A 144179-nucleotide genomic window follows, 5' to 3' on the forward strand; every position below is an offset into this window, starting at 1 on the left:
TTGTAGAAAAATCGTATGGAGATGTGCAAGTAGTCATTTTAAAGCTAAAAACTTGAACTATTTGCACCTTGTACAGTTTTGAAAACAAAAATGTTTAAGATGCCCAAAACAGTCCGTGAATGGAGTTGAACTTTTCTGATGAAGGCTGTTAGAAAAATTTAGATATGTTCTTAGTGTTTTAACTTGTATCCCCCCCCCCCCCCCCTGAAAACTTGAGAAAACATGAAAATGTAGGGGTATGAACTCACCTTAAGGGATTTCAGTAGGTAAGTGTTGGAGAAGGAAAGTGTTCAACCCAAGAACACTTGAAGAATCACTTGAAGATTCGAAGATCTAACACAATTATGAGAGAGTTTGTCTAAGATATCCATGATTTGAGTGGTAATAAACGAGATAATCACAAAGAGAATGGATTATGCTTACCAAATGTGGAGGAAAAACTCGAGATCAGCCCTTGAATCTCGAATTTCTAGAGAGAGAAAGTGAGAGAGGAAAGAGTTTGATCTTCTTGTGAAATGAGAGTAAATGAGATGATGTGAGGAGAGAGGATGAATAATCAGCCCTCAAAAACGTGGGAGGAGGGATAATTGAGTGTAAGGGAACATTGATGTGACATAGGTAAGGTGGGAAGGTATGGCTGGTCATAGAGTGGGTGTGGGGTGGTTGCTTGTGACTGCGAATCAATAACACTGCTTGAATGCGAAGTTGGATTGATGATTGAGGGGTGATTCGTGAAGAAAGACGCGAAGTCAAGGACTATGAAATTGTTGTTTGTAAGAATTTAAAAACTCGATTGTGGAGTTGTTGATGCTCATTTTGCGAAAGTAAAACAATCGAGTGTTCGCATCTATGAGTCAATTTGAAGTCAATTGGGTTAATATTCGCATATGGGTTCAACATATGAATTTTTGATTTCGCAAGTTTAGAGTTCAAGAACTAAACTGTGTTCGCATCTGGAATGAAAATTTTGTGAATCGCATTCGATTAATTAGCTTAAAATGCGAAGGTGATAAATGCGAAGGGATGCGAAGGGTGTAAGAATGAAGATGCGAAGTATTTCACAATAGAATGCGAATTGGGGAAGAAAACAGAAGATTTCAAATATTGTCCCTGGAGTTTCGCATTTTTGGAAATAAATACTCAACTTCGCAAATGGGGTCATAAAATGATGAAATTGCAGAATTTTCAAAGAGATAAATGCGAAGGGATGCGAAGGGTGTAAGAATGAAGATGCGAAGTATTTCACAGTAGAATGCGAATTGGGGAAGAAAACAGAAGATTTCAAATATTGTCCCTGGAGTTTCGCATTTTTGGAAATAAATACTCAACTTCGCAAATGGGGTCATAAAATGATGAAATTGCAGAATTTTCAAAGAGATAAATGCGAAGGGATGCGAAGGGTGTAAGAATGAAGATGCGAAGTATTTCACAGTAGAATGCGAATTGGGGAAGAAAACAGAAGATTTCAAATATTGTCCCTGGAGTTTCGCATTTTTGGAAATAAATACTCAACTTCGCAAATGGGGTCATAAAATGATGAAATTGCAGAATTTTTAAAGAGATAAATGCGAAGGGATGCGAAGGGTGTAAGAATGAAGATGCGAAGTATTTCACAATAGAATGCGAATTGGGGAAGAAAACAGAAGATTTCAAATATTGTCCCTGGAGTTTCGCATTTTTGGAAATAAATACTCAACTTCGCAAATGGGGTCATAAAATGATGAAATTGCAGAATTTTCAAAGAGATAAATGCGAAGGGATGCGAAGGGTGTAAGAATGAAGATGCGAAGTATTTCACAGTAGAATGCGAATTGGGGAAGAAAACAGGATTTCAAATATTGTCCCTGGAGTTTCGCATTTTTGGAAATAAATACTTAACTTCGCAAATGGGGTCATAAAATGATGAAATTGCAGAATTTTTAAAGAGATAAATGCAAAGGGATGCGAAGGGTGTAAGAATGAAGATGCGAAGTATTTCACAGTAGAATGCGAATTGGGGAAGAAAACAGAAGATTTCAAATATTGTCCCTGGAGTTTCGCATTTTTGGAAATAAATACTCAACTTCGCAAATGGGGTCATAAAATGATGAAATTGCAGAATTTTTAAAGAGATAAATGCGAAGGGATGCGAAGGGTGTAAGAATGAAGATGCGAAGTATTTCACAATAGAATGCGAATTGGGGAAGAAAACAGAAGATTTCAAATATTGTCCCTGGAGTTTCGCATTTTTGGAAATAAATACTCAACTTCGCAAATGGGGTCATAAAATGATGAAGTTGCAGAATTTTTATAGAGATCTAGTTGTACGTACTTTTCGATTCATGTTTTCTTGTTAGAGTAGCGACTTGTTTAGTAAATACTGAGCGTAAGTCCAAGCACACACGGGTTAGTGGAGCTGACCGGTTTGACTTGTTGACTTTATTTGACTTTGAATTGACCAGAATTTGACGGTTGTCACAGGATCGCTCTTTTAAATGACATTTGCTCAACATAATACGCACTAACTTAAGGTAGAGTCAAATGAGACTGATTAAACCACCAAGCATAACCAAAGATACAGTTAAAGTAGTGACCTGAGTAGCGAAATCTTCAAGTATGCCGTCCTTGGAGATACCGTGTTCCAAACAAAGCTGCTTCCAGAACTCCATTCCGATCTGGTTCCCGCATTGTCCTACTTGCAGTGTTATGATTTCACGAGGCATATCTTTTGCTTCTTCTTCTTCTTCTCCGATTACTTTTATTTATCCCCTTTGTTTCTGGGTTCCTAGGGTTTCGAAACTCTGTCTGTGTAGTGTGTGTGGGGGAGGCGGGACAACGTTGGTTTTAGAAATAAAGAGAAAAAGGGTGGAAAAAGTGAGAGCCGGCAAACGTTCGATTGACCTCCGTCTTGTTAGCGGGTGAGGCTATCATGCGCACCAAATGATTTTTTTTATATAATATACTAGGTGTAATACCCGTGTGTTACACGGGTTTCTTGAAAAAAATAATATAAAATTTCGAACATCAACGAATTATTAAAATAATACAACACATATAAGTGAAAAGTTTATTGAATAAGTGTGTAATTGAACTCAAAATACCAAAAAGAAATCATTAATGAAATGTTCTAATTAAATAATTTTTACAAATCACAAATTTCCAAATACTTCTTTGAATACAACATTAGATGTCTTTGCATTATACATTGAAAGTGCGATGCTTTAATAAGAAAAAAATAAAACAAACAAATATAACAAAACCTCTGTAATGCATGAAAAAACCAACCTTAAGTAATTGCATCAAGGAACAGTATAATCCCTAAAAACAATAATAAGCCTAAATTCTGGAAGATAGATACCTACATATGGAATTGTTTGTCCCTGAGCTTTATTGATTGTCATTGCAAAGCACAATCGAATAGGAAACTGTTTCCTCATTAGAGGATCGATGGTTGCTACTAATTGCTTGTAACTGGTATTGGTTTCATATCGATGGATGTGGATTCGCATATGAAATCAATTGTGTTCGCATCTATGAAATCAGTTCGCATATGACAACAATTGAGTTCGCATTTGGTTTTGTGGGTCAAAACAGTTCGCATAAGAAGTTCACGATTTGTTTGAGGTTAATTGATTTTGATTTCGCAAGCTTGGAGTCGGAGATCTGGATTGTGTTCGCATCTATAGAATGCGAGGAGAATTTAATGGTGATATTCAGTTCGCATTTGGTGACACAAGTACGTGGTTGATGATTTTTGGTTGGTTCGCATTTGAAATTAGTGGGTTTCGCATTTGGGTTCGTATCTGGGTTTCTCAAACAACTGAAATGCGAATATGAGACAACTGATTAATTTCTCAGTTAATGCGATGAAATGCGAATGAACTCAAAGACGGATGGATGCAAGATGCGAAGAATTTGAATGAAAATGCGAAGTTTTTAATGTATAAATGCGAATTGGGGAAGAAAGCTTAGAGTTTCGCATTTGGCACCTGATCTTTTCAAGAAATAATATAAGTGGTCCAACTTCGCAAAATGGGGTCATTTAATCAGAAAATCGATCATTCTTCAAATATGACATTTAATCAGAAAATCGATCTAAAAATGAGACATTTGGTGTTTATCGATTTTTCAGGGTCGACGGGTTGTATGAAAAGCGAAGGCTGAGTAATTGAAAATTAGAGGATCGATGGTTGCTACTAATTGCTTGTAACTGGTATTGGTTTCATATCGATGGATGTGGATTCGCATATGAAATCAATTGTGTTCGCATCTATGAAATCAGTTCGCATATGACAACAATTGAGTTCGCATTTGGTTTTGTGGGTCAAAACAGTTCGCATAAGAAGTTCACGATTTGTTTGAGGTTAATTGATTTTGATTTTTTTTTTTTTTTTTTTGAAAGAGCCAAAGCTCAGCAAACTTTATTAAAAAGAATAAAAGAATACAAGAGTCAAAACATCAAACAAAATACAAATATAACCATCCTATCCATAACCAACTACCAAACCATTTCCTAATAAGAAGCAATAACCACTCACAACCCCAAAACACCCTAAAATCCTTAAAGGTAGCCCATAAACTTATTGAAAGAGGGAAAAAAGGTAACTTCACCCCCTTGCTCCAACCAAACCACCAACAGATAAAGAAACCAAAGCAAGGGGTAAGGCCCTTAAAAAAACCCTCGGTCCATAAGCTAACCTTTAAGAAAAAAACCCTCAATTTCAAAACCCACAAACCACAAAAAACAAGGAAATCCCAATAAACTAAACCACAAATAAACATAACTTCAAGGAAAAAACAGGAAATCCCCTCACGACAATTAGTCCCAAAGCTCCTGTCGCAATCCTTGTCTTCTACATCCTTCAAAGTCCTCATCAAGGAATCCATAATCTCTCCACAGCTATTGCCCACCACCAACCTTTGCTTCGCCTTTCTGCACCACAAACTCAAAGAGAAACACAAAAAAATAACACCAAAACACCAGTGAATCAGATTAAGTTTCATACTAGACATGGCATCAATCACATGTCTAGGATTCTCTATTTGGATAATCTCAATAAAGATCATATCCAAACAGAAAATCCCATAGGTACAAGTCACATGATTTAAGAGTAAACTCTCCAACCAGTGACATATTCCGTCAATTCCTTTGTGCATATTTTTATTCCCAAAATACCCCCACCATATACCATTAATAACATCATCCTTATTTAACTGCCACCACTGCCAAACCCAAAACCATGACCAACCACACTCCAAACAGCAAAACCAGAAAAAGATCTCCATTATTCAACATTCTGAATTCCTGAAATACCCCAGATCAAACAAACCTTCTTATTGATCAATTTAACTCTTTTCCTTAATCCCATCAGCTTCAACCGAATCTCATTCTCAATACTAGCTATAACCCCCTCAACTGATATTCTGCTAGAACCAAAAAGTCTAGCATTTCTCTCTCTCCAAATATTAGACACACAGCTAGCAATCATACATTTAATGATCAAATTCTCACCTGTCTTCATTTTAAGCATTCTGCTCAACATTAAAATAAGATCATTCCATTCAACCGTTCTCAAATTTAGCCCCACTTTACTGCAGAAATATTTCCAAATTCTAGAGGGATACTCACAATTAAAGAATAAATGGCTATGCGAATCAGGCACATTATCACAAAAAGGACACAGCAACTTACCAGCCAATTCCCATCCTCTAACCCTATCCTGAGTTTTTAATCTGTTCAGAATAGCCAACCATAAAATAAAAGAGTTGCGAGGAATGCAATTATTATACCAAACAAGATCAAACCAAGGCACAATATCCCCAAAATTATTCAAATCATTCCACACCTGTTTGCATGAAAATTTTCTGCATATACCTCCCTTATCCCTCCATCCAACAACATCATTCAAATTGGAATCAATACAAACCATAGGAGCTTCAGTCAATCCAGGGAACTTGTTAACCCATTCAACCGGCCATGAATAAGAATCAAACTCAAGAACATCACAAACTAAAGCAGAATCACTAAGACCATTACTAATCCACTCTTTCCTAGGAATAATAGTACAAAGAATACCTATAGGATGCCACCAATCATGCCATAAAGAAGTATTCCTCCCATTACCCACACATGATATAACATGAGGCCTAACAGTATTCCTTATCTCCAAAAATCTCTTCCATGTCCAGTTCATACTCTTTTTCTGCATAATATCCCAAAAATTCCTGCTACCAATATAATTGATTCTCACCCACTGCACCCACAGGGAATTTTTGTTATTAACCACATTCCAAACATGTTTAGCGAGTAAAGCATCATTCCATTTCCTCAAATTCTTTATTCCCAGCCCACCATACTCCTTAGGTTTGCAAATATCAAGCCACTTAACTTTAGCTTTACCTTTGACTATCTCACCATTAGCCCATAAAAAACTCCTGCACATCTTCTCAATCTCATTAATAGTAGCAATTGGAATTTTAAAAATAGAAGCCCAATAAACATGAATAGAAGTTAAAACCGAATTAATGAGTTGCAATCTGCCAGCAAAAGATAAGGTTTTACACTTCCAATTGAAAATTCTCAACTTAATCTTTTCAATCAACTTTTTACAATCTCTATCAAACAATTTAGTAACACACATAGGAACCCCCAAATATTTAAACGGAAATTTCCCAACTTCATAAGGAAGAATACCCAAAATAATCCTTCTCATATTAGGCTTAACACAACTGAAATAAATCTGACTTTTCTCCATACTAACCTTCAGCCCTGAAATCTTATTGAAATCATCAAGGGCATTCCTTATAATTCTGGCCGAATTCCCATTACCATAAGAAAAAATTAACAAATCATCAGCAAAACATAAATGGGAAATTTTGAGGCTCAAACATTTACTATGGAACTTAAAATTCAAAGAATCTTCAATAAGTTTACCCATAATAATATTGAAAACCTCCATAACTATAGTAAATAGGTAAGGAGATAAAGGATCTCCCTGCCTAAGCCCACGCTTTCCTTCAAAATACCCATGATCTTCACCATTAAAATTGAGCATGAACCACGGGGAAGAAACACAAGCCATAATCCATTTCACCATAACTGGATGAAACCCAAATCCCTGCAGAATTCTATTAAGAAAATCCCAATCCACCGTATCATAAGCCTTTTGTATATCAATCTTTATCGTACATTTAGGGGTACCTCTCTTTTTTTTGTACCCCACCATCAACTCCTGAGCAAGAAGAATATTGTCCAGAATAGATCTACCAGGAATAAAAGCTGATTGATTATTACTTACAATATCACCCAAACAATTTCTAATTCTATTCACTATAATCTTGCTGATACACTTATAAAAAGTGTTACAGCAAGCTATAGGTCTAAAATCAGACACTTTCCTCGGAACCTCAACTTTAGGGACCAAAACAATTCTCGTGGCATTAATCCCATTCAACAATTTACCAGTCCAAAAAAATTCTCTCACAGCCTTACAGACATCTGGACCAACAATACTCCAAGAACTTTTAAAAAATTTAGAAGAATACCCATCAGGCCCAGGGGCACGATTGTCATCTATATCAAACATCGCCAATTTAATTTCTTCATCAGTAACCACTCTAATCATATCAACAGCCACCCTACTATCCAATTTTTTAGGAAAAAACTCATCATTTAAGCCCGATAAATCAGTATCATCCTTACTTCCCAAAAACTTATTAAAATGAGACACAAATTTCTCTATCATAGCCTTCCCACTCACCCAACGACCATCTTCATTCAGAACCATCTGAATACGATTATTGATACCCCTGCTTTTAACAATTTTGTGAAAGAATTTAGAATTATTATCCCCATCCTGTAACCATTTGATTTTAGCACGCTGAGCCAGAATCTTTTCTTCATCTATACAAGCAGTATTAAAATCTAAAAGAATTTTAGCATGCTCTTCCCTAATCTTGCAATCAAAAGGATTAATGTCAATATCTTGTTGTTTACACTCCAAATCCTTTCTTAACTTCTGAATTCTTTTTCCAGCTCCCCAATATTTATTACACATCTCCCTGCAATGTTTCTTGAGAATCTTCAACTTTTGTGTCACTTTAAACATAAAAAAACCATCAATATTCATATCCCAAACCTCCTTAACCAAAGGAAGAAACTCCTCCTTCTCAGAGATAAAATTCGCAAATCTAAAAGAAGGTTTCCACTTCACTTTGTTACCAGGAAGATTTAAAATAGCAGGGCAATGATCCGAATTTCTGTATGGTTTAAAGACAGCATGAGCAAGAGGATGGATCGACATAAATTTTTGATTAACCATAACTCTATCAAGCTTCTTCAACAGTCCCATATTACCCATAGGAGTTTTGTTCCAAGTAAACTGAAACCCATACGACTTCAAGTCCTCCACTTCAATAAAACTCAAACAATCAACAAAATCTTCAACTCCTTTAGGAGTTCTAGAACAGCTTTCAGAATATTCCGAAGGTTTTATAGCAACATTAAAATCACCTAATAAACCCCAAGCTTCCCTATTAACAACCAAACTATGTTTTTTCAAATTATCCCAAAGTAATCTTCTTTCAATATAATTCGAAGCAGCATATATAAAAGACAAATACATGCCAATATCCGAATTACACAATTTAACATAACAATGGATAACCTGTTTGGATTGAGAAAGCAGAATCACATCAAAAAGTCTAGGATTCCACCCCACTATTATTCTAGTACCAGCTTCACAACTATTATTATTAGAGATCCAATCCCACTGCCCAAAAGTCTTAGCACAAACACTCTTGAGATTTAAGATTTTGACATGAGATTCAATCACAGCACAAATACCAAGGTTATTACACCTAATAACATCAATAACCTCCTTCTGCTTAACAGATTTATTCAATCCCCTAACATTCCAAGCACCAACAGCCATCATTGGGAAATAATAGAATTTTTGGCATTTACCTCCTCAAATGCCTGAGAACTCCCCATCTTACTTCTATTATTATCCAACTCCAACTTATCCTTATTCACTTTATTACTTTCATTTCCTTTCTTCTTCCCCTCTCCCTTGCTTGAAGAAATCAAATTGTTATTCTTGCTTTCATTAGAACCCATTCCAGCATCACCACTATCAACATTTTGATTAACAACTGTCTTCACAACCTTATCATCTTCTTCCATTTTATCCAAAACTACCTCTTCAAACTCTCCTAAGATTTCAAAACTGTTTTTATTACTTAATCCCTCCCCTATTATATTCTCACTACCAAGACTTAAATTGCCCATCTCTGCCTTCTTATCCTTTTTAACTACAACCTCCTGCTTATTATTTACCATCAAACCCCGACTTTCTATAACATTCTGCCCATTAACAAACTTCTCATAATTTCTGTTCTTTCCTAAATTCCAGTGACTTACTCCTTTATTACTCCAATTCCAATTTTGCCCTTTACCATTTCCATCTCTATTCCCATTTTTGCTTTTAGAGAAAATACCCCTTCCCCAATTCCCATTCTTCCCATTATTCTTCATATTATTCAATTGATTATAACCCTCTTGAGACTTGCTAGTGCCTTCACCAACATTATTACCCATAACCTTTTTATATTTAACTTCTGTGAAACCATCCCCATTAACAACTTCCTTCCCTTTAATGTTCTTTAAATTTCTCACTTCTCCACTATTATCCTCCTTCACAACATTCATAGCAGCAGCACAAACTTTATCCACATGCCCATAAACTTTACAATGATTACATCTAGAAGGAATCCAAGCATATTCAACATCAAAACTTTGAATCACAGCAGAATTAGAGACAAAATCCCAAGTAGCTATATCAATCTTCTTTCTCCATTCCTTCCCAGCATCCATTTCAACAAGAATTCTAGCATAAGCACTCCTTCCTTTATGTTCCAAACACATATCCTCAGTAAAGGAATCAAAAGCCAAAGGAATACCTATCTTACTAGCAATTCTGCATAAGTTTTCACCACTCCAAACTTCCAAGGGCAAATCAAATATTTTAATCCAAACAGGAATTTTATCATGCTTATTTTTAGTTAATGTCAAACCAGGCCTCCATCGTTGAAGAAATAAAGGCATATTATTAAACATTAACCAAGGACTACCTTCCAAAACAGATAACATCCCCTTTTCATCACTGAATTTAAAGAAGAAAAATCCTTTACTGTTCATGAACACCTCTTCCAAACCCACATTCTTCCACAATCTTCTAACTTCTTTCTGAATTACAGGAAACGCCAACTTCTTGTCAATCATATAACCATAAAGAGTATTAGTAAAAGGAATACTAGCATGCTTTAGATTCTCAATTGGAATTATAACAGGACCATCCTCTTCCCCTTTCTCCCCTGGAATGAATCTAACATCAATCTTACCCTTATGTCTATTACCTTTTAACACACCAGCATAAGAGTTCATAACATTCCCCTGCATTCCTCCTTCCTCCTTATTACCAATCATAGCATTTCCCAAAATAGAAGGAAGTAAATTAATGCTATTAATAACAGTACCTGACTTCTCATTGCAGCTAGTATCCATATTACTCTTAGCATTAACCTCTTTTTCTATTACAATTTCCTCATCCTCACTAGTATCATCCTCACTTGAATCATTATCCCCTTCCTCATCAGTATACTCATCATCATCAGTATTACCATCAATCTCCTTGTCTTTCTTTTCCAAATTTGCCATATCAACATCCATTTTCTGATTCTTCCCACTATCTAATCCTTTTCCCATAGTCTTCTCAACTCCCTTTCCCACCTGTCCTTCTTTCTTCAATTCACTCAGAAATTGAAATCCAATTCCTGGAATGAAATCTTCATTATTGTTAGCCCTTTTCTCCCCATCAGTTATAATCTTCACTACTTCATTATCTTCCCTAATAGAGTTATTCTGAATTTTATCATCCATCACCGATATGGAAGGGTTCACATTAACCATTTCACTTATAACATTCTTCAATTCAGAGTTTGGACTCAAAACATCATTACTCATCATCAACCCATCCCAATTCCTCATCAAATTAGCAGTATTACCAGTTGGGATAGAAACAACATGAGAACTAACCTTTTTAGAGTTACCAGACAACCCTTTCTTCAATTCCTTCTCCATCCCTACAGATCCAGGAATAGAAATGTTAGAATCCGACTCCCAAACTGAAACAAATTCCGATTCTTCTCCCGTTTCCTCCTCTGAACCATCTTCATTGAATAACTCTTCCGTATCCATCGGAGCTAATACATCCACTTTTTTCCTAGCTCTGTTCTTAATCCTGAAAGATTTCCCTTCCATTTTCCATCCAGCTTTGCTAATCCCAGATGCAACAGCTCCAGTCACACTTGGTTTACGACGAGTTTTATATATCGTAGCAGATGATTGTTCAATTACCCCAGGAGGAACCAGATCATTCACCTCCATTTCAGTTTTTGAATAACGAACTGCAGCACTTTTATCCGGAGGTTTAACCTTCACGTCCTTCAATCTATCCGATTTGGAAGATGCTCCCATTAAATCAACGGAATAATGAAAGAAATTGCTTCACCAATTAAAAGAAATTCGTCGGAAAAGCAGCACCGATGAATCAAAGCTAGATCGCACCACCGTCAGAAAGAATCAGGATAAGAGAGAGAAAGTAGAGAGAGAAAGCGAAAAAAAAAAAAAAAAAAAAAAAAAAAAAAAAAAAAAAAATATTATCTGAATACTTGCTATCTATGCTAGATGAACGTTGTTATACATGTTTTCAATGATTTAAACTGTATATGTATTTTATATCTACGAAAATGTTGGGGTAAAACATGGGTAGATGTAATAGGTGATGTGTGATAAAATGATGAGAGGCCTCGATGTTGTTGTTGTTGATCCAGTCATCTAGCGGAGTATAGATGACGACCACGGACTCTTCTAGACAGTCCAGTGGAACACTAGCAGGTTCGCAACCTGTAGGTGTTGTGAACGATGTGTTCACCGGTGTACTCCATCCCCCACATGGTTGCCTATTAGGACATTCATTGCTGAGGAATCCCCTTAGCAGTAGTGTCCGTCCCGATGATAATCCTTAGGCTAGGTCCCTTATGATAGGTGTTTAGGGACGTAAAGTGAGGATAACGGGAACGGGTAATCGGGTTATTGTTGATTGATGAAATTAATAAACTTATTTATTGTGGGTTGAAAACCCTATGTGCTCACCAGGCTCCCAAGCCTGACCCACTCAGTTTTATGTATTACAGGTAGTGGCGCATGAGCATATGTGTGATGTTTTGGACGAGGGATTACGGATATAGGCCTGTAGATATGAAATAATGTAGTAAGGCTTATATTGTACTGTTTATACTTTTGATCTGTACGAACATGACATCCCGAGTCTTTTAATGAAATACATTTCTATGGAAATGCTTTTGATAAATCTTTATCATATTATTGTTTTGGGACAAATTCCGCAACCCTTTTATTAAAAGATAACTCTGATTTTGAAATAAAGTATAAACAAAACCGGTCTTTTCTGGCCGTGATTTTGGGGATGTCACAGCATTTCAGTTGTTTGAGAAACCCAGATACGAACCCAAATGCGAAACCCACTAATTTCAAATGCGAACCAACCAAAAATCATCAACCACGTACTTGTGTCACCAAATGCGAACTGAATATCACCATTAAATTCTCCTCGCATTCTATAGATGCGAACACAATCCAGATCTCCGACTCCAAGCTTGCGAAATCAAAATCAATTGAGTGCTTTTTCGCTTTCTCTCTCTACTTTCTCTCTCTTATCCTGATTCTTTCTGACGGTGGTGCGATCTAGCTTTGATTCATCGGTGCTGCTTTTCCGACGAATTTCTTTTAATTGGTGAAGCAATTTCTTTCATTATTCCGTTGATTTAATGGGAGCATCTTCCAAATCGGATAGATTGAAGGACGTGAAGGTTAAACCTCCGGATAAAAGTGCTGCAGTTCGTTATTCAAAAACTGAAATGGAGGTGAATGATCTGGTTCCTCCTGGGGTAATTGAACAATCATCTGCTACGATATATAAAACTCGTCGTAAACCAAGTGTGACTGGAGCTGTTGCATCTGGGATTAGCAAAGCTGGATGGAAAATGGAAGGGAAATCTTTCAGGATTAAGAACAGAGCTAGGAAAAAAGTGGATGTATTAGCTCCGATGGATACGGAAGAGTTATTCAATGAAGATGGTTCAGAGGAGGAAACGGGAGAAGAATCGGAATTTGTTTCAGTTTGGGAGTCGGATTCTAACATTTCTATTCCTGGATCTGTAGGGATGGAGAAGGAATTGAAGAAAGGGTTGTCTGGTAACTCTAAAAAGGTTAGTTCTCATGTTGTTTCTATCCCAACTGGTAATACTGCTAATTTGATGAGGAATTGGGATGGGTTGATGATGAGTAATGATGTTTTGAGTCCAAACTCTGAATTGAAGAATGTTATAAGTGAAATGGTTAATGTGAACCCTTCCATATCGGTGATGGATGATAAAATTCAGAATAACTCTATTAGGGAAGATAATGAAGTAGTGAAGATTATAACTGATGGGGAGAAAAGGGCTAACAATAATGAAGATTTCATTCCAGGAATTGGATTTCAATTTCTGAGTGAATTGAAGAAAGAAGGACAGGTGGGAAAGGGAGTTGAGAAGACTATGGGAAAAGGATTAGATAGTGGGAAGAATCAGAAAATGGATGTTGATATGGCAAATTTGGAAAAGAAAGACAAGGAGATTGATGGTAATACTGATGATGATGAGTATACTGATGAGGAAGGGGATAATGATTCAAGTGAGGATGATACTAGTGAGGATGAGGAAATTGTAATAGAAAAAGAGGTTAATGCTAAGAGTAATATGGATACTAGCTGCAATGAGAAGTCAGGTACTGTTATTAATAGCATTAATTTACTTCCTTCTATTTTGGGAAATGCTATGATTGGTAATAAGGAGGAAGGAGGAATGCAGGGGAATGTTATGAACTCTTATGCTGGTGTGTTAAAAGGTAATAGACATAAGGGTAAGATTGATGTTAGATTCATTCCAGGGGAGAAAGGGGAAGAGGATGGTCCTGTTATAATTCCAATTGAGAATCTAAAGCATGCTAGTATTCCTTTTACTAATACTCTTTATGGTTATATGATTGACAAGAAGTTGGCGTTTCCTGTAATTCAGAAAGAAGTTAGAAGATTGTGGAAGAATGTGGGTTTGGAAGAGGTGTTCATGAACAGTAAAGGATTTTTCTTCTTTAAATTCAGTGATGAAAAGGGGATGTTATCTGTTTTGGAAGGTAGTCCTTGGTTAATGTTTAATAATATGCCTTTATTTCTTCAACGATGGAGGCCTGGTTTGACATTAACTAAAAATAAGCATGATAAAATTCCTGTTTGGATTAAAATATTTGATTTGCCCTTGGAAGTTTGGAGTGGTGAAAACTTATGCAGAATTGCTAGTAAGATAGGTATTCCTTTGGCTTTTGATTCCTTTACTGAGGATATGTGTTTGGAACATAAAGGAAGGAGTGCTTATGCTAGAATTCTTGTTGAAATGGATGCTGGGAAGGAATGGAGAAAGAAGATTGATATAGCTACTTGGGATTTTGTCTCTAATTCTGCTGTGATTCAAAGTTTTGATGTTGAATATGCTTGGATTCCTTCTAGATGTAATCATTGTAAAGTTTATGGGCATGTGGATAAAGTTTGTGCTGCTGCTATGAATGTTGTGAAGGAGGATAATAGTGGAGAAGTGAGAAATTTAAAGAACATTAAAGGGAAGGAAGTTGTTAATGGGGATGGTTTCACAGAAGTTAAATATAAAAAGGTTATGGGTAATAATGTTGGTGAAGGCACTAGCAAGTCTCAAGAGGGTTATAATCAATTGAATAATATGAAGAATAATGGGAAGAATGGGAATTGGGGAAGGGGTATTTTCTCTAAAAGCAAAAATGGGAATAGAGATGGAAATGGTAAAGGGCAAAATTGGAATTGGAGTAATAAAGGAGTAAGTCACTGGAATTTAGGAAAGAACAGAAATTATGAGAAGTTTGTTAATGGGCAGAATGTTATAGAAAGTCGGGGTTTGATGGTAAATAATAAGCAGGAGGTTGTAGTTAAAAAGGATAAGAAGGCAGAGATGGGCAATTTAAGTCTTGGTAGTGAGAATATAATAGGGGAGGGATTAAGTAATAAAAACAGTTTTGAAATCTTAGGAGAGTTTGAAGAGGTAGTTTTGGATAAAATGGAAGAAGATGATAAGGTTGTGAAGACAGTTGTTAATCAAAATGTTGATAGTGGTGATGCTGGAATGGGTTCTAATGAAAGCAAGAATAACAATTTGATTTCTTCAAGCAAGGGAGAGGGGAAGAAGAAAGGAAATGAAAGTAATAAAGTGAATAAGGATAAGTTGGAGTTGGATAATAATAGAAGTAAGATGGGGAGTTCTCAGGCATTTGAGGAGGTAAATGCCAAAAATTCTATTATTTCCCAATGATGGCTGTTGGTGCTTGGAATGTTAGGGGATTGAATAAATCTGTTAAGCAGAAGGAGGTTATTGATGTTATTAGGTGTAATAACCTTGGTATTTGTGCTGTGATTGAATCTCATGTCAAAATCTTAAATCTCAAGAGTGTTTGTGCTAAGACTTTTGGGCAGTGGGATTGGATCTCTAATAATAATAGTTGTGAAGCTGGTACTAGAATAATAGTGGGGTGGAATCCTAGACTTTTTGATGTGATTCTGCTTTCTCAATCCAAACAGGTTATCCATTGTTATGTTAAATTGTGTAATTCGGATATTGGCATGTATTTGTCTTTTATATATGCTGCTTCGAATTATATTGAAAGAAGATTACTTTGGGATAATTTGAAAAAACATAGTTTGGTTGTTAATAGGGAAGCTTGGGGTTTATTAGGTGATTTTAATGTTGCTATAAAACCTTCGGAATATTCTGAAAGTTGTTCTAGAACTCCTAAAGGAGTTGAAGATTTTGTTGATTGTTTGAGTTTTATTGAAGTGGAGGACTTGAAGTCGTATGGGTTTCAGTTTACTTGGAACAAAACTCCTATGGGTAATATGGGACTGTTGAAGAAGCTTGATAGAGTTATGGTTAATCAAAAATTTATGTCGATCCATCCTCTTGCTCATGCTGTCTATAAACCATACAGAAATTCGGATCATTGCCCTGCTATTTTAAATCTTCCTGGTAACAAAGTGAAGTGGAAACCTTCTTTTAGATTTGCGAATTTTATCTCTGAGAAGGAGGAGTTTCTTCCTTTGGTTAAGGAGGTTTGGGATATGAATATTGATGGTTTTTTTATGTTTAAAGTGACACAAAAGTTGAAGATTCTCAAGAAACATTGCAGGGAGATGTGTAATAAATATTGGGGAGCTGGAAAAAGAATTCAGAAGTTAAGAAAGGATTTGGAGTGTAAACAACAAGATATTGACATTAATCCTTTTGATTGCAAGATTAGGGAAGAGCATGCTAAAATTCTTTTAGATTTTAATACTGCTTGTATAGATGAAGAAAAGATTCTGGCTCAGCGTGCTAAAATCAAATGGTTACAGGATGGGGATAATAATTCTAAATTCTTTCACAAAATTGTTAAAAGCAGGGGTATCAATAATCGTATTCAGATGGTTCTGAATGAAGATGGTCGTTGGGTGAGTGGGAAGGCTATGATAGAGAAATTTGTGTCTCATTTTAATAAGTTTTTGGGAAGTAAGGATGATACTGATTTATCGGGCTTAAATGATGAGTTTTTTCCTAAAAAATTGGATAGTAGGGTGGCTGTTGATATGATTAGAGTGGTTACTGATGAAGAAATTAAATTGGCGATGTTTGATATAGATGACAATCGTGCCCCTGGGCCTGATGGGTATTCTTCTAAATTTTTTAAAAGTTCTTGGAGTATTGTTGGTCCAGATGTCTGTAAGGCTGTGAGAGAATTTTTTTGGACTGGTAAATTGTTGAATGGGATTAATGCCACGAGAATTGTTTTGGTCCCTAAAGTTGAGGTTCCGAGGAAAGTGTCTGATTTTAGACCTATAGCTTGCTGTAACACTTTTTATAAGTGTATCAGCAAGATTATAGTGAATAGAATTAGAAATTGTTTGGGTGATATTGTAAGTAATAATCAATCAGCTTTTATTCCTGGTAGATCTATTCTGGACAATATTCTTCTTGCTCAGGAGTTGATGGTGGGGTACAAAAAAAAGAGAGGTACCCCTAAATGTACGATAAAGATTGATATACAAAAGGCTTATGATACGGTGGATTGGGATTTTCTTAATAGAATTCTGCAGGGATTTGGGTTTCATCCAGTTATGGTGAAATGTATTATGGCTTGTGTTTCTTCCCCGTGGTTCATGCTCAATTTTAATGGTGAAGATCATGGGTATTTTGAAGGAAAGCGTGGGCTTAGGCAGGGAGATCCTTTATCTCCTTACCTATTTACTATAGTTATGGAGGTTTTCAATATTATTATGGGTAAACTTATTGAAGATTCTTTGAATTTTAAGTTCCATAGTAAATGTTTGAGCCTCAAAATTTCCCATTTATGTTTTGCTGATGATTTGTTAATTTTTTCTTATGGTAATGGGAATTCGGCCAGAATTATAAGGAATGCCCTTGATGATTTCAATAAGATTTCAGGGCTGAAGGTTAGTATGGAGAAAAGTCAGATTTATTTCAGTTGTGTTAAGCCTAATATGAGAAGGATTATTTTGGGTATTCTTCCTTATGAAGTTGGGAAATTTCCGTTTAAATATTTGGGGGTTCCTATGTGTGTTACTAAATTGTTTGATAGAGATTGTAAAAAGTTGATTGAAAAGATTAAGTTGAGAATTTTCAATTGGAAGTGTAAAACCTTATCTTTTGCTGGCAGATTGCAACTCATTAATTCGGTTTTAACTTCTATTCATGTTTATTGGGCTTCTATTTTTAAAATTCCAATTGCTACTATTAATGAGATTGAGAAGATGTGCAGGAGTTTTTTATGGGCTAATGGTGAGATAGTCAAAGGTAAAGCTAAAGTTAAGTGGCTTGATATTTGCAAACCTAAGGAGTATGGTGGGCTGGGAATAAAGAATTTGAGGAAATGGAATGATGCTTTACTCGCTAAACATGTTTGGAATGTGGTTAATAACAAAAATTCCCTGTGGGTGCAGTGGGTGAGAATCAATTATATTGGTAGCAGGAATTTTTGGGATATTATGCAGAAAAAGAGTATGAACTGGACATGGAAGAGATTTTTGGAGATAAGGAATACTGTTAGGCCTCATGTTATATCATGTGTGGGTAATGGGAGGAATACTTCTTTATGGCATGATTGGTGGCATCCTATAGGTATTCTTTGTACTATTATTCCTAGGAGAGAGTGGATTAGTAATGGTCTTAGTGATTCTGCTTTAGTTTGTGATGTTCTTGAGTTTGATTCTTATTCATGGCCGGTTGAATGGGTTAACAAGTTCCCTGGATTGACTGAAGCTCCTATGGTTTGTATTGATTCCAATTTGAATGATGTTGTTGGATGGAGGGATAAGGGAGGTATATGCAGAAAATTTTCATGCAAACAGGTGTGGAATGATTTGAATAATTTTGGGGATATTGTGCCTTGGTTTGATCTTGTTTGGTATAATAATTGCATTCCTCGCAACTCTTTTATTTTATGGTTGGCTATTCTGAACAGATTAAAAACTCAGGATAGGGTTAGAGGATGGGAATTGGCTGGTAAGTTGCTGTGTCCTTTTTGTGATAATGTGCCTGATTCGCATAGCCATTTATTCTTTAATTGTGAGTATCCCTCTAGAATTTGGAAATATTTCTGCAGTAAAGTGGGGCTAAATTTGAGAACGGTTGAATGGAATGATCTTATTTTAATGTTGAGCAGAATGCTTAAAATGAAGACAGGTGAGAATTTGATCATTAAATGTATGATTGCTAGCTGTGTGTCTAATATTTGGAGAGAGAGAAATGCTAGACTTTTTGGTTCTAGCAGAATATCAGTTGAGGGGGTTATAGCTAGTATTGAGAATGAGATTCGGTTGAAGCTGATGGGATTAAGGAAAAGAGTTAAATTGATCAATAAGAAGGTTTGTTTGATCTGGGGTATTTCAGGAATTCAGAATGTTGAATAATGGAGATCTTTTTCTGGTTTTGCTGTTTGGAGTGTGGTTGGTCATGGTTTTGGGTTTGGCAGTGGTGGCAGTTAAATAAGGATGATGTTATTAATGGTATATGGTGGGGGTATTTTGGGAATAAAAATATGCACAAAGGAATTGACGGAATATGTCACTGGTTGGAGAGTTTACTCTTAAATCATGTGACTTGTACCTATGGGATTTTCTGTTTGGATATGATCTTTATTGAGATTATCCAAATAGAGAATCCTAGACATGTGATTGATGCCATGTCTAGTATGAAACTTAATCTGATTCACTGGTGTTTTGGTGTTATTTTTTTGTGTTTCTCTTTGAGTTTGTGGTGCAGAAAGGCGAAGCAAAGGTTGGTGGTGGGCAATAGCTGTGGAGAGATTATGGATTCCTTGATGAGGACTTTGAAGGATGTAGAAGACAAGGATTGCGACAGGAGCTTTGGGACTAATTGTCGTGAGGGGATTTCCTGTTTTTTCCTTGAAGTTATGTTTATTTGTGGTTTAGTTTATTGGGATTTCCTTGTTTTTTGTGGTTTGTGGGTTTTGAAATTGAGGGTTTTTTTCTTAAAGGTTAGCTTATGGACCGAGGGTTTTTTTAAGGGCCTTACCCCTTGCTTTGGTTTCTTTATCTGTTGGTGGTTTGGTTGGAGCAAGGGGGTGAAGTTACCTTTTTTCCCTCTTTCAATAAGTTTATGGGCTACCTTTAAGGATTTTAGGGTGTTTTGGGGTTGTGAGTGGTTATTGCTTCTTATTAGGAAATGGTTTGGTAGTTGGTTATGGATAGGATGGTTATATTTGTATTTTGTTTGATGTTTTGACTCTTGTATTCTTTTATTCTTTTTAATAAAGTTTGCTGAGCTTTGGCTCTTTCAAAAAAAAAAAAAAAAGTATTCAGATAATATGCACACATAGCACGTAATTTATATAAAATACTTCATATCTATGTGTAAGTTGAAGGTAACTATGCACTCACCGGAAAAGGTGGTGATTCCGAACTCAGACAGCGCTTCGCTTCTTAAAAAGAATTTTTCTTCGACGAAACCTAGTATTATTACCACTAGAGTTTAGTTTATTATTCGTCGAGACTAATTAATAGTCTAGCTATTATTATTATTATTATATAAGCGTCAAAAAATACTTATATAACCCATAATAATAGCCCAAGTATTTATTATAAGTTCCTAATAACGTTACTATAATTAAATAAAAGTTATATTAAAAATAGCGTAGGCGTAGCTCACTTACAGCGGGTTTTATAGAAAACCGGGCTTTGCTTGGAGCAGCGTTCCCGAGCCGAAAATCTCTTCTTCTCAGAGCCTTCGAGCACTCCGGGGCTTCCGCCTCGTGCTAGGGAGGTTCCCTAGGCTTTTCGGGGGATTTCGGGGCTAGAGAGAGGTTCTAGAGAGAGAGAGAGTAAAGAGAAGAAAGAATGGGAAAGGTGTGAAGAAAATGAGGGTGGGAGAGGTGGTATTTATAGGGTGAAATGTGGCTGAACTTGGTGCCACATGTCACCATCTGGTGGCAAGCCTTGGGGAGAAAGCAATGGCCAAGATTGTGCCACATCACCCATTTTCGCACAGCACACTTCCGACTTCTAAAATCCGTAACTTTCACATACGACCTCCGTTTTTGACGTTCTTTATATCCACGCGTAGGTAATAATAAGATCTACAACTTTTATTTTGACACCATCAGCTAATTCTCGACCGATCTTAAATTTAACAGTAGGAGGCGTTTAGACTGTTAAATGACCGCGAAGAGTTCATAACTCCTTCATACGGACTCCGTTTTCGTCTGTCTTTTTACCGTTGAGTTCCTATGAATGAGATCTTCAACTCTCATTTAGGTTGCGTAAGCCAAAAACCGCTCGAACTAAAATTCGAGTTTCGGGCTGTACACTGCTAAGCCGAATCTTAGAAAAATCATAACTTCTTCATACGAAGTCAGATTTGGGCGTTCTTTTTATCGATGTTCTTAGTTTAACATATTCTACGACTTTTGTTTAGATTGCTAAGGCTAAAAAGTCTTCTATCGTAAATTCACTATTTACGTCTTCCGGTGCCGTGCCGGTTTTGCCGTAAAACTTCGGCGGGCCATAATTTCTTCGTTATAGCTCGGATTTCGGCATTCTTTATATGTACGGAGACCTTGAGACATATTCTACAACTTTATGAAGAGATATCGGGATTATCTCACACTTTAATTTTGACGCTCATTTTTATTCTTTATTAATTATATATTTATAATTAAATAATAAACACATAAACACACATAATTCACATAATACTCAAATATTTCATATTTATTACTTCAAAAAGAGTTACAATAGTTGACCTAGACTATTACATTGACAAAAATGCTTAGCCCTGAAACCCGGGTGTTACAATTCTCTCCCCCTTAGGATGATTCCGTCCCGGAATCATGCATCAGCAAACAGATGTGGATAACGACTCATCATGTTATCCTCTGTTTCCCAAGTGAGATTCGGCCCATTCGAATGTTTCCATCGGACTAGCACTAAATTGACCATCTTGCGTCGTAACTTCTTAGTCTTACGGTCAACAATTGCCTCGGGCTCTTCGATCAGCCTTTTATTTTCATCTATTTTTAACTCTGAGATTGGAATTATATCGGGAACATCTCCCACGAATTTTCTCAAATAACACACATGGAAGGTGTTATGAATACCATTGAGTTCTTCGGGCAATTCCAGCTTGTAAGCTTGGTTCCCAATCCTCTGAAGAACTTTGAACGGTCCAATAAACCTTGGATTCAACTTTCCTCGTTTCCCAAATCGTATAAGTCCCTTCCACGGTGAGACTTTAAGTAAAACAGAATCCCCAACTTTGAAGGTTATCGGTCGTCTTTTCTTGTCAGCATAGCTCTTCTGACGATCCTGAGCTGCTAACATTCTTTCCCTAATCACCTTCAATTTCTCAGCAGTCTCATGGACTATCTCGGGGCCCATAAACTGCTTCTCTCCGGCTTCAAGCCAACAAGACGGCGTACGACACTTCTGTCCATACAAGGCCTGATAAGGTGCCATCTTGATGCTCGAGTGAAAACTATTGTTGTAGGAAAATTCTACTAGGGGTAAGTGGTCGTCCCAATTCCCTTGGAATTCGAGGGTACATGCTCTCAGCATATCTTCCAACGTCTGAATCGTTCTTTCACTCTGACCATCAGTTTGCGGATGGTAAGCAGTACTCAAACACAACTTTGTACCCAACTCCTCTTGTAGACTCCTCCAAAACCTCGATGTGAAACGACTATCACGATCTGACACAATAGTAAGAGGGACACCGTGAAGTCTTACAATTTCCTTCACGTAAGCATTTGCAAGCTTATCCATAGACCACTTCTCGTTGGCTGCTATGAAGTGTGCACTCTTGGTGAAACGATCCACGACTACCCAAATCATGTCGTGACCATTCTTCGTTCTGGGCAGTTTAGTCACAAAATCCATGGTGATGTCTTCCCATTTACCCATGGGTACAGGTAAGGGTTCTAAACTCCCATACGGTTTTTGATGTTGTGCCTTAACCCTCGCACATGTTACGCACTCAGCCACATACTTCGCAACATCGAGCTTCATCGTCGGCCACCAGTAGTAGGGTTTTAGGTCCCTATACATTTTAGTGCTACCGGGATGAATCGAGTACATGGTCTTGTGTGCTTCTTCCATTAGAAGATCTCTTATTCCTCCCGTCTTAGGTACCCAAATTCGATCTTGGAATACCTTCAGTCCTCGACTGTTCGTACCGAACACTAACGTTTTTCCCAAACGTTCTTCCTTTCGGTCATTCTTTTCTAAGGCTTCTTCTTGAGCTTTCCTGATACTTTCCACAATCGTCGAGACGACTTCAATTCTTAACGCTCTTGGCCTTCTTCTTTCAAGATTGACTTTCCGACTGAGAGCATCAGCAACAATATTTGCTTTACCTGGGTGGTAAAGTATCTCACAGTCGTAGTCCTTGAGAAGTTCTAGCCAGCGTCGTTGCCTCATGTTCAACTCCTTCTGATTAAAGAGATACTGGAGACTCTTATGATCAGTGAAGAGCTTGCACTTCGTGCCGTAGAGGTAATGCCTCCATATCTTTAAGGCGAATACTACCGCTGCCAACTCCAGATCATGAGTGGGGTAGTTCTTTTCGTGCTCTTTCAATTGTCGAGATGCGTATGCTATCACCTTTTCTCTTTGGGTCAGAACACAACCTAACCCGACTCCAGATGCATCACTATAAACTGCGAAATCTTTGACTCCATCGGGTAGAGAAAGTATCGGCGCTTCACATAACTTCTTCTTTAGCTTCTCGAACGCCTCATCGTGTTTCTCACTCCATGTATACGTAGCTCCTTTATGGGTCAAAGCTGTTAATGGAGCAGCTATCGAAGAAAAGCCTTGGATAAATCGTCGGTAATATCCGGCTAATCCTAGAAAGCTTCGAATCTCCGTGGGATTCTTCGGACGTTCCCACTTCATTACAGCTTCGATCTTGGCGGGGTCAACCATTATTCCTTCCTGGTTAACAACATGACCCAAGAATTGGACTTCCCGTATCCAAAAGTCGCATTTGGAGAACTTTGCAAAAAGCTTCTCCTTCTTTAACACCTCCAATACTTCTCGTAGATGCTTGCCATGCTCCTCCTGGCTTTTCGAGTAGACGAGAATGTCGTCGATGAACACTATCACAGATTTATCGAGGAATGGTTTACAAACCCTATTCATCAAATCCATGAATGCTGCGGGAGCATTGGTTAGTCCAAATGACATAACCAAGAACTCGTAGTGTCCATATCTTGTTCTGAATGCAGTCTTCTCAATATCCTGCTCTCTCACCTTCAGCTGATGATATCCTGATCTAAGATCGATCTTTGAGAAGTAGCTCGAACCTTGCAACTGATCGAATAGGTCATCAATCCTCGGCAATGGATACTTGTTCTTCACCGTTGCCTTATTCAGCTCTCGGTAGTCTATGCACATCCTCATGCTTCCGTCCTTCTTCTTCACGAATAACACCGGAGCTCCCCAGGGTGATGAACTAGGTCGAATGAAACCGCTGTCCAACAGCTCCTGAAGTTGCATCATGAGCTCCTTCATCTCCGTCGGTGCTAATCGGTAAGGTGCCTTTGCTATCGGTGTTGTTCCTGGTAATAAGTCTATACGAAATTCTACTTGCCTATCAGGTGGTAATCCGGGAAGATCTTCGGGAAAGACTTCCGGATAATCGCACACAACCAGTATGTTCTGCACCTCTTTCTTTTCTTTCTTAGCATCGATTACGAATGCCAAGTACGATGCACATCCCTTGGACAAACATTTCCTAGCTTTCATCAAGGATATGATTCCAGAACTCACTCTGCGTTTGTCCCCGTACACCATAAATGATTCCTTTCCGGGTGGGTTTATCCTAACTATCTTCTTTCGGCATAATATCTGGGCATCGTTGGCGCTAAGCCAATCCATACCCAAAACGATGTCGAAACCGTTTAACTCTATGGGTAATAGTTCCTCCTGGAATTCGTTTCCGTTTAGGTCAATGACGATGTTCCTAATACGATTACTAACAGGTACAAATTTGCCACTGGCAACTTCTACAATTAAGGCGTTATCAAGTTTTTCTACAGGTAATGCTAATTTCGCACTAAATTTATGCGACACAAAGGAGTAGTTGGCTCCGGAATCAAACAGTATATTTGCAGGCAAACCATTTACAAGAAAGGTACCTGAAGCGACGTCTGCTGCCTCCTTTGCAGCCTCGAGCGTCATCTGGAAGGCTCTCGCCTTCGGCTTTGGTGGTATGTTGGGTCTTCCTGCCTCCTTCTTCTTCGGGCAGTCCTTCAAAATGTGCCCTTCTTCATTACACCCATAACAGGCCTTCTGGTTAAGGGTGCATTCATTGGCATAGTGCCCAGGCTTTCCGCATTTGTAACAAGTGACCCCTCCATCACACTTCCCAGAGTGTTTCTTCTTGCACTTGTCACACCACTTTGCTTCTGATCCTCCTCCTCTCGAACTAGACTTCGAGAATCTACCTTTCTTACCGGACCTCGAGGATCCGTCAAATTTCCGTTTCTCTCCCACTTCCGCTCTCTCCAGACCCTTTTCTCGTATCTGGGTCTCCACATTCTTAGCAGCCCAGATGGCAGCTTTTAGAGTGGTAGTTTGCTTGACCATTGGACCGAAGTCCGCTGGTAATCCGAGGGCAAATTTGTTAACCTTGGAGAGTTCAGTTGGGACGAGGTGAGGAACGAGCTTCATTTTCTCAGTAAAGCTTGCAGCGTATTCAGTAACGCTCATTCTTCCCTTCTTCAGATTCTGGAATTCGTTGCTGATCTCCAGAAGATCCTGCTCAGAGCAGTATTGCATCTTTAACTGTACCAGGAAATCCTCCCACGACATTTTGCTTGCTTCACCTTTGGGCATTGAATCAGCTAATAGCTTCCACCAGCTTAGTACTCCAGATTTCAATAGAGGAACTGCAAGAGCAGTCTTCTGCCTATTGCTACACTCGCAACTCTCAAACATTGTCTCCATCTCAGAGATCCAGTTCATGACTTCCACCGGCGTCGGGCTTCCGGATAGACTCGGTGGCTTGGATGCCATGAAATCCTTGTATTTGCATCCACGTCCATCATTTCCTCTATCCTGGTGGTTTTGCCTAACTATCGGTGGGTTGGCTTGACCAATAGTCCCACTGTAGTTTCCTTCTTCAGTCTGCCCTTCGTTCAACTCGGGCTGTTCGAGCTGAATAGTCGCTTCCTCTCGATTTTGCTGGAGCAAACGCCTGGTTTCCTCCATTTGACGATCCAACATTGCCTGGATCATCGCTTGCACTCCGGCCATCGTTATTGGTCCGGCAGCGGCTTCCACAACTGGTATTTGCTCGATCACGGGGGGTTGGTGTCCGTTCCCATTTGCGTTTACGTTTCCGCTACGGGTCCTTACCATCTTGATCTATATACCGAATAAGGTGGATTTAGATCTTTATTTAGGAGAGACGTTTTAAATCGTCCTTATCACTCCGACACGTTTACATGCTAGTTCTAATATCGTAGTCGTACGTTTAGAATCCTAAACACATAAGGTTCCAGATCCGGTCGGCAACAGACCATAGATCCCGAACAAAATAACAGCATATCATGCATAAAAAATTTAGCACATAAAAGCATTTTAGGCACAATTCCTAAAATAAGCTAGTGCTCACACCTCACAATCATCGCTTAGCATTCTAAGTTTAAGTCTAGAAATCCTACAAATTCCTAGTTCGCTTAAACTAATGCTCTGATACCAACTGTGACATCCCCAAAATCACGGCCAGAAAAGACCGGTTTTGTTTATACTTTATTTCAAAATCAGAGTTATCTTTTAATAAAAGGGTTGCGGAATTTGTCCCAAAACAATAATATGATAAAGATTTATCAAAAGCATTTCCATAGAAATGTATTTCATTAAAAGACTCGGGATGTCATGTTCGTACAGATCAAAAGTATAAACAGTACAATATAAGCCTTACTACATTATTTCATATCTACAGGCCTATATCCGTAATCCCTCGTCCAAAACATCACACCTATGCTCATGCGCCACTACCTGTAATACATAAAACTGAGTGGGTCAGGCTTGGGAGCCTGGTGAGCACATAGGGTTTTCAACCCACAATAAATAAGTTTATTAATTTCATCAATCAACAATAACCCGATTACCCGTTCCCGTTATCCTCACTTTACGTCCCTAAACACCTATCATAAGGGACCTAGCCTAAGGATTATCATCGGGACGGACACTACTGCTAAGGGGATTCCTCAGCAATGAATGTCCTAATAGGCAACCATGTGGGGGATGGAGTACACCGGTGAACACATCGTTCACAACACCTACAGGTTGCGAACCTGCTAGTGTTCCACTGGACTGTCTAGAAGAGTCCGTGGTCGTCATCTATACTCCGCTAGATGACTGGATCAACAACAACAACATCGAGGCCTCTCATCATTTTATCACACATCACCTATTACATCTACCCATGTTTTACCCCAACATTTTCGTAGATATAAAATACATATACAGTTTAAATCATTGAAAACATGTATAACAACGTTCATCTAGCATAGATAGCAAGTATTCAGATAATATGCACACATAGCACGTAATTTATATAAAATACTTCATATCTATGTGTAAGTTGAAGGTAACTATGCACTCACCGGAAAAGGTGGTGATTCCGAACTCAGACAGCGCTTCGCTTCTTAAAAAGAATTTTTCTTCGACGAAACCTAGTATTATTACCACTAGAGTTTAGTTTATTATTCGTCGAGACTAATTAATAGTCTAGCTATTATTATTATTATTATATAAGCGTCAAAAAATACTTATATAACCCATAATAATAGCCCAAGTATTTATTATAAGTTCCTAATAACGTTACTATAATTAAATAAAAGTTATATTAAAAATAGCGTAGGCGTAGCTCACTTACAGCGGGTTTTATAGAAAACCGGGCTTTGCTTGGAGCAGCGTTCCCGAGCCGAAAAGCTCTTCTTCTCAGAGCCTTCGAGCACTCCGGGGCTTCCGCCTCGTGCTAGGGAGGTTCCCTAGGCTTTTCGGGGGATTTCGGGGCTAGAGAGAGGTTCTAGAGAGAGAGAGAGAGTAAAGAGAAGAAAGAATGGGAAAGGTGTGAAGAAAATGAGGGTGGGAGAGGTGGTATTTATAGGGTGAAATGTGGCTGAACTTGGTGCCACATGTCACCATCTGGTGGCAAGCCTTGGGGAGAAAGCAATGGCCAAGATTGTGCCACATCACCCATTTTCGCACAGCACACTTCCGACTTCTAAAATCCGTAACTTTCACATACGACCTCCGTTTTTGACGTTCTTTATATCCACGCGTAGGTAATAATAAGATCTACAACTTTTATTTTGACACCATCAGCTAATTCTCGACCGATCTTAAATTTAACAGTAGGAGGCGTTTAGACTGTTAAATGACCGCGAAGAGTTCATAACTCCTTCATACGGACTCCGTTTTCGTCTGTCTTTTTACCGTTGAGTTCCTATGAATGAGATCTTCAACTCTCATTTAGGTTGCGTAAGCCAAAAACCGCTCGAACTAAAATTCGAGTTTCGGGCTGTACACTGCTAAGCCGAATCTTAGAAAAATCATAACTTCTTCATACGAAGTCAGATTTGGGCGTTCTTTTTATCGATGTTCTTAGTTTAACATATTCTACGACTTTTGTTTAGATTGCTAAGGCTAAAAAGTCTTCTATCGTAAATTCACTATTTACGTCTTCCGGTGCCGTGCCGGTTTTGCCGTAAAACTTCGGCGGGCCATAATTTCTTCGTTATAGCTCGGATTTCGGCATTCTTTATATGTACGGAGACCTTGAGACATATTATACAACTTTATGAAGAGATATCGGGATTATCTCACACTTTAATTTTGACGCTCATTTTTATTCTTTATTAATTATATATTTATAATTAAATAATAAACACATAAACACACATAATTCACATAATACTCAAATATTTCATATTTATTACTTCAAAAAGAGTTACAATAGTTGACCTAGACTATTACATTGACAAAAATGCTTAGCCCTGAAACCCGGGTGTTACAAATGCGAATATGAGACAACTGATTAATTTCTCAGTTAATGCGATGAAATGCGAATGAACTCAAAGACGGATGGATGCAAGATTCCGAGGGCTCAATTTCACTTAATTTTCTAGTACAATGACACTCGCACAAATTCCGAGGGCTCAATTTCCATAGAAACAACCGCTTCGCGAAATGCAAGGGAAAGAGAACCATCTTCCACGAATGGTCCACCGGGATCGCTCTTTTAAATGACATTTGCTCAACATAATACGCACTAACTTAAGGTAGAGTCAAATGAGACTGATTAAACCACCAAGCATAACCAAAGATACAGTTAAAGTAGTGACCTGAGTAGCGAAATCTTCAAGTATGCCGTCCTTGGAGATACCGTGTTCCAAACAAAGCTGCTTCCAGAACTCCATTCCGATCTGGTTCCCGCATTGTCCTACTTGCAGTGTTATGATTTCACGAGGCATATCTTTTGCTTCTTCTTCTTCTTCTCCGATTACTTTTATTTATCCCCTTTGTTTCTGGGTGCCTAGGGTTTCGAAACTCTGTCTGTGTAGTGTGTGTGGGGGAGGCGGGACAACGTTGGTTTTAGAAATAAAGAGAAAAAGGGTGGAAAAAGTGAGAGCCGGCAAACGTTCGATTGACCTCCGTCTTGTTAGCGGGTGAGGCTATCATGCGCACCAAATGATTTTTTTTATATAATATACTAGGTGTAATACCCGTGTGTTACACGGGTTTCTTGAAAAAAATAATATAAAATTTCGAACATCAACGAATTATTAAAATAATACAACACATATAAGTGAAAAGTTTATTGAATAAGTGTGTAATTGAACTCAAAATACCAAAAAGAAATCATTAATGAAATGTTCTAATTAAATAATTTTTACAAATCACAAATTTCCAAATACTTCTTTGAATACAACATTAGATGTCTTTGCATTATACATTGAAAGTGCGATGCTTTAATAAGAAAAAAATAAAACAAACAAATATAACAAAACCTCTGTAATGCATGAAAAAACCAACCTTAAGTAATTGCATCAAGGAACAGTATAATCCCTAAAAACAATAATAAGCCTAAATTCTGGAAGATAGATACCTACATATGGAATTGTTTGTCCCTGAGCTTTATTGATTGTCATTGCAAAGCACAATCGAATAGGAAACTGTTTCCTCATTAGAGGATCGATGGTTGCTACTAATTGCTTGTAACTGGTATTGGTTTCATATCGATGGATGTGGATTCGCATATGAAATCAATTGTGTTCGCATCTATGAAATCAGTTCGCATATGACAACAATTGAGTTCGCATTTGGTTTTGTGGGTCAAAACAGTTCGCATAAGAAGTTCACGATTTGTTTGAGGTTAATTGATTTTGATTTCGCAAGCTTGGAGTCGGAGATCTGGATTGTGTTCGCATCTATAGAATGCGAGGAGAATTTAATGGTGATATTCAGTTCGCATTTGGTGACACAAGTACGTGGTTGATGATTTTTGGTTGGTTCGCATTTGAAATTAGTGGGTTTCGCATTTGGGTTCGTATCTGGGTTTCTCAAACAACTGAAATGCGAATATGAGACAACTGATTAATTTCTCAGTTAATGCGATGAAATGCGAATGAACTCAAAGACGGATGGATGCAAGATGCGAAGAATTTGAATGAAAATGCGAAGTTTTTAATGTATAAATGCGAATTGGGGAAGAAAGCTTAGAGTTTCGCATTTGGCACCTGATCTTTTCAAGAAATAATATAAGTGGTCCAACTTCGCAAAATGGGGTCATTTAATCAGAAAATCGATCATTCTTCAAATATGACATTTAATCAGAAAATCGATCTAAAAATGAGACATTTGGTGTTTATCGATTTTTCAGGGTCGACGGGTTGTATGAAAAGCGAAGGCTGAGTAATTGAAAATTAGAGGATCGATGGTTGCTACTAATTGCTTGTAACTGGTATTGGTTTCATATCGATGGATGTGGATTCGCATATGAAATCAATTGTGTTCGCATCTATGAAATCAGTTCGCATATGACAAGAATTGAGTTCGCATTTGGTTTTGTGGGTCAAAACAGTTCGCATAAGAAGTTCACGATTTGTTTGAGGTTAATTGATTTTGATTTCGCAAGCTTGGAGTCGGAGATCTGGATTGTGTTCGCATCTATAGAATGCGAGGAGAATTTAATGGTGATATTCAGTTCGCATTTGGTGACACAAGTACGTGGTTGATGATTTTTGGTTGGTTCGCATTTGAAATTAGTGGGTTTCGCATTTGGGTTCGTATCTGGGTTTCTCAAACAACTGAAATGCGAATATGAGACAACTGATTAATTTCTCAGTTAATGCGATGAAATGCGAATGAACTCAAAGACGGATGGATGCAAGATTCCGAGGGCTCAATTTCACTTAATTTTCTAGTACAATGACACTCGCACAAATTCCGAGGGCTCAATTTCCATAGAAACAACCGCTTCGCGAAATGCAAGGGAAAGAGAACCATCTTCCACGAATGGTCCACCGGGATCGCTCTTTTAAATGACATTTGCTCAACATAATACGCACTAACTTAAGGTAGAGTCAAATGAGACTGATTAAACCACCAAGCATAACCAAAGATACAGTTAAAGTAGTGACCTGAGTAGCGAAATCTTCAAGTATGCCGTCCTTGGAGATACCGTGTTCCAAACAAAGCTGCTTCCAGAACTCCATTCCGATCTGGTTCCCGCATTGTCCTACTTGCAGTGTTATGATTTCACGAGGCATATCTTTTGCTTCTTCTTCTTCTTCTCCGATTACTTTTATTTATCCCCTTTGTTTCTGGGTTCCTAGGGTTTTGAAACTCTGTCTGTGTAGTGTGTGTGGGGGAGGCGGGACAACGTTGGTTTTAGAAATAAAGAGAAAAAGGGTGGAAAAAGTGAGAGCCGGCAAACGTTCGATTGACCTCCGTCTTGTTAGCGGGTGAGGCTATCATGCGCACCAAATGATTTTTTTTATATAATATACTAGGTGTAATACCCGTGTGTTACACGGGTTTCTTGAAAAAAATAATATAAAATTTCGAACATCAACGAATTATTAAAATAATACAACACATATAAGTGAAAAGTTTATTGAATAAGTGTGTAATTGAACTCAAAATACCAAAAAGAAATCATTAATGAAATGTTCTAATTAAATAATTTTTACAAATCACAAATTTCCAAATACTTCTTTGAATACAACATTAGATGTCTTTGCATTATACATTGAAAGTGCGATGCTTTAATAAGAAAAAAATAAAACAAACAAATATAACAAAACCTCTGTAATGCATGAAAAAACCAACCTTAAGTAATTGCATCAAGGAACAGTATAATCCCTAAAAACAATAATAAGCCTAAATTCTGGAAGATAGATACCTACATATGGAATTGTTTGTCCCTGAGCTTTATTGATTGTCATTGCAAAGCACAATCGAATAGGAAACTGTTTCCTCATTAGAGGATCGATGGTTGCTACTAATTGCTTGTAACTGGTATTGGTTTCATATCGATGGATGTGGATTCGCATATGAAATCAATTGTGTTCGCATCTATGAAATCAGTTCGCATATGACAACAATTGAGTTCGCATTTGGTTTTGTGGGTCAAAACAGTTCGCATAAGAAGTTCACGATTTGTTTGAGGTTAATTGATTTTGATTTCGCAAGCTTGGAGTCGGAGATCTGGATTGTGTTCGCATCTATAGAATGCGAGGAGAATTTAATGGTGATATTCAGTTCGCATTTGGTGACACAAGTACGTGGTTGATGATTTTTGGTTGGTTCGCATTTGAAATTAGTGGGTTTCGCATTTGGGTTCGTATCTGGGTTTCTCAAACAACTGAAATGCGAATATGAGACAACTGATTAATTTCTCAGTTAATGCGATGAAATGCGAATGAACTCAAAGACGGATGGTGTCACACCCCCAAACCAAGGATGGCGGAAACGTCTGGGGGTGGAGGACTTCATGTACAGTATCACAACAACGTGTACAATAGTGTTCAAAGTAAAAACAACCACCATAAATATAATTGCAAAAGTTACACCAAAGTATATGTTTACATGTTTCAAAAGCAATTACATTATGATGACAAAATAAATTTGTTGACGGTTTAGCGTCCCATCCTCAAAGCGATGAAGTTTGCCTGTTTCACTGATTTCCTGAGAATACAAGTAGTTTTAAAAAGTGTCAACACAAAGGTTGGTGAGTTCATAAGAGCTTTGTTTGAAGTAGAAACCGCTTTTCCTTGAAAAATCGATATAGTTTGATTTCCAGAAAATCCAATATTTTCTTAGTTAAGTATGAATAGAAATATTCCTATATGATGCATTAATGAGCCCTAGAATGACCCGTAGAGTTCCTCTATAATCGTCCAGTGTATATAAGTTATATGAGATTTAAATTAGATAAAACGTTGAATATAGTGGGTCTGCCCTAGGTCCACAACCCAACGAGGAACAGGAGATGAGGCGGGCACCACCAATTCTAGGCCAACCAAGACTAAATTCTCATATGACTCAAACATATACACTCAGCGACTATAGTTGAAGTCTAACAATTCTAGAGGAAGAATAGTTTTAATATCAATATAACTTTGTATAGAGACCCGGTACTTTGTATCTGTACCTCTTTTTGTATAGAGACCCGGTACTTTGTATTTGTACCCATAGAGATAAAAGGTGATTTTAAATCAACATAAAACTCATTTAGGTTTTAAAAATAAAATCCCGTAAACTTATGGATTGTTCCCTATGTGAGCCGTTATAATCATACTATGACTATGTGAACCTGCCACGACGTTCTCAGTGTCGCGAAAAATGAAATGACATTTGTCACCCGTAGACCTGCAGATCCCACTGTAGCTAGCAGCGAGGTGTGGGGTGTCAATCCCAATATAGATCTATATACAAGTATCACGTTCTCCCTCCAGGAGATTCTGATTATAACTACTAGGAATTATATCCCGCACTCGGACGTACGGGGAGAGAGAGAGAAAAATAGAGAAACTCACAATATAGGATAACAAGTTTACGTGAAATGTGTGAATATAAATATTTCTTGTATGAATGTACCCTTCTTGTACGAGTGCGTAGAGTGATGTATCATAAACTATACCTATTATAGTTTATCTAAAATGTATGTAATATGTATGAATTCTTTTATGGAAATGTATTAGTGTTGTGAATTTATCAAACTATACTTTTTATAGTTTAATAATACATGTCCCAAAATGAATGAATAATATTTAATATGAATGTCTTAGTTTCAGTTCATAATGATAAACTAACAAGGAAACACATTCAAATACTAAAACTTATGATTATACACTTTGCTCAACATAATACAAAGTGTTATGATATTTACATGCTGTTGGCAAAATTTAGCAATTCTGCCCTGTTTTGGAAAAATCATAGAAAATCATACGAAGTCGAAAACTAGATCCGTAAATTCTGAGAGTTCAAAAAATGTGTCTAGTTTGCTCATAATTTTTATCACAAATTAATATGACCTCTAACTTGGGTGAAAAAGTCCATAATCACAGACTGGTCCGGATTTTTGTTTGAAATGATAGGCAGTTTTGTAAAAATCACCATAAATTGTAGAAAAATCGTATGGAGATGTGCAAGTAGCCATTTTAAAGCTAAAAACTTGAACTATTTGCACCTTGTACAGTTTTGAAAACAAAAATAGTTAAGATGCCCAAAACAGTCCGTGAATGGAGTTGAACTTTTCTGATGAAGGCTGTTAGAAAAATTTAGATATGTTCTTAGTGTTTTAACTTGTATTCCCCCCCTGAAAACTTGAGAAAACATGAAAATGTAGGGGTATGAACTCACCTTAAGGGATTTCAGTAGGTAAGTGTTGGAGAAGGAAAGTGTTCAACCCAAGAACACTTGAAGAATCACTTGAAGATTCGAAGATCTAACACAATTATGAGAGAGTTTGTCTAAGATATCCATGATTTGAGTGGTAATAAACGAGATAATCACAAAGAGAATGGATTATGCTTACCAAATGTGGAGGAAAAACTCGAGATCAGCCCTTGAATCTCGAATTTCTAGAGAGAGAAAGTGAGAGAGGAAAGAGTTTGATCTTCTTGTGAAATGAGAGTAAATGAGATGATGTGAGGAGAGAGGATGAATAATCAGAGAGGATCGAAGAGGATCGATAACTTCTGAATATCGTGTGCTTTTTCGCTTTCTCTCTCTACTTTCTCTCTCTTATCCTGATTCTTTCTGACGGTGGTGCGATCTAGCTTTGATTCATCGGTGCTGCTTTTCCGACGAATTTCTTTTAATTGGTGAAGCAATTTCTTTCATTATTCCGTTGATTTAATGGGAGCATCTTCCAAATCGGATAGATTGAAGGACGTGAAGGTTAAACCTCCGGATAAAAGTGCTGCAGTTCGTTATTCAAAAACTGAAATGGAGGTGAATGATCTGGTTCCTCCTGGGGTAATTGAACAATCATCTGCTACGATATATAAAACTCGTCGTAAACCAAGTGTGACTGGAGCTGTTGCATCTGGGATTAGCAAAGCTGGATGGAAAATGGAAGGGAAATCTTTCAGGATTAAGAACAGAGCTAGGAAAAAAGTGGATGTATTAGCTCCGATGGATACGGAAGAGTTATTCAATGAAGATGGTTCAGAGGAGGAAACGGGAGAAGAATCGGAATCTGTTTCAGTTTGGGAGTCGGATTCTAACATTTCTATTCCTGGATCTGTAGGGATGGAGAAGGAATTGAAGAAAGGGTTGTCTGGTAACTCTAAAAAGGTTAGTTCTCATGTTGTTTCTATCCCAACTGGTAATACTGCTAATTTGATGAGGAATTGGGATGGGTTGATGATGAGTAATGATGTTTTGAGTCCAAACTCTGAATTGAAGAATGTTATAAGTGAAATGGTTAATGTGAACCCTTCCATATCGGTGATGGATGATAAAATTCAGAATAACTCTATTAGGGAAGATAATGAAGTAGTGAAGATTATAACTGATGGGGAGAAAAGGGCTAACAATAATGAAGATTTCATTCCAGGAATTGGATTTCAATTTCTGAGTGAATTGAAGAAAGAAGGACAGGTGGGAAAGGGAGTTGAGAAGACTATGGGAAAAGGATTAGATAGTGGGAAGAATCAGAAAATGGATGTTGATATGGCAAATTTGGAAAAGAAAGACAAGGAGATTGATGGTAATACTGATGATGATGAGTATACTGATGAGGAAGGGGATAATGATTCAAGTGAGGATGATACTAGTGAGGATGAGGAAATTGTAATAGAAAAAGAGGTTAATGCTAAGAGTAATATGGATACTAGCTGCAATGAGAAGTCAGGTACTGTTATTAATAGCATTAATTTACTTCCTTCTATTTTGGGAAATGCTATGATTGGTAATAAGGAGGAAGGAGGAATGCAGGGGAATGTTATGAACTCTTATGCTGGTGTGTTAAAAGGTAATAGACATAAGGGTAAGATTGATGTTAGATTCATTCCAGGGGAGAAAGGGGAAGAGGATGGTCCTGTTATAATTCCAATTGAGAATCTAAAGCATGCTAGTATTCCTTTTACTAATACTCTTTATGGTTATATGATTGACAAGAAGTTGGCGTTTCCTGTAATTCAGAAAGAAGTTAGAAGATTGTGGAAGAATGTGGGTTTGGAAGAGGTGTTCATGAACAGTAAAGGATTTTTCTTCTTTAAATTCAGTGATGAAAAGGGGATGTTATCTGTTTTGGAAGGTAGTCCTTGGTTAATGTTTAATAATATGCCTTTATTTCTTCAACGATGGAGGCCTGGTTTGACATTAACTAAAAATAAGCATGATAAAATTCCTGTTTGGATTAAAATATTTGATTTGCCCTTGGAAGTTTGGAGTGGTGAAAACTTATGCAGAATTGCTAGTAAGATAGGTATTCCTTTGGCTTTTGATTCCTTTACTGAGGATATGTGTTTGGAACATAAAGGAAGGAGTGCTTATGCTAGAATTCTTGTTGAAATGGATGCTGGGAAGGAATGGAGAAAGAAGATTGATATAGCTACTTGGGATTTTGTCTCTAATTCTGCTGTGATTCAAAGTTTTGATGTTGAATATGCTTGGATTCCTTCTAGATGTAATCATTGTAAAGTTTATGGGCATGTGGATAAAGTTTGTGCTGCTGCTATGAATGTTGTGAAGGAGGATAATAGTGGAGAAGTGAGAAATTTAAAGAACATTAAAGGGAAGGAAGTTGTTAATGGGGATGGTTTCACAGAAGTTAAATATAAAAAGGTTATGGGTAATAATGTTGGTGAAGGCACTAGCAAGTCTCAAGAGGGTTATAATCAATTGAATAATATGAAGAATAATGGGAAGAATGGGAATTGGGGAAGGGGTATTTTCTCTAAAAGCAAAAATGGGAATAGAGATGGAAATGGTAAAGGGCAAAATTGGAATTGGAGTAATAAAGGAGTAAGTCACTGGAATTTAGGAAAGAACAGAAATTATGAGAAGTTTGTTAATGGGCAGAATGTTATAGAAAGTCGGGGTTTGATGGTAAATAATAAGCAGGAGGTTGTAGTTAAAAAGGATAAGAAGGCAGAGATGGGCAATTTAAGTCTTGGTAGTGAGAATATAATAGGGGAGGGATTAAGTAATAAAAACAGTTTTGAAATCTTAGGAGAGTTTGAAGAGGTAGTTTTGGATAAAATGGAAGAAGATGATAAGGTTGTGAAGACAGTTGTTAATCAAAATGTTGATAGTGGTGATGCTGGAATGGGTTCTAATGAAAGCAAGAATAACAATTTGATTTCTTCAAGCAAGGGAGAGGGGAAGAAGAAAGGAAATGAAAGTAATAAAGTGAATAAGGATAAGTTGGAGTTGGATAATAATAGAAGTAAGATGGGGAGTTCTCAGGCATTTGAGGAGGTAAATGCCAAAAATTCTATTATTTCCCAATGATGGCTGTTGGTGCTTGGAATGTTAGGGGATTGAATAAATCTGTTAAGCAGAAGGAGGTTATTGATGTTATTAGGTGTAATAACCTTGGTATTTGTGCTGTGATTGAATCTCATGTCAAAATCTTAAATCTCAAGAGTGTTTGTGCTAAGACTTTTGGGCAGTGGGATTGGATCTCTAATAATAATAGTTGTGAAGCTGGTACTAGAATAATAGTGGGGTGGAATCCTAGACTTTTTGATGTGATTCTGCTTTCTCAATTCAAACAGGTTATCCATTGTTATGTTAAATTGTGTAATTCGGATTTTGGCATGTATTTGTCTTTTATATATGCTGCTTCGAATTATATTGAAAGAAGATTACTTTGGGATAATTTGAAAAAACATAGTTTGGTTGTTAATAGGGAAGCTTGGGGTTTATTAGGTGATTTTAATGTTGCTATAAAACCTTCGGAATATTCTGAAAGCTGTTCTAGAACTCCTAAAGGAGTTGAAGATTTTGTTGATTGTTTGAGTTTTATTGAAGTGGAGGACTTGAAGTCGTATGGGTTTCAGTTTACTTGGAACAAAACTCCTATGGGTAATATGGGACTGTTGAAGAAGCTTGATAGAGTTATGGTTAATCAAAAATTTATGTCGATCCATCCTCTTGCTCATGCTGTCTTTAAACCATACAGAAATTCGGATCATTGCCCTGCTATTTTAAATCTTCCTGGTAACAAAGTGAAGTGGAAACCTTCTTTTAGATTTGCGAATTTTATCTCTGAGAAGGAGGAGTTTCTTCCTTTGGTTAAGGAGGTTTGGGATATGAATATTGATGGTTTTTTTATGTTTAAAGTGACACAAAAGTTGAAGATTCTCAAGAAACATTGCAGGGAGATGTGTAATAAATATTGGGGAGCTGGAAAAAGAATTCAGAAGTTAAGAAAGGATTTGGAGTGTAAACAACAAGATATTGACATTAATCCTTTTGATTGCAAGATTAGGGAAGAGCATGCTAAAATTCTTTTAGATTTTAATACTGCTTGTATAGATGAAGAAAAGATTCTGGCTCAGCGTGCTAAAATCAAATGGTTACAGGATGGGGATAATAATTCTAAATTCTTTCACAAAATTGTTAAAAGCAGGGGTATCAATAATCGTATTCAGATGGTTCTGAATGAAGATGGTCGTTGGGTGAGTGGGAAGGCTATGATAGAGAAATTTGTGTCTCATTTTAATAAGTTTTTGGGAAGTAAGGATGATACTGATTTATCGGGCTTAAATGATGAGTTTTTTCCTAAAAAATTGGATAGTAGGGTGGCTGTTGATATGATTAGAGTGGTTACTGATGAAGAAATTAAATTGGCGATGTTTGATATAGATGACAATCGTGCCCCTGGGCCTGATGGGTATTCTTCTAAATTTTTTAAAAGTTCTTGGAGTATTGTTGGTCCAGATGTCTGTAAGGCTGTGAGAGAATTTTTTTGGACTGGTAAATTGTTGAATGGGATTAATGCCACGAGAATTGTTTTGGTCCCTAAAGTTGAGGTTCCGAGGAAAGTGTCTGATTTTAGACCTATAGCTTGCTGTAACACTTTTTATAAGTGTATCAGCAAGATTATAGTGAATAGAATTAGAAATTGTTTGGGTGATATTGTAAGTAATAATCAATCAGCTTTTATTCCTGGTAGATCTATTCTGGACAATATTCTTCTTGCTCAGGAGTTGATGGTGGGGTACAAAAAAAAGAGAGGTACCCCTAAATGTACGATAAAGATTGATATACAAAAGGCTTATGATACGGTGGATTGGGATTTTCTTAATAGAATTCTGCAGGGATTTGGGTTTCATCCAGTTATGGTGAAATGGATTATGGCTTGTGTTTCTTCCCCGTGGTTCATGCTCAATTTTAATGGTGAAGATCATGGGTATTTTGAAGGAAAGCGTGGGCTTAGGCAGGGAGATCCTTTATCTCCTTACCTATTTACTATAGTTATGGAGGTTTTCAATATTATTATGGGTAAACTTATTGAAGATTCTTTGAATTTTAAGTTCCATAGTAAATGTTTGAGCCTCAAAATTTCCCATTTATGTTTTGCTGATGATTTGTTAATTTTTTCTTATGGTAATGGGAATTCGGCCAGAATTATAAGGAATGCCCTTGATGATTTCAATAAGATTTCAGGGCTGAAGGTTAGTATGGAGAAAAGTCAGATTTATTTCAGTTGTGTTAAGCCTAATATGAGAAGGATTATTTTGGGTATTCTTCCTTATGAAGTTGGGAAATTTCCGTTTAAATATTTGGGGGTTCCTATGTGTGTTACTAAATTGTTTGATAGAGATTGTAAAAAGTTGATTGAAAAGATTAAGTTGAGAATTTTCAATTGGAAGTGTAAAACCTTATCTTTTGCTGGCAGATTGCAACTCATTAATTCGGTTTTAACTTCTATTCATGTTTATTGGGCTTCTATTTTTAAAATTCCAATTGCTACTATTAATGAGATTGAGAAGATGTGCAGGAGTTTTTTATGGGCTAATGGTGAGATAGTCAAAGGTAAAGCTAAAGTTAAGTGGCTTGATATTTGCAAACCTAAGGAGTATGGTGGGCTGGGAATAAAGAATTTGAGGAAATGGAATGATGCTTTACTCGCTAAACATGTTTGGAATGTGGTTAATAACAAAAATTCCCTGTGGGTGCAGTGGGTGAGAATCAATTATATTGGTAGCAGGAATTTTTGGGATATTATGCAGAAAAAGAGTATGAACTGGACATGGAAGAGATTTTTGGAGATAAGGAATACTGTTAGGCCTCATGTTATATCATGTGTGGATAATGGGAGGAATACTTCTTTATGGCATGATTGGTGGCATCCTATAGGTATTCTTTGTACTATTATTCCTAGGAGAGAGTGGATTAGTAATGGTCTTAGTGATTCTGCTTTAGTTTGTGATGTTCTTGAGTTTGATTCTTATTCATGGCCGGTTGAATGGGTTAACAAGTTCCCTGGATTGACTGAAGCTCCTATGGTTTGTATTGATTCCAATTTGAATGATGTTGTTGGATGGAGGGATAAGGGAGGTATATGCAGAAAATTTTCATGCAAACAGGTGTGGAATGATTTGAATAATTTTGGGGATATTGTGCCTTGGTTTGATCTTGTTTGGTATAATAATTGCATTCCTCGCAACTCTTTTATTTTATGGTTGGCTATTCTGAACAGATTAAAAACTCAGGATAGGGTTAGAGGATGGGAATTGGCTGGTAAGTTGCTGTGTCCTTTTTGTGATAATGTGCCTGATTCGCATAGCCATTTATTCTTTAATTGTGAGTATCCCTCTAGAATTTGGAAATATTTCTGCAGTAAAGTGGGGCTAAATTTGAGAACGGTTGAATGGAATGATCTTATTTTAATGTTGAGCAGAATGCTTAAAATGAAGACAGGTGAGAATTTGATCATTAAATGTATGATTGCTAGCTGTGTGTCTAATATTTTGAGAGAGAGAAATGCTAGACTTTTTGGTTCTAGCAGAATATCAGTTGAGGGGGTTATAGCTAGTATTGAGAATGAGATTCGGTTGAAGCTGATGGGATTAAGGAAAAGAGTTAAATTGATCAATAAGAAGGTTTGTTTGATCTGGGGTATTTCAGGAATTCAGAATGTTGAATAATGGAGATCTTTTTCTGGTTTTGCTGTTTGGAGTGTGGTTGGTCATGGTTTTGGGTTTGGCAGTGGTGGCAGTTAAATAAGGATGATGTTATTAATGGTATATGGTGGGGGTATTTTGGGAATAAAAATATGCACAAAGGATTTGACGGAATATGTCACTGGTTGGAGAGTTTACTCTTAAATCATGTGACTTGTACCTATGGGATTTTCTGTTTGGATATGATCTTTATTGAGATTACCCAAATAGAGAATCCTAGACATGTGATTGATGCCATGTCTAGTATGAAACTTAATCTGATTCACTGGTGTTTTGGTGTTATTTTTTTGTGTTTCTCTTTGAGTTTGTGGTGCAGAAAGGCGAAGCAAAGGTTGGTGGTGGGCAATAGCTGTGGAGAGATTATGGATTCCTTGATGAGGACTTTGAAGGATGTAGAAGACAAGGATTGCGACAGGAGCTTTGGGACTAATTGTCGTGAGGGGATTTCCTGTTTTTTCCTTGAAGTTATGTTTATTTGTGGTTTAGTTTATTGGGATTTCCTTGTTTTTTGTGGTTTGTGGGTTTTGAAATTGAGGGTTTTTTTCTTAAAGGTTAGCTTATGGACCGAGGGTTTTTTTAAGGGCCTTACCCCTTGCTTTGGTTTCTTTATCTGTTGGTGGTTTGGTTGGAGCAAGGGGGTGAAGTTACCTTTTTTCCCTCTTTCAATAAGTTTATGGGCTACCTTTAAGGATTTTAGGGTGTTTTGGGGTTGTGAGTGGTTATTGCTTCTTATTAGGAAATGGTTTGGTAGTTGGTTATGGATAGGATGGTTATATTTGTATTTTGTTTGATGTTTTGACTCTTGTATTCTTTTATTCTTTTTAATAAAGTTTGCTGAGCTTTGGCTCTTTCAAAAAAAAAAGAGGATGAATAATCAGCCCTCAAAAACGTGGGAGGAGGGATAATTGAGTGTAAGGGAACATTGATGTGACATAGGTAAGGTGGGAAGGTATGGCTGGTCATAGAGTGGGTGTGGGGTGGTTGCTTGTGACTGCGAATCAATAACACTGCTTGAATGCGAAGTTGGATTGATGATTGAGGGGTGATTCGTGAAGAAAGACGCGAAGTCAAGGACTATGAAATTGTTGTTTGTAAGAATTTAAAAACTCGATTGTGGAGTTGTTGATGCTCATTTTGCGAAAGTAAAACAATCGAGTGTTCGCATCTATGAGTCAATTTGAAGTCAATTGGGTTAATATTCGCATATGGGTTCAACATATGAATTTTTGATTTCGCAAGTTTAGAGTTCAAGAACTAAACTGTGTTCGCATCTGGAATGAAAATTTTGTGAATCGCATTCGATTAATTAGCTTAAAATGCGAAGGTGATAAATGCGAAGGGATGCGAAGGGTGTAAGAATGAAGATGCGAAGTATTTCACAATAGAATGCGAATTGGGGAAGAAAACAGAAGATTTCAAATATTGTCCCTGGAGTTTCGCATTTTTGGAAATAAATACTCAACTTCGCAAATGGGGTCATAAAATGATGAAATTGCAGAATTTTCAAAGAGATAAATGCGAAGGGATGCGAAGGGTGTAAGAATGAAGATGCGAAGTATTTCACAGTAGAATGCGAATTGGGGAAGAAAACAGAAGATTTCAAATATTGTCCCTGGAGTTTCGCATTTTTGGAAATAAATACTCAACTTCGCAAATGGGGTCATAAAATGATGAAATTGCAGAATTTTCAAAGAGATAAATGCGAAGGGATGCGAAGGGTGTAAGAATGAAGATGCGAAGTATTTCACAGTAGAATGCGAATTGGGGAAGAAAACAGAAGATTTCAAATATTGTCCCTGGAGTTTCGCATTTTTGGAAATAAATACTCAACTTCGCAAATGGGGTCATAAAATGATGAAATTGCAGAATTTTTAAAGAGATAAATGCGAAGGGATGCGAAGGGTGTAAGAATGAAGATGCGAAGTATTTCACAATAGAATGCGAATTGGGGAAGAAAACAGAAGATTTCAAATATTGTCCCTGGAGTTTCGCATTTTTGGAAATAAATACTCAACTTCGCAAATGGGGTCATAAAATGATGAAGTTGCAGAATTTTTATAGAGATCTAGTTGTACGTACTTTTCGATTCATGTTTTCTTGTTAGAGTAGCGACTTGTTTAGTAAATACTGAGCGTAAGTCCAAGCACACACGGGTTAGTGGAGCTGACCGGTTTGACTTGTTGACTTTATTTGACTTTGAATTGACCAGAATTTGACGGTTGTCACATCATCCCCCCGTTAAAGGGAATTTCGTCCCGAAATTTGCACTTCGAATGGGGATCTAGGAATTTAGAGGGAAGATGGGGATGACTTTTCATAGCACAAGAATTTGATTACTACTATGCATGCTTTAATCGATGCTAGATTTAGCATATAAAGAAATTCGGGATTTAAATGTCGATGTTAGAAACACGTACTGATATTTGTGGGCGGTTCCGGAGTGGTTTCTCCTGCGGTAGTGATCCTTAGTATCCTCCCGTCTGCACCAGAGTTCTTTATGATTGGACAGTCCTTTCTAAGGTGCCCAATCTCGCCGCATTGATGACATATCTGGCTTACACTAGCATTGGTGGTGGAAGTGAGGTGTTTAGTTAGAGTTACATGGACACGGGTGCCCTCCTCATTCATCCACTTCGAAACTTTCCTTTTATGGGGTCCGGTTTTCCCATCAACCTTGTGTGCAGGGTTTGTCCCGATGCCAGGGATTTGAGGAATTGGTCGTGCTGCTGCTGAAGGGGCAGGAGTTGCCGCTTGTTGCTGTTGCATGGCAAGTCTTTGGGATCGTTGACGCTCCTTTTGAGCTCGACGATTTCGTTTCCTCTTCTCGGTTTTACGACTTTGTATGTCCGAGACTGTTGTCCTTTGTTGGCTTCCAAGATTGATACAACAATCGAAATTTTCAATTCCCTTGTCAGTCGTGGTTGCGTCGTTAGTGTGGAGGTTTGTAAGGACAGTTGTCACAGCAACTGTTACCGCGGCTTGAAATGTTGCGGCGTCAATATGAAGGTTAGGGGCTTCATTGTTCGGCTGACTATTTCTGGATGATGACATGACTCTGTAATACGAAACACAAGGAAATTGTGAGTGACTAAGGTTGGCTCTGAATTATTTTGGTTCTGACTAAAGATAAGTTATTATACATGAAAACTTAACATATACACATTATGATATTACCAAGACTGGGCGGATAGTAAAATGTGTGATTCTCCTTTAGTTTCACATCCCAACGAGGAAAAGAAACTAGGTTAGAAATCTCACATTCTATTGTCTACCAAGTCTTCGTTATATATAACTGGGGGATGTATATGTGCGGAAATCATAACAAATAACATTCTTATTAATCCCACTTGAAGAACTAGAATTTCTAGTAAGGGCTATCATTGAACCTAGATGTATTTCGATTGTCCACCTATAGAGTAGAAGTAAGATCAGAGAATGATCTAATGACGTTTGTCGTTCAAACCGGGTTCCATTGGTTGGTGAATAACATGATTCAACCTTTGAAAGAAATTGGGAACGATCCCGGAGCCAAATTACTCTAGTCCAACAACTTGACTAAAGTGGGCTTCAGATAGACTCATCAGGAAGTATTTGAACAAAGAGTGTCACGGAATTATTCTGACTGAGGACGTCATTGATGTTTAAGATGTAGCAAATTGGGGAAAATTGACCTTGGAGAGGGTCTTACATCACATCCGAAGCAGGAGAGTTTTGGCCGCCTCAAGGCCTAACTAAAAGTACTTACAGTACAAGATGGTTTCACATAGGATGCCACATAGGACATAGATAGGGAAAAGAAAAAAATTCCTTGTTAATAGGGAAAGGAAGTAAGGCATCTACTACTAGCGGCGATCATCCCTTTGGTGAACCCTCAGTTCAACTAGTTGCCACTCCATATCAGGCAGGTGCCTTTTGTATACCCTCTGGTGTACTCAGAGTTCTATAACTTCGGTTCGTGTTTCAGCCTGTGCTCGCAGCAAGGTTTCAGGGTCTCTCTTAGACAATTCACAAGTGTGCTCAAGGCGATTGGTGCGGATCGTATGTATTCTTGCATTTGCATCAACCTCTGCGATACTATGGAGAGTTGTTCTACCCAGAATCTCGTTTCGGGCAACTCTATGGATCAGGATTAGAAAAATTGTATCTGTTGAGCTTCCTTCGTTTATGTTGTAGAAGCTTCGTTCTCTATTAAACGACATGTGTTGGTCTTGTTCTTTGCTCCAGGTTTCCATGCACTCTACCCAAGGAGGCGTCGGGCCTTGAAAGCCGGTCAAGAGTTGGGATTCGAAACAAGGGTCATCGGGGTTAAGTTCTCCACTTCAGGGTCGGAGTCAGAACCATCAGCATAGCCTTCAGCTTGGTGACCATCTACAGGGGTTGGGTAATCATTCTCTGGCTCCTCTCCGAGCCATTTGGTATTGTCGTGGTTAGGGTAGTATGGGTCGTCGTGTGGATGGAATCCAGCCATGATATCTTCGCGAGAAATGGGGATATAAGAAATAATTAAGCAAACGTACTAATTAGCTAATTATACGATGATCTTTATCAGGTACTTCAACAAATTGTTTAGTGCATACTAATTATATGTATTCGGGACAGGATAGACCTTCGAATAAGCGACCCTAACTCTAAATCCCCAATCCAACGAGAACAGGAAGTAGAGCAAAGATCCACAGATTCTAAGTCTATGACGTCCTGGATACATAAAATTTTAATGTATCCACTAAGCAACTATTGACCTATTGATAAAGATCTATTTAGTTCTCACATATGTAATTTTAATAATGCCAAAATACCCCTATGGTATTTCATTGTGTTAGTGTTGGTAAGTTTTAATGTATAAATGCGAATTGGGGAAGAAAGCTTAGAGTTTCGCATTTGGCACCTGATCTTTTCAAGAAATAATATAAGTGGTCCAACTTCGCAAAATGGGGTCATTTAATCAGAAAATCGATCATTCTTCAAATATGACATTTAATCAGAAAATCGATCTAAAAATGAGACATTTGGTGTTTATCGATTTTTCAGGGTCGACGGGTTGTATGAAAAGCGAAGGCTGAGTAATTGAAAATTAGAGGATCGATGGTTGCTACTAATTGCTTGTAACTGGTATTGGTTTCATATCGATGGATGTGGATTCGCATATGAAATCAATTGTGTTCGCATCTATGAAATCAGTTCGCATATGACAAGAATTGAGTTCGCATTTGGTTTTGTGGGTCAAAACAGTTCGCATAAGAAGTTCACGATTTGTTTGAGGTTAATTGATTTTGATTTCGCAAGCTTGGAGTCAGAGATCTGGATTGTGTTCGCATCTATAGAATGCGAGGAGAATTTAATGGTGATATTCAGTTCGCATTTGGTGACACAAGTACGTGGTTGATGATTTTTGGTTGGTTCGCATTTGAAATTAGTAGGTTTCGCATTTGGGTTCGTATCTGGGTTTCTCAAACAACTGAAATGCGAATATGAGACAACTGATTAATTTCTCAGTTAATGCGATGAAATGCGAATGAACTCAAAGACGGATGGATGCAAGATGCGAAGAATTTGAATGAAAATGCGAAGTTTTTAATGTATAAATGCGAATTGGGGAAGAAAGCTTAGAGTTTCGCATTTGGCACCTGATCTTTTCAAGAAATAATATAAGTGGTCCAACTTCGCAAAATGGGGTCATTTAATCAGAAAATCGATCATTCTTCAAATATGACATTTAATCAGAAAATCGATCTAAAAATGAGACATTTGGTGTTTATCGATTTTTCAGGGTCGACGGGTTGTATGAAAAGCGAAGGCTGAGTAATTGAAAATTAGAGGATCGATGGTTGCTACTAATTGCTTGTAACTGGTATTGGTTTCATATCGATGGATGTGGATTCGCATATGAAATCAATTGTGTTCGCATCTATGAAATCAGTTCGCATATGACAACAATTGAGTTCGCATTTGGTTTTGTGGGTCAAAACAGTTCGCATAAGAAGTTCACGATTTGTTTGAGGTTAATTGATTTTGATTTCGCAAGCTTGGAGTCGGAGATCTGGATTGTGTTCGCATCTATAGAATGCGAGGAGAATTTAATGGTGATATTCAGTTCGCATTTGGTGACACAAGTACGTGGTTGATGATTTTTGGTTGGTTCGCATTTGAAATTAGTGGGTTTCGCATTTGGGTTCGTATCTGGGTTTCTCAAACAACTGAAATGCGAATATGAGACAACTGATTAATTTCTCAGTTAATGCGATGAAATGCGAATGAACTCAAAGACGGATGGATGCAAGATTCCGAGGGCTCAATTTCACTTAATTTTCTAGTACAATGACACTCGCACAAATTCCGAGGGCTCAATTTCCATAGAAACAACCGCTTCGCGAAATGCAAGGGAAAGAGAACCATCTTCCACGAATGGTCCACCGGGATCGCTCTTTTAAATGACATTTGCTCAACATAATACGCACTAACTTAAGGTAGAGTCAAATGAGACTGATTAAACCACCAAGCATAACCAAAGATACAGTTAAAGTAGTGACCTGAGTAGCGAAATCTTCAAGTATGCCGTCCTTGGAGATACCGTGTTCCAAACAAAGCTGCTTCCAGAACTCCATTCCGATCTGGTTCCCGCATTGTCCTACTTGCAGTGTTATGATTTCACGAGGCATATCTTTTGCTTCTTCTTCTTCTTCTCCGATTACTTTTATTTATCCCCTTTGTTTCTGGGTTCCTAGGGTTTCGAAACTCTGTCTGTGTAGTGTGTGTGGGGGAGGCGGGACAACGTTGGTTTTAGAAATAAAGAGAAAAAGGGTGGAAAAAGTGAGAGCCGGCAAACGTTCGATTGACCTCCGTCTTGTTAGCGGGTGAGGCTATCATGCGCACCAAATGATTTTTTTTATATAATATACTAGGTGTAATACCCGTGTGTTACACGGGTTTCTTGAAAAAAATAATATAAAATTTCGAACATCAACGAATTATTAAAATAATACAACACATATAAGTGAAAAGCTTATTGAATAAGTGTGTAATTGAACTCAAAATACCAAAAAGAAATCATTAATGAAATGTTCTAATTAAATAATTTTTACAAATCACAAATTTCCAAATACTTCTTTGAATACAACATTAGATGTCTTTGCATTATACATTGAAAGTGCGATGCTTTAATAAGAAAAAAATAAAACAAACAAATATAACAAAACCTCTGTAATGCATGAAAAAACCAACCTTAAGTAATTGCATCAAGGAACAGTATAATCCCTAAAAACAATAATAAGCCTAAATTCTGGAAGATAGATACCTACATATGGAATTGTTTGTCCCTGAGCTTTATTGATTGTCATTGCAAAGCACAATCGAATAGGAAACTGTTTCCTCATTAGAGGATCGATGGTTGCTACTAATTGCTTGTAACTGGTATTGGTTTCATATCGATGGATGTGGATTCGCATATGAAATCAATTGTGTTCGCATCTATGAAATCAGTTCGCATATGACAAGAATTGAGTTCGCATTTGGTTTTGTGGGTCAAAACAGTTCGCATAAGAAGTTCACGATTTGTTTGAGGTTAATTGATTTTGATTTCGCAAGCTTGGAGTCGGAGATCTGGATTGTGTTCGCATCTATAGAATGCGAGGAGAATTTAATGGTGATATTCAGTTCGCATTTGGTGACACAAGTACGTGGTTGATGATTTTTGGTTGGTTCGCATTTGAAATTAGTGGGTTTCGCATTTGGGTTCGTATCTGGGTTTCTCAAACAACTGAAATGCGAATATGAGACAACTGATTAATTTCTCAGTTAATGCGATGAAATGCGAATGAACTCAAAGACGGATGGATGCAAGATGCGAAGAATTTGAATGAAAATGCGAAGTTTTTAATGTATAAATGCGAATTGGGGAAGAAAGCTTAGAGTTTCGCATTTGGCACCTGATCTTTTCAAGAAATAATATAAGTGGTCCAACTTCGCAAAATGGGGTCATTTAATCAGAAAATCGATCATTCTTCAAATATGACATTTAATCAGAAAATCGATCTAAAAATGAGACATTTGGTGTTTATCGATTTTTCAGGGTCGACGGGTTGTATGAAAAGCGAAGGCTGAGTAATTGAAAATTAGAGGATCGATGGTTGCTACTAATTGCTTGTAACTGGTATTGGTTTCATATCGATGGATGTGGATTCGCATATGAAATCAATTGTGTTCGCATCTATGAAATCAGTTCGCATATGACAACAATTGAGTTCGCATTTGGTTTTGTGGGTCAAAACAGTTCGCATAAGAAGTTCACGATTTGTTTGAGGTTAATTGATTTTGATTTCGCAAGCTTGGAGTCGGAGATTTGGATTGTGTTCGCATCTATAGAATGCGAGGAGAATTTAATGGTGATATTCAGTTCGCATTTGGTGACACAAGTACGTGGTTGATGATTTTTGGTTGGTTCGCATTTGAAATTAGTGGGTTTCGCATTTGGGTTCGTATCTGGGTTTCTCAAACAACTGAAATGCGAATATGAGACAACTGATTAATTTCTCAGTTAATGCGATGAAATGCGAATGAACTCAAAGACGGATGGATGCAAGATTCCGAGGGCTCAATTTCACTTAATTTTCTAGTACAATGACACTCGCACAAATTCCGAGGGCTCAATTTCCATAGAAACAACCGCTTCGCGAAATGCAAGGGAAAGAGAACCATCTTCCACGAATGGTCCACCGGGATCTGTCACACCCCCAAACCAAGGATGGCGGAAACGTCTGGGGGTGGAGGACTTCATGTACAGTATCACAACAACGTGTATAATAGTGTTCAAAGTAAAAACAACCACCATAAATATAATTGCAAAAGTTACACCAAAGTATATGTTTACATGTTTCAAAAGCAATTACATTATGATGACAAAATAAATTTGTTGACGGTTTAGCGTCCCATCCTCAAAGCGATGAAGTTTGCCTGTTTCACTGATTTCCTGAGAATACAAGTAGTTTTAAAAAGTGTCAACACAAAGGTTGGTGAGTTCATAAGAGCTTTGTTTGAAGTAGAAACCGCTTTTCCTTGAAAAATCGATATAGTTTGATTTCCAGAAAATCCAATATTTTCTTAGTTAAGTATGAATAGAAATATTCCTATATGATGCATTAATGAACCCTAGAATGACCCGTAGAGTTCCTCTATAATCGTCCAGTGTATATAAGTTATATGAGATTTAAATTAGATAAAACGTTGAATATAGTGGGTCTGCCCTAGGTCCACAACCCAACGAGGAACAGGAGATGAGGCGGGCACCACCAATTCTAGGCCAACCAAGACTAAATTCTCATATGACTCAAACATATACACTCAGCGACTATAGTTGAAGTCTAACAATTCTAGAGGAAGAATAGTTTTAATATCAATATAACTTTGTATAGAGACCCGGTACTTTGTATCTGTACCTCTTTTTGTATAGAGACCCGGTACTTTGTATTTGTACCCAAAGAGATAAAAGGTGATTTTAAATCAACATAAAACTCATTTAGGTTTTAAAAATAAAATCCCGTAAACTTATGGATTGTTCCCTATGTGAGCCGTTATAATCATAATATGACTATGTGAACCTGCCACGACGTTCTCAGTGTCGCGAAAAATGAAATGACATTTGTCACCCGTAGACCTGCAGGTCCCACTGTAGCTAGCAGCGAGGTGTGGGGTGTCAATCCCAATATAGATCTATATACAAGTATCACGTTCTCCCTCCAGGAGATTCTGATTATAACTACCAGGAATTATATCCCGCACTCGGACGTACGGGGAGAGAGAGTCTCACAATGGTTATATCCCTATGTGAGTCGCTATAATCATACTATGACTATGTGAACCTGCCACGACGTTCTCAGTGTCGTGAAAAATGAAATGACATTTGTCACCCGTAGACCTGCAGGTCCAACTGTAGCTAGCAGAAAGGTGTGGGGTGTCAAACCCAATATAGATCTATATACAAGTATCACGTTCTCCCTCCAGGAGATTCTGATTATAACTACCAGGAATTATTTCCCGCACTCGGACGTACGGGGAGAGAGAGTCTCACAATGTAGGATAACAAGTTTACGTTAATTGTGTGTGAATATAAATATTTCTTGTATGAATGTACCTTTCTTGTACGAGTGCGTAGAGTGATGTATCATAAACTATACCTATTATAGTTTATCTAAAATGTATGTAATATGTATGAATCCTTTTATGGAAATGTATTAGTGTTGTGAATTTATCAAACCATAGATTAACTTTCGTGAAATGTGTGCGAATAGAAATCTTTCTTGTATGAATGTACCCTTCTTGTACGAGTGCGTAGAGTGATGTATCATAAACTATACCTATTATAGTTTATCTACAATGTATGTAATATGTATGAATCCTTTTATGGAAATGTATTAGTGTTGTGAATTTATTCAAACTATACTTTTTATAGTTAAATAATACGTGTTCCAAAATGAATGGATAATGTTTAATATGAATGTCTTTGTTTCAGTTCATAATGATAAACTAACTAGGAAACTCATTCAAACATTAAAACTTATGATTATACACTTTGCTCAACATAATACAAAGTGTTATGATATTTACATGCTGTTGGTAAAATTTAGCAATTCTGCCCTGTTTTGGAAAAATCATAGAAAAATCATGCGAAGTCGAAAACTGGATCCGTAAATTCTGAGAGTTCACAAAATGTGTCTAGTTTGCTCATAATTTTTATCAAAATTTATAATGACCTCTAACTTGGGTGAAAAAGTCCATAATCACAGACTGGTCCGGATTGTTGTTTGAAATGATAGGCAGTTTTGTAAAAATCACCATAAATTGTAGAAAAATCGTATGGAGATGTGCAAGTAGTCATTTTAAAGCTAAAAACTTGAACTATTTGCACCTTGTACAGTTTTGAAAACAAAAATGTTTAAGATGCCCAAAACAGTCCGTGAATGGAGTTGAACTTTTCTGATGAAGGCTGTTAGAAAAATTTAGATATGTTCTTAGTGTTTTAACTTGTATCCCCCCCCCCTGAAAACTTGAGAAAACATGAAAATGTAGGGGTATGAACTCACCTTAAGGGATTTCAGTAGGTAAGTGTTGGAGAAGGAAAGTGTTCAACCCAAGAACACTTGAAAATCACTTGAAGATTCGAAGATCTAACACAATTATGAGAGAGTTTGTCTAAGATATCCATGATTTGAGTGGTAATAAACGAGATAATCACAAAGAGAATGGATTATGCTTACCAAATGTGGAGGAAAAACTCGAGATCAGCCCTTGAATCTCGAATTTCTAGAGAGAGAAAGTGAGAGAGGAAAGAGTTTGATCTTCTTGTGAAATGAGAGTAAATGAGATGATGTGAGGAGAGAGGATGAATAATCAGCCCTCAAAAACGTGGGAGGAGGGATAATTGAGTGTAAGGGAACATTGATGTGACATAGGTAAGGTGGGAAGGTATGGCTGGTCATAGAGTGGGTGTGGGGTGGTTGCTTGTGACTGCGAATCAATAACACTGCTTGAATGCGAAGTTGGATTGATGATTGAGGGGTGATTCGTGAAGAAAGACGCGAAGTCAAGGACTATGAAATTGTTGTTTGTAAGAATTTAAAAACTCGATTGTGGAGTTGTTGATGCTCATTTTGCGAAAGTAAAACAATCGAGTGTTCGCATCTATGAGTCAATTTGAAGTCAATTGGGTTAATATTCGCATATGGGTTCAACATATGAATTTTTGATTTCGCAAGTTTAGAGTTCAAGAACTAAACTGTGTTCGCATCTGGAATGAAAATTTTGTGAATCGCATTCGATTAATTAGCTTAAAATGCGAAGGTGATAAATGCGAAGGGATGCGAAGGGTGTAAGAATGAAGATGCGAAGTATTTCACAATAGAATGCGAATTGGGGAAGAAAACAGAAGATTTCAAATATTGTCCCTGGAGTTTCGCATTTTTGGAAATAAATACTCAACTTCGCAAATGGGGTCATAAAATGATGAAATTGCAGAATTTTCAAAGAGATAAATGCGAAGGGATGCGAAGGGTGTAAGAATGAAGATGCGAAGTATTTCACAGTAGAATGCGAATTGGGGAAGAAAACAGAAGATTTCAAATATTGTCCCTGGAGTTTCGCATTTTTGGAAATAAATACTCAACTTCGCAAATGGGGTCATAAAATGATGAAATTGCAGAATTTTTAAAGAGATAAATGCGAAGGGATGCGAAGGGTGTAAGAATGAAGATGCGAAGTATTTCACAGTAGAATGCGAATTGGGGAAGAAAACAGAAGATTTCAAATATTGTCCCTGGAGTTTCGCATTTTTGGAAATAAATACTCAACTTCGCAAATGGGGTCATAAAATGATGAAATTGCAGAATTTTTAAAGAGATAAATGCGAAGGGATGCGAAGGGTGTAAGAATGAAGATGCGAAGTATTTCACAATAGAATGCGAATTGGGGAAGAAAACAGAAGATTTCAAATATTGTCCCTGGAGTTTCGCATTTTTGGAAATAAATACTCAACTTCGCAAATGGGGTCATAAAATGATGAAGTTGCAGAATTTTTATAGAGATCTAGTTGTACGTACTTTTCGATTCATGTTTTCTTGTTAGAGTAGCGACTTGTTTAGTAAATACTGAGCGTAAGTCCAAGCACACACGGGTTAGTGGAGCTGACCGGTTTGACTTGTTGACTTTATTTGACTTTGAATTGACCAGAATTTGACGGTTGTCATAGGATCGCTCTTTTAAATGACATTTGCTCAACATAATACGCACTAACTTAAGGTAGAGTCAAATGAGACTGATTAAACCACCAAGCATAACCAAAGATACAGTTAAAGTAGTGACCTGAGTAGCGAAATCTTCAAGTATGCCGTCCTTGGAGATACCGTGTTCCAAACAAAGCTGCTTCCAGAACTCCATTCCGATCTGGTTCCCGCATTGTCCTACTTGCAGTGTTATGATTTCACGAGGCATATCTTTTGCTTCTTCTTCTTCTTCTCCGATTACTTTTATTTATCCCCTTTGTTTCTGGGTTCCTAGGGTTTCGAAACTCTGTCTGTGTAGTGTGTGGGGGGGAGGCGGGACAACGTTGGTTTTAGAAATAAAGAGAAAAAGGGTGGAAAAAGTGAGAGCCGGCAAACGTTCGATTGACCTCCGTCTTGTTAGCGGGTGAGGCTATCATGCGCACCAAATGATTTTTTTTATATAATATACTAGGTGTAATACCCGTGTGTTACACGGGTTTCTTGAAAAAAATAATATAAAATTTCGAACATCAACGAATTATTAAAATAATACAACACATATAAGTGAAAAGTTTATTGAATAAGTGTGTAATTGAACTCAAAATACCAAAAAGAAATCATTAATGAAATGTTCTAATTAAATAATTTTTACAAATCACAAATTTCCAAATACTTCTTTGAATACAACATTAGATGTCTTTGCATTATACATTGAAAGTGCGATGCTTTAATAAGAAAAAAATAAAACAAACAAATATAACAAAACCTCTGTAATGCATGAAAAAACCAACCTTAAGTAATTGCATCAAGGAACAGTATAATCCCTAAAAACAATAATAAGCCTAAATTCTGGAAGATAGATACCTACATATGGAATTGTTTGTCCCTGAGCTTTATTGATTGTCATTGCAAAGCACAATCGAATAGGAAACTGTTTCCTCATTAGAGGATCGATGGTTGCTACTAATTGCTTGTAACTGGTATTGGTTTCATATCGATGGATGTGGATTCGCATATGAAATCAATTGTGTTCGCATCTATGAAATCAGTTCGCATATGACAACAATTGAGTTCGCATTTGGTTTTGTGGGTCAAAACAGTTCGCATAAGAAGTTCACGATTTGTTTGAGGTTAATTGATTTTGATTTCGCAAGCTTGGAGTCGGAGATCTGGATTGTGTTCGCATCTATAGAATGCGAGGAGAATTTAATGGTGATATTCAATTCGCATTTGGTGACACAAGTACGTGGTTGATGATTTTTGGTTGGTTCGCATTTGAAATTAGTGGGTTTCGCATTTGGGTTCGTATCTGGGTTTCTCAAACAACTGAAATGCGAATATGAGACAACTGATTAATTTCTCAGTTAATGCGATGAAATGCGAATGAACTCAAAGACGGATGGATGCAAGATGCGAAGAATTTGAATGAAAATGCGAAGTTTTTAATGTATAAATGCGAATTGGGGAAGAAAGCTTAGAGTTTCGCATTTGGCACCTGATCTTTTCAAGAAATAATATAAGTGGTCCAACTTCGCAAAATGGGGTCATTTAATCAGAAAATCGATCATTCTTCAAATATGACATTTAATCAGAAAATCGATCTAAAAATGAGACATTTGGTGTTTATCGATTTTTCAGGGTCGACGGGTTGTATGAAAAGCGAAGGCTGAGTAATTGAAAATTAGAGGATCGATGGTTGCTACTAATTGCTTGTAACTGGTATTGGTTTCATATCGATGGATGTGGATTCGCATATGAAATCAATTGTGTTCGCATCTATGAAATCAGTTCGCATATGACAACAATTGAGTTCGCATTTGGTTTTGTGGGTCAAAACAGTTCGCATAAGAAGTTCACGATTTGTTTGAGGTTAATTGATTTTGATTTCGCAAGCTTGGAGTCGGAGATCTGGATTGTGTTCGCATCTATAGAATGCGAGGAGAATTTAATGGTGATATTCAGTTCGCATTTGGTGACACAAGTACGTGGTTGATGATTTTTGGTTGGTTCGCATTTGAAATTAGTGGGTTTCGCATTTGGGTTCGTATCTGGGTTTCTCAAACAACTGAAATGCGAATATGAGACAACTGATTAATTTCTCAGTTAATGCGATGAAATGCGAATGAACTCAAAGACGGATGGATGCAAGATTCCGAGGGCTCAATTTCACTTAATTTTCTAGTACAATGACACTCGCACAAATTCCGAGGGCTCAATTTCCATAGAAACAACCGCTTCGCGAAATGCAAGGGAAAGAGAACCATCTTCCACGAATGGTCCACCGGGATCTGTCACACCCCCAAACCAAGGATGGCGGAAACGTCTGGGGGTGGAGGACTTCATGTACAGTATCACAACAACGTGTATAATAGTGTTCAAAGTAAAAACAACCACCATAAATATAATTGCAAAAGTTACACCAAAGTATATGTTTACATGTTTCAAAAGCAATTACATTATGATGACAAAATAAATTTGTTGACGGTTTAGCGTCCCATCCTCAAAGCGATGAAGTTTGCCTGTTTCACTGATTTCCTGAGAATACAAGTAGTTTTAAAAAGTGTCAACACAAAGGTTGGTGAGTTCATAAGAGCTTTGTTTGAAGTAGAAACCGCTTTTCCTTGAAAAATCGATATAGTTTGATTTCCAGAAAATCCAATATTTTCTTAGTTAAGTATGAATAGAAATATTCCTATATGATGCATTAATGAACCCTAGAATGACCCGTAGAGTTCCTCTATAATCGTCCAGTGTATATAAGTTATATGAGATTTAAATTAGATAAAACGTTGAATATAGTGGGTCTGCCCTAGGTCCACAACCCAACGAGGAACAGGAGATGAGGCGGGCACCACCAATTCTAGGCCAACCAAGACTAAATTCTCATATGACTCAAACATATACACTCAGCGACTATAGTTGAAGTCTAACAATTCTAGAGGAAGAATAGTTTTAATATCAATATAACTTTGTATAGAGACCCGGTACTTTGTATCTGTACCTCTTTTTGTATAGAGACCCGGTACTTTGTATTTGTACCCAAAGAGATAAAAGGTGATTTTAAATCAACATAAACCTCATTTAGGTTTTAAAAATAAAATCCCGTAAACTTATGGATTGTTCCCTATGTGAGCCGTTATAATCATACTATGACTATGTGAACCTGCCACGACGTTCTCAGTGTCGCGAAAAATGAAATGACATTTGTCACCCGTAGACCTGCAGGTCCCACTGTAGCTAGCAGCGAGGTGTGGGGTGTCAATCCCAATATAGATCTATATACAAGTATCACGTTCTCCCTCCAGGAGATTCTGATTATAACTACCAGGAATTATATCCCGCACTCGGACGTACGGGGAGAGAGAGTCTCACAATGGTTATATCCCTATGTGAGTCGCTATAATCATACTATGACTATGTGAACCTGCCACGACGTTCTCAGTGTCGTGAAAAATGAAATGACATTTGTCACCCGTAGACCTGCAGGTCCAACTGTAGCTAGCAGAAAGGTGTGGGGTGTCAAACCCAATATAGATCTATATACAAGTATCACGTTCTCCCTCCAGGAGATTCTGATTATAACTACCAGGAATTATATCCCGCACTCGGACGTACGGGGAGAGAGAGTCTCACAATGGTTATATCCCTATGTGAGTCGCTATAATCATACTATGACTATGTGAACCTGCCACGACGTTCTCAGTGTCGTGAAAAATGAAATGACATTTGTCACCCGTAGACCTGCAGGTCCAACTGTAGCTAGCAGAAAGGTGTGGGGTGTCAAACCCAATATAGATCTATATACAAGTATCACGTTCTCCCTCCAGGAGATTCTGATTATAACTACCAGGAATTATTTCCCGCACTCGGACGTACGGGGAGAGAGAGTCTCACAATGTAGGATAACAAGTTTACGTTAATTGTGTGTGAATATAAATATTTCTTGTATGAATGTACCTTTCTTGTACGAGTGCGTAGAGTGATGTATCATAAACTATACCTATTATAGTTTATCTAAAATGTATGTAATATGTATGAATCCTTTTATGGAAATGTATTAGTGTTGTGAATTTATCAAACCATAGATTAACTTTCGTGAAATGTGTGCGAATAGAAATCTTTCTTGTATGAATGTACCCTTCTTGTACGAGTGCGTAGAGTGATGTATCATAAACTATACCTATTATAGTTTATCTACAATGTATGTAATATGTATGAATCCTTTTATGGAAATGTATTAGTGTTGTGAATTTATTCAAACTATACTTTTTATAGTTAAATAATACGTGTTCCAAAATGAATGGATAATGTTTAATATGAATGTCTTTGTTTCAGTTCATAATGATAAACTAACTAGGAAACTCATTCAAACATTAAAACTTATGATTATACACTTTGCTCAACATAATACAAAGTGTTATGATATTTACATGCTGTTGGTAAAATTTAGCAATTCTGCCCTGTTTTGGAAAAATCATAGAAAAATCATGCGAAGTCGAAAACTGGATCCGTAAATTCTGAGAGTTCACAAAATGTGTCTAGTTTGCTCATAATTTTTATCAAAATTTATAATGACCTCTAACTTGGGTGAAAAAGTCCATAATCACAGACTGGTCCGGATTGTTGTTTGAAATGATAGGCAGTTTTGTAAAAATCACCATAAATTGTAGAAAAATCGTATGGAGATGTGCAAGTAGTCATTTTAAAGCTAAAAACTTGAACTATTTGCACCTTGTACAGTTTTGAAAACAAAAATGTTTAAGATGCCCAAAACAGTCCGTGAATGGAGTTGAACTTTTCTGATGAAGGCTGTTAGAAAAATTTAGATATGTTCTTAGTGTTTTAACTTGTATCCCCCCCCCCCCCCCTGAAAACTTGAGAAAACATGAAAATGTAGGGGTATGAACTCACCTTAAGGGATTTCAGTAGGTAAGTGTTGGAGAAGGAAAGTGTTCAACCCAAGAACACTTGAAGAATCACTTGAAGATTCGAAGATCTAACACAATTATGAGAGAGTTTGTCTAAGATATCCATGATTTGAGTGGTAATAAACGAGATAATCACAAAGAGAATGGATTATGCTTACCAAATGTGGAGGAAAAACTCGAGATCAGCCCTTGAATCTCGAATTTCTAGAGAGAGAAAGTGAGAGAGGAAAGAGTTTGATCTTCTTGTGAAATGAGAGTAAATGAGATGATGTGAGGAGAGAGGATGAATAATCAGCCCTCAAAAACGTGGGAGGAGGGATAATTGAGTGTAAGGGAACATTGATGTGACATAGGTAAGGTGGGAAGGTATGGCTGGTCATAGAGTGGGTGTGGGGTGGTTGCTTGTGACTGCGAATCAATAACACTGCTTGAATGCGAAGTTGGATTGATGATTGAGGGGTGATTCGTGAAGAAAGACGCGAAGTCAAGGACTATGAAATTGTTGTTTGTAAGAATTTAAAAACTCGATTGTGGAGTTGTTGATGCTCATTTTGCGAAAGTAAAACAATCGAGTGTTCGCATCTATGAGTCAATTTGAAGTCAATTGGGTTAATATTCGCATATGGGTTCAACATATGAATTTTTGATTTCGCAAGTTTAGAGTTCAAGAACTAAACTGTGTTCGCATCTGGAATGAAAATTTTGTGAATCGCATTCGATTAATTAGCTTAAAATGCGAAGGTGATAAATGCGAAGGGATGCGAAGGGTGTAAGAATGAAGATGCGAAGTATTTCACAATAGAATGCGAATTGGGGAAGAAAACAGAAGATTTCAAATATTGTCCCTGGAGTTTCGCATTTTTGGAAATAAATACTCAACTTCGCAAATGGGGTCATAAAATGATGAAATTGCAGAATTTTTAAAGAGATAAATGCGAAGGGATGCGAAGGGTGTAAGAATGAAGATGCGAAGTATTTCACAGTAGAATGCGAATTGGGGAAGAAAACAGAAGATTTCAAATATTGTCCCTGGAGTTTCGCATTTTTGGAAATAAATACTCAACTTCGCAAATGGGGTCATAAAATGATGAAATTGCAGAATTTTTAAAGAGATAAATGCGAAGGGATGCGAAGGGTGTAAGAATGAAGATGCGAAGTATTTCACAATAGAATGCGAATTGGGGAAGAAAACAGAAGATTTCAAATATTGTCCCTGGAGTTTCGCATTTTTGGAAATAAATACTCAACTTCGCAAATGGGGTCATAAAATGATGAAGTTGCAGAATTTTTATAGAGATCTAGTTGTACGTACTTTTCGATTCATGTTTTCTTGTTAGAGTAGCGACTTGTTTAGTAAATACTGAGCGTAAGTCCAAGCACACACGGGTTAGTGGAGCTGACCGGTTTGACTTGTTGACTTTATTTGACTTTGAATTGACCAGAATTTGACGGTTGTCACAGGATCGCTCTTTTAAATGACATTTGCTCAACATAATACGCACTAACTTAAGGTAGAGTCAAATGAGACTGATTAAACCACCAAGCATAACCAAAGATACAGTTAAAGTAGTGACCTGAGTAGCGAAATCTTCAAGTATGCCGTCCTTGGAGATACCGTGTTCCAAACAAAGCTGCTTCCAGAACTCCATTCCGATCTGGTTCCCGCATTGTCCTACTTGCAGTGTTATGATTTCACGAGGCATATCTTTTGCTTCTTCTTCTTCTTCTCCGATTACTTTTATTTATCCCCTTTGTTTCTGGGTTCCTAGGGTTTCGAAACTCTGTCTGTGTAGTGTGTGTGGGGGAGGCGGGACAACGTTGGTTTTAGAAATAAAGAGAAAAAGGGTGGAAAAAGTGAGAGCCGGCAAACGTTCGATTGACCTCCGTCTTGTTAGCGGGTGAGGCTATCATGCGCACCAAATGATTTTTTTTATATAATATACTAGGTGTAATACCCGTGTGTTACACGGGTTTCTTGAAAAAAATAATATAAAATTTCGAACATCAACGAATTATTAAAATAATACAACACATATAAGTGAAAAGTTTATTGAATAAGTGTGTAATTGAACTCAAAATACCAAAAAGAAATCATTAATGAAATGTTCTAATTAAATAATTTTTACAAATCACAAATTTCCAAATACTTCTTTGAATACAACATTAGATGTCTTTGCATTATACATTGAAAGTGCGATGCTTTAATAAGAAAAAAATAAAACAAACAAATATAACAAAACCTCTGTAATGCATGAAAAAACCAACCTTAAGTAATTGCATCAAGGAACAGTATAATCCCTAAAAACAATAATAAGCCTAAATTCTGGAAGATAGATACCTACATATGGAATTGTTTGTCCCTGAGCTTTATTGATTGTCATTGCAAAGCACAATCGAATAGGAAACTGTTTCCTCATTAGAGGATCGATGGTTGCTACTAATTGCTTGTAACTGGTATTGGTTTCATATCGATGGATGTGGATTCGCATATGAAATCAATTGTGTTCGCATCTATGAAATCAGTTCGCATATGACAACAATTGAGTTCGCATTTGGTTTTGTGGGTCAAAACAGTTCGCATAAGAAGTTCACGATTTGTTTGAGGTTAATTGATTTTGATTTCGCAAGCTTGGAGTCGGAGATCTGGATTGTGTTCGCATCTATAGAATGCGAGGAGAATTTAATGGTGATATTCAGTTCGCATTTGGTGACACAAGTACGTGGTTGATGATTTTTGGTTGGTTCGCATTTGAAATTAGTGGGTTTCGCATTTGGGTTCGTATCTGGGTTTCTCAAACAACTGAAATGCGAATATGAGACAACTGATTAATTTCTCAGTTAATGCGATGAAATGCGAATGAACTCAAAGACGGATGGTGTCACACCCCCAAACCAAGGATGGCGGAAACGTCTGGGGGTGGAGGACTTCATGTACAGTATCACAACAACGTGTATAATAGTGTTCAAAGTAAAAACAACCACCATAAATATAATTGCAAAAGTTACACCAAAGTATATGTTTACATGTTTCAAAAGCAATTACATTATGATGACAAAATAAATTTGTTGACGGTTTAGCGTCCCATCCTCAAAGCGATGAAGTTTGCCTGTTTCACTGATTTCCTGAGAATACAAGTAGTTTTAAAAAGTGTCAACACAAAGGTTGGTGAGTTCATAAGAGCTTTGTTTGAAGTAGAAACCGCTTTTCCTTGAAAAATCGATATAGTTTGATTTCCAGAAAATCCAATATTTTCTTAGTTAAGTATGAATAGAAATATTCCTATATGATGCATTAATGAACCCTAGAATGACCCGTAGAGTTCCTCTATAATCGTCCAGTGTATATAAGTTATATGAGATTTAAATTAGATAAAACGTTGAATATAGTGGGTCTGCCCTAGGTCCACAACCCAACGAGGAACAGGAGATGAGGCGGGCACCACCAATTCTAGGCCAACCAAGACTAAATTCTCATATGACTCAAACATATACACTCAGCGACTATAGTTGAAGTCTAACAATTCTAGAGGAAGAATAGTTTTAATATCAATATAACTTTGTATAGAGACCCGGTACTTTGTATCTGTACCTCTTTTTGTATAGAGACCCGGTACTTTGTATTTGTACCCAAAGAGATAAAAGGTGATTTTAAATCAACATAAAACTCATTTAGGTTTTAAAAATAAAATCCCGTAAACTTATGGATTGTTCCCTATGTGAGCCGTTATAATCATACTATGACTATGTGAACCTGCCACGACGTTCTCAGTGTCGCGAAAAATGAAATGACATTTGTCACCCGTAGACCTGCAGGTCCCACTGTAGCTAGCAGCGAGGTGTGGGGTGTCAATCCCAATATAGATCTATATACAAGTATCACGTTCTCCCTCCAGGAGATTCTGATTATAACTACCAGGAATTATATCCCGCACTCGGACGTACGGGGAGAGAGAGTCTCACAATGGTTATATCCCTATGTGAGTCGCTATAATCATACTATGACTATGTGAACCTGCCACGACGTTCTCAGTGTCGTGAAAAATGAAATGACATTTGTCACCCGTAGACCTGCAGGTCCAACTGTAGCTAGCAGAAAGGTGTGGGGTGTCAAACCCAATATAGATCTATATACAAGTATCACGTTCTCCCTCCAGGAGATTCTGATTATAACTACCAGGAATTATATCCCGCACTCGGACGTACGGGGAGAGAGAGTCTCACAATGGTTATATCCCTATGTGAGTCGCTATAATCATACTATGACTATGTGAACCTGCCACGACGTTCTCAGTGTCGTGAAAAATGAAATGACATTTGTCACCCGTAGACCTGCAGGTCCAACTGTAGCTAGCAGAAAGGTGTGGGGTGTCAAACCCAATATAGATCTATATACAAGTATCACGTTCTCCCTCCAGGAGATTCTGATTATAACTACCAGGAATTATTTCCCGCACTCGGACGTACGGGGAGAGAGAGTCTCACAATGTAGGATAACAAGTTTACGTTAATTGTGTGTGAATATAAATATTTCTTGTATGAATGTACCTTTCTTGTACGAGTGCGTAGAGTGATGTATCATAAACTATACCTATTATAGTTTATCTAAAATGTATGTAATATGTATGAATCCTTTTATGGAAATGTATTAGTGTTGTGAATTTATCAAACCATAGATTAACTTTCGTGAAATGTGTGCGAATAGAAATCTTTCTTGTATGAATGTACCCTTCTTGTACGAGTGCGTAGAGTGATGTATCATAAACTATACCTATTATAGTTTATCTACAATGTATGTAATATGTATGAATCCTTTTATGGAAATGTATTAGTGTTGTGAATTTATTCAAACTATACTTTTTATAGTTAAATAATACGTGTTCCAAAATGAATGGATAATGTTTAATATGAATGTCTTTGTTTCAGTTCATAATGATAAACTAACTAGGAAACTCATTCAAACATTAAAACTTATGATTATACACTTTGCTCAACATAATACAAAGTGTTATGATATTTACATGCTGTTGGTAAAATTTAGCAATTCTGCCCTGTTTTGGAAAAATCATAGAAAAATCATGCGAAGTCGAAAACTGGATCCGTAAATTCTGAGAGTTCACAAAATGTGTCTAGTTTGCTCATAATTTTTATCAAAATTTATAATGACCTCTAACTTGGGTGAAAAAGTCCATAATCACAGACTGGTCCGGATTGTTGTTTGAAATGATAGGCAGTTTTGTAAAAATCACCATAAATTGTAGAAAAATCGTATGGAGATGTGCAAGTAGTCATTTTAAAGCTAAAAACTTGAACTATTTGCACCTTGTACAGTTTTGAAAACAAAAATGTTTAAGATGCCCAAAACAGTCCGTGAATGGAGTTGAACTTTTCTGATGAAGGCTGTTAGAAAAATTTAGATATGTTCTTAGTGTTTTAACTTGTATCCCCCCCCCCCCCCCCTGAAAACTTGAGAAAACATGAAAATGTAGGGGTATGAACTCACCTTAAGGGATTTCAGTAGGTAAGTGTTGGAGAAGGAAAGTGTTCAACCCAAGAACACTTGAAGAATCACTTGAAGATTCGAAGATCTAACACAATTATGAGAGAGTTTGTCTAAGATATCCATGATTTGAGTGGTAATAAACGAGATAATCACAAAGAGAATGGATTATGCTTACCAAATGTGGAGGAAAAACTCGAGATCAGCCCTTGAATCTCGAATTTCTAGAGAGAGAAAGTGAGAGAGGAAAGAGTTTGATCTTCTTGTGAAATGAGAGTAAATGAGATGATGTGAGGAGAGAGGATGAATAATCAGCCCTCAAAAACGTGGGAGGAGGGATAATTGAGTGTAAGGGAACATTGATGTGACATAGGTAAGGTGGGAAGGTATGGCTGGTCATAGAGTGGGTGTGGGGTGGTTGCTTGTGACTGCGAATCAATAACACTGCTTGAATGCGAAGTTGGATTGATGATTGAGGGGTGATTCGTGAAGAAAGACGCGAAGTCAAGGACTATGAAATTGTTGTTTGTAAGAATTTAAAAACTCGATTGTGGAGTTGTTGATGCTCATTTTGCGAAAGTAAAACAATCGAGTGTTCGCATCTATGAGTCAATTTGAAGTCAATTGGGTTAATATTCGCATATGGGTTCAACATATGAATTTTTGATTTCGCAAGTTTAGAGTTCAAGAACTAAACTGTGTTCGCATCTGGAATGAAAATTTTGTGAATCGCATTCGATTAATTAGCTTAAAATGCGAAGGTGATAAATGCGAAGGGATGCGAAGGGTGTAAGAATGAAGATGCGAAGTATTTCACAATAGAATGCGAATTGGGGAAGAAAACAGAAGATTTCAAATATTGTCCCTGGAGTTTCGCATTTTTGGAAATAAATACTCAACTTCGCAAATGGGGTCATAAAATGATGAAATTGCAGAATTTTCAAAGAGATAAATGCGAAGGGATGCGAAGGGTGTAAGAATGAAGATGCGAAGTATTTCACAGTAGAATGCGAATTGGGGAAGAAAACAGAAGATTTCAAATATTGTCCCTGGAGTTTCGCATTTTTGGAAATAAATACTCAACTTCGCAAATGGGGTCATAAAATGATGAAATTGCAGAATTTTTAAAGAGATAAATGCGAAGGGATGCGAAGGGTGTAAGAATGAAGATGCGAAGTATTTCACAGTAGAATGCGAATTGGGGAAGAAAACAGAAGATTTCAAATATTGTCCCTGGAGTTTCGCATTTTTGGAAATAAATACTCAACTTCGCAAATGGGGTCATAAAATGATGAAATTGCAGAATTTTTAAAGAGATAAATGCGAAGGGATGCGAAGGGTGTAAGAATGAAGATGCGAAGTATTTCACAATAGAATGCGAATTGGGGAAGAAAACAGAAGATTTCAAATATTGTCCCTGGAGTTTCGCATTTTTGGAAATAAATACTCAACTTCGCAAATGGGGTCATAAAATGATGAAGTTGCAGAATTTTTATAGAGATCTAGTTGTACGTACTTTTCGATTCATGTTTTCTTGTTAGAGTAGCGACTTGTTTAGTAAATACTGAGCGTAAGTCCAAGCACACACGGGTTAGTGGAGCTGACCGGTTTGACTTGTTGACTTTATTTGACTTTGAATTGACCAGAATTTGACGGTTGTCACAGGATCGCTCTTTTAAATGACATTTGCTCAACATAATACGCACTAACTTAAGGTAGAGTCAAATGAGACTGATTAAACCACCAAGCATAACCAAAGATACAGTTAAAGTAGTGACCTGAGTAGCGAAATCTTCAAGTATGCCGTCCTTGGAGATACCGTGTTCCAAACAAAGCTGCTTCCAGAACTCCATTCCGATCTGGTTCCCGCATTGTCCTACTTGCATTGTTATGATTTCACGAGGCATATCTTTTGCTTCTTCTTCTTCTTCTCCGATTACTTTTATTTATCCCCTTTGTTTCTGGGTTCCTAGGGTTTCGAAACTCTGTCTGTGTAGTGTGTGTGGGGGAGGCGGGACAACGTTGGTTTTAGAAATAAAGAGAAAAAGGGTGGAAAAAGTGAGAGCCGGCAAACGTTCGATTGACCTCCGTCTTGTTAGCGGGTGAGGCTATCATGCGCACCAAATGATTTTTTTTATATAATATACTAGGTGTAATACCCGTGTGTTACACGGGTTTCTTGAAAAAAATAATATAAAATTTCGAACATCAACGAATTATTAAAATAATACAACACATATAAGTGAAAAGTTTATTGAATAAGTGTGTAATTGAACTCAAAATACCAAAAAGAAATCATTAATGAAATGTTCTAATTAAATAATTTTTACAAATCACAAATTTCCAAATACTTCTTTGAATACAACATTAGATGTCTTTGCATTATACATTGAAAGTGCGATGCTTTAATAAGAAAAAAATAAAACAAACAAATATAACAAAACCTCTGTAATGCATGAAAAAACCAACCTTAAGTAATTGCATCAAGGAACAGTATAATCCCTAAAAACAATAATAAGCCTAAATTCTGGAAGATAGATACCTACATATGGAATTGTTTGTCCCTGAGCTTTATTGATTGTCATTGCAAAGCACAATCGAATAGGAAACTGTTTCCTCATTAGAGGATCGATGGTTGCTACTAATTGCTTGTAACTGGTATTGGTTTCATATCGATGGATGTGGATTCGCATATGAAATCAATTGTGTTCGCATCTATGAAATCAGTTCGCATATGACAACAATTGAGTTCGCATTTGGTTTTGTGGGTCAAAACAGTTCGCATAAGAAGTTCACGATTTGTTTGAGGTTAATTGATTTTGATTTCGCAAGCTTGGAGTCGGAGATCTGGATTGTGTTCGCATCTATAGAATGCGAGGAGAATTTAATGGTGATATTCAGTTCGCATTTGGTGACACAAGTACGTGGTTGATGATTTTTGGTTGGTTCGCATTTGAAATTAGTGGGTTTCGCATTTGGGTTCGTATCTGGGTTTCTCAAACAACTGAAATGCGAATATGAGACAACTGATTAATTTCTCAGTTAATGCGATGAAATGCGAATGAACTCAAAGACGGATGGTGTCACACCCCCAAACCAAGGATGGCGGAAACGTCTGGGGGTGGAGGACTTCATGTACAGTATCACAACAACGTGTATAATAGTGTTCAAAGTAAAAACAACCACCATAAATATAATTGCAAAAGTTACACCAAAGTATATGTTTACATGTTTCAAAAGCAATTACATTATGATGACAAAATAAATTTGTTGACGGTTTAGCGTCCCATCCTCAAAGCGATGAAGTTTGCCTGTTTCACTGATTTCCTGAGAATACAAGTAGTTTTAAAAAGTGTCAACACAAAGGTTGGTGAGTTCATAAGAGCTTTGTTTGAAGTAGAAACCGCTTTTCCTTGAAAAATCGATATAGTTTGATTTCCAGAAAATCCAATATTTTCTTAGTTAAGTATGAATAGAAATATTCCTATATGATGCATTAATGAACCCTAGAATGACCCGTAGAGTTCCTCTATAATCGTCCAGTGTATATAAGTTATATGAGATTTAAATTAGATAAAACGTTGAATATAGTGGGTCTGCCCTAGGTCCACAACCCAACGAGGAACAGGAGATGAGGCGGGCACCACCAATTCTAGGCCAACCAAGACTAAATTCTCATATGACTCAAACATATACACTCAGCGACTATAGTTGAAGTCTAACAATTCTAGAGGAAGAATAGTTTTAATATCAATATAACTTTGTATAGAGACCCGGTACTTTGTATCTGTACCTCTTTTTGTATAGAGACCCGGTACTTTGTATTTGTACCCAAAGAGATAAAAGGTGATTTTAAATCAACATAAAACTCATTTAGGTTTTAAAAATAAAATCCCGTAAACTTATGGATTGTTCCCTATGTGAGCCGTTATAATCATACTATGACTATGTGAACCTGCCACGACGTTCTCAGTGTCGCGAAAAATGAAATGACATTTGTCACCCGTAGACCTGCAGGTCCCACTGTAGCTAGCAGCGAGGTGTGGGGTGTCAATCCCAATATAGATCTATATACAAGTATCACGTTCTCCCTCCAGGAGATTCTGATTATAACTACCAGGAATTATATCCCGCACTCGGACGTACGGGGAGAGAGAGTCTCACAATGGTTATATCCCTATGTGAGTCGCTATAATCATACTATGACTATGTGAACCTGCCACGACGTTCTCAGTGTCGTGAAAAATGAAATGACATTTGTCACCCGTAGACCTGCAGGTCCAACTGTAGTTAGCAGAAAGGTGTGGGGTGTCAAACCCAATATAGATCTATATACAAGTATCACGTTCTCCCTCCAGGAGATTCTGATTATAACTACCAGGAATTATATCCCGCACTCGGACGTACGGGGAGAGAGAGTCTCACAATGGTTATATCCCTATGTGAGTCGCTATAATCATACTATGACTATGTGAACCTGCCACGACGTTCTCAGTGTCGTGAAAAATGAAATGACATTTGTCACCCGTAGACCTGCAGGTCCAACTGTAGCTAGCAGAAAGGTGTGGGGTGTCAAACCCAATATAGATCTATATACAAGTATCACGTTCTCCCTCCAGGAGATTCTGATTATAACTACCAGGAATTATTTCCCGCACTCGGACGTACGGGGAGAGAGAGTCTCACAATGTAGGATAACAAGTTTACGTTAATTGTGTGTGAATATAAATATTTCTTGTATGAATGTACCTTTCTTGTACGAGTGCGTAGAGTGATGTATCATAAACTATACCTATTATAGTTTATCTAAAATGTATGTAATATGTATGAATCCTTTTATGGAAATGTATTAGTGTTGTGAATTTATCAAACCATAGATTAACTTTCGTGAAATGTGTGCGAATAGAAATCTTTCTTGTATGAATGTACCCTTCTTGTACGAGTGCGTAGAGTGATGTATCATAAACTATACCTATTATAGTTTATCTACAATGTATGTAATATGTATGAATCCTTTTATGGAAATGTATTAGTGTTGTGAATTTATTCAAACTATACTTTTTATAGTTAAATAATACGTGTTCCAAAATGAATGGATAATGTTTAATATGAATGTCTTTGTTTCAGTTCATAATGATAAACTAACTAGGAAACTCATTCAAACATTAAAACTTATGATTATACACTTTGCTCAACATAATACAAAGTGTTATGATATTTACATGCTGTTGGTAAAATTTAGCAATTCTGCCCTGTTTTGGAAAAATCATAGAAAAATCATGCGAAGTCGAAAACTGGATCCGTAAATTCTGAGAGTTCACAAAATGTGTCTAGTTTGCTCATAATTTTTATCAAAATTTATAATGACCTCTAACTTGGGTGAAAAAGTCCATAATCACAGACTGGTCCGGATTGTTGTTTGAAATGATAGGCAGTTTTGTAAAAATCACCATAAATTGTAGAAAAATCGTATGGAGATGTGCAAGTAGTCATTTTAAAGCTAAAAACTTGAACTATTTGCACCTTGTACAGTTTTGAAAACAAAAATGTTTAAGATGCCCAAAACAGTCCGTGAATGGAGTTGAACTTTTCTGATGAAGGCTGTTAGAAAAATTTAGATATGTTCTTAGTGTTTTAACTTGTATCCCCCCCCCCCCCCCTGAAAACTTGAGAAAACATGAAAATGTAGGGGTATGAACTCACCTTAAGGGATTTCAGTAGGTAAGTGTTGGAGAAGGAAAGTGTTCAACCCAAGAACACTTGAAGAATCACTTGAAGATTCGAAGATCTAACACAATTATGAGAGAGTTTGTCTAAGATATCCATGATTTGAGTGGTAATAAACGAGATAATCACAAAGAGAATGGATTATGCTTACCAAATGTGGAGGAAAAACTCGAGATCAGCCCTTGAATCTCGAATTTCTAGAGAGAGAAAGTGAGAGAGGAAAGAGTTTGATCTTCTTGTGAAATGAGAGTAAATGAGATGATGTGAGGAGAGAGGATGAATAATCAGCCCTCAAAAACGTGGGAGGAGGGATAATTGAGTGTAAGGGAACATTGATGTGACATAGGTAAGGTGGGAAGGTATGGCTGGTCATAGAGTGGGTGTGGGGTGGTTGCTTGTGACTGCGAATCAATAACACTGCTTGAATGCGAAGTTGGATTGATGATTGAGGGGTGATTCGTGAAGAAAGACGCGAAGTCAAGGACTATGAAATTGTTGTTTGTAAGAATTTAAAAACTCGATTGTGGAGTTGTTGATGCTCATTTTGCGAAAGTAAAACAATCGAGTGTTCGCATCTATGAGTCAATTTGAAGTCAATTGGGTTAATATTCGCATATGGGTTCAACATATGAATTTTTGATTTCGCAAGTTTAGAGTTCAAGAACTAAACTGTGTTCGCATCTGGAATGAAAATTTTGTGAATCGCATTCGATTAATTAGCTTAAAATGCGAAGGTGATAAATGCGAAGGGATGCGAAGGGTGTAAGAATGAAGATGCGAAGTATTTCACAATAGAATGCGAATTGGGGAAGAAAACAGAAGATTTCAAATATTGTCCCTGGAGTTTCGCATTTTTGGAAATAAATACTCAACTTCGCAAATGGGGTCATAAAATGATGAAATTGCAGAATTTTCAAAGAGATAAATGCGAAGGGATGCGAAGGGTGTAAGAATGAAGATGCGAAGTATTTCACAGTAGAATGCGAATTGGGGAAGAAAACAGAAGATTTCAAATATTGTCCCTGGAGTTTCGCATTTTTGGAAATAAATACTCAACTTCGCAAATGGGGTCATAAAATGATGAAATTGCAGAATTTTTAAAGAGATAAATGCGAAGGGATGCGAAGGGTGTAAGAATGAAGATGCGAAGTATTTCACAGTAGAATGCGAATTGGGGAAGAAAACAGAAGATTTCAAATATTGTCCCTGGAGTTTCGCATTTTTGGAAATAAATACTCAACTTCGCAAATGGGGTCATAAAATGATGAAATTGCATAATTTTTAAAGAGATAAATGCGAAGGGATGCGAAGGGTGTAAGAATGAAGATGCGAAGTATTTCACAATAGAATGCGAATTGGGGAAGAAAACAGAAGATTTCAAATATTGTCCCTGGAGTTTCGCATTTTTGGAAATAAATACTCAACTTCGCAAATGGGGTCATAAAATGATGAAGTTGCAGAATTTTTATAGAGATCTAGTTGTACGTACTTTTCGATTCATGTTTTCTTGTTAGAGTAGCGACTTGTTTAGTAAATACTGAGCGTAAGTCCAAGCACACACGGGTTAGTGGAGCTGACCGGTTTGACTTGTTGACTTTATTTGACTTTGAATTGACCAGAATTTGACGGTTGTCACAGGATCGCTCTTTTAAATGACATTTGCTCAACATAATACGCACTAACTTAAGGTAGAGTCAAATGAGACTGATTAAACCACCAAGCATAACCAAAGATACAGTTAAAGTAGTGACCTGAGTAGCGAAATCTTCAAGTATGCCGTCCTTGGAGATACCGTGTTCCAAACAAAGCTGCTTCCAGAACTCCATTCCGATCTGGTTCCCGCATTGTCCTACTTGCATTGTTATGATTTCACGAGGCATATCTTTTGCTTCTTCTTCTTCTTCTCCGATTACTTTTATTTATCCCCTTTGTTTCTGGGTTCCTAGGGTTTCGAAACTCTGTCTGTGTAGTGTGTGTGGGGGAGGCGGGACAACGTTGGTTTTAGAAATAAAGAGAAAAAGGGTGGAAAAAGTGAGAGCCGGCAAACGTTCGATTGACCTCCGTCTTGTTAGCGGGTGAGGCTATCATGCGCACCAAATGATTTTTTTTATATAATATACTAGGTGTAATACCCGTGTGTTACACGGGTTTCTTGAAAAAAATAATATAAAATTTCGAACATCAACGAATTATTAAAATAATACAACACATATAAGTGAAAAGTTTATTGAATAAGTGTGTAATTGAACTCAAAATACCAAAAAGAAATCATTAATGAAATGTTCTAATTAAATAATTTTTACAAATCACAAATTTCCAAATACTTCTTTGAATACAACATTAGATGTCTTTGCATTATACATTGAAAGTGCGATGCTTTAATAAGAAAAAAATAAAACAAACAAATATAACAAAACCTCTGTAATGCATGAAAAAACCAACCTTAAGTAATTGCATCAAGGAACAGTATAATCCCTAAAAACAATAATAAGCCTAAATTCTGGAAGATAGATACCTACATATGGAATTGTTTGTCCCTGAGCTTTATTGATTGTCATTGCAAAGCACAATCGAATAGGAAACTGTTTCCTCATTAGAGGATCGATGGTTGCTACTAATTGCTTGTAACTGGTATTGGTTTCATATCGATGGATGTGGATTCGCATATGAAATCAATTGTGTTCGCATCTATGAAATCAGTTCGCATATGACAACAATTGAGTTCGCATTTGGTTTTGTGGGTCAAAACAGTTCGCATAAGAAGTTCACGATTTGTTTGAGGTTAATTGATTTTGATTTCGCAAGCTTGGAGTCGGAGATCTGGATTGTGTTCGCATCTATAGAATGCGAGGAGAATTTAATGGTGATATTCAGTTCGCATTTGGTGACACAAGTACGTGGTTGATGATTTTTGGTTGGTTCGCATTTGAAATTAGTGGGTTTCGCATTTGGGTTCGTATCTGGGTTTCTCAAACAACTGAAATGCGAATATGAGACAACTGATTAATTTCTCAGTTAATGCGATGAAATGCGAATGAACTCAAAGACGGATGGTGTCACACCCCCAAACCAAGGATGGCGGAAACGTCTGGGGGTGGAGGACTTCATGTACAGTATCACAACAACGTGTATAATAGTGTTCAAAGTAAAAACAACCACCATAAATATAATTGCAAAAGTTACACCAAAGTATATGTTTACATGTTTCAAAAGCAATTACATTATGATGACAAAATAAATTTGTTGACGGTTTAGCGTCCCATCCTCAAAGCGATGAAGTTTGCCTGTTTCACTGATTTCCTGAGAATACAAGTAGTTTTAAAAAGTGTCAACACAAAGGTTGGTGAGTTCATAAGAGCTTTGTTTGAAGTAGAAACCGCTTTTCCTTGAAAAATCGATATAGTTTGATTTCCAGAAAATCCAATATTTTCTTAGTTAAGTATGAATAGAAATATTCCTATATGATGCATTAATGAACCCTAGAATGACCCGTAGAGTTCCTCTATAATCGTCCAGTGTATATAAGTTATATGAGATTTAAATTAGATAAAACGTTGAATATAGTGGGTCTGCCCTAGGTCCACAACCCAACGAGGAACAGGAGATGAGGCGGGCACCACCAATTCTAGGCCAACCAAGACTAAATTCTCATATGACTCAAACATATACACTCAGCGACTATAGTTGAAGTCTAACAATTCTAGAGGAAGAATAGTTTTAATATCAATATAACTTTGTATAGAGACCCGGTACTTTGTATCTGTACCTCTTTTTGTATAGAGACCCGGTACTTTGTATTTGTACCCAAAGAGATAAAAGGTGATTTTAAATCAACATAAAACTCATTTAGGTTTTAAAAATAAAATCCCGTAAACTTATGGATTGTTCCCTATGTGAGCCGTTATAATCATACTATGACTATGTGAACCTGCCACGACGTTCTCAGTGTCGCGAAAAATGAAATGACATTTGTCACCCGTAGACCTGCAGGTCCCACTGTAGCTAGCAGCGAGGTGTGGGGTGTCAATCCCAATATAGATCTATATACAAGTATCACGTTCTCCCTCCAGGAGATTCTGATTATAACTACCAGGAATTATATCCCGCACTCGGACGTACGGGGAGAGAGAGTCTCACAATGGTTATATCCCTATGTGAGTCGCTATAATCATACTATGACTATGTGAACCTGCCACGACGTTCTCAGTGTCGTGAAAAATGAAATGACATTTGTCACCCGTAGACCTGCAGGTCCAACTGTAGTTAGCAGAAAGGTGTGGGGTGTCAAACCCAATATAGATCTATATACAAGTATCACGTTCTCCCTCCAGGAGATTCTGATTATAACTACCAGGAATTATATCCCGCACTCGGACGTACGGGGAGAGAGAGTCTCACAATGGTTATATCCCTATGTGAGTCGCTATAATCATACTATGACTATGTGAACCTGCCACGACGTTCTCAGTGTCGTGAAAAATGAAATGACATTTGTCACCCGTAGACCTGCAGGTCCAACTGTAGCTAGCAGAAAGGTGTGGGGTGTCAAACCCAATATAGATCTATATACAAGTATCACGTTCTCCCTCCAGGAGATTCTGATTATAACTACCAGGAATTATTTCCCGCACTCGGACGTACGGGGAGAGAGAGTCTCACAATGTAGGATAACAAGTTTACGTTAATTGTGTGTGAATATAAATATTTCTTGTATGAATGTACCTTTCTTGTACGAGTGCGTAGAGTGATGTATCATAAACTATACCTATTATAGTTTATCTAAAATGTATGTAATATGTATGAATCCTTTTATGGAAATGTATTAGTGTTGTGAATTTATCAAACCATAGATTAACTTTCGTGAAATGTGTGCGAATAGAAATCTTTCTTGTATGAATGTACCCTTCTTGTACGAGTGCGTAGAGTGATGTATCATAAACTATACCTATTATAGTTTATCTACAATGTATGTAATATGTATGAATCCTTTTATGGAAATGTATTAGTGTTGTGAATTTATTCAAACTATACTTTTTATAGTTAAATAATACGTGTTCCAAAATGAATGGATAATGTTTAATATGAATGTCTTTGTTTCAGTTCATAATGATAAACTAACTAGGAAACTCATTCAAACATTAAAACTTATGATTATACACTTTGCTCAACATAATACAAAGTGTTATGATATTTACATGCTGTTGGTAAAATTTAGCAATTCTGCCCTGTTTTGGAAAAATCATAGAAAAATCATGCGAAGTCGAAAACTGGATCCGTAAATTCTGAGAGTTCACAAAATGTGTCTAGTTTGCTCATAATTTTTATCAAAATTTATAATGACCTCTAACTTGGGTGAAAAAGTCCATAATCACAGACTGGTCCGGATTGTTGTTTGAAATGATAGGCAGTTTTGTAAAAATCACCATAAATTGTAGAAAAATCGTATGGAGATGTGCAAGTAGTCATTTTAAAGCTAAAAACTTGAACTATTTGCACCTTGTACAGTTTTGAAAACAAAAATGTTTAAGATGCCCAAAACAGTCCGTGAATGGAGTTGAACTTTTCTGATGAAGGCTGTTAGAAAAATTTAGATATGTTCTTAGTGTTTTAACTTGTATCCCCCCCCCCCCCCCTGAAAACTTGAGAAAACATGAAAATGTAGGGGTATGAACTCACCTTAAGGGATTTCAGTAGGTAAGTGTTGGAGAAGGAAAGTGTTCAACCCAAGAACACTTGAAGAATCACTTGAAGATTCGAAGATCTAACACAATTATGAGAGAGTTTGTCTAAGATATCCATGATTTGAGTGGTAATAAACGAGATAATCACAAAGAGAATGGATTATGCTTACCAAATGTGGAGGAAAAACTCGAGATCAGCCCTTGAATCTCGAATTTCTAGAGAGAGAAAGTGAGAGAGGAAAGAGTTTGATCTTCTTGTGAAATGAGAGTAAATGAGATGATGTGAGGAGAGAGGATGAATAATCAGCCCTCAAAAACGTGGGAGGAGGGATAATTGAGTGTAAGGGAACATTGATGTGACATAGGTAAGGTGGGAAGGTATGGCTGGTCATAGAGTGGGTGTGGGGTGGTTGCTTGTGACTGCGAATCAATAACACTGCTTGAATGCGAAGTTGGATTGATGATTGAGGGGTGATTCGTGAAGAAAGACGCGAAGTCAAGGACTATGAAATTGTTGTTTGTAAGAATTTAAAAACTCGATTGTGGAGTTGTTGATGCTCATTTTGCGAAAGTAAAACAATCGAGTGTTCGCATCTATGAGTCAATTTGAAGTCAATTGGGTTAATATTCGCATATGGGTTCAACATATGAATTTTTGATTTCGCAAGTTTAGAGTTCAAGAACTAAACTGTGTTCGCATCTGGAATGAAAATTTTGTGAATCGCATTCGATTAATTAGCTTAAAATGCGAAGGTGATAAATGCGAAGGGATGCGAAGGGTGTAAGAATGAAGATGCGAAGTATTTCACAATAGAATGCGAATTGGGGAAGAAAACAGAAGATTTCAAATATTGTCCCTGGAGTTTCGCATTTTTGGAAATAAATACTCAACTTCGCAAATGGGGTCATAAAATGATGAAATTGCAGAATTTTCAAAGAGATAAATGCGAAGGGATGCGAAGGGTGTAAGAATGAAGATGCGAAGTATTTCACAGTAGAATGCGAATTGGGGAAGAAAACAGAAGATTTCAAATATTGTCCCTGGAGTTTCGCATTTTTGGAAATAAATACTCAACTTCGCAAATGGGGTCATAAAATGATGAAATTGCAGAATTTTCAAAGAGATAAATGCGAAGGGATGCGAAGGGTGTAAGAATGAAGATGCGAAGTATTTCACAGTAGAATGCGAATTGGGGAAGAAAACAGAAGATTTCAAATATTGTCCCTGGAGTTTCGCATTTTTGGAAATAAATACTCAACTTCGCAAATGGGGTCATAAAATGATGAAATTGCAGAATTTTTAAAGAGATAAATGCGAAGGGATGCGAAGGGTGTAAGAATGAAGATGCGAAGTATTTCACAATAGAATGCGAATTGGGGAAGAAAACAGAAGATTTCAAATATTGTCCCTGGAGTTTCGCATTTTTGGAAATAAATACTCAACTTCGCAAATGGGGTCATAAAATGATGAAATTGCAGAATTTTCAAAGAGATAAATGCGAAGGGATGCGAAGGGATGCGAAGGGTGTAAGAATGAAGATGCGAAGTATTTCACAGTAGAATGCGAATTGGGGAAGAAAACAGGATTTCAAATATTGTCCCTGGAGTTTCGCATTTTTGGAAATAAATACTTAACTTCGCAAATGGGGTCATAAAATGATGAAATTGCAGAATTTTTAAAGAGATAAATGCGAAGGGATGCGAAGGGTGTAAGAATGAAGATGCGAAGTATTTCACAGTAGAATGCGAATTGGGGAAGAAAACAGAAGATTTCAAATATTGTCCCTGGAGTTTCGCATTTTTGGAAATAAATACTCAACTTCGCAAATGGGGTCATAAAATGATGAAATTGCAGAATTTTTAAAGAGATAAATGCGAAGGGATGTGAAGGGTGTAAGAATGAAGATGCGAAGTATTTCACAATAGAATGCGAATTGGGGAAGAAAACAGAAGATTTCAAATATTGTCCCTGGAGTTTCGCATTTTTGGAAATAAATACTCAACTTCGCAAATGGGGTCATAAAATGATGAAGTTGCAGAATTTTTATAGAGATCTAGTTGTACGTACTTTTCGATTCATGTTTTCTTGTTAGAGTAGCGACTTGTTTAGTAAATACTGAGCGTAAGTCCAAGCACACACGGGTTAGTGGAGCTGACCGGTTTGACTTGTTGACTTTATTTGACTTTGAATTGACCAGAATTTGACGGTTGTCACAGGATCGCTCTTTTAAATGACATTTGCTCAACATAATACGCACTAACTTAAGGTAGAGTCAAATGAGACTGATTAAACCACCAAGCATAACCAAAGATACAGTTAAAGTAGTGACCTGAGTAGCGAAATCTTCAAGTATGCCGTCCTTGGAGATACCGTGTTCCAAACAAAGCTGCTTCCAGAACTCCATTCCGATCTGGTTCCCGCATTGTCCTACTTGCAGTGTTATGATTTCACGAGGCATATCTTTTGCTTCTTCTTCTTCTTCTCCGATTACTTTTATTTATCCCCTTTGTTTCTGGGTTCCTAGGGTTTCGAAACTCTGTCTGTGTAGTGTGTGTGGGGGAGGCGGGACAACGTTGGTTTTAGAAATAAAGAGAGAAAGGGTGGAAAAAGTGAGAGCCGGCAAACGTTCGATTGACCTCCGTCTTGTTAGCGGGTGAGGCTATCATGCGCACCAAATGATTTTTTTTATATAATATACTAGGTGTAATACCCGTGTGTTACACGGGTTTCTTGAAAAAAATAATATAAAATTTCGAACATCAACGAATTATTAAAATAATACAACACATATAAGTGAAAAGTTTATTGAATAAGTGTGTAATTGAACTCAAAATACCAAAAAGAAATCATTAATGAAATGTTCTAATTAAATAATTTTTACAAATCACAAATTTCCAAATACTTCTTTGAATACAACATTAGATGTCTTTGCATTATACATTGAAAGTGCGATGCTTTAATAAGAAAAAAATAAAACAAACAAATATAACAAAACCTCTGTAATGCATGAAAAAACCAACCTTAAGTAATTGCATCAAGGAACAGTATAATCCCTAAAAACAATAATAAGCCTAAATTCTGGAAGATAGATACCTACATATGGAATTGTTTGTCCCTGAGCTTTATTGATTGTCATTGCAAAGCACAATCGAATAGGAAACTGTTTCCTCATTAGAGGATCGATGGTTGCTACTAATTGCTTGTAACTGGTATTGGTTTCATATCGATGGATGTGGATTCGCATATGAAATCAATTGTGTTCGCATCTATGAAATCAGTTCGCATATGACAACAATTGAGTTCGCATTTGGTTTTGTGGGTCAAAACAGTTCGCATAAGAAGTTCACGATTTGTTTGAGGTTAATTGATTTTGATTTCGCAAGCTTGGAGTCGGAGATCTGGATTGTGTTCGCATCTATAGAATGCGAGGAGAATTTAATGGTGATATTCAGTTCGCATTTGGTGACACAAGTACGTGGTTGATGATTTTTGGTTGGTTCGCATTTGAAATTAGTGGGTTTCGCATTTGGGTTCGTATCTGGGTTTCTCAAACAACTGAAATGCGAATATGAGACAACTGATTAATTTCTCAGTTAATGCGATGAAATGCGAATGAACTCAAAGACGGATGGTGTCACACCCCCAAACCAAGGATGGCGGAAACGTCTGGGGGTGGAGGACTTCATGTACAGTATCACAACAACGTGTATAATAGTGTTCAAAGTAAAAACAACCACCATAAATATAATTGCAAAAGTTACACCAAAGTATATGTTTACATGTTTCAAAAGCAATTACATTATGATGACAAAATAAATTTGTTGACGGTTTAGCGTCCCATCCTCAAAGCGATGAAGTTTGCCTGTTTCACTGATTTCCTGAGAATACAAGTAGTTTTAAAAAGTGTCAACACAAAGGTTGGTGAGTTCATAAGAGCTTTGTTTGAAGTAGAAACCGCTTTTCCTTGAAAAATCGATATAGTTTGATTTCCAGAAAATCCAATATTTTCTTAGTTAAGTATGAATAGAAATATTCCTATATGATGCATTAATGAACCCTAGAATGACCCGTAGAGTTCCTCTATAATCGTCCAGTGTATATAAGTTATATGAGATTTAAATTAGATAAAACGTTGAATATAGTGGGTCTGCCCTAGGTCCACAACCCAACGAGGAACAGGAGATGAGGCGGGCACCACCAATTCTAGGCCAACCAAGACTAAATTCTCATATGACTCAAACATATACACTCAGCGACTATAGTTGAAGTCTAACAATTCTAGAGGAAGAATAGTTTTAATATCAATATAACTTTGTATAGAGACCCGGTACTTTGTATCTGTACCTCTTTTTGTATAGAGACCCGGTACTTTGTATTTGTACCCAAAGAGATAAAAGGTGATTTTAAATCAACATAAAACTCATTTAGGTTTTAAAAATAAAATCCCGTAAACTTATGGATTGTTCCCTATGTGAGCCGTTATAATCATACTATGACTATGTGAACCTGCCACGACGTTCTCAGTGTCGCGAAAAATGAAATGACATTTGTCACCCGTAGACCTGCAGGTCCCACTGTAGCTAGCAGCGAGGTGTGGGGTGTCAATCCCAATATAGATCTATATACAAGTATCACGTTCTCCCTCCAGGAGATTCTGATTATAACTACCAGGAATTATATCCCGCACTCGGACGTACGGGGAGAGAGAGTCTCACAATGGTTATATCCCTATGTGAGTCGCTATAATCATACTATGACTATGTGAACCTGCCACGACGTTCTCAGTGTCGTGAAAAATGAAATGACATTTGTCACCCGTAGACCTGCAGGTCCAACTGTAGCTAGCAGAAAGGTGTGGGGTGTCAAACCCAATATAGATCTATATACAAGTATCACGTTCTCCCTCCAGGAGATTCTGATTATAACTACCAGGAATTATATCCCGCACTCGGACGTACGGGGAGAGAGAGTCTCACAATGGTTATATCCCTATGTGAGTCGCTATAATCATACTATGACTATGTGAACCTGCCACGACGTTCTCAGTGTCGTGAAAAATGAAATGACATTTGTCACCCGTAGACCTGCAGGTCCAACTGTAGCTAGCAGAAAGGTGTGGGGTGTCAAACCCAATATAGATCTATATACAAGTATCACGTTCTCCCTCCAGGAGATTCTGATTATAACTACCAGGAATTATTTCCCGCACTCGGACGTACGGGGAGAGAGAGTCTCACAATGTAGGATAACAAGTTTACGTTAATTGTGTGTGAATATAAATATTTCTTGTATGAATGTACCTTTCTTGTACGAGTGCGTAGAGTGATGTATCATAAACTATACCTATTATAGTTTATCTAAAATGTATGTAATATGTATGAATCCTTTTATGGAAATGTATTAGTGTTGTGAATTTATCAAACCATAGATTAACTTTCGTGAAATGTCTGCGAATAGAAATCTTTCTTGTATGAATGTACCCTTCTTGTACGAGTGCGTAGAGTGATGTATCATAAACTATACCTATTATAGTTTATCTACAATGTATGTAATATGTATGAATCCTTTTATGGAAATGTATTAGTGTTGTGAATTTATTCAAACTATACTTTTTATAGTTAAATAATACGTGTTCCAAAATGAATGGATAATGTTTAATATGAATGTCTTTGTTTCAGTTCATAATGATAAACTAACTAGGAAACTCATTCAAACATTAAAACTTATGATTATACACTTTGCTCAACATAATACAAAGTGTTATGATATTTACATGCTGTTGGTAAAATTTAGCAATTCTGCCCTGTTTTGGAAAAATCATAGAAAAATCATGCGAAGTCGAAAACTGGATCCGTAAATTCTGAGAGTTCACAAAATGTGTCTAGTTTGCTCATAATTTTTATCAAAATTTATAATGACCTCTAACTTGGGTGAAAAAGTCCATAATCACAGACTGGTCCGGATTGTTGTTTGAAATGATAGGCAGTTTTGTAAAAATCACCATAAATTGTAGAAAAATCGTATGGAGATGTGCAAGTAGTCATTTTAAAGCTAAAAACTTGAACTATTTGCACCTTGTACAGTTTTGAAAACAAAAATGTTTAAGATGCCCAAAACAGTCCGTGAATGGAGTTGAACTTTTCTGATGAAGGCTGTTAGAAAAATTTAGATATGTTCTTAGTGTTTTAACTTGTATCCCCCCCCCCCCCCCCTGAAAACTTGAGAAAACATGAAAATGTAGGGGTATGAACTCACCTTAAGGGATTTCAGTAGGTAAGTGTTGGAGAAGGAAAGTGTTCAACCCAAGAACACTTGAAGAATCACTTGAAGATTCGAAGATCTAACACAATTATGAGAGAGTTTGTCTAAGATATCCATGATTTGAGTGGTAATAAACGAGATAATCACAAAGAGAATGGATTATGCTTACCAAATGTGGAGGAAAAACTCGAGATCAGCCCTTGAATCTCGAATTTCTAGAGAGAGAAAGTGAGAGAGGAAAGAGTTTGATCTTCTTGTGAAATGAGAGTAAATGAGATGATGTGAGGAGAGAGGATGAATAATCAGCCCTCAAAAACGTGGGAGGAGGGATAATTGAGTGTAAGGGAACATTGATGTGACATAGGTAAGGTGGGAAGGTATGGCTGGTCATAGAGTGGGTGTGGGGTGGTTGCTTGTGACTGCGAATCAATAACACTGCTTGAATGCGAAGTTGGATTGATGATTGAGGGGTGATTCGTGAAGAAAGACGCGAAGTCAAGGACTATGAAATTGTTGTTTGTAAGAATTTAAAAACTCGATTGTGGAGTTGTTGATGCTCATTTTGCGAAAGTAAAACAATCGAGTGTTCGCATCTATGAGTCAATTTGAAGTCAATTGGGTTAATATTCGCATATGGGTTCAACATATGAATTTTTGATTTCGCAAGTTTAGAGTTCAAGAACTAAACTGTGTTCGCATCTGGAATGAAAATTTTGTGAATCGCATTCGATTAATTAGCTTAAAATGCGAAGGTGATAAATGCGAAGGGATGCGAAGGGTGTAAGAATGAAGATGCGAAGTATTTCACAATAGAATGCGAATTGGGGAAGAAAACAGAAGATTTCAAATATTGTCCCTGGAGTTTCGCATTTTTGGAAATAAATACTCAACTTCGCAAATGGGGTCATAAAATGATGAAATTGCAGAATTTTCAAAGAGATAAATGCGAAGGGATGCGAAGGGTGTAAGAATGAAGATGCGAAGTATTTCACAGTAGAATGCGAATTGGGGAAGAAAACAGAAGATTTCAAATATTGTCCCTGGAGTTTCGCATTTTTGGAAATAAATACTCAACTTCGCAAATGGGGTCATAAAATGATGAAATTGCAGAATTTTTAAAGAGATAAATGCGAAGGGATGCGAAGGGTGTAAGAATGAAGATGCGAAGTATTTCACAGTAGAATGCGAATTGGGGAAGAAAACAGAAGATTTCAAATATTGTCCCTGGAGTTTCGCATTTTTGGAAATAAATACTCAACTTCGCAAATGGGGTCATAAAATGATGAAATTGCATAATTTTTAAAGAGATAAATGCGAAGGGATGCGAAGGGTGTAAGAATGAAGATGCGAAGTATTTCACAATAGAATGCGAATTGGGGAAGAAAACAGAAGATTTCAAATATTGTCCCTGGAGTTTCGCATTTTTGGAAATAAATACTCAACTTCGCAAATGGGGTCATAAAATGATGAAGTTGCAGAATTTTTATAGAGATCTAGTTGTACGTACTTTTCGATTCATGTTTTCTTGTTAGAGTAGCGACTTGTTTAGTAAATACTGAGCGTAAGTCCAAGCACACACGGGTTAGTGGAGCTGACCGGTTTGACTTGTTGACTTTATTTGACTTTGAATTGACCAGAATTTGACGGTTGTCACAGGATCGCTCTTTTAAATGACATTTGCTCAACATAATACGCACTAACTTAAGGTAGAGTCAAATGAGACTGATTAAACCACCAAGCATAACCAAAGATACAGTTAAAGTAGTGACCTGAGTAGCGAAATCTTCAAGTATGCCGTCCTTGGAGATACCGTGTTCCAAACAAAGCTGCTTCCAGAACTCCATTCCGATCTGGTTCCCGCATTGTCCTACTTGCATTGTTATGATTTCACGAGGCATATCTTTTGCTTCTTCTTCTTCTTCTCCGATTACTTTTATTTATCCCCTTTGTTTCTGGGTTCCTAGGGTTTCGAAACTCTGTCTGTGTAGTGTGTGTGGGGGAGGCGGGACAACGTTGGTTTTAGAAATAAAGAGAAAAAGGGTGGAAAAAGTGAGAGCCGGCAAACGTTCGATTGACCTCCGTCTTGTTAGCGGGTGAGGCTATCATGCGCACCAAATGATTTTTTTTATATAATATACTAGGTGTAATACCCGTGTGTTACACGGGTTTCTTGAAAAAAATAATATAAAATTTCGAACATCAACGAATTATTAAAATAATACAACACATATAAGTGAAAAGTTTATTGAATAAGTGTGTAATTGAACTCAAAATACCAAAAAGAAATCATTAATGAAATGTTCTAATTAAATAATTTTTACAAATCACAAATTTCCAAATACTTCTTTGAATACAACATTAGATGTCTTTGCATTATACATTGAAAGTGCGATGCTTTAATAAGAAAAAAATAAAACAAACAAATATAACAAAACCTCTGTAATGCATGAAAAAACCAACCTTAAGTAATTGCATCAAGGAACAGTATAATCCCTAAAAACAATAATAAGCCTAAATTCTGGAAGATAGATACCTACATATGGAATTGTTTGTCCCTGAGCTTTATTGATTGTCATTGCAAAGCACAATCGAATAGGAAACTGTTTCCTCATTAGAGGATCGATGGTTGCTACTAATTGCTTGTAACTGGTATTGGTTTCATATCGATGGATGTGGATTCGCATATGAAATCAATTGTGTTCGCATCTATGAAATCAGTTCGCATATGACAACAATTGAGTTCGCATTTGGTTTTGTGGGTCAAAACAGTTCGCATAAGAAGTTCACGATTTGTTTGAGGTTAATTGATTTTGATTTCGCAAGCTTGGAGTCGGAGATCTGGATTGTGTTCGCATCTATAGAATGCGAGGAGAATTTAATGGTGATATTCAGTTCGCATTTGGTGACACAAGTACGTGGTTGATGATTTTTGGTTGGTTCGCATTTGAAATTAGTGGGTTTCGCATTTGGGTTCGTATCTGGGTTTCTCAAACAACTGAAATGCGAATATGAGACAACTGATTAATTTCTCAGTTAATGCGATGAAATGCGAATGAACTCAAAGACGGATGGTGTCACACCCCCAAACCAAGGATGGCGGAAACGTCTGGGGGTGGAGGACTTCATGTACAGTATCACAACAACGTGTATAATAGTGTTCAAAGTAAAAACAACCACCATAAATATAATTGCAAAAGTTACACCAAAGTATATGTTTACATGTTTCAAAAGCAATTACATTATGATGACAAAATAAATTTGTTGACGGTTTAGCGTCCCATCCTCAAAGCGATGAAGTTTGCCTGTTTCACTGATTTCCTGAGAATACAAGTAGTTTTAAAAAGTGTCAACACAAAGGTTGGTGAGTTCATAAGAGCTTTGTTTGAAGTAGAAACCGCTTTTCCTTGAAAAATCGATATAGTTTGATTTCCAGAAAATCCAATATTTTCTTAGTTAAGTATGAATAGAAATATTCCTATATGATGCATTAATGAACCCTAGAATGACCCGTAGAGTTCCTCTATAATCGTCCAGTGTATATAAGTTATATGAGATTTAAATTAGATAAAACGTTGAATATAGTGGGTCTGCCCTAGGTCCACAACCCAACGAGGAACAGGAGATGAGGCGGGCACCACCAATTCTAGGCCAACCAAGACTAAATTCTCATATGACTCAAACATATACACTCAGCGACTATAGTTGAAGTCTAACAATTCTAGAGGAAGAATAGTTTTAATATCAATATAACTTTGTATAGAGACCCGGTACTTTGTATCTGTACCTCTTTTTGTATAGAGACCCGGTACTTTGTATTTGTACCCAAAGAGATAAAAGGTGATTTTAAATCAACATAAAACTCATTTAGGTTTTAAAAATAAAATCCCGTAAACTTATGGATTGTTCCCTATGTGAGCCGTTATAATCATACTATGACTATGTGAACCTGCCACGACGTTCTCAGTGTCGCGAAAAATGAAATGACATTTGTCACCCGTAGACCTGCAGGTCCCACTGTAGCTAGCAGCGAGGTGTGGGGTGTCAATCCCAATATAGATCTATATACAAGTATCACGTTCTCCCTCCAGGAGATTCTGATTATAACTACCAGGAATTATATCCCGCACTCGGACGTACGGGGAGAGAGAGTCTCACAATGGTTATATCCCTATGTGAGTCGCTATAATCATACTATGACTATGTGAACCTGCCACGACGTTCTCAGTGTCGTGAAAAATGAAATGACATTTGTCACCCGTAGACCTGCAGGTCCAACTGTAGCTAGCAGAAAGGTGTGGGGTGTCAAACCCAATATAGATCTATATACAAGTATCACGTTCTCCCTCCAGGAGATTCTGATTATAACTACCAGGAATTATATCCCGCACTCGGACGTACGGGGAGAGAGAGTCTCACAATGGTTATATCCCTATGTGAGTCGCTATAATCATACTATGACTATGTGAACCTGCCACGACGTTCTCAGTGTCGTGAAAAATGAAATGACATTTGTCACCCGTAGACCTGCAGGTCCAACTGTAGCTAGCAGAAAGGTGTGGGGTGTCAAACCCAATATAGATCTATATACAAGTATCACGTTCTCCCTCCAGGAGATTCTGATTATAACTACCAGGAATTATTTCCCGCACTCGGACGTACGGGGAGAGAGAGTCTCACAATGTAGGATAACAAGTTTACGTTAATTGTGTGTGAATATAAATATTTCGAACATCAACGAATTATTAAAATAATACAACACATATAAGTGAAAAGCTTATTGAATAAGTGTGTAATTGAACTCAAAATACCAAAAAGAAATCATTAATGAAATGTTCTAATTAAATAATTTTTACAAATCACAAATTTCCAAATACTTCTTTGAATACAACATTAGATGTCTTTGCATTATACATTGAAAGTGCGATGCTTTAATAAGAAAAAAATAAAACAAACAAATATAACAAAACCTCTGTAATGCATGAAAAAACCAACCTTAAGTAATTGCATCAAGGAACAGTATAATCCCTAAAAACAATAATAAGCCTAAATTCTGGAAGATAGATACCTACATATGGAATTGTTTGTCCCTGAGCTTTATTGATTGTCATTGCAAAGCACAATCGAATAGGAAACTGTTTCCTCATTAGAGGATCGATGGTTGCTACTAATTGCTTGTAACTGGTATTGGTTTCATATCGATGGATGTGGATTCGCATATGAAATCAATTGTGTTCGCATCTATGAAATCAGTTCGCATATGACAACAATTGAGTTCGCATTTGGTTTTGTGGGTCAAAACAGTTCGCATAAGAAGTTCACGATTTGTTTGAGGTTAATTGATTTTGATTTCGCAAGCTTGGAGTCGGAGATCTGGATTGTGTTCGCATCTATAGAATGCGAGGAGAATTTAATGGTGATATTCAGTTCGCATTTGGTGACACAAGTACGTGGTTGATGATTTTTGGTTGGTTCGCATTTGAAATTAGTGGGTTTCGCATTTGGGTTCGTATCTGGGTTTCTCAAACAACTGAAATGCGAATATGAGACAACTGATTAATTTCTCAGTTAATGCGATGAAATGCGAATGAACTCAAAGACGGATGGATGCAAGATGCGAAGAATTTGAATGAAAATGCGAAGTTTTTAATGTATAAATGCGAATTGGGGAAGAAAGCTTAGAGTTTCGCATTTGGCACCTGATCTTTTCAAGAAATAATATAAGTGGTCCAACTTCGCAAAATGGGGTCATTTAATCAGAAAATCGATCATTCTTCAAATATGACATTTAATCAGAAAATCGATCTAAAAATGATACATTTGGTGTTTATCGATTTTTCAGGGTCGACGGGTTGTATGAAAAGCGAAGGCTGAGTAATTGAAAATTAGAGGATCGATGGTTGCTACTAATTGCTTGTAACTGGTATTGGTTTCATATCGATGGATGTGGATTCGCATATGAAATCAATTGTGTTCGCATCTATGAAATCAGTTCGCATATGACAAGAATTGAGTTCGCATTTGGTTTTGTGGGTCAAAACAGTTCGCATAAGAAGTTCACGATTTGTTTGAGGTTAATTGATTTTGATTTCGCAAGCTTGGAGTCGGAGATCTGGATTGTGTTCGCATTTATAGAATGCGAGGAGAATTTAATGGTGATATTCAGTTCGCATTTGGTGACACAAGTACGTGGTTGATGATTTTTGGTTGGTTCGCATTTGAAATTAGTGGGTTTCGCATTTGGGTTTGTATCTGGGTTTCTCAAACAACTGAAATGCGAATATGAGACAACTGATTAATTTCTCAGTTAATGCGATGAAATGCGAATGAACTCAAAGACGGATGGATGCAAGATGCGAAGAATTTGAATGAAAATGCGAAGTTTTTAATGTATAAATGCGAATTGGGGAAGAAAGCTTAGAGTTTCGCATTTGGCACCTGATCTTTTCAAGAAATAATATAAGTGGTCCAACTTCGCAAAATGGGGTCATTTAATCAGAAAATCGATCATTCTTCAAATATGACATTTAATCAGAAAATCGATCTAAAAATGAGACATTTGGTGTTTATCGATTTTTCAGGGTCGACGGGTTGTATGAAAAGCGAAGGCTGAGTAATTGAAAATTAGAGGATCGATGGTTGCTACTAATTGCTTGTAACTGGTATTGGTTTCATATCGATGGATGTGGATTCGCATATGAAATCAATTGTGTTCGCATCTATGAAATCAGTTCGCATATGATGTGACAACCGTCAAATTCTGCAATTTCATCATTTTATGACCCCATTTGCGAAGTTGAGTATTTATTTCCAAAAATGCGAAACTCCAGAGACAATATTTGAAATCTTCTGTTTTCTTCCCCAATTCGCATTCTACTATGAAATACTTCGCATCTTCATTCTTACACCCTTCGCATCCCTTCGCAATTATCTCTTTGAAAATTCTGCAATTTCATCATTTTATGACCCCATTTGCGAAGTTGAGTATTTATTTCCAAAAATGCGAAACTCCAGGGACAATATTTGAAATCTTCTGTTTTCTTCCCCAATTCGCATTCTACTATGAAATACTTCGCATCTTCATTCTTACACCCTTCGCATCCCTTCGCAATTATCTCTTTGAAAATTCTGCAATTTCATCATTTTATGACCCCATTTGCGAAGTTGAGTATTTATTTCCAAAAATGCGAAACTCCAGGGACAATATTTGAAATCTTCTGTTTTCTTCCCCAATTCGCATTCTATTGTGAAATACTTCGCATCTTCATTCTTACACCCTTCGCATCCCTTCGCATTTATCACCTTCGCATTTTAAGCTAATTAATCGAATGCGATTCACAAAATTTTCATTCCAGATGCGAACACAGTTTAGTTCTTGAACTCTAAACTTGCAAAATCAAAAATTCACATGTTGAACCCATATGCGAATATTAACCCAATTGACTTCAAATTGACTCATAGATGCGAACACTCGATTGTTTTACTTTCGCAAAATGAGCATCAACAACTCCACAATCGAGTTTTTAAATTCTACAAACAACAATTTCATAGTCCTTGACTTCGCATCTTTCTTCACGAATCACCCCTCAATCATCAATCCAATTGCGAATCAAAACTCATGTTCTTGCTTTATCGATTCATCGACTACACTCATACAAATGCGAACAATACTCAATTTCAAAATCGATTGAAACTTATAGCAAAGCTAAATCCAACTTCGCATTCAAGCAGTGTTATTGATTCGCAGTCACAAGCAACCACCCCACACCCACTCTCTGACCAGCCATACCTCCCCACCTTACCTATGTCACATCAATGTTCCCTTACACTCAATTATCCCTCTTCCCACGTTTTTGAGGGCTGATTATTCACCCTCTCTCCTCACTTCTCTCATTTGCTCTCATTTCACAAGAAGATCAAACTCTTTCCTCTCTCACTTTCTCTCTCTAGAAATTCGAGATTCAAGGGCTGATCTCGAGTTTTTCCTCCACATTTGGTAAGCATAATCCATTCTCTTTGTGATTATCTCGTTTATTACCACTCAAATCATGGATATCTTAGACAAACTCTCTCATAATTGTGTTAGATCTTCGAATCTTCAAGTGATTCTTCAAGTGTTCTTGAATTAAACACTTCCATTCTTCAACAATCATCTACTGAAATCACTTAAGGTGAGTTCATACCCCTACATTTTCATGTTTTCTCAAGTTTTCAGGGGGGGAATACAAGTTAAAACACTAAGAACATAACTAGATTTTTCTAACAGCCTTCATCAGAAAAGTTCAACTCCATTCACGGACTGTTTTGGACATCTTAAACATTTTTGTTTTCAAAACGGTACAAGGTGCAAATAGTTCAAGTTTTTAGCTTTAAAATGGCTACTTGCACATCTCCATACGATTTTTCTACAATTTATGGTGATTTTTACAAAACTGCCTATCATTTCAAACAACAATCCGGACCAGTCTGTGATTATGGACTTTTTCACCCAAGTTAGAGGTCATTATAAATTGTGATAAAAATTATGAGCAAACTAGACACATTTTGTGAACTCTCAGAATTTACGGATCTAGTTTTTGACTTCGTATGATTTTTCTATGATTTTTCCAAAACAGGGCAGAATTGCTAAATTTTGCCAACAGCATGTAAATATCATAACACTTTGTATTATGTTGAGCAAAGTGTATAATCATAAGTTCTAATATTTGAATGTGTTTCCTTGCTAGTTTATCATTATGAACTGAAACTAAGTCATTCATATTAATATTATTCATTCATTTAGAACACGTATTATGTAACTATAAAAGTATAGTTTGATAAATTCACAACACTAATACATTTCCATAAAAGAATTCATACATATTATATACATTTTAGATAAACTATAATAGGTATAGTTTATGATACATCACTCAACACACTCTATACAAAAAGGGGTACAAATACAAAGTACCGGGTCTCTATACAAAAAGGGGCACAAATACAAAGTACCGGGTCTTTATACAAAAAGGGGTACAAATACAAAGTACCGGGTCTCTATACAAAAAGGGGTACAAATACAAAGTACCGGGTCTCTATACAAAAAGGGGTACAAATACAAAGTACCGGGTCTCTATACAAAAAGGGGTACAAATACAAAGTACCGGGTCTCTATACATAAAGGGGTACAAATACAAAGTACCGGGTCTCTATACATAAAGGGGTACAAATACAAAGTACCGGGTCTCTATACAAAAAGGGGTACAAATACAAAGTGCCGGGTCTCTATACAAAGTTATATTGATATTAAAACTATTCTTCCTCTAGAATTGTTAGACTTCAACTATAGTCGCTGAGTGTATATGTTTGAGTCATATAAGAATTTAGTCTTGGTTGGCCTAGAATTGGTGGTGCCCGCCTCATCTCCTGTTCCTCGTTGGGTTGTGGACCTAGGGCAGACCCACTATATTCAACGTTTTATCTAATTTAAATCTCATATAACTTATATACACTGGACGATTATAGAGGAACTCTACGGGTCATTCTAGGGTTCATTAATGCATCATATAGGAATATTTCTATTCATACTTAACTAAGAAAATATTGGATTTTCTGGAAATCAAACTATATCGATTTTTCAAGGAAAAGCGGTTTCTACTTCAAACAAAGCTCTTATGAACTCACCAACCTTTGTGTTGACACTTTTTAAAACTACTTGTATTCTCAGGAAATCAGTGAAACAGGAAAACTTCATCGCTGTGAGGATGGGACGTTAAACCGTCAACAAATTTATTTTGTCATCATAATGTAATTGCTTTTGAAACATGTAAACATATACTTTGGTGTAACTTTTGCAATTATATTTATGGTGGTTGTTTTTACTTTGAGCACTATTATACACGTTGTTGTGATACTGTACATGAAGTCCTCCACCCCCAGACGTTTCCGCCATCCTTGGTTTGGGGGTGTGACAGCATATGACAAGAATTGAGTTCGCATTTGGTTTTGTGGGTCAAAACAGTTCGCATAAGAAGTTCACGATTTGTTTGAGGTTAATTGATTTTGATTTCGCAAGCTTGGAGTCGGAGATCTGGATTGTGTTCGCATCTATAGAATGCGAGGAGAATTTAATGGTGATATTCAGTTCGCATTTGGTGACACAAGTACGTGGTTGATGATTTTTGGTTGGTTCGCATTTGAAATTAGTGGGTTTCGCATTTAGGTTCGTATCTGGGTTTCTCAAACAACTGAAATGCGAATATGAGACAACTGATTAATTTCTCAGTTAATGCGATGAAATGCGAATGAGCTCAAAGACGGATGGATGCAAGATGCGAAGAATTTGAATGAAAATGCGAAGTTTTTAATGTATAAATGCGAATTAGGGAAGAAAGCTTAGAGTTTCGCATTTGGCACCTGATCTTTTCAAGAAATAATATAAGTGGTCCAACTTCGCAAAATGGGGTCATTTAATCAGAAAATCGATCATTCTTCAAATATGACATTTAATCAGAAAATCGATCTAAAAATGAGACATTTGGTGTTTATCGATTTTTCAGGGTCGACGGGTTGTATGAAAAGCGAAGGCTGAGTAATTGAAAATTAGAGGATCGATGGTTGCTACTAATTGCTTGTAACTGGTATTGGTTTCATATCGATGGATGTGGATTCGCATATGAAATCAATTGTGTTCGCATCTATGAAATCAGTTCGCATATGACAACAATTGAGTTCGCATTTCGTTTTGTGGGTCAAAACAGTTCGCATAAGAAGTTCACGATTTGTTTGAGGTTAATTGATTTTGATTTCGCAAGCTTGGAGTCGGAGATCTGGATTGTGTTCGCATCTATAGAATGCGAGGAGAATTTAATGGTGATATTCAGTTCGCATTTGGTGACACAAGTACGTGGTTGATGATTTTTGGTTGGTTCGCATTTGAAATTAGTGGGTTTCGCATTTGGGTTCGTATCTGGGTTTCTCAAACAACTGAAATGCGAATATGAGACAACTGATTAATTTCTCAGTTAATGCGATGAAATGCGAATGAACTCAAAGACGGATGGATGCAAGATTCCGAGGGCTCAATTTCACTTAATTTTCTAGTACAATGACACTCGCACAAATTCCGAGGGCTCAATTTCCATAGAAACAACCGCTTCGCGAAATGCAAGGGAAAGAGAACCATCTTCCACGAATGGTCCACCGGGATCGCTCTTTTAAATGACATTTGCTCAACATAATACGCACTAACTTAAGGTAGAGTCAAATGAGACTGATTAAACCACCAAGCATAACCAAAGATACAGTTAAAGTAGTGACCTGAGTAGCGAAATCTTCAAGTATGCCGTCCTTGGAGATACCGTGTTCCAAACAAAGCTGCTTCCAGAACTCCATTCCGATCTGGTTCCCGCATTGTCCTACTTGCAGTGTTATGATTTCACGAGGCATATCTTTTGCTTCTTCTTCTTCTTCTCCGATTACTTTTATTTATCCCCTTTGTTTCTGGGTTCCTAGGGTTTCGAAACTCTGTCTGTGTAGTGTGTGTGGGGGAGGCGGGACAACGTTGGTTTTAGAAATAAAGAGAAAAAGGGTGGAAAAAGTGAGAGCCGGCAAACGTTCGATTGACCTCCGTCTTGTTAGCGGGTGAGGCTATCATGCGCACCAAATGATTTTTTTTATATAATATACTAGGTGTAATACCCGTGTGTTACACGGGTTTCTTGAAAAAAATAATATAAAATTTCGAACATCAACGAATTATTAAAATAATACAACACATATAAGTGAAAAGCTTATTGAATAAGTGTGTAATTGAACTCAAAATACCAAAAAGAAATCATTAATGAAATGTTCTAATTAAATAATTTTTACAAATCACAAATTTCCAAATACTTCTTTGAATACAACATTAGATGTCTTTGCATTATACATTGAAAGTGCGATGCTTTAATAAGAAAAAAATAAAACAAACAAATATAACAAAACCTCTGTAATGCATGAAAAAACCAACCTTAAGTAATTGCATCAAGGAACAGTATAATCCCTAAAAACAATAATAAGCCTAAATTCTGGAAGATAGATACCTACATATGGAATTGTTTGTCCCTGAGCTTTATTGATTGTCATTGCAAAGCACAATCGAATAGGAAACTGTTTCCTCATTAGAGGATCGATGGTTGCTACTAATTGCTTGTAACTGGTATTGGTTTCATATCGATGGATGTGGATTCGCATATGAAATCAATTGTGTTCGCATCTATGAAATCAGTTCGCATATGACAACAATTGAGTTCGCATTTGGTTTTGTGGGTCAAAACAGTTCGCATAAGAAGTTCACGATTTGTTTGAGGTTAATTGATTTTGATTTCGCAAGCTTGGAGTCGGAGATCTGGATTGTGTTCGCATCTATAGAATGCGAGGAGAATTTAATGGTGATATTCAGTTCGCATTTGGTGACACAAGTACGTGGTTGATGATTTTTGGTTGGTTCGCATTTGAAATTAGTGGGTTTCGCATTTGGGTTCGTATCTGGGTTTCTCAAACAACTGAAATGCGAATATGAGACAACTGATTAATTTCTCAGTTAATGCGATGAAATGCGAATGAACTCAAAGACGGATGGATGCAAGATGCGAAGAATTTGAATGAAAATGCGAAGTTTTTAATGTATAAATGCGAATTGGGGAAGAAAGCTTAGAGTTTCGCATTTGGCACCTGATCTTTTCAAGAAATAATATAAGTGGTCCAACTTCGCAAAATGGGGTCATTTAATCAGAAAATCGATCATTCTTCAAATATGACATTTAATCAGAAAATCGATCTAAAAATGAGACATTTGGTGTTTATCGATTTTTCAGGGTCGACGGGTTGTATGAAAAGCGAAGGCTGAGTAATTGAAAATTAGAGGATCGATGGTTGCTACTAATTGCTTGTAACTGGTATTGGTTTCATATCGATGGATGTGGATTCGCATATGAAATCAATTGTGTTCGCATCTATGAAATCAGTTCGCATATGACAAGAATTGAGTTCGCATTTGGTTTTGTGGGTCAAAACAGTTCGCATAAGAAGTTCACGATTTGTTTGAGGTTAATTGATTTTGATTTCGCAAGCTTGGAGTCGGAGATCTGGATTGTGTTCGCATCTATAGAATGCGAGGAGAATTTAATGGTGATATTCAGTTCGCATTTGGTGACACAAGTACGTGGTTGATGATTTTTGGTTGGTTCGCATTTGAAATTAGTGGGTTTCGCATTTGGGTTCGTATCTGGGTTTCTCAAACAACTGAAATGCGAATATGAGACAACTGATTAATTTCTCAGTTAATGCGATGAAATGCGAATGAACTCAAAGACGGATGGATGCAAGATGCGAAGAATTTGAATGAAAATGCGAAGTTTTTAATGTATAAATGCGAATTGGGGAAGAAAGCTTAGAGTTTCGCATTTGGCACCTGATCTTTTCAAGAAATAATATAAGTGGTCCAACTTCGCAAAATGGGGTCATTTAATCAGAAAATCGATCATTCTTCAAATATGACATTTAATCAGAAAATCGATCTAAAAATGAGACATTTGGTGTTTATCGATTTTTCAGGGTCGACGGGTTGTATGAAAAGCGAAGGCTGAGTAATTGAAAATTAGAGGATCGATGGTTGCTACTAATTGCTTGTAACTGGTATTGGTTTCATATCGATGGATGTGGATTCGCATATGAAATCAATTGTGTTCGCATCTATGAAATCAGTTCGCATATGACAAGAATTGAGTTCGCATTTGGTTTTGTGGGTCAAAACAGTTCGCATAAGAAGTTCACGATTTGTTTGAGGTTAATTGATTTTGATTTCGCAAGCTTGGAGTCGGAGATCTGGATTGTGTTCGCATCTATAGAATGCGAGGAGAATTTAATGGTGATATTCAGTTCGCATTTGGTGACACAAGTACGTGGTTGATGATTTTTGGTTGGTTCGCATTTGAAATTAGTGGGTTTCGCATTTGGGTTCGTATCTGGGTTTCTCAAACAACTGAAATGCGAATATGAGACAACTGATTAATTTCTCAGTTAATGCGATGAAATGCGAATGAACTCAAAGACGGATGGATGCAAGATTCCGAGGGCTCAATTTCACTTAATTTTCTAGTACAATGACACTCGCACAAATTCCGAGGGCTCAATTTCCATAGAAACAACCGCTTCGCGAAATGCAAGGGAAAGAGAACCATCTTCCACGAATGGTCCACCGGGATCGCTCTTTTAAATGACATTTGCTCAACATAATACGCACTAACTTAAGGTAGAGTCAAATGAGACTGATTAAACCACCAAGCATAACCAAAGATACAGTTAAAGTAGTGACCTGAGTAGCGAAATCTTCAAGTATGCCGTCCTTGGAGATACCGTGTTCCAAACAAAGCTGCTTCCAGAACTCCATTCCGATCTGGTTCCCGCATTGTCCTACTTGCAGTGTTATGATTTCACGAGGCATATCTTTTGCTTCTTCTTCTTCTTCTCCGATTACTTTTATTTATCCCCTTTGTTTCTGGGTTCCTAGGGTTTCGAAACTCTGTCTGTGTAGTGTGTGTGGGGGAGGCGGGACAACGTTGGTTTTAGAAATAAAGAGAAAAAGGGTGGAAAAAGTGAGAGCCGGCAAACGTTCGATTGACCTCCGTCTTGTTAGCGGGTGAGGCTATCATGCGCACCAAATGATTTTTTTTATATAATATACTAGGTGTAATACCCGTGTGTTACACGGGTTTCTTGAAAAAAATAATATAAAATTTCGAACATCAACGAATTATTAAAATAATACAACACATATAAGTGAAAAGTTTATTGAATAAGTGTGTAATTGAACTCAAAATACCAAAAAGAAATCATTAATGAAATGTTCTAATTAAATAATTTTTACAAAACACAAATTTCCAAATACTTCTTTGAATACAACATTAGATGTCTTTGCATTATACATTGAAAGTGCGATGCTTTAATAAGAAAAAAATAAAACAAACAAATATAACAAAACCTCTGTAATGCATGAAAAAACCAACCTTAAGTAATTGCATCAAGGAACAGTATAATCCCTAAAAACAATAATAAGCCTAAATTCTGGAAGATAGATACCTACATATGGAATTGTTTGTCCCTAAGCTTTATTGATTGTCATTGCAAAGCACAATCGAATAGGAAACTGTTTCCTCATTAAAGGATCGATGGTTGCTACTAATTGCTTGTAACTGGTATTGGTTTCATATCGATGGATGTGGATTCGCATATGAAATCAATTGTGTTCGCATCTATGAAATCAGTTCGCATATGACAACAATTGAGTTCGCATTTGGTTTTGTGGGTCAAAACAGTTCGCATAAGAAGTTCACGATTTGTTTGAGGTTAATTGATTTTGATTTCGCAAGCTTGGAGTCGGAGATCTGGATTGTGTTCGCATCTATAGAATGCGAGGAGAATTTAATGGTGATATTCAGTTCGCATTTGGTGACACAAGTACGTGGTTGATGATTTTTGGTTGGTTCGCATTTGAAATTAGTGGGTTTCGCATTTGGGTTCGTATCTGGGTTTCTCAAACAACTGAAATGCGAATATGAGACAACTGATTAATTTCTCAGTTAATGCGATGAAATGCGAATGAACTCAAAGACGGATGGATGCAAGATGCGAAGAATTTGAATGAAAATGCGAAGTTTTTAATGTATAAATGCGAATTGGGGAAGAAAGCTTAGAGTTTCGCATTTGGCACCTGATATTTTCAAGAAATAATATAAGTGGTCCAACTTCGCAAAATGGGGTCATTTAATCAGAAAATCGATCATTCTTCAAATATGACATTTAATCAGAAAATCGATCTAAAAATGAGACATTTGGTGTTTATCGATTTTTCAGGGTCGACGGGTTGTATGAAAAGCGAAGGCTGAGTAATTGAAAATTAGAGGATCGATGGTTGCTACTAATTGCTTGTAACTGGTATTGGTTTCATATCGATGGATGTGGATTCGCATATGAAATCAATTGTGTTCGCATCTATGAAATCAGTTCGCATATGACAAGAATTGAGTTCGCATTTGGTTTTGTGGGTCAAAACAGTTCGCATAAGAAGTTCACGATTTGTTTGAGGTTAATTGATTTTGATTTCGCAAGCTTGGAGTCGGAGATCTGGATTGTGTTCGCATCTATAGAATGCGAGGAGAATTTAATGGTGATATTCAGTTCGCATTTGGTGACACAAGTACGTGGTTGATGATTTTTGGTTGGTTCGCATTTGAAATTAGTGGGTTTCGCATTTGGGTTCGTATCTGGGTTTCTCAAACAACTGAAATGCGAATATGAGACAACTGATTAATTTCTCAGTTAATGCGATGAAATGCGAATGAACTCAAAGACGGATGGATGCAAGATGCGAAGAATTTGAATGAAAATGCGAAGTTTTTAATGTATAAATGCGAATTGGGGAAGAAAGCTTAGAGTTTCGCATTTGGCACCTGATCTTTTCAAGAAATAATATAAATGGTCCAACTTCGCAAAATGGGGTCATTTAATCAGAAAATCGATCATTCTTCAAATATGACATTTAATCAGAAAATCGATCTAAAAATGAGACATTTGGTGTTTATCGATTTTTCAGGGTCGACGGGTTGTATGAAAAGCGAAGGCTGAGTAATTGAAAATTAGAGGATCGATGGTTGCTACTAATTGCTTGTAACTGGTATTGGTTTCATATCGATGGATGTGGATTCGCATATGAAATCAATTGTGTTCGCATCTATGAAATCAGTTCGCATATGACAACAATTGAGTTCGCATTTGGTTTTGTGGGTCAAAACAGTTCGCATAAGAAGTTCACGATTTGTTTGAGGTTAATTGATTTTGATTTCGCAAGCTTGGAGTCGGAGATCTGGATTGTGTTCGCATCTATAGAATGCGAGGAGAATTTAATGGTGATATTCAGTTCGCATTTGGTGACACAAGTACGTGGTTGATGATTTTTGGTTGGTTCGCATTTGAAATTAGTGGGTTTCGCATTTGGGTTCATATCTGGGTTTCTCAAACAACTGAAATGCGAATATGAGACAACTGATTAATTTCTCAGTTAATGCGATGAAATGCGAATGAACTCAAAGACGGATGGATGCAAGATGCGAAGAATTTGAATGAAAATGCGAAGTTTTTAATGTATAAATGCGAATTGGGGAAGAAAGCTTAGAGTTTCGCATTTGGCACCTGATCTTTTCAAGAAATAATATAAGTGGTCCAACTTCGCAAAATGGGGTCATTTAATCAGAAAATCGATCATTCTTCAAATATGACATTTAATCAGAAAATCGATCTAAAAATGAGACATTTGGTGTTTATCGATTTTTCAGGGTCGACGGGTTGTATGAAAAGCGAAGGCTGAGTAATTGAAAATTAGAGGATCGATGGTTGCTACTAATTGCTTGTAACTGGTATTGGTTTCATATCGATGGATGTGGATTCGCATATGAAATCAATTGTGTTCGCATCTATGAAATCAGTTCGCATATGACAACAATTGAGTTCGCATTTGGTTTTGTGGGTCAAAACAGTTCGCATAAGAAGTTCACGATTTGTTTGAGGTTAATTGATTTTGATTTCGCAAGCTTGGAGTCGGAGATCTGGATTGTGTTCGCATCTATAGAATGCGAGGAGAATTTAATGGTGATATTCAGTTCGCATTTGGTGACACAAGTACGTGGTTGATGATTTTTGGTTGGTTCGCATTTGAAATTAGTGGGTTTCGCATTTGGGTTCGTATCTGGGTTTCTCAAACAACTGAAATGCGAATATGAGACAACTGATTAATTTCTCAGTTAATGCGATGAAATGCGAATGAACTCAAAGACGGATGGATGCAAGATGCGAAGAATTTGAATGAAAATGCGAAGTTTTTAATGTATAAATGCGAATTGGGGAAGAAAGCTTAGAGTTTCGCATTTGGCACCTGATCTTTTCAAGAAATAATATAAGTGGTCCAACTTCGCAAAATGGGGTCATTTAATCAGAAAATCGATCATTCTTCAAATATGACATTTAATCAGAAAATCGATCTAAAAATGAGACATTTGGTGTTTATCGATTTTTCAGGGTCGACGGGTTGTATGAAAAGCGAAGGCTGAGTAATTGAAAATTAGAGGATCGATGGTTGCTACTAATTGCTTGTAACTGGTATTGGTTTCATATCGATGGATGTGGATTCGCATATGAAATCAATTGTGTTCGCATCTATGAAATCAGTTCGCATATGACAACAATTGAGTTCGCATTTGGTTTTGTGGGTCAAAACAGTTCGCATAAGAAGTTCACGATTTGTTTGAGGTTAATTGATTTTGATTTCGCAAGCTTGGAGTCGGAGATCTGGATTGTGTTCGCATCTATAGAATGCGAGGAGAATTTAATGGTGATATTCAGTTCGCATTTGGTGACACAAGTACGTGGTTGATGATTTTTGGTTGGTTCGCATTTGAAATTAGTGGGTTTCGCATTTGGGTTTGTATCTGGGTTTCTCAAACAACTGAAATGCGAATATGAGACAACTGATTAATTTCTCAGTTAATGCGATGAAATGCGAATGAACTCAAAGACGGATGGATGCAAGATTCCGAGGGCTCAATTTCACTTAATTTTCTAGTACAATGACACTCGCACAAATTCCGAGGGCTCAATTTCCATAGAAACAACCGCTTCGCGAAATGCAAGGGAAAGAGAACCATCTTCCACGAATGGTCCACCGGGATCGCTCTTTTAAATGACATTTGCTCAACATAATACGCACTAACTTAAGGTAGAGTCAAATGAGACTGATTAAACCACCAAGCATAACCAAAGATACAGTTAAAGTAGTGACCTGAGTAGCGAAATCTTCAAGTATGCCGTCCTTGGAGATACCGTGTTCCAAACAAAGCTGCTTCCAGAACTCCATTCCGATCTGGTTCCCGCATTGTCCTACTTGCAGTGTTATGATTTCACGAGGCATATCTTTTGCTTCTTCTTCTTCTTCTCCGATTACTTTTATTTATCCCCTTTGTTTCTGGGTTCCTAGGGTTTCGAAACTCTGTCTGTGTAGTGTGTGTGGGGGAGGCGGGACAACGTTGGTTTTAGAAATAAAGAGAAAAAGGGTGGAAAAAGTGAGAGCCGGCAAACGTTCGATTGACCTCCGTCTTGTTAGCGGGTGAGGCTATCATGCGCACCAAATGATTTTTTTTATATAATATACTAGGTGTAATACCCGTGTGTTACACGGGTTTCTTGAAAAAAATAATATAAAATTTCGAACATCAACGAATTATTAAAATAATACAACACATATAAGTGAAAAGTTTATTGAATAAGTGTGTAATTGAACTCAAAATACCAAAAAGAAATCATTAATGAAATGTTCTAATTAAATAATTTTTACAAATCACAAATTTCCAAATACTTCTTTGAATACAACATTAGATGTCTTTGCATTATACATTGAAAGTGCGATGCTTTAATAAGAAAAAAATAAAACAAACAAATATAACAAAACCTCTGTAATGCATGAAAAAACCAACCTTAAGTAATTGCATCAAGGAACAGTATAATCCCTAAAAACAATAATAAGCCTAAATTCTGGAAGATAGATACCTACATATGGAATTGTTTGTCCCTGAGCTTTATTGATTGTCATTGCAAAGCACAATCGAATAGGAAACTGTTTCCTCATTAGAGGATCGATGGTTGCTACTAATTGCTTGTAACTGGTATTGGTTTCATATCGATGGATGTGGATTCGCATATGAAATCAATTGTGTTTGCATCTATGAAATCAGTTCGCATATGACAAGAATTGAGTTCGCATTTGGTTTTGTGGGTCAAAACAGTTCGCATAAGAAGTTCACGATTTGTTTGAGGTTAATTGATTTTGATTTCGCAAGCTTGGAGTCGGAGATCTGGATTGTGTTCGCATCTATAGAATGCGAGGAGAATTTAATGGTGATATTCAGTTCGCATTTGGTGACACAAGTACGTGGTTGATGATTTTTGGTTGGTTCGCATTTGAAATTAGTGGGTTTCGCATTTGGGTTCGTATCTGGGTTTCTCAAACAACTGAAATGCGAATATGAGACAACTGATTAATTTCTCAGTTAATGCGATGAAATGCGAATGAACTCAAAGACGGATGGATGCAAGATGCGAAGAATTTGAATGAAAATGCGAAGTTTTTAATGTATAAATGCGAATTGGGGAAGAAAGCTTAGAGTTTCGCATTTGGCACCTGATCTTTTCAAGAAATAATATAAGTGGTCCAACTTCGCAAAATGGGGTCATTTAATCAGAAAATCGATCATTCTTCAAATATGACATTTAATCAGAAAATCGATCTAAAAATGAGACATTTGGTGTTTATCGATTTTTCAGGGTCGACGGGTTGTATGAAAAGCGAAGGCTGAGTAATTGAAAATTAGAGGATCGATGGTTGCTACTAATTGCTTGTAACTGGTATTGGTTTCATATCGATGGATGTGGATTCGCATATGAAATCAATTGTGTTCGCATCTATGAAATCAGTTCGCATATGACAACAATTGAGTTCGCATTTGGTTTTGTGGGTCAAAACAGTTCGCATAAGAAGTTCACGATTTGTTTGAGGTTAATTGATTTTGATTTCGCAAGCTTGGAGTCGGAGATCTGGATTGTGTTCGCATCTATAGAATGCGAGGAGAATTTAATGGTGATATTCAGTTCGCATTTGGTGACACAAGTACGTGGTTGATGATTTTTGGTTGGTTCGCATTTGAAATTAGTGGGTTTCGCATTTGGGTTCGTATCTGGGTTTCTCAAACAACTGAAATGCGAATATGAGACAACTGATTAATTTCTCAGTTAATGCGATGAAATGCGAATGAACTCAAAGACGGATGGATGCAAGATTCCGAGGGCTCAATTTCACTTAATTTTCTAGTACAATGACACTCGCACAAATTCCGAGGGCTCAATTTCCATAGAAACAACCGCTTCGCGAAATGCAAGGGAAAGAGAACCATCTTCCACGAATGGTCCACCGGGATCGCTCTTTTAAATGACATTTGCTCAACATAATACGCACTAACTTAAGGTAGAGTCAAATGAGACTGATTAAACCACCAAGCATAACCAAAGATACAGTTAAAGTAGTGACCTGAGTAGCGAAATCTTCAAGTATGCCGTCCTTGGAGATACCGTGTTCCAAACAAAGCTGCTTCCAGAACTCCATTCCGATCTGGTTCCCGCATTGTCCTACTTGCAGTGTTATGATTTCACGAGGCATATCTTTTGCTTCTTCTTCTTCTTCTCCGATTACTTTTATTTATCCCCTTTGTTTCTGGGTTCCTAGGGTTTCGAAACTCTGTCTGTGTAGTGTGTGTGGGGGAGGCGGGACAACGTTGGTTTTAGAAATAAAGAGAAAAAGGGTGGAAAAAGTGAGAGCCGGCAAACGTTCGATTGACCTCCGTCTTGTTAGCGGGTGAGGCTATCATGCGCACCAAATGATTTTTTTTATATAATATACTAGGTGTAATACCCGTGTGTTACACGGGTTTCTTGAAAAAAATAATATAAAATTTCGAACATCAACGAATTATTAAAATAATACAACACATATAAGTGAAAAGTTTATTGAATAAGTGTGTAATTGAACTCAAAATACCAAAAAGAAATCATTAATGAAATGTTCTAATTAAATAATTTTTACAAATCACAAATTTCCAAATACTTCTTTGAATACAACATTAGATGTCTTTGCATTATACATTGAAAGTGCGATGCTTTAATAAGAAAAAAATAAAACAAACAAATATAACAAAACCTCTGTAATGCATGAAAAAACCAACCTTAAGTAATTGCATCAAGGAACAGTATAATCCCTAAAAACAATAATAAGCCTAAATTCTGGAAGATAGATACCTACATATGGAATTGTTTGTCCCTGAGCTTTATTGATTGTCATTGCAAAGCACAATCGAATAGGAAACTGTTTCCTCATTAGAGGATCGATGGTTGCTACTAATTGCTTGTAACTGGTATTGGTTTCATATCGATGGATGTGGATTCGCATATGAAATCAATTGTGTTTGCATCTATGAAATCAGTTCGCATATGACAAGAATTGAGTTCGCATTTGGTTTTGTGGGTCAAAACAGTTCGCATAAGAAGTTCACGATTTGTTTGAGGTTAATTGATTTTGATTTCGCAAGCTTGGAGTCGGAGATCTGGATTGTGTTCGCATCTATAGAATGCGAGGAGAATTTAATGGTGATATTCAGTTCGCATTTGGTGACACAAGTACGTGGTTGATGATTTTTGGTTGGTTCGCATTTGAAATTAGTGGGTTTCGCATTTGGGTTCGTATCTGGGTTTCTCAAACAACTGAAATGCGAATATGAGACAACTGATTAATTTCTCAGTTAATGCGATGAAATGCGAATGAACTCAAAGACGGATGGATGCAAGATGCGAAGAATTTGAATGAAAATGCGAAGTTTTTAATGTATAAATGCGAATTGGGGAAGAAAGCTTAGAGTTTCGCATTTGGCACCTGATCTTTTCAAGAAATAATATAAGTGGTCCAACTTCGCAAAATGGGGTCATTTAATCAGAAAATCGATCATTCTTCAAATATGACATTTAATCAGAAAATCGATCTAAAAATGAGACATTTGGTGTTTATCGATTTTTCAGGGTCGACGGGTTGTATGAAAAGCGAAGGCTGAGTAATTGAAAATTAGAGGATCGATGGTTGCTACTAATTGCTTGTAACTGGTATTGGTTTCATATCGATGGATGTGGATTCGCATATGAAATCAATTGTGTTCGCATCTATGAAATCAGTTCGCATATGACAACAATTGAGTTCGCATTTGGTTTTGTGGGTCAAAACAGTTCGCATAAGAAGTTCACGATTTGTTTGAGGTTAATTGATTTTGATTTCGCAAGCTTGGAGTCGGAGATCTGGATTGTGTTCGCATCTATAGAATGCGAGGAGAATTTAATGGTGATATTCAGTTCGCATTTGGTGACACAAGTACGTGGTTGATGATTTTTGGTTGGTTCGCATTTGAAATTAGTGGGTTTCGCATTTGGGTTCGTATCTGGGTTTCTCAAACAACTGAAATGCGAATATGAGACAACTGATTAATTTCTCAGTTAATGCGATGAAATGCGAATGAACTCAAAGACGGATGGATGCAAGATTCCGAGGGCTCAATTTCACTTAATTTTCTAGTACAATGACACTCGCACAAATTCCGAGGGCTCAATTTCCATAGAAACAACCGCTTCGCGAAATGCAAGGGAAAGAGAACCATCTTCCACGAATGGTCCACCGGGATCGCTCTTTTAAATGACATTTGCTCAACATAATACGCACTAACTTAAGGTAGAGTCAAATGAGACTGATTAAACCACCAAGCATAACCAAAGATACAGTTAAAGTAGTGACCTGAGTAGCGAAATCTTCAAGTATGCCGTCCTTGGAGATACCGTGTTCCAAACAAAGCTGCTTCCAGAACTCCATTCCGATCTGGTTCCCGCATTGTCCTACTTGCAGTGTTATGATTTCACGAGGCATATCTTTTGCTTCTTCTTCTTCTTCTCCGATTACTTTTATTTATCCCCTTTGTTTCTGGGTTCCTAGGGTTTCGAAACTCTGTCTGTGTAGTGTGTGTGGGGGAGGCGGGACAACGTTGGTTTTAGAAATAAAGAGAAAAAGGGTGGAAAAAGTGAGAGCCGGCAAACGTTCGATTGACCTCCGTCTTGTTAGCGGGTGAGGCTATCATGCGCACCAAATGATTTTTTTTATATAATATACTAGGTGTAATACCCGTGTGTTACACGGGTTTCTTGAAAAAAATAATATAAAATTTCGAACATCAACGAATTATTAAAATAATACAACACATATAAGTGAAAAGTTTATTGAATAAGTGTGTAATTGAACTCAAAATACCAAAAAGAAATCATTAATGAAATGTTCTAATTAAATAATTTTTACAAATCACAAATTTCCAAATACTTCTTTGAATACAACATTAGATGTCTTTGCATTATACATTGAAAGTGCGATGCTTTAATAAGAAAAAAATAAAACAAACAAATATAACAAAACCTCTGTAATGCATGAAAAAACCAACCTCAAGTAATTGCATCAAGGAACAGTATAATCCCTAAAAACAATAATAAGCCTAAATTCTGGAAGATAGATACCTACATATGGAATTGTTTGTCCCTGAGCTTTATTGATTGTCATTGCAAAGCACAATCGAATAGGAAACTGTTTCCTCATTAGAGGATCGATGGTTGCTACTAATTGCTTGTAACTGGTATTGGTTTCATATCGATGGATGTGGATTCGCATATGAAATCAATTGTGTTCGCATCTATGAAATCAGTTCGCATATGACAACAATTGAGTTCGCATTTGGTTTTGTGGGTCAAAACAGTTCGCATAAGAAGTTCACGATTTGTTTGAGGTTAATTGATTTTGATTTCGCAAGCTTGGAGTCGGAGATCTGGATTGTGTTCGCATCTATAGAATGCGAGGAGAATTTAATGGTGATATTCAGTTCGCATTTGGTGACACAAGTACGTGGTTGATGATTTTTGGTTGGTTCGCATTTGAAATTAGTGGGTTTCGCATTTGGGTTCGTATCTGGGTTTCTCAAACAACTGAAATGCGAATATGAGACAACTGATTAATTTCTCAGTTAATGCGATGAAATGCGAATGAACTCAAAGACGGATGGATGCAAGATGCGAAGAATTTGAATGAAAATGCGAAGTTTTTAATGTATAAATGCGAATTGGGGAAGAAAGCTTAGAGTTTCGCATTTGGCACCTGATCTTTTCAAGAAATAATATAAGTGGTCCAACTTCGCAAAATGGGGTCATTTAATCAGAAAATCGATCATTCTTCAAATATGACATTTAATCAGAAAATCGATCTAAAAATGAGACATTTGGTGTTTATCGATTTTTCAGGGTCGACGGGTTGTATGAAAAGCGAAGGCTGAGTAATTGAAAATTAGAGGATCGATGGTTGCTACTAATTGCTTGTAACTGGTATTGGTTTCATATCGATGGATGTGGATTCGCATATGAAATCAATTGTGTTCGCATCTATGAAATCAGTTCGCATATGACAACAATTGAGTTCGCATTTGGTTTTGTGGGTCAAAACAGTTCGCATAAGAAGTTCACGATTTGTTTGAGGTTAATTGATTTTGATTTCGCAAGCTTGGAGTCGGAGATCTGGATTGTGTTCGCATCTATAGAATGCGAGGAGAATTTAATGGTGATATTCAGTTCGCATTTGGTGACACAAGTACGTGGTTGATGATTTTTGGTTGGTTCGCATTTGAAATTAGTGGGTTTCGCATTTGGGTTCGTATCTGGGTTTCTCAAACAACTGAAATGCGAATATGAGACAACTGATTAATTTCTCAGTTAATGCGATGAAATGCGAATGAACTCAAAGACGGATGGATGCAAGATGCGAAGAATTTGAATGAAAATGCGAAGTTTTTAATGTATAAATGCGAATTGGGGAAGAAAGCTTAGAGTTTCGCATTTGGCACCTGATCTTTTCAAGAAATAATATAAGTGGTCCAACTTCGCAAAATGGGGTCATTTAATCAGAAAATCGATCATTCTTCAAATATGACATTTAATCAGAAAATCGATCTAAAAATGAGACATTTGGTGTTTATCGATTTTTCAGGGTCGACGGGTTGTATGAAAAGCGAAGGCTGAGTAATTGAAAATTAGAGGATCGATGGTTGCTACTAATTGCTTGTAACTGGTATTGGTTTCATATCGATGGATGTGGATTCGCATATGAAATCAATTGTGTTCGCATCTATGAAATCAGTTCGCATATGACAAGAATTGAGTTCGCATTTGGTTTTGTGGGTCAAAACAGTTCGCATAAGAAGTTCACGATTTGTTTGAGGTTAATTGATTTTGATTTCGCAAGCTTGGAGTCGGAGATCTGGATTGTGTTCGCATCTATAGAATGCGAGGAGAATTTAATGGTGATATTCAGTTCGCATTTGGTGACACAAGTACGTGGTTGATGATTTTTGGTTGGTTCGCATTTGAAATTAGTGGGTTTCGCATTTGGGTTCGTATCTGGGTTTCTCAAACAACTGAAATGCGAATATGAGACAACTGATTAATTTCTCAGTTAATGCGATGAAATGCGAATGAACTCAAAGACGGATGGATGCAAGATTCCGAGGGCTCAATTTCACTTAATTTTCTAGTACAATGACACTCGCACAAATTCCGAGGGCTCAATTTCCATAGAAACAACCGCTTCGCGAAATGCAAGGGAAAGAGAACCATCTTCCACGAATGGTCCACCGGGATCGCTCTTTTAAATGACATTTGCTCAACATAATACGCACTAACTTAAGGTAGAGTCAAATGAGACTGATTAAACCACCAAGCATAACCAAAGATACAGTTAAAGTAGTGACCTGAGTAGCGAAATCTTCAAGTATGCCGTCCTTGGAGATACCGTGTTCCAAACAAAGCTGCTTCCAGAACTCCATTCCGATCTGGTTCCCGCATTGTCCTACTTGCAGTGTTATGATTTCACGAGGCATATCTTTTGCTTCTTCTTCTTCTTCTCCGATTACTTTTATTTATCCCCTTTGTTTCTGGGTTCCTAGGGTTTCGAAACTCTGTCTGTGTAGTGTGTGTGGGGGAGGCGGGACAACGTTGGTTTTAGAAATAAAGAGAAAAAGGGTGGAAAAAGTGAGAGCCGGCAAACGTTTGATTGACCTCCGTCTTGTTAGCGGGTGAGGCTATCATGCGCACCAAATGATTTTTTTTATATAATATACTAGGTGTAATACCCGTGTGTTACACGGGTTTCTTGAAAAAAATTATATAAAATTTCGAACATCAACGAATTATTAAAATAATACAACACATATAAGTGAAAAGTTTATTGAATAAGTGTGTAATTGAACTCAAAATACCAAAAAGAAATCATTAATGAAATGTTCTAATTAAATAATTTTTACAAATCACAAATTTCCAAATACTTCTTTGAATACAACATTAGATGTCTTTGCATTATACATTGAAAGTGCGATGCTTTAATAAGAAAAAAATAAAACAAACAAATATAACAAAACCTCTGTAATGCATGAAAAAACCAACCTTAAGTAATTGCATCAAGGAACAGTATAATCCCTAAAAACAATAATAAGCCTAAATTCTGGAAGATAGATACCTACATATGGAATTGTTTGTCCCTGAGCTTTATTGATTGTCATTGCAAAGCACAATCGAATAGGAAACTGTTTCCTCATTAGAGGATCGATGGTTGCTACTAATTGCTTGTAACTGGTATTGGTTTCATATCGATGGATGTGGATTCGCATATGAAATCAATTGTGTTCGCATCTATGAAATCAGTTCGCATATGACAACAATTGAGTTCGCATTTGGTTTTGTGGGTCAAAACAGTTCGCATAAGAAGTTCACGATTTGTTTGAGGTTAATTGATTTTGATTTCGCAAGCTTGGAGTCGGAGATCTGGATTGTGTTCGCATCTATAGAATGCGAGGAGAATTTAATGGTGATATTCAGTTCGCATTTGGTGACACAAGTACGTGGTTGATGATTTTTGGTTGGTTCGCATTTGAAATTAGTGGGTTTCGCATTTGGGTTCGTATATGGGTTTCTCAAACAACTGAAATGCGAATATGAGACAACTGATTAATTTCTCAGTTAATGCGATGAAATGCGAATGAACTCAAAGACGGATGGATGCAAGATGCGAAGAATTTGAATGAAAATGCGAAGTTTTTAATGTATAAATGCGAATTGGGGAAGAAAGCTTAGAGTTTCGCATTTGGCACCTGATCTTTTCAAGAAATAATATAAGTGGTCCAACTTCGCAAAATGGGGTCATTTAATCAGAAAATCGATCATTCTTCAAATATGACATTTAATCAGAAAATCGATCTAAAAATGAGACATTTGGTGTTTATCGATTTTTCAGGGTCGACGGGTTGTATGAAAAGCGAAGGCTGAGTAATTGAAAATTAGAGGATCGATGGTTGCTACTAATTGCTTGTAACTGGTATTGGTTTCATATCGATGGATGTGGATTCGCATATGAAATCAATTGTGTTCGCATCTATGAAATCAGTTCGCATATGACAAGAATTGAGTTCGCATTTGGTTTTGTGGGTCAAAACAGTTCGCATAAGAAGTTCACGATTTGTTTGAGGTTAATTGATTTTGATTTCGCAAGCTTGGAGTCGGAGATCTGGATTGTGTTCGCATCTATAGAATGCGAGGAGAATTTAATGGTGATATTCAGTTCGCATTTGGTGACACAAGTACGTGGTTGATGATTTTTGGTTGGTTCGCATTTGAAATTAGTGGGTTTCGCATTTGGGTTCGTATCTGGGTTTCTCAAACAACTGAAATGCGAATATGAGACAACTGATTAATTTCTCAGTTAATGCGATGAAATGCGAATGAACTCAAAGACGGATGGATGCAAGATTCCGAGGGCTCAATTTCACTTAATTTTCTAGTACAATGACACTCGCACAAATTCCGAGGGCTCAATTTCCATAGAAACAACCGCTTCGCGAAATGCAAGGGAAAGAGAACCATCTTCCACGAATGGTCCACCGGGATCGCTCTTTTAAATGACATTTGCTCAACATAATACGCACTAACTTAAGGTAGAGTCAAATGAGACTGATTAAACCACCAAGCATAACCAAAGATACAGTTAAAGTAGTGACCTGAGTAGCGAAATCTTCAAGTATGCCGTCCTTGGAGATACCGTGTTCCAAACAAAGCTGCTTCCAGAACTCCATTCCGATCTGGTTCCCGCATTGTCCTACTTGCAGTGTTATGATTTCACGAGGCATATCTTTTGCTTCTTCTTCTTCTTCTCCGATTACTTTTATTTATCCCCTTTGTTTCTGGGTTCCTAGGGTTTCGAAACTCTGTCTGTGTAGTGTGTGTGGGGGAGGCGGGACAACGTTGGTTTTAGAAATAAAGAGAAAAAGGGTGGAAAAAGTGAGAGCCGGCAAACGTTTGATTGACCTCCGTCTTGTTAGCGGGTGAGGCTATCATGCGCACCAAATGATTTTTTTTATATAATATACTAGGTGTAATACCCGTGTGTTACACGGGTTTCTTGAAAAAAATTATATAAAATTTCGAACATCAACGAATTATTAAAATAATACAACACATATAAGTGAAAAGTTTATTGAATAAGTGTGTAATTGAACTCAAAATACCAAAAAGAAATCATTAATGAAATGTTCTAATTAAATAATTTTTACAAATCACAAATTTCCAAATACTTCTTTGAATACAACATTAGATGTCTTTGCATTATACATTGAAAGTGCGATGCTTTAATAAGAAAAAAATAAAACAAACAAATATAACAAAACCTCTGTAATGCATGAAAAAACCAACCTTAAGTAATTGCATCAAGGAACAGTATAATCCCTAAAAACAATAATAAGCCTAAATTCTGGAAGATAGATACCTACATATGGAATTGTTTGTCCCTGAGCTTTATTGATTGTCATTGCAAAGCACAATCGAATAGGAAACTGTTTCCTCATTAGAGGATCGATGGTTGCTACTAATTGCTTGTAACTGGTATTGGTTTCATATCGATGGATGTGGATTCGCATATGAAATCAATTGTGTTCGCATCTATGAAATCAGTTCGCATATGACAACAATTGAGTTCGCATTTGGTTTTGTGGGTCAAAACAGTTCGCATAAGAAGTTCACGATTTGTTTGAGGTTAATTGATTTTGATTTCGCAAGCTTGGAGTCGGAGATCTGGATTGTGTTCGCATCTATAGAATGCGAGGAGAATTTAATGGTGATATTCAGTTCGCATTTGGTGACACAAGTACGTGGTTGATGATTTTTGGTTGGTTCGCATTTGAAATTAGTGGGTTTCGCATTTGGGTTCGTATATGGGTTTCTCAAACAACTGAAATGCGAATATGAGACAACTGATTAATTTCTCAGTTAATGCGATGAAATGCGAATGAACTCAAAGACGGATGGATGCAAGATGCGAAGAATTTGAATGAAAATGCGAAGTTTTTAATGTATAAATGCGAATTGGGGAAGAAAGCTTAGAGTTTCGCATTTGGCACCTGATCTTTTCAAGAAATAATATAAGTGGTCCAACTTCGCAAAATGGGGTCATTTAATCAGAAAATCGATCATTCTTCAAATATGACATTTAATCAGAAAATCGATCTAAAAATGAGACATTTGGTGTTTATCGATTTTTCAGGGTCGACGGGTTGTATGAAAAGCGAAGGCTGAGTAATTGAAAATTAGAGGATCGATGGTTGCTACTAATTGCTTGTAACTGGTATTGGTTTCATATCGATGGATGTGGATTCGCATATGAAATCAATTGTGTTCGCATCTATGAAATCAGTTCGCATATGACAAGAATTGAGTTCGCATTTGGTTTTGTGGGTCAAAACAGTTCGCATAAGAAGTTCACGATTTGTTTGAGGTTAATTGATTTTAATTTCGCAAGCTTGGAGTCGGAGATCTGGATTGTGTTCGCATCTATAGAATGCGAGGAGAATTTAATGGTGATATTCAGTTCGCATTTGGTGACACAAGTACGTGGTTGATGATTTTTGGTTGGTTCGCATTTGAAATTAGTGGGTTTCGCATTTGGGTTCGTATCTGGGTTTCTCAAACAACTGAAATGCGAATATGAGACAACTGATTAATTTCTCAGTTAATGCGATGAAATGCGAATGAACTCAAAGACGGATGGATGCAAGATGCGAAGAATTTGAATGAAAATGCGAAGTTTTTAATGTATAAATGCGAATTGGGGAAGAAAGCTTAGAGTTTCGCATTTGGCACCTGATCTTTTCAAGAAATAATATAAGTGGTCCAACTTCGCAAAATGGGGTCATTTAATCAGAAAATCGATCATTCTTCAAATATGACATTTAATCAGAAAATCGATCTAAAAATGAGACATTTGGTGTTTATCGATTTTTCAGGGTCGACGGGTTGTATGAAAAGCGAAGGCTGAGTAATTGAAAATTAGAGGATCGATGGTTGCTACTAATTGCTTGTAACTGGTATTGGTTTCATATCGATGGATGTGGATTCGCATATGAAATCAATTGTGTTCGCATCTATGAAATCAGTTCGCATATGACAACAATTGAGTTCGCATTTGGTTTTGTGGGTCAAAACAGTTCGCATAAGAAGTTCACGATTTGTTTGAGGTTAATTGATTTTGATTTCGCAAGCTTGGAGTCGGAGATCTGGATTGTGTTCGCATCTATAGAATGCGAGGAGAATTTAATGGTGATATTCAGTTCGCATTTGGTGACACAAGTACGTGGTTGATGATTTTTGGTTGGTTCGCATTTGAAATTAGTGGGTTTCGCATTTGGGTTCGTATCTGGGTTTCTCAAACAACTGAAATGCGAATATGAGACAACTGATTAATTTCTCAGTTAATGCGATGAAATGCGAATGAACTCAAAGACGGATGGATGCAAGATTCCGAGGGCTCAATTTCACTTAATTTTCTAGTACAATGACACTCGCACAAATTCCGAGGGCTCAATTTCCATAGAAACAACCGCTTCGCGAAATGCAAGGGAAAGAGAACCATCTTCCACGAATGGTCCACCGGGATCGCTCTTTTAAATGACATTTGCTCAACATAATACGCACTAACTTAAGGTAGAGTCAAATGAGACTGATTAAACCACCAAGCATAACCAAAGATACAGTTAAAGTAGTGACCTGAGTAGCGAAATCTTCAAGTATGCCGTCCTTGGAGATACCGTGTTCCAAACAAAGCTGCTTCCAGAACTCCATTCCGATCTGGTTCCCGCATTGTCCTACTTGCAGTGTTATGATTTCACGAGGCATATCTTTTGCTTCTTCTTCTTCTTCTTCTCCGATTACTTTTATTTATCCCCTTTGTTTATGGGTTCCTAGGGTTTCGAAACTCTGTCTGTGTAGTGTGTGTGGGGGAGGCGGGACAACGTTGGTTTTAGAAATAAAGAGAAAAAGGGTGGAAAAAGTGAGAGCCGGCAAACGTTCGATTGACCTCCGTCTTGTTAGCGGGTGAGGCTATCATGCGCACCAAATGATTTTTTTTATATAATATACTAGGTGTAATACCTGTGTGTTACACGGGTTTCTTGAAAAAAATAATATAAAATTTCGAACATCAACGAATTATTAAAATAATACAACACATATAAGTGAAAAGTTTATTGAATAAGTGTGTAATTGAACTCAAAATACCAAAAAGAAATCATTAATGAAATGTTCTAATTAAATAATTTTTACAAATCACAAATTTCCAAATACTTCTTTGAATACAACATTAGATGTCTTTGCATTATACATTGAAAGTGCGATGCTTTAATAAGAAAAAAATAAAACAAACAAATATAACAAAACCTCTGTAATGCATGAAAAAACCAACCTTAAGTAATTGCATCAAGGAACAGTATAATCCCTAAAAACAATAATAAGCCTAAATTCTGGAAGATAGATACCTACATATGGAATTGTTTGTCCCTGAGCTTTATTGATTGTCATTGCAAAGCACAATCGAATAGGAAACTGTTTCCTCATTAGAGGATCGATGGTTGCTACTAATTGCTTGTAACTGGTATTGGTTTCATATCGATGGATGTGGATTCGCATATGAAATCAATTGTGTTCGCATCTATGAAATCAGTTCGCATATGACAAGAATTGAGTTCGCATTTGGTTTTGTGGGTCAAAACAGTTCGCATAAGAAGTTCACGATTTGTTTGAGGTTAATTGATTTTGATTTCGCAAGCTTGGAGTCGGAGATCTGGATTGTGTTCGCATCTATAGAATGCGAGGAGAATTTAATGGTGATATTCAGTTCGCATTTGGTGACACAAGTACGTGGTTGATGATTTTTGGTTGGTTCGCATTTGAAATTAGTGGGTTTCGCATTTGGGTTCGTATCTGGGTTTCTCAAACAACTGAAATGCGAATATGAGACAACTGATTAATTTCTCAGTTAATGCGATGAAATGCGAATGAACTCAAAGACGGATGGATGCAAGATGCGAAGAATTTGAATGAAAATGCGAAGTTTTTAATGTATAAATGCGAATTGGGGAAGAAAGCTTAGAGTTTCGCATTTGGCACCTGATCTTTTCAAGAAATAATATAAGTGGTCCAACTTCGCAAAATGGGGTCATTTAATCAGAAAATCGATCATTCTTCAAATATGACATTTAATCAGAAAATCGATCTAAAAATGAGACATTTGGTGTTTATCGATTTTTCAGGGTCGACGGGTTGTATGAAAAGCGAAGGCTGAGTAATTGAAAATTAGAGGATCGATGGTTGCTACTAATTGCTTGTAACTGGTATTGGTTTCATATCGATGGATGTGGATTCGCATATGAAATCAATTGTGTTCGCATCTATGAAATCAGTTCGCATATGACAAGAATTGAGTTCGCATTTGGTTTTGTGGGTCAAAACAGTTCGCATAAGAAGTTCACGATTTGTTTGAGGTTAATTGATTTTGATTTCGCAAGCTTGGAGTCGGAGATCTGGATTGTGTTCGCATCTATAGAATGCGAGGAGAATTTAATGGTGATATTCAGTTCGCATTTGGTGACACAAGTACGTGGTTGATGATTTTTGGTTGGTTCGCATTTGAAATTAGTGGGTTTCGCATTTGGGTTCGTATCTGGGTTTCTCAAACAACTGAAATGCGAATATGAGACAACTGATTAATTTCTCAGTTAATGCGATGAAATGCGAATGAACTCAAAGACGGATGGATGCAAGATTCCGAGGGCTCAATTTCACTTAATTTTCTAGTACAATGACACTCGCACAAATTCCGAGGGCTCAATTTCCATAGAAACAACCGCTTCGCGAAATGCAAGGGAAAGAGAACCATCTTCCACGAATGGTCCACCGGGATCGCTCTTTTAAATGACATTTGCTCAACATAATACGCACTAACTTAAGGTAGAGTCAAATGAGACTGATTAAACCACCAAGCATAACCAAAGATACAGTTAAAGTAGTGACCTGAGTAGCGAAATCTTCAAGTATGCCGTCCTTGGAGATACCGTGTTCCAAACAAAGCTGCTTCCAGAACTCCATTCCGATCTGGTTCCCGCATTGTCCTACTTGCAGTGTTATGATTTCACGAGGCATATCTTTTGCTTCTTCTTCTTCTTCTCCGATTACTTTTATTTATCCCCTTTGTTTCTGGGTTCCTAGGGTTTCGAAACTCTGTCTGTGTAGTGTGTGTGGGGGAGGCGGGACAACGTTGGTTTTAGAAATAAAGAGAAAAAGGGTGGAAAAAGTGAGAGCCGGCAAACGTTCGATTGACCTCCGTCTTGTTAGCGGGTGAGGCTATCATGCGCACCAAATGATTTTTTTTATATAATATACTAGGTGTAATACCCGTGTGTTACACGGGTTTCTTGAAAAAAATAATATAAAATTTCGAACATCAACGAATTATTAAAATAATACAACACATATAAGTGAAAAGTTTATTGAATAAGTGTGTAATTGAACTCAAAATACCAAAAAGAAATCATTAATGAAATGTTCTAATTAAATAATTTTTACAAAACACAAATTTCCAAATACTTCTTTGAATACAACATTAGATGTCTTTGCATTATACATTGAAAGTGCGATGCTTTAATAAGAAAAAAATAAAACAAACAAATATAACAAAACCTCTGTAATGCATGAAAAAACCAACCTTAAGTAATTGCATCAAGGAACAGTATAATCCCTAAAAACAATAATAAGCCTAAATTCTGGAAGATAGATACCTACATATGGAATTGTTTGTCCCTGAGCTTTATTGATTGTCATTGCAAAGCACAATCGAATAGGAAACTGTTTCCTCATTAAAGGATCAATGGTTGCTACTAATTGCTTGTAACTGGAATTGGTTTCATATCGATGGATGTGGATTCGCATATGAAATCAATTGTGTTCGCATCTATGAAATCAGTTCGCATATGACAACAATTGAGTTCGCATTTGGTTTTGTGGGTCAAAACAGTTCGCATAAGAAGTTCACGATTTGTTTGAGGTTAATTGATTTTGATTTCGCAAGCTTGGAGTCGGAGATCTGGATTGTGTTCGCATCTATAGAATGCGAGGAGAATTTAATGGTGATATTCAGTTCGCATTTGGTGACACAAGTACGTGGTTGATGATTTTTGGTTGGTTCGCATTTGAAATTAGTGGGTTTCGCATTTGGGTTCGTATCTGGGTTTCTCAAACAACTGAAATGCGAATATGAGACAACTGATTAATTTCTCAGTTAATGCGATGAAATGCGAATGAACTCAAAGACGGATGGATGCAAGATGCGAAGAATTTGAATGAAAATGCGAAGTTTTTAATGTATAAATGCGAATTGGGGAAGAAAGCTTAGAGTTTCGCATTTGGCACCTGATCTTTTCAAGAAATAATATAAGTGGTCCAACTTCACAAAATGGGGTCATTTAATCAGAAAATCGATCATTCTTCAAATATGACATTTAATCAGAAAATCGATCTAAAAATGAGACATTTGGTGTTTATCGATTTTTCAGGGTCGACGGGTTGTATGAAAAGCGAAGGCTGAGTAATTGAAAATTAGAGGATCGATGGTTGCTACTAATTGCTTGTAACTGGTATTGGTTTCATATCGATGGATGTGGATTCGCATATGAAATCAATTGTGTTCGCATCTATGAAATCAGTTCGCATATGACAAGAATTGAGTTCGCATTTGGTTTTGTGGGTCAAAACAGTTCGCATAAGAAGTTCACGATTTGTTTGAGGTTAATTGATTTTGATTTCGCAAGCTTGGAGTCGGAGATCTGGATTGTGTTCGCATCTATAGAATGCGAGGAGAATTTAATGGTGATATTCAGTTCGCATTTGGTGACACAAGTACGTGGTTGATGATTTTTGGTTGGTTCGCATTTGAAATTAGTGGGTTTCGCATTTGGGTTCGTATCTGGGTTTCTCAAACAACTGAAATGCAAATATGAGACAACTGATTAATTTCTCAGTTAATGCGATGAAATGCGAATGAACTCAAAGACGGATGGATGCAAGATGCGAAGAATTTGAATGAAAATGCAAAGTTTTTAATGTATAAATGCGAATTGGGGAAGAAAGCTTAGAGTTTCGCATTTGGCACCTGATCTTTTCAAGAAATAATATAAGTGGTCCAACTTCGCAAAATGGGGTCATTTAATCAGAAAATCGATCATTCTTCAAATATGACATTTAATCAGAAAATCGATCTAAAAATGAGACATTTGGTGTTTATCGATTTTTCAGGGTCGACGGGTTGTATGAAAAGCGAAGGCTGAGTAATTGAAAATTAGAGGATCGATGGTTGCTACTAATTGCTTGTAACTGGTATTGGTTTCATATCGATGGATGTGGATTCGCATATGAAATCAATTGTGTTCGCATCTATGAAATCAGTTCGCATATGACAACAATTGAGTTCGCATTTGGTTTTGTGGGTCAAAACAGTTCGCATAAGAAGTTCACGATTTGTTTGAGGTTAATTGATTTTGATTTCGCAAGCTTGGAGTCGGAGATCTGGATTGTGTTCGCATCTATAGAATGCGAGGAGAATTTAATGGTGATATTCAGTTCGCATTTGGTGACACAAGTACGTGCTTGATGATTTTTGGTTGGTTCGCATTTGAAATTAGTGGGTTTCGCATTTGGGTTCGTATCTGGGTTTCTCAAACAACTGAAATGCGAATATGAGACAACTGATTAATTTCTCAGTTAATGCGATGAAATGCGAATGAACTCAAAGACGGATGGATGCAAGATTCCGAGGGCTCAATTTCACTTAATTTTCTAGTACAATGACACTCGCACAAATTCCGAGGGCTCAATTTCCATAGAAACAACCGCTTCGCGAAATGCAAGGGAAAGAGAAACATCTTCCACGAATGGTCCACCGGGATCGCTCTTTTAAATGACATTTGCTCAACATAATACGCACTAACTTAAGGTAGAGTCAAATGAGACTGATTAAACCACCAAGCATAACCAAAGATACAGTTAAAGTAGTGACCTGAGTAGCGAAATCTTCAAGTATGCCGTCCTTGGAGATACCGTGTTCCAAACAAAGCTGCTTCCAGAACTCCATTCCGATCTGGTTCCCGCATTGTCCTACTTGCAGTGTTATGATTTCACGAGGCATATCTTTTGCTTCTTCTTCTTCTTCTCCGATTACTTTTATTTATCCCCTTTGTTTCTGGGTTCCTAGGGTTTCGAAACTATGTCTGTGTAGTGTGTGTGGGGGAGGCGGGACAACGTTGGTTTTAGAAATAAAGAGAAAAAGGGTGGAAAAAGTGAGAGCCGGCAAACGTTCGATTGACCTCCGTCTTGTTAGCGGGTGAGGCTATCATGCGCACCAAATGATTTTTTTTATATAATATACTAGGTGTAATACCCGTGTGTTACACGGGTTTCTTGAAAAAAATAATATAAAATTTCGAACATCAACGAATTATTAAAATAATACAACACATATAAGTGAAAAGTTTATTGAATAAGTGTGTAATTGAACTCAAAATACCAAAAAGAAATCATTAATGAAATGTTCTAATTAAATAATTTTTACAAATCACAAATTTCCAAATACTTCTTTGAATACAACATTAGATGTCTTTGCATTATACATTGAAAGTGCGATGCTTTAATAAGAAAAAAATAAAACAAACAAATATAACAAAACCTCTGTAATGCATGAAAAAACCAACCTTAAGTAATTGCATCAAGGAACAGTATAATCCCTAAAAACAATAATAAGCCTAAATTCTGGAAGATAGATACCTACATATGGAATTGTTTGTCCCTGAGCTTTATTGATTGTCATTGCAAAGCACAATCGAATAGGAAACTGTTTCCTCATTAGAGGATCGATGGTTGCTACTAATTGCTTGTAACTGGTATTGGTTTCATATCGATGGATGTGGATTCGCATATGAAATCAATTGTGTTCGCATCTATGAAATCAGTTCGCATATGACAAGAATTGAGTTCGCATTTGGTTTTGTGGGTCAAAACAGTTCGCATAAGAAGTTCACGATTTGTTTGAGGTTAATTGATTTTGATTTCGCAAGCTTGGAGTCGGAGATCTGGATTGTGTTCGCATCTATAGAATGCGAGGAGAATTTAATGGTGATATTCAGTTCGCATTTGGTGACACAAGTACGTGGTTGATGATTTTTGGTTGGTTCGCATTTGAAATTAGTGGGTTTCGCATTTGGGTTCGTATCTGGGTTTCTCAAACAACTGAAATGCGAATATGAGACAACTGATTAATTTCTCAGTTAATGCGATGAAATGCGAATGAACTCAAAGACGGATGGATGCAAGATTCCGAGGGCTCAATTTCACTTAATTTTCTAGTACAATGACACTCGCACAAATTCCGAGGGCTCAATTTCCATAGAAACAACCGCTTCGCGAAATGCAAGGGAAAGAGAACCATCTTCCACGAATGGTCCACCGGGATCGCTCTTTTAAATGACATTTGCTCAACATAATACGCACTAACTTAAGGTAGAGTCAAATGAGACTGATTAAACCACCAAGCATAACCAAAGATACAGTTAAAGTAGTGACCTGAGTAGCGAAATCTTCAAGTATGCCGTCCTTGGAGATACCGTGTTCCAAACAAAGCTGCTTCCAGAACTCCATTCCGATCTGGTTCCCGCATTGTCCTACTTGCAGTGTTATGATTTCACGAGGCATATCTTTTGCTTCTTCTTCTTCTTCTCCGATTACTTTTATTTATCCCCTTTGTTTCTGGGTTCCTAGGGTTTCGAAACTCTGTCTGTGTAGTGTGTGTGGGGGAGGCGGGACAACGTTGGTTTTAGAAATAAAGAGAAAAAGGGTGGAAAAAGTGAGAGCCGGCAAACGTTCGATTGACCTCCGTCTTGTTAGCGGGTGAGGCTATCATGCGCACCAAATGATTTTTTTTATATAATATACTAGGTGTAATACCCGTGTGTTACACGGGTTTCTTGAAAAAAATAATATAAAATTTCGAACATCAACGAATTATTAAAATAATACAACACATATAAGTGAAAAGTTTATTGAATAAGTGTGTAATTGAACTCAAAATACCAAAAAGAAATCATTAATGAAATGTTCTAATTAAATAATTTTTACAAATCACAAATTTCCAAATACTTCTTTGAATACAACATTAGATGTCTTTGCATTATACATTGAAAGTGCGATGCTTTAATAAGAAAAAAATAAAACAAACAAATATAACAAAACCTCTGTAATGCATGAAAAAACCAACCTTAAGTAATTGCATCAAGGAACAGTATAATCCCTAAAAACAATAATAAGCCTAAATTCTGGAAGATAGATACCTACATATGGAATTGTTTGTCCCTGAGCTTTATTGATTGTCATTGCAAAGCACAATCGAATAGGAAACTGTTTCCTCATTAGAGGATCGATGGTTGCTACTAATTGCTTGTAACTGGTATTGGTTTCATATCGATGGATGTGGATTCGCATATGAAATCAATTGTGTTCGCATCTATGAAATCAGTTCGCATATGACAAGAATTGAGTTCGCATTTGGTTTTGTGGGTCAAAACAGTTCGCATAAGAAGTTCACGATTTGTTTGAGGTTAATTGATTTTGATTTCGCAAGCTTGGAGTCGGAGATCTGGATTGTGTTCGCATCTATAGAATGCGAGGAGAATTTAATGGTGATATTCAGTTCGCATTTGGTGACACAAGTACGTGGTTGATGATTTTTGGTTGGTTCGCATTTGAAATTAGTGGGTTTCGCATTTGGGTTCGTATCTGGGTTTCTCAAACAACTGAAATGCGAATATGAGACAACTGATTAATTTCTCAGTTAATGCGATGAAATGCGAATGAACTCAAAGACGGATGGATGCAAGATGCGAAGAATTTGAATGAAAATGCGAAGTTTTTAATGTATAAATGCGAATTGGGGAAGAAAGCTTAGAGTTTCGCATTTGGCACCTGATCTTTTCAAGAAATAATATAAGTGGTCCAACTTCGCAAAATGGGGTCATTTAATCAGAAAATCGATCATTCTTCAAATATGACATTTAATCAGAAAATCGATCTAAAAATGAGACATTTGGTGTTTATCGATTTTTCAGGGTCGACGGGTTGTATGAAAAGCGAAGGCTGAGTAATTGAAAATTAGAGGATCGATGGTTGCTACTAATTGCTTGTAACTGGTATTGGTTTCATATCGATGGATGTGGATTCGCATATGAAATCAATTGTGTTCGCATCTATGAAATCAGTTCGCATATGAAAAGAATTGAGTTCGCATTTGGTTTTGTGGGTCAAAACAGTTCGCATAAGAAGTTCACGATTTGTTTGAGGTTAATTGATTTTGATTTCGCAAGCTTGGAGTCGGAGATCTGGATTGTGTTCGCATCTATAGAATGCGAGGAGAATTTAATGGTGATATTCAGTTCGCATTTGGTGACACAAGTACGTGGTTGATGATTTTTGGTTGGTTCGCATTTGAAATTAGTGGGTTTCGCATTTGGGTTCGTATCTGGGTTTCTCAAACAACTGAAATGCAAATATGAGACAACTGATTAATTTCTCAGTTAATGCGATGAAATGCGAATGAACTCAAAGACGGATGGATGCAAGATGCGAAGAATTTGAATGAAAATGCGAAGTTTTTAATGTATAAATGCGAATTGGGGAAGAAAGCTTAGAGTTTCGCATTTGGCACCTGATCTTTTCAAGAAATAATATAAGTGGTCCAACTTCGCAAAATGGGGTCATTTAATCAGAAAATCGATCATTCTTCAAATATGACATTTAATCAGAAAATCGATCTAAAAATGAGACATTTGGTGTTTATCGATTTTTCAGGGTCGACGGGTTGTATGAAAAGCGAAGGCTGAGTAATTGAAAATTAGAGGATCGATGGTTGCTACTAATTGCTTGTAACTGGTATTGGTTTCATATCGATGGATGTGGATTCGCATATGAAATCAATTGTGTTCGCATCTATGAAATCAGTTCGCATATGACAAGAATTGAGTTCGCATTTGGTTTTGTGGGTCAAAACAGTTCGCATAAGAAGTTCACGATTTGTTTGAGGTTAATTGATTTTGATTTCGCAAGCTTGGAGTCGGAGATCTGGATTGTGTTCGCATCTATAGAATGCGAGGAGAATTTAATGGTGATATTCAGTTCGCATTTGGTGACACAAGTACGTGGTTGATGATTTTTGGTTGGTTCGCATTTGAAATTAGTGGGTTTCGCATTTGGGTTCGTATCTGGGTTTCTCAAACAACTGAAATGCGAATATGAGACAACTGATTAATTTCTCAGTTAATGCGATGAAATGCGAATGAACTCAAAGACGGATGGATGCAAGATTCCGAGGGCTCAATTTCACTTAATTTTCTAGTACAATGACACTCGCACAAATTCCGAGGGCTCAATTTCCATAGAAACAACCGCTTCGCGAAATGAAAGGGAAAGAGAACCATCTTCCACGAATGGTCCACCGGGATCGCTCTTTTAAATGACATTTGCTCAACATAATACGCACTAACTTAAGGTAGAGTCAAATGAGACTGATTAAACCACCAAGCATAACCAAAGATACAGTTAAAGTAGTGACCTGAGTAGCGAAATCTTCAAGTATGCCGTCCTTGGAGATACCGTGTTCCAAACAAAGCTGCTTCCAGAACTCCATTCCGATCTGGTTCCCGCATTGTCCTACTTGCAGTGTTATGATTTCACGAGGCATATCTTTTGCTTCTTCTTCTTCTTCTCCGATTACTTTTATTTATCCCCTTTGTTTCTGGGTTCCTAGGGTTTCGAAACTCTGTCTGTGTAGTGTGTGTGGGGGAGGCGGGACAACGTTGGTTTTAGAAATAAAGAGAAAAAGGGTGGAAAAAGTGAGAGCCGGCAAACGTTCGATTGACCTCCGTCTTGTTAGCGGGTGAGGCTATCATGCGCACCAAATGATTTTTTTTATATAATATACTAGGTGTAATACCCGTGTGTTACACGGGTTTCTTGAAAAAAATAATATAAAATTTCGAACATCAACGAATTATTAAAATAATACAACACATATAAGTGAAAAGTTTATTGAATAAGTGTGTAATTGAACTCAAAATACCAAAAAGAAATCATTAATGAAATGTTCTAATTAAATAATTTTTACAAATCACAAATTTCCAAATACTTCTTTGAATACAACATTAGATGTCTTTGCATTATACATTGAAAGTGCGATGCTTTAATAAGAAAAAAATAAAACAAACAAATATAACAAAACCTCTGTAATGCATGAAAAAACCAACCTTAAGTAATTGCATCAAGGAACAGTATAATCCCTAAAAACAATAATAAGCCTAAATTCTGGAAGATAGATACCTACATATGGAATTGTTTGTCCCTGAGCTTTATTGATTGTCATTGCAAAGCACAATCGAATAGGAAACTGTTTCCTCATTAGAGGATCGATGGTTGCTACTAATTGCTTGTAACTGGTATTGGTTTCATATCGATGGATGTGGATTCGCATATGAAATCAATTGTGTTCGCATCTATGAAATCAGTTCGCATATGACAAGAATTGAGTTCGCATTTGGTTTTGTGGGTCAAAACAGTTCGCATAAGAAGTTCACGATTTGTTTGAGGTTAATTGATTTTGATTTCGCAAGCTTGGAGTCGGAGATCTGGATTGTGTTCGCATCTATAGAATGCGAGGAGAATTTAATGGTGATATTCAGTTCGCATTTGGTGACACAAGTACGTGGTTGATGATTTTTGGTTGGTTCGCATTTGAAATTAGTGGGTTTCGCATTTGGGTTCGTATCTGGGTTTCTCAAACAACTGAAATGCGAATATGAGACAACTGATTAATTTCTCAGTTAATGCGATGAAATGCGAATGAACTCAAAGACGGATGGATGCAAGATGCGAAGAATTTGAATGAAAATGCGAAGTTTTTAATGTATAAATGCGAATTGGGGAAGAAAGCTTAGAGTTTCGCATTTGGCACCTGATCTTTTCAAGAAATAATATAAGTGGTCCAACTTCGCAAAATGGGGTCATTTAATCAGAAAATCGATCATTCTTCAAATATGACATTTAATCAGAAAATCGATCTAAAAATGAGACATTTGGTGTTTATCGATTTTTCAGGGTCGACGGGTTGTATGAAAAGCGAAGGCTGAGTAATTGAAAATTAGAGGATCGATGGTTGCTACTAATTGCTTGTAACTGGTATTGGTTTCATATCGATGGATGTGGATTCGCATATGAAATCAATTGTGTTCGCATCTATGAAATCAGTTCGCATATGACAAGAATTGAGTTCGCATTTGGTTTTGTGGGTCAAAACAGTTCGCATAAGAAGTTCACGATTTGTTTGAGGTTAATTGATTTTGATTTCGCAAGCTTGGAGTCGGAGATCTGGATTGTGTTCGCATCTATAGAATGCGAGGAGAATTTAATGGTGATATTCAGTTCGCATTTGGTGACACAAGTACGTGGTTGATGATTTTTGGTTGGTTCGCATTTGAAATTAGTGGGTTTCGCATTTGGGTTCGTATCTGGGTTTCTCAAACAACTGAAATGCGAATATGAGACAACTGATTAATTTCTCAGTTAATGCGATGAAATGCGAATGAACTCAAAGACGGATGGATGCAAGATTCCGAGGGCTCAATTTCACTTAATTTTCTAGTACAATGACACTCGCACAAATTCCGAGGGCTCAATTTCCATAGAAACAACCGCTTCGCGAAATGAAAGGGAAAGAGAACCATCTTCCACGAATGGTCCACCGGGATCGCTCTTTTAAATGACATTTGCTCAACATAATACGCACTAACTTAAGGTAGAGTCAAATGAGACTGATTAAACCACCAAGCATAACCAAAGATACAGTTAAAGTAGTGACCTGAGTAGCGAAATCTTCAAGTATGCCGTCCTTGGAGATACCGTGTTCCAAACAAAGCTGCTTCCAGAACTCCATTCCGATCTGGTTCCCGCATTGTCCTACTTGCAGTGTTATGATTTCACGAGGCATATCTTTTGCTTCTTCTTCTTCTTCTCCGATTACTTTTATTTATCCCCTTTGTTTCTGGGTTCCTAGGGTTTCGAAACTCTGTCTGTGTAGTGTGTGTGGGGGAGGCGGGACAACGTTGGTTTTAGAAATAAAGAGAAAAAGGGTGGAAAAAGTGAGAGCCGGCAAACGTTCGATTGACCTCCGTCTTGTTAGCGGGTGAGGCTATCATGCGCACCAAATGATTTTTTTTATATAATATACTAGGTGTAATACCCGTGTGTTACACGGGTTTCTTGAAAAAAATAATATAAAATTTCGAACATCAACGAATTATTAAAATAATACAACACATATAAGTGAAAAGTTTATTGAATAAGTGTGTAATTGAACTCAAAATACCAAAAAGAAATCATTAATGAAATGTTCTAATTAAATAATTTTTACAAATCACAAATTTCCAAATACTTCTTTGAATACAACATTAGATGTCTTTGCATTATACATTGAAAGTGCGATGCTTTAATAAGAAAAAAATAAAACAAACAAATATAACAAAACCTCTGTAATGCATGAAAAAACCAACCTTAAGTAATTGCATCAAGGAACAGTATAATCCCTAAAAACAATAATAAGCCTAAATTCTGGAAGATAGATACCTACATATGGAATTGTTTGTCCCTGAGCTTTATTGATTGTCATTGCAAAGCACAATCGAATAGGAAACTGTTTCCTCATTAGAGGATCGATGGTTGCTACTAATTGCTTGTAACTGGTATTGGTTTCATATCGATGGATGTGGATTCGCATATGAAATCAATTGTGTTCGCATCTATGAAATCAGTTCGCATATGACAACAATTGAGTTCGCATTTGGTTTTGTGGGTCAAAACAGTTCGCATAAGAAGTTCACGATTTGTTTGAGGTTAATTGATTTTGATTTCGCAAGCTTGGAGTCGGAGATCTGGATTGTGTTCGCATCTATAGAATGCGAGGAGAATTTAATGGTGATATTCAGTTCGCATTTGGTGACACAAGTACGTGGTTGATGATTTTTGGTTGGTTCGCATTTGAAATTAGTGGGTTTCGCATTTGGGTTCGTATCTGGGTTTCTCAAACAACTGAAATGCGAATATGAGACAACTGATTAATTTCTCAGTTAATGCGATGAAATGCGAATGAACTCAAAGACGGATGGATGCAAGATGCGAAGAATTTGAATGAAAATGCGAAGTTTTTAATGTATAAATGCGAATTGGGGAAGAAAGCTTAGAGTTTCGCATTTGGCACCTGATCTTTTCAAGAAATAATATAAGTGGTCCAACTTCGCAAAATGGGGTCATTTAATCAGAAAATCGATCATTCTTCAAATATGACATTTAATCAGAAAATCGATCTAAAAATGAGACATTTGGTGTTTATCGATTTTTCAGGGTCGACGGGTTGTATGAAAAGCGAAGGCTGAGTAATTGAAAATTAGAGGATCGATGGTTGCTACTAATTGCTTGTAACTGGTATTGGTTTCATATCGATGGATGTGGATTCGCATATGAAATCAATTGTGTTCGCATCTATGAAATCAGTTCGCATATGAAAAGAATTGAGTTCGCATTTGGTTTTGTGGGTCAAAACAGTTCGCATAAGAAGTTCACGATTTGTTTGAGGTTAATTGATTTTGATTTCGCAAGCTTGGAGTCGGAGATCTGGATTGTGTTCGCATCTATAGAATGCGAGGAGAATTTAATGGTGATATTCAGTTCGCATTTGGTGACACAAGTACGTGGTTGATGATTTTTGGTTGGTTCGCATTTGAAATTAGTGGGTTTCGCATTTGGGTTCGTATCTGGGTTTCTCAAACAACTGAAATGCAAATATGAGACAACTGATTAATTTCTCAGTTAATGCGATGAAATGCGAATGAACTCAAAGACGGATGGATGCAAGATGCGAAGAATTTGAATGAAAATGCAAAGTTTTTAATGTATAAATGCGAATTGGGGAAGAAAGCTTAGAGTTTCGCATTTGGCACCTGATCTTTTCAAGAAATAATATAAGTGGTCCAACTTCGCAAAATGGGGTCATTTAATCAGAAAATCGATCATTCTTCAAATATGACATTTAATCAGAAAATCGATCTAAAAATGAGACATTTGGTGTTTATCGATTTTTCAGGGTCGACGGGTTGTATGAAAAGCGAAGGCTGAGTAATTGAAAATTAGAGGATCGATGGTTGCTACTAATTGCTTGTAACTGGTATTGGTTTCATATCGATGGATGTGGATTCGCATATGAAATCAATTGTGTTCGCATCTATGAAATCAGTTCGCATATGACAAGAATTGAGTTCGCATTTGGTTTTGTGGGTCAAAACAGTTCGCATAAGAAGTTCACGATTTGTTTGAGGTTAATTGATTTTGATTTCGCAAGCTTGGAGTCGGAGATCTGGATTGTGTTCGCATCTATAGAATGCGAGGAGAATTTAATGGTGATATTCAGTTCGCATTTGGTGACACAAGTACGTGGTTGATGATTTTTGGTTGGTTCGCATTTGAAATTAGTGGGTTTCGCATTTGGGTTCGTATCTGGGTTTCTCAAACAACTGAAATGCGAATATGAGACAACTGATTAATTTCTCAGTTAATGCGATGAAATGCGAATGAACTCAAAGACGGATGGATGCAAGATTCCGAGGGCTCAATTTCACTTAATTTTCTAGTACAATGACACTCGCACAAATTCCGAGGGCTCAATTTCCATAGAAACAACCGCTTCGCGAAATGAAAGGGAAAGAGAACCATCTTCCACGAATGGTCCACCGGGATCGCTCTTTTAAATGACATTTGCTCAACATAATACGCACTAACTTAAGGTAGAGTCAAATGAGACTGATTAAACCACCAAGCATAACCAAAGATACAGTTAAAGTAGTGACCTGAGTAGCGAAATCTTCAAGTATGCCGTCCTTGGAGATACCGTGTTCCAAACAAAGCTGCTTCCAGAACTCCATTCCGATCTGGTTCCCGCATTGTCCTACTTGCAGTGTTATGATTTCACGAGGCATATCTTTTGCTTCTTCTTCTTCTTCTCCGATTACTTTTATTTATCCCCTTTGTTTCTGGGTTCCTAGGGTTTCGAAACTCTGTCTGTGTAGTGTGTGTGGGGGAGGCGGGACAACGTTGGTTTTAGAAATAAAGAGAAAAAGGGTGGAAAAAGTGAGAGCCGGCAAACGTTCGATTGACCTCCGTCTTGTTAGCGGGTGAGGCTATCATGCGCACCAAATGATTTTTTTTATATAATATACTAGGTGTAATACCCGTGTGTTACACGGGTTTCTTGAAAAAAATAATATAAAATTTCGAACATCAACGAATTATTAAAATAATACAACACATATAAGTGAAAAGTTTATTGAATAAGTGTGTAATTGAACTCAAAATACCAAAAAGAAATCATTAATGAAATGTTCTAATTAAATAATTTTTACAAATCACAAATTTCCAAATACTTCTTTGAATACAACATTAGATGTCTTTGCATTATACATTGAAAGTGCGATGCTTTAATAAGAAAAAAATAAAACAAACAAATATAACAAAACCTCTGTAATGCATGAAAAAACCAACCTTAAGTAATTGCATCAAGGAACAGTATAATCCCTAAAAACAATAATAAGCCTAAATTCTGGAAGATAGATACCTACATATGGAATTGTTTGTCCCTGAGCTTTATTGATTGTCATTGCAAAGCACAATCGAATAGGAAACTGTTTCCTCATTAGAGGATCGATGGTTGCTACTAATTGCTTGTAACTGGTATTGGTTTCATATCGATGGATGTGGATTCGCATATGAAATCAATTGTGTTCGCATCTATGAAATCAGTTCGCATATGACAACAATTGAGTTCGCATTTGGTTTTGTGGGTCAAAACAGTTCGCATAAGAAGTTCACGATTTGTTTGAGGTTAATTGATTTTGATTTCGCAAGCTTGGAGTCGGAGATCTGGATTGTGTTCGCATCTATAGAATGCGAGGAGAATTTAATGGTGATATTCAGTTCGCATTTGGTGACACAAGTACGTGGTTGATGATTTTTGGTTGGTTCGCATTTGAAATTAGTGGGTTTCGCATTTGGGTTCGTATCTGGGTTTCTCAAACAACTGAAATGCGAATATGAGACAACTGATTAATTTCTCAGTTAATGCGATGAAATGCGAATGAACTCAAAGACGGATGGATGCAAGATGCGAAGAATTTGAATGAAAATGCGAAGTTTTTAATGTATAAATGCGAATTGGGGAAGAAAGCTTAGAGTTTCGCATTTGGCACCTGATCTTTTCAAGAAATAATATAAGTGGTCCAACTTCGCAAAATGGGGTCATTTAATCAGAAAATCGATCATTCTTCAAATATGACATTTAATCAGAAAATCGATCTAAAAATGAGACATTTGGTGTTTATCGATTTTTCAGGGTCGACGGGTTGTATGAAAAGCGAAGGCTGAGTAATTGAAAATTAGAGGATCGATGGTTGCTACTAATTGCTTGTAACTGGTATTGGTTTCATATCGATGGATGTGGATTCGCATATGAAATCAATTGTGTTCGCATCTATGAAATCAGTTCGCATATGAAAAGAATTGAGTTCGCATTTGGTTTTGTGGGTCAAAACAGTTCGCATAAGAAGTTCACGATTTGTTTGAGGTTAATTGATTTTGATTTCGCAAGCTTGGAGTCGGAGATCTGGATTGTGTTCGCATCTATAGAATGCGAGGAGAATTTAATGGTGATATTCAGTTCGCATTTGGTGACACAAGTACGTGGTTGATGATTTTTGGTTGGTTCGCATTTGAAATTAGTGGGTTTCGCATTTGGGTTCGTATCTGGGTTTCTCAAACAACTGAAATGCAAATATGAGACAACTGATTAATTTCTCAGTTAATGCGATGAAATGCGAATGAACTCAAAGACGGATGGATGCAAGATGCGAAGAATTTGAATGAAAATGCAAAGTTTTTAATGTATAAATGCGAATTGGGGAAGAAAGCTTAGAGTTTCGCATTTGGCACCTGATCTTTTCAAGAAATAATATAAGTGGTCCAACTTCGCAAAATGGGGTCATTTAATCAGAAAATCGATCATTCTTCAAATATGACATTTAATCAGAAAATCGATCTAAAAATGAGACATTTGGTGTTTATCGATTTTTCAGGGTCGACGGGTTGTATGAAAAGCGAAGGCTGAGTAATTGAAAATTAGAGGATCGATGGTTGCTACTAATTGCTTGTAACTGGTATTGGTTTCATATCGATGGATGTGGATTCGCATATGAAATCAATTGTGTTCGCATCTATGAAATCAGTTCGCATATGACAAGAATTGAGTTCGCATTTGGTTTTGTGGGTCAAAACAGTTCGCATAAGAAGTTCACGATTTGTTTGAGGTTAATTGATTTTGATTTCGCAAGCTTGGAGTCGGAGATCTGGATTGTGTTCGCATCTATAGAATGCGAGGAGAATTTAATGGTGATATTCAGTTCGCATTTGGTGACACAAGTACGTGGTTGATGATTTTTGGTTGGTTCGCATTTGAAATTAGTGGGTTTCGCATTTGGGTTCGTATCTGGGTTTCTCAAACAACTGAAATGCGAATATGAGACAACTGATTAATTTCTCAGTTAATGCGATGAAATGCGAATGAACTCAAAGACGGATGGATGCAAGATTCCGAGGGCTCAATTTCACTTAATTTTCTAGTACAATGACACTCGCACAAATTCCGAGGGCTCAATTTCCATAGAAACAACCGCTTCGCGAAATGCAAGGGAAAGAGAACCATCTTCCACGAATGGTCCACCGGGATCGCTCTTTTAAATGACATTTGCTCAACATAATACGCACTAACTTAAGGTAGAGTCAAATGAGACTGATTAAACCACCAAGCATAACCAAAGATACAGTTAAAGTAGTGACCTGAGTAGCGAAATCTTCAAGTATGCCGTCCTTGGAGATACCGTGTTCCAAACAAAGCTGCTTCCAGAACTCCATTCCGATCTGGTTCCCGCATTGTCCTACTTGCAGTGTTATGATTTCACGAGGCATATCTTTTGCTTCTTCTTCTTCTTCTCCGATTACTTTTATTTATCCCCTTTGTTTCTGGGTTCCTAGGGTTTCGAAACTCTGTCTGTGTAGTGTGTGTGGGGGAGGCGGGACAACGTTGGTTTTAGAAATAAAGAGAAAAAGGGTGGAAAAAGTGAGAGCCGGCAAACGTTCGATTGACCTCCGTCTTGTTAGCGGGTGAGGCTATCATGCGCACCAAATGATTTTTTTTATATAATATACTAGGTGTAATACCCGTGTGTTACACGGGTTTCTTGAAAAAAATAATATAAAATTTCGAACATCAACGAATTATTAAAATAATACAACACATATAAGTGAAAAGTTTATTGAATAAGTGTGTAATTGAACTCAAAATACCAAAAAGAAATCATTAATGAAATGTTCTAATTAAATAATTTTTACAAATCACAAATTTCCAAATACTTCTTTGAATACAACATTAGATGTCTTTGCATTATACATTGAAAGTGCGATGCTTTAATAAGAAAAAAATAAAACAAACAAATATAACAAAACCTCTGTAATGCATGAAAAAACCAACCTTAAGTAATTGCATCAAGGAACAGTATAATCCCTAAAAACAATAATAAGCCTAAATTCTGGAAGATAGATACCTACATATGGAATTGTTTGTCCCTGAGCTTTATTGATTGTCATTGCAAAGCACAATCGAATAGGAAACTGTTTCCTCATTAGAGGATCGATGGTTGCTACTAATTGCTTGTAACTGGTATTGGTTTCATATCGATGGATGTGGATTCGCATATGAAATCAATTGTGTTCGCATCTATGAAATCAGTTCGCATATGACAAGAATTGAGTTCGCATTTGGTTTTGTGGGTCAAAACAGTTCGCATAAGAAGTTCACGATTTGTTTGAGGTTAATTGATTTTGATTTCGCAAGCTTGGAGTCGGAGATCTGGATTGTGTTCGCATCTATAGAATGCGAGGAGAATTTAATGGTGATATTCAGTTCGCATTTGGTGACACAAGTACGTGGTTGATGATTTTTGGTTGGTTCGCATTTGAAATTAGTGGGTTTCGCATTTGGGTTCGTATCTGGGTTTCTCAAACAACTGAAATGCGAATATGAGACAACTGATTAATTTCTCAGTTAATGCGATGAAATGCGAATGAACTCAAAGACGGATGGATGCAAGATGCGAAGAATTTGAATGAAAATGCGAAGTTTTTAATGTATAAATGCGAATTGGGGAAGAAAGCTTAGAGTTTCGCATTTGGCACCTGATCTTTTCAAGAAATAATATAAGTGGTCCAACTTCGCAAAATGGGGTCATTTAATCAGAAAATCGATCATTCTTCAAATATGACATTTAATCAGAAAATCGATCTAAAAATGAGACATTTGGTGTTTATCGATTTTTCAGGGTCGACGGGTTGTATGAAAAGCGAAGGCTGAGTAATTGAAAATTAGAGGATCGATGGTTGCTACTAATTGCTTGTAACTGGTATTGGTTTCATATCGATGGATGTGGATTCGCATATGAAATCAATTGTGTTCGCATCTATGAAATCAGTTCGCATATGAAAAGAATTGAGTTCGCATTTGGTTTTGTGGGTCAAAACAGTTCGCATAAGAAGTTCACGATTTGTTTGAGGTTAATTGATTTTGATTTCGCAAGCTTGGAGTCGGAGATCTGGATTGTGTTCGCATCTATAGAATGCGAGGAGAATTTAATGGTGATATTCAGTTCGCATTTGGTGACACAAGTACGTGGTTGATGATTTTTGGTTGGTTCGCATTTGAAATTAGTGGGTTTCGCATTTGGGTTCGTATCTGGGTTTCTCAAACAACTGAAATGCAAATATGAGACAACTGATTAATTTCTCAGTTAATGCGATGAAATGCGAATGAACTCAAAGACGGATGGATGCAAGATGCGAAGAATTTGAATGAAAATGCAAAGTTTTTAATGTATAAATGCGAATTGGGGAAGAAAGCTTAGAGTTTCGCATTTGGCACCTGATCTTTTCAAGAAATAATATAAGTGGTCCAACTTCGCAAAATGGGGTCATTTAATCAGAAAATCGATCATTCTTCAAATATGACATTTAATCAGAAAATCGATCTAAAAATGAGACATTTGGTGTTTATCGATTTTTCAGGGTCGACGGGTTGTATGAAAAGCGAAGGCTGAGTAATTGAAAATTAGTGGATCGATGGTTGCTACTAATTGCTTGTAACTGGTATTGGTTTCATATCGATGGATGTGGATTCGCATATGAAATCAATTGTGTTCGCATCTATGAAATCAGTTCGCATATGACAACAATTGAGTTCGCATTTGGTTTTGTGGGTCAAAACAGTTCGCATAAGAAGTTCACGATTTGTTTGAGGTTAATTGATTTTGATTTCGCAAGCTTGGAGTCGGAGATCTGGATTGTGTTCGCATCTATAGAATGCGAGGAGAATTTAATGGTGATATTCAGTTCGCATTTGGTGACACAAGTACGTGCTTGATGATTTTTGGTTGGTTCGCATTTGAAATTAGTGGGTTTCGCATTTGGGTTCGTATCTGGGTTTCTCAAACAACTGAAATGCGAATATGAGACAACTGATTAATTTCTCAGTTAATGCGATGAAATGCGAATGAACTCAAAGACGGATGGATGCAAGATTCCGAGGGCTCAATTTCACTTAATTTTCTAGTACAATGACACTCGCACAAATTCCGAGGGCTCAATTTCCATAGAAACAACCGCTTCGCGAAATGCAAGGGAAAGAGAACCATCTTCCACGAATGGTCCACCGGGATCGCTCTTTTAAATGACATTTGCTCAACATAATACGCACTAACTTAAGGTAGAGTCAAATGAGACTGATTAAACCACCAAGCATAACCAAAGATACAGTTAAAGTAGTGACCTGAGTAGCGAAATCTTCAAGTATGCCGTCCTTGGAGATACCGTGTTCCAAACAAAGCTGCTTCCAGAACTCCATTCCGATCTGGTTCCCGCATTGTCCTACTTGCAGTGTTATGATTTCACGAGGCATATCTTTTGCTTCTTCTTCTTCTTCTCCGATTACTTTTATTTATCCCCTTTGTTTCTGGGTTCCTAGGGTTTCGAAACTCTGTCTGTGTAGTGTGTGTGGGGGAGGCGGGACAACGTTGGTTTTAGAAATAAAGAGAAAAAGGGTGGAAAAAGTGAGAGCCGGCAAACGTTCGATTGACCTCCGTCTTGTTAGCGGGTGAGGCTATCATGCGCACCAAATGATTTTTTTTATATAATATACTAGGTGTAATACCCGTGTGTTACACGGGTTTCTTGAAAAAAATAATATAAAATTTCGAACATCAACGAATTATTAAAATAATACAACACATATAAGTGAAAAGTTTATTGAATAAGTGTGTAATTGAACTCAAAATACCAAAAAGAAATCATTAATGAAATGTTCTAATTAAATAATTTTTACAAATCACAAATTTCCAAATACTTCTTTGAATACAACATTAGATGTCTTTGCATTATACATTGAAAGTGCGATGCTTTAATAAGAAAAAAATAAAACAAACAAATATAACAAAACCTCTGTAATGCATGAAAAAACCAACCTTAAGTAATTGCATCAAGGAACAGTATAATCCCTAAAAACAATAATAAGCCTAAATTCTGGAAGATAGATACCTACATATGGAATTGTTTGTCCCTGAGCTTTATTGATTGTCATTGCAAAGCACAATCGAATAGGAAACTGTTTCCTCATTAGAGGATCGATGGTTGCTACTAATTGCTTGTAACTGGTATTGGTTTCATATCGATGGATGTGGATTCGCATATGAAATCAATTGTGTTCGCATCTATGAAATCAGTTCGCATATGACAACAATTGAGTTCGCATTTGGTTTTGTGGGTCAAAACAGTTCGCATAAGAAGTTCACGATTTGTTTGAGGTTAATTGACTTTGATTTCGCAAGCTTGGAGTCGGAGATCTGGATTGTGTTCGCATCTATAGAATGCGAGGAGAATTTAATGGTGATATTCAGTTCGCATTTGGTGACACAAGTACGTGGTTGATGATTTTTGGTTGGTTCGCATTTGAAATTAGTGGGTTTCGCATTTGGGTTCGTATCTGGGTTTCTCAAACAACTGAAATGCGAATATGAGACAACTGATTAATTTCTCAGTTAATGCGATGAAATGCGAATGAACACAAAGACGGATGGATGCAAGATGCGAAGAATTTGAATGAAAATGCGAAGTTTTTAATGTATAAATGCGAATTGGGGAAGAAAGCTTAGAGTTTCGCATTTGGCACCTGATCTTTTCAAGAAATAATATAAGTGGTCCAACTTCGCAAAATGGGGTCATTTAATCAGAAAATCGATCATTCTTCAAATATGACATTTAATCAGAAAATCGATCTAAAAATGAGACATTTGGTGTTTATCGATTTTTCAGGGTCGACGGGTTGTATGAAAAGCGAAGGCTGAGTAATTAAAAATTAGAGGATCGATGGTTGCTACTAATTGCTTGTAACTGGTATTGGTTTCATATCGATGGATGTGGATTCGCATATGAAATCAATTGTGTTCGCATCTATGAAATCAGTTCGCATATGACAAGAATTGAGTTCGCATTTGGTTTTGTGGGTCAAAACAGTTCGCATAAGAAGTTCACGATTTGTTTGAGGTTAATTGATTTTGATTTCGCAAGCTTGGAGTCGGAGATCTGGATTGTGTTCGCATCTATAGAATGCGAGGAGAATTTAATGGTGATATTCAGTTCGCATTTGGTGACACAAGTACGTGGTTGATGATTTTTGGTTGGTTCGCATTTGAAATTAGTGGGTTTCGCATTTGGGTTCGTATCTGGGTTTCTCAAACAACTTAAATGCGAATATGAGACAACTGATTAATTTCTCAGTTAATGCGATGAAATGCGAATGAACTCAAAGACGGATGGATGCAAGATGCGAAGAATTTGAATGAAAATGCGAAGTTTTTAATGTATAAATGCGAATTGGGGAAGAAAGCTTAGAGTTTCGCATTTGGCACCTGATCTTTTCAAGAAATAATATAAGTGGTCCAACTTCGCAAAATGGGGTCATTTAATCAGAAAATCGATCATTCTTCAAATATGACATTTAATCAGAAAATCGATCTAAAAATGAGACATTTGGTGTTTATCGATTTTTCAGGGTCGACGGGTTGTATGAAAAGCGAAGGCTGAGTAATTGAAAATTAGAGGATCGATGGTTGCTACTAATTGCTTGTAACTGGTATTGGTTTCATATCGATGGATGTGGATTCGCATATGAAATCAATTGTGTTCGCATCTATGAAATCAGTTCGCATATGACAAGAATTGAGTTCGCATTTGGTTTTGTGGGTCAAAACAGTTCGCATAAGAAGTTCACGATTTGTTTGAGGTTAATTGATTTTGATTTCGCAAGCTTGGAGTCGGAGATCTGGATTGTGTTCGCATCTATAGAATGCGAGGAGAATTTAATGGTGATATTCAGTTCGCATTTGGTGACACAAGTACGTGGTTGATGATTTTTGGTTGGTTCGCATTTGAAATTAGTGGGTTTCGCATTTGGGTTCGTATCTGGGTTTCTCAAACAACTGAAATGCGAATATGAGACAACTGATTAATTTCTCAGTTAATGCGATGAAATGCGAATGAACTCAAAGACGGATGGATGCAAGATGCGAAGAATTTGAATGAAAATGCGAAGTTTTTAATGTATAAATGCGAATTGGGGAAGAAAGCTTAGAGTTTCGCATTTGGCACCTGATCTTTTCAAGAAATAATATAAGTGGTCCAACTTCGCAAAATGGGGTCATTTAATCAGAAAATCGATCATTCTTCAAATATGACATTTAATCAGAAAATCGATCTAAAAATGAGACATTTGGTGTTTATCGATTTTTCAGGGTCGACGGGTTGTATGAAAATCGAAGGCTGAGTAATTGAAAATTAGAGGATCGATGGTTGCTACTAATTGCTTGTAACTGGTATTGGTTTCATATCGATGGATGTGGATTCGCATATGAAATCAATTGTGTTCGCATCTATGAAATCAGTTCGCATATGACAACAATTGAGTTCGCATTTGGTTTTGTGGGTCAAAACAGTTCGCATAAGAAGTTCACGATTTGTTTGAGGTTAATTGATTTTGATTTCGCAAGCTTGGAGTCGGAGATCTGGATTGTGTTCGCATCTATAGAATGCGAGGAGAATTTAATGGTGATATTCAATTCGCATTTGGTGACACAAGTACGTGGTTGATGATTTTTGGTTGGTTCGCATTTGAAATTAGTGGGTTTCGCATTTGGGTTCGTATCTGGGTTTCTCAAACAACTGAAATGCGAATATGAGACAACTGATTAATTTCTCAGTTAATGCGATGAAATGCGAATGAACTCAAAGACGGATGGATGCAAGATTCCGAGGGCTCAATTTCACTTAATTTTCTAGTACAATGACACTCGCACAAATTCCGAGGGCTCAATTTCCATAGAAACAACCGCTTCGCGAAATGCAAGGGAAAGAGAACCATCTTCCACGAATGGTCCACCGGGATCGCTCTTTTAAATGACATTTGCTCAACATAATACGCACTAACTTAAGGTAGAGTCAAATGAGACTGATTAAACCACCAAGCATAACCAAAGATACAGTTAAAGTAGTGACCTGAGTAGCGAAATCTTCAAGTATGCCGTCCTTGGAGATACCGTGTTCCAAACAAAGCTGCTTCCAGAACTCCATTCCGATCTGGTTCCCGCATTGTCCTACTTGCAGTGTTATGATTTCACGAGGCATATCTTTTGCTTCTTCTTCTTCTTCTTCTCCGATTACTTTTATTTATCCCCTTTGTTTCTGGGTTCCTAGGGTTTCGAAACTCTGTCTGTGTAGTGTGTGTGGGGGAGGCGGGACAACGTTGGTTTTAGAAATAAAGAGAAAAAGGGTGGAAAAAGTGAGAGCCGGCAAACGTTCGATTGACCTCCGTCTTGTTAGCGGGTGAGGCTATCATGCGCACCAAATGATTTTTTTTATATAATATACTAGGTGTAATACCCGTGTGTTACACGGGTTTCTTGAAAAAAATAATATAAAATTTCGAACATCAACGAATTATTAAAATAATACAACACATATAAGTGAAAAGTTTATTGAATAAGTGTGTAATTGAACTCAAAATACCAAAAAGAAATCATTAATGAAATGTTCTAATTAAATAATTTTTACAAATCACAAATTTCCAAATACTTCTTTGAATACAACATTAGATGTCTTTGCATTATACATTGAAAGTGCGATGCTTTAATAAGAAAAAAATAAAACAAACAAATATAACAAAACCTCTGTAATGCATGAAAAAACCAACCTTAAGTAATTGCATCAAGGAACAGTATAATCCCTAAAAACAATAATAAGCCTAAATTCTGGAAGATAGATACCTACATATGGAATTGTTTGTCCCTGAGCTTTATTGATTGTCATTGCAAAGCACAATCGAATAGGAAACTGTTTCCTCATTAGAGGATCGATGGTTGCTACTAATTGCTTGTAACTGGTATTGGTTTCATATCGATGGATGTGGATTCGCATATGAAATCAATTGTGTTCGCATCTATGAAATCAGTTCGCATATGACAAGAATTGAGTTCGCATTTGGTTTTGTGGGTCAAAACAGTTCGCATAAGAAGTTCACGATTTGTTTGAGGTTAATTGATTTTGATTTCGCAAGCTTGGAGTCGGAGATCTGGATTGTGTTCGCATCTATAGAATGCGAGGAGAATTTAATGGTGATATTCAGTTCGCATTTGGTGACACAAGTACGTGGTTGATGATTTTTGGTTGGTTCGCATTTGAAATTAGTGGGTTTCGCATTTGGGTTCGTATCTGGGTTTCTCAAACAACTGAAATGCGAATATGAGACAACTGATTAATTTCTCAGTTAATGCGATGAAATGCGAATGAACTCAAAGACGGATGGATGCAAGATGCGAAGAATTTGAATGAAAATGCGAAGTTTTTAATGTATAAATGCGAATTGGGGAAGAAAGCTTAGAGTTTCGCATTTGGCACCTGATCTTTTCAAGAAATAATATAAGTGGTCCAACTTCGCAAAATGGGGTCATTTAATCAGAAAATCGATCATTCTTCAAATATGACATTTAATCAGAAAATCGATCTAAAAATGAGACATTTGGTGTTTATCGATTTTTCAGGGTCGACGGGTTGTATGAAAAGCGAAGGCTGAGTAATTGAAAATTAGAGGATCGATGGTTGCTACTAATTGCTTGTAACTGGTATTGGTTTCATATCGATGGATGTGGATTCGCATATGAAATCAATTGTGTTCGCATCTATGAAATCAGTTCGCATATGACAAGAATTGAGTTCGCATTTGGTTTTGTGGGTCAAAACAGTTCGCATAAGAAGTTCACGATTTGTTTGAGGTTAATTGATTTTGATTTCGCAAGCTTGGAGTCAGAGATCTGGATTGTGTTCGCATCTATAGAATGCGAGGAGAATTTAATGGTGATATTCAGTTCGCATTTGGTGACACAAGTACGTGGTTGATGATTTTTGGTTGGTTCGCATTTGAAATTAGTGGGTTTCGCATTTGGGTTCGTATCTGGGTTTCTCAAACAACTGAAATGCGAATATGAGACAACTGATTAATTTCTCAGTTAATGCGATGAAATGCGAATGAACTCAAAGACGGATGGATGCAAGATGCGAAGAATTTGAATGAAAATGCGAAGTTTTTAATGTATAAATGCGAATTGGGGAAGAAAGCTTAGAGTTTCGCATTTGGCACCTGATCTTTTCAAGAAATAATATAAGTGGTCCAACTTCGCAAAATGGGGTCATTTAATCAGAAAATCGATCATTCTTCAAATATGACATTTAATCAGAAAATCGATCTAAAAATGAGACATTTGGTGTTTATCGATTTTTCAGGGTCGACGGGTTGTATGAAAATCGAAGGCTGAGTAATTGAAAATTAGAGGATCGATGGTTGCTACTAATTGCTTGTAACTGGTATTGGTTTCATATCGATGGATGTGGATTCGCATATGAAATCAATTGTGTTCGCATCTATGAAATCAGTTCGCATATGACAACAATTGAGTTCGCATTTGGTTTTGTGGGTCAAAACAGTTCGCATAAGAAGTTCACGATTTGTTTGAGGTTAATTGATTTTGATTTCGCAAGCTTGGAGTCGGAGATCTGGATTGTGTTCGCATCTATAGAATGCGAGGAGAATTTAATGGTGATATTCAGTTCGCATTTGGTGACACAAGTACGTGGTTGATGATTTTTGGTTGGTTCGCATTTGAAATTAGTGGGTTTCGCATTTGGGTTCGTATCTGGGTTTCTCAAACAACTGAAATGCGAATATGAGACAACTGATTAATTTCTCAGTTAATGCGATGAAATGCGAATGAACTCAAAGACGGATGGATGCAAGATTCCGAGGGCTCAATTTCACTTAATTTTCTAGTACAATGACACTCGCACAAATTCCGAGGGCTCAATTTCCATAGAAACAACCGCTTCGCGAAATGCAAGGGAAAGAGAACCATCTTCCACGAATGGTCCACCGGGATCGCTCTTTTAAATGACATTTGCTCAACATAATACGCACTAACTTAAGGTAGAGTCAAATGAGACTGATTAAACCACCAAGCATAACCAAAGATACAGTTAAAGTAGTGACCTGAGTAGCGAAATCTTCAAGTATGCCGTCCTTGGAGATACCGTGTTCCAAACAAAGCTGCTTCCAGAACTCCATTCCGATCTGGTTCCCGCATTGTCCTACTTGCAGTGTTATGATTTCACGAGGCATATCTTTTGCTTCTTCTTCTTCTTCTCCGATTACTTTTATTTATCCCCTTTGTTTCTGGGTTCCTAGGGTTTCGAAACTCTGTCTGTGTAGTGTGTGTGGGGGAGGCGGGACAACGTTGGTTTTAGAAATAAAGAGAAAAAGGGTGGAAAAAGTGAGAGCCGGCAAACGTTCGATTGACCTCCGTCTTGTTAGCGGGTGAGGCTATCATGCGCACCAAATGATTTTTTTTATATAATATACTAGGTGTAATACCCGTGTGTTACACGGGTTTCTTGAAAAAAATAATATAAAATTTCGAACATCAACGAATTATTAAAATAATACAACACATATAAGTGAAAAGTTTATTGAATAAGTGTGTAATTGAACTCAAAATACCAAAAAGAAATCATTAATGAAATGTTCTAATTAAATAATTTTTACAAATCATAAATTTCCAAATACTTCTTTGAATACAACATTAGATGTCTTTGCATTATACATTGAAAGTGCGATGCTTTAATAAGAAAAAAATAAAACAAACAAATATAACAAAACCTCTGTAATGCATGAAAAAACCAACCTTAAGTAATTGCATCAAGGAACAGTATAATCCCTAAAAACAATAATAAGCCTAAATTCTGGAAGATAGATACCTACATATGGAATTGTTTGTCCTTGAGCTTTATTGATTGTCATTGCAAAGCACAATCGAATAGGAAACTGTTTCCTCATTAGAGGATCGATGGTTGCTACTAATTGCTTGTAACTGGTATTGGTTTCATATCGATGGATGTGGATTCGCATATGAAATCAATTGTGTTCGCATCTATGAAATCAGTTCGCATATGACAACAATTGAGTTCGCATTTGGTTTTGTGGGTCAAAACAGTTCGCATAAGAAGTTCACGATTTGTTTGAGGTTAATTGATTTTGATTTCGCAAGCTTGGAGTCGGAGATCTGGATTGTGTTCGCATCTATAGAATGCGAGGAGAATTTAATGGTGATATTCAGTTCGCATTTGGTGACACAAGTACGTGGTTGATGATTTTTGGTTGGTTCGCATTTGAAATTAGTGGGTTTCGCATTTGGGTTCGTATCTGGGTTTCTCAAACAACTGAAATGCGAATATGAGACAACTGATTAATTTCTCAGTTAATGCGATGAAATGCGAATGAACTCAAAGACGGATGGATGCAAGATGCGAAGAATTTGAATGAAAATGCGAAGTTTTTAATGTATAAATGCGAATTGGGGAAGAAAGCTTAGAGTTTCGCATTTGGCACCTGATCTTTTCAAGAAATAATATAAGTGGTCCAACTTCGCAAAATGGGGTCATTTAATCAGAAAATCGATCATTCTTCAAATATGACATTTAATCAGAAAATCGATCTAAAAATGAGACATTTGGTGTTTATCGATTTTTCAGGGTCGACGGGTTGTATGAAAAGCGAAGGCTGAGTAATTGAAAATTAGAGGATCGATGGTTGCTACTAATTGCTTGTAACTGGTATTGGTTTCATATCGATGGATGTGGATTCGCATATGAAATCAATTGTGTTCGCATCTATGAAATCAGTTCGCATATGACAAGAATTGAGTTCGCATTTGGTTTTGTGGGTCAAAACAGTTCGCATAAGAAGTTCACGATTTGTTTGAGGTTAATTGATTTTGATTTCGCAAGCTTGGAGTCGGAGATCTGGATTGTGTTCGCATCTATAGAATGCGAGGAGAATTTAATGGTGATATTCAGTTCGCATTTGGTGACACAAGTATGTGGTTGATGATTTTTGGTTGGTTCGCATTTGAAATTAGTGGGTTTCGCATTTGGGTTCGTATCTGGGT

General features: G+C 37.0%; 8 long non-coding RNA genes across 8 annotated transcripts in view; all 8 read right to left on the reverse strand.

Moving 5' to 3' along the window:
- LOC145006504 (uncharacterized) overlaps positions 1-760 on the reverse strand; it is a 2789-nt gene extending 2029 nt beyond the window's left edge. The window contains exons 1-2 of the long non-coding RNA XR_013662924.1: positions 424-760; positions 249-333 (exon numbers count right to left, since the gene is read on the reverse strand). This is a non-coding gene — a long non-coding RNA (uncharacterized LOC145006504). The remainder of the gene's footprint in view (positions 1-248; positions 334-423) is intronic.
- A 32027-nt stretch (positions 761-32787) lies between these two features.
- LOC145003749 (uncharacterized) lies at positions 32788-34912 on the reverse strand. Its single transcript, XR_013662159.1, has 3 exons — positions 34801-34912; positions 34626-34710; positions 32788-32948 (listed from the first exon to the last, which is right to left on the reverse strand). It is a non-coding gene; the product is annotated as an uncharacterized LOC145003749 (long non-coding RNA).
- A 15299-nt stretch (positions 34913-50211) lies between these two features.
- LOC145003831 (uncharacterized) lies at positions 50212-52544 on the reverse strand. Its single transcript, XR_013662169.1, has 2 exons — positions 52483-52544; positions 50212-50372 (listed from the first exon to the last, which is right to left on the reverse strand). It is a non-coding gene; the product is annotated as an uncharacterized LOC145003831 (long non-coding RNA).
- A 3986-nt stretch (positions 52545-56530) lies between these two features.
- LOC145006496 (uncharacterized) lies at positions 56531-59579 on the reverse strand. The gene is made up of 3 exons (XR_013662916.1): positions 59243-59579; positions 59068-59152; positions 56531-56691 (listed from the first exon to the last, which is right to left on the reverse strand). It is a non-coding gene; the product is annotated as an uncharacterized LOC145006496 (long non-coding RNA).
- A 2467-nt stretch (positions 59580-62046) lies between these two features.
- LOC145006508 (uncharacterized) lies at positions 62047-65096 on the reverse strand. The gene is made up of 3 exons (XR_013662925.1): positions 64760-65096; positions 64585-64669; positions 62047-62207 (listed from the first exon to the last, which is right to left on the reverse strand). It is a non-coding gene; the product is annotated as an uncharacterized LOC145006508 (long non-coding RNA).
- A 2651-nt stretch (positions 65097-67747) lies between these two features.
- LOC145006511 (uncharacterized) lies at positions 67748-70796 on the reverse strand. Its single transcript, XR_013662928.1, has 3 exons — positions 70460-70796; positions 70285-70369; positions 67748-67908 (listed from the first exon to the last, which is right to left on the reverse strand). It is a non-coding gene; the product is annotated as an uncharacterized LOC145006511 (long non-coding RNA).
- A 2651-nt stretch (positions 70797-73447) lies between these two features.
- LOC145006509 (uncharacterized) lies at positions 73448-76496 on the reverse strand. Its single transcript, XR_013662926.1, has 3 exons — positions 76160-76496; positions 75985-76069; positions 73448-73608 (listed from the first exon to the last, which is right to left on the reverse strand). It is a non-coding gene; the product is annotated as an uncharacterized LOC145006509 (long non-coding RNA).
- Positions 76497-79707: 3211 nt separating this feature from the next.
- LOC145006510 (uncharacterized) lies at positions 79708-82757 on the reverse strand. Its single transcript, XR_013662927.1, has 3 exons — positions 82421-82757; positions 82246-82330; positions 79708-79868 (listed from the first exon to the last, which is right to left on the reverse strand). It is a non-coding gene; the product is annotated as an uncharacterized LOC145006510 (long non-coding RNA).
- Positions 82758-144179: the final 61422 nt, after the last annotated feature.

The sequence above is a fragment of the Lactuca saligna genome, chromosome 7, assembly GCF_052625555.1.
Source record: "Lactuca saligna cultivar CGN05327 chromosome 7, ASM5262555v1, whole genome shotgun sequence".
Classification (NCBI taxonomy): Eukaryota; Viridiplantae; Streptophyta; class Magnoliopsida; order Asterales; family Asteraceae; genus Lactuca; species Lactuca saligna.